The 144,179-nt window shown below is 42.1% G+C and overlaps 1 protein-coding gene across 3 annotated transcripts; it reads right to left on the bottom strand.

Moving 5' to 3' along the window:
- Positions 1-48,593: 48,593 nt before the first annotated feature.
- Positions 48,594-100,405, bottom strand: LOC148354588 (uncharacterized). Of its 3 annotated transcripts, none has more exons than XM_088349713.1 (7): positions 100,246-100,405; positions 64,999-65,159; positions 51,801-51,983; positions 51,195-51,342; positions 51,049-51,095; positions 50,769-50,890; positions 48,594-48,768 (listed from the first exon to the last, which is right to left on the bottom strand). In XM_088349713.1, exons 1-7 carry the CDS (start codon positions 100,367-100,369, stop codon positions 48,654-48,656), a joined length of 900 nt encoding a protein of 299 aa, XP_088205839.1. In that variant the 5' UTR covers positions 100,370-100,405; the 3' UTR covers positions 48,594-48,653. The 3 variants fall into 3 exon arrangements, with proteins under 3 accessions (XP_088205839.1, XP_088205838.1, XP_088205840.1); XM_088349712.1 differs by having other exon boundaries at positions 48,602-48,768; positions 51,049-51,098; XM_088349714.1 differs by lacking the exon at positions 48,594-48,768 and adding an exon at positions 50,036-50,665 and having other exon boundaries at positions 51,049-51,098.
- Positions 100,406-144,179: the final 43,774 nt, after the last annotated feature.

The following is a 144,179-nucleotide window of genomic DNA, read 5'->3' on the forward strand; positions in this document are numbered from 1 at the left end:
CTTTTTCGGACGTTTCAGGCGCGATAATCTTAAAAGACAGCTTTTCAGCCTGCAAGTCACACTTGTATGAAAACTTGCATAACTCAAAAAGTTGAGCTTTTTTCACCAAATCCGCACTAAATATAGAAAATTCAGAAGATTTCCAACCCAGGAAAGCAAGAATCATGATTCTAGCATGCATGGTTCAAAAGTTATTGTCATTATTAAATGATTGCTTTTTCGGACGTTTCAGGCGCAGAAAGCTTAAAAATGGGCTTTCCAGCCTGCAAGTCACACTTTTATGAAAACTTGCATAACTCAAAAAGTTGAGCTTTTTTCACCAAATCTGCACTAAATATAGAAAATTCAGAAGATTTCCAACCCAGGAAAGCAAGATTTATGATTCTAGCATGCATGGTTCAAAGTTATTGTCATTATTAAATGATTGCTTTTTCGGACGTTTCAGGTGCAGATACGCGTAAAAGAGAGCTTTTCAGCCTGCAAGTCACACTTGTATGAAAACTTACATAACTCAAAAAGTTGAGCTTTTTTCACCAATCTGCACTAAATATAGAAAATTCAGATGATTTCCAACCCAGGAAAGCAAGAATTATGATTCTAGCATGCATGGTTCAAAAGTTATTGTCATTATTAAATGATTGCTTTTTTTGGACGTTTCAGGTGCAGATACGCGTAAAAGAGAACTTTTCAGCCTGCGAGTCACACTTGTATGAAAACTTGCATAACTCAAAAAGTTGAGCTTTTTTCACCAAATCTGCACTAAATATAGAAAATTCAGAAGATTTCCAACCCAGGAAAGCAAGAATTATGATTTTAGCATGCATGGTTCAAAAGTTATTGTCGTTATTAAATGATTGCTTTATCGGACGTTTCAGGCGCAGATAAGCTTAAAAGAGAGCTTTTCAGCCTGCAAGTCACACTTGTATGAAAACTTGCATAACTCAAAAAGTTGAGCTTTTTTCACGAAATCTGCACTAAATATGGAAAATTCAGAAGATTTACAACCCAGGAAAGCAAGAATCATGATTCTAGCATGCATGGTTCAAAAGTTATTGTCATTATTAAATGATTGCTTTTTCGGACGTTTCAGGCGCAGATACGCGTAAAAGAGAGCTTTTGAGCCTGCAAGTCACACTTGTATGAAAACTTGCATAACTCAAAAAGTTGAGCTTTTTTCACCAAATCTGCACTAAATATAGAAAATTCAGAAGATTTCCAACCCAGGAAAGCAAGAATCATGATTCTAGCATGCATGGTTCAAAAGTTATTGTCATTATTAAATGATTGCTTTTTCGGACGTTTCAGGCGCAGATAATCTTAAAAGACAGCTTTTCAGCCTGCAAGTCACACTTGTATGAAAACTTGCATAACTCAAAAAGTTGAGCTTTTTTCACCAAATCTGCACTAAATATGGAAAATTCAGAAGATTTCCAACCCAGGAAAGCAAGAATCATGATTCTAGCATGCATGGTTCCAAAGTTATTGTCATTATTAAATGATTGCTTTTTCGGACGTTTCAGGCGCAGATAATCTTAAAAGACAGCTTTTCAGCCTGCAAGTCACACTTGTATGAAAACTTGCATAACTCAAAAAGTTGAGCTTTTTTCACCAAATCTGCACTAAATATGGAAAATTCAGAAGATTTCCAACCCAGGAAAGCAAGAATCATGATTCTATCATGCATGGTTCAAAAGTTATTGTCATTATTAAATGATTGCTTTTTCGGACGTTTCAGGCGCAGATACGCGTAAAACAGAGCTTTTGAGCCTGCAAGTCACACTTGTATGAAAACTTGCATAACTCAAAAAGTTGAGCTTTTTTTCACCAAATCTGCACTAAATATAGAAAATTCAGAAGATTTCCAACCCAGGAAAGCAAGAATCATGATTCTAGCATGCATGGTTCAAAAGTTATTGTCATTATTAAATGATTGCTTTTTCGGACGTTTCAGGCGCAGATACGCGTAAAAGAGAGCTTTTGAGACTGCAAGTCACACTTGTATGAAAACTTGCATAACTCAAAAAGTTGAGCTTTTTTCACCAAATCTGCACTAAATATAGAAAATTCAGAAGATTTCCAACCCAGGAAAGCAAGAATCATGATTCTAGCATGCATGGTTCAAAAGTTATTGTCATAATTAAATGATTGCTTTTTCGGACGTTTCAGGCGCAGATAATCTTAAAAAGACAGCTTTTCAGCCTGCAAGTCACACTTGTATGAAAACTTGCATAACTCAAAAAGTTGAGCTTTTTTCACCAAATCTGCACTAAATATGGAAAATTCAGAAGATTTCCAACCCAGGAAAGCAAGAATCATGATTCTAGCATGCATGGTTCAAAAGTTATTGTCATTATTAAATGATTGCTTTTTCGGACGTTTCAGGCGCAGATACGCGTAAAACAGAGCTTTTGAGCCTGCAAGTCACACTTGTATGAAAACTTGCATAACTCAAAAAAGTTGAGCTTTTTTCACCAAATCTGCACTAAATATAGAAAATTCAGAAGATTTCCAACCCAGGAAAGCAAGAATCATGATTCTAGCATGCATGGTTCAAAAGTTATTGTCATTATTAAATGATTGCTTTTTCGGACGTTTCAGGCGCAGATACGCGTAAAAGAGAGCTTTTGAGACTGCAAGTCACACTTGTATGAAAACTTGCATAACTCAAAAAGTTGAGCTTTTTTCACCAAATCTGCACTAAATATAGAAAATTCAGAAGATTTCCAACCCAGGAAAGCAAGAATCATGATTATAGCATGCTTGGTTCAAAAGTTATTGTCATTATTAAATGATTGCTTTTTCGGACGTTTCAGGCGCAGATACGCGTAAAAGAGAGCTTTTGAGCCTGCAAGTCACACTTGTATGAAAACTTGCATAACTCAAAAAGTTGAGCTTTTTCACCAAATCTGCACTAAATATAGAAAATTCAGAAGATTTCCAACCCAGGAAAGCAAGAATCATGATTCTAGCATGCATGGTTCAAAAGTTATTGTCATTATTAAATGATTGCTTTTTCGGACGTTTCAGGCGAAGATACGCGTAAAAGAGAGCTTTTGAGCCTGCAAGTCACACTTGTATGAAAACTTGCATAACTCAAAAAGTTGAGCTTTTTTCACCAAATCTGCACTAAATATAGAAAATTCAGAAGATTTCCAACCCAGGAAAGCAAGAATCATGATTCTAGCATGCATGGTTCAAAAGTTATTGTCATTATTAAATGATTGCTTTTTCGGACGTTTCAGGCGCAGATACGCGTAAAAGAGAGCTTTTGAGCCTGCAAGTCACACTTGTATGAAAACTTGCATAACTCAAAAAGTTGAGCTTTTTTCACCAAATCTGCACTAAATATAGAAAATTCAGAAGATTTCCAACCCAGGAAAGCAAGAATCATGATTCTAGCATGCATGGTTCAAAAGTTATTGTCATAATTAAATGACTGCTTTTTCGGACATTTCAGGCGCAGATACGCGTAAAACAGAGCTTTTGAGCCTGCATGTCACACTTGTATGAAAACTTGCATAACTCAAAAAGTTGAGCTTTTTTCACCAAATCTGCACTAAATATAGAAAATTCAGAAGATTTCCAACCCAGGAAAGCAAGAATCATGATTCTAGCATGCATGGTTCAAAAGTTATTGTCATTATTAAATGATTGCTTTTTCGGACGTTTCAGGCGCAGATACGCGTAAAACAGAGCTTTTGAGCCTGCAAGTCACACTTGTATGAAAACTTGCATAACTCAAAAAGTTGAGCTTTTTTCACCAAATCTGCACTAAATATGGAAAATTCAGAAGATTTCCAACCCAGGAAAGCAAGAATCATGATTCTAGCATGCATGGTTCAAAAGTTATTGTCATTATTAAATGATTGCTTTTTCGGACGTTTCAGGCGCAGATACGCGTAAAACAGAGCTTTTGAGCCTGCAAGTCACACTTGTATGAAAACTTGCATAACTCAAAAAGTTGAGCTTTTTTCACCAAATCTGCACTAAATATAGAAAATTCAGAAGATTTCCAACCCAGGAAAGCAAGAATCATGATTCTAGCATGCATGGTTCAAAAGTTATTGTCATTATTAAATGATTGCTTTTTCGGACGTTTCAGGCGCAGATACGCGTAAAAGAGAGCTTTTGAGCCTGCAAGTCACACTTGTATGAAAACTTGCATAACTCAAAAAGTTGAGCTTTTTTCACCAAATCTGCACTAAATATAGAAAATTCAGAAGATTTCCAACCCAGGAAAGCAAGAATCATGATTGTAGCATGCATGGTTCAAAAGTTATTGTCATTATTAAATGATTGCTTTTTCGGACGTTTCAGGCGCAGATACGCGTAAAAGAGAGCTTTTGAGCCTGCAAGTCACACTTGTATGAAAACTTGCATAACTCAAAAAGTTGAGCTTTTTTTACCAAATCTGCCACTAAATATAGAAAATTCAGAAGATTTCCAACCCAGGAAAGCAAGAATCATGATTCTAGCATGCATGGTTCAAAAGTTATTGTCATTATTAAATGATTGCTTTTTCGGACGTTTCAGGCGCAGATACGCGTAAAAGAGAGCTTTTGAGCCTGCAAGTCACACTTGTATGAAAACTTCCATAACTCAAAAAGTTGAGCTTTTTTCACCAAATCTGCACTAAATATAGAAAATTCAGAAGATTTCCAACCCAGGAAAGCAAGAATCATGATTCTAGCATGCATGGTTCATAAGTTATTGTCATTATTAAATGATTGCTTTTTCGGACGTTTCAGGCGCAGATACGCGTAAAAGAGAGCTTTTGAGCCTGCAAGTCACACTTGTATGAAAACTTGCATAACTCAAAAAGTTGAGCTTTTTTCACCAAATCTGCACTAAATATAGAAAATTCAGAAGATTTCCAACCCAGGAAAGCAAGAATCATGATTCTAGCATGCATGGTTCAAAAGTTATTGTCATTATTAAATGATTGCTTTTTCGTACGTTTCAGGCGCAGATACGCGTAAAAGAGAGCTTTTGAGCCTGCAAGTCACACTTGTATGAAAACTTGCATAACTCAAAAAGTTGAGCTTTTTTCACCAAATCTGCACTAAATATAGAAAATTCAGAAGATTTCCAACCCAGGAAAGCAAGAATCATGATTCTAGCATGCATGGTTCAAAAGTTATTGCCATAATTAAATGACTGCTTTTTCGGACATTTCAGGCGCAGATACGCGTAAAACAGAGCTTTTGAGCCTGCAAGTCACACTTGTATGAAAACTTGCATAACTCAAAAAGTTAAGCTTTTTCACCAAATCTGCACTAAATATAGAAAATTCAGAAGATTTCCAACCCAGGAAAGCAAGAATCATGATTCTAGCATGCATGGTTCAAAAGTTATTGTCATTATTAAATGATTGCTTTTTCGGACGTTTCAGGCGCAGATACGCGTAAAACAGAGCTTTTGAGCCTGCAAGTCACACTTGTATGAAAACTTGCATAACTCAAAAAGTTGAGCTTTTTTCACCAAATCTGCACTAAATATAGAAAATTCAGAAGATTTCCAACCAGGAAAGCAAGAATCATGATTGTAGCAAGCATGGTTCAAAACTTATTGTCATTATTAAATGATTGCTTTTTCGGACGTTTCAGGCGCAGATACGCGTAAAAGAGAGCTTTTGAGCCTGCAAGTCACACTTGTATGAAAACTTGCATAACTCAAAAAGTTGAGCTTTTTTCACCAAATCTGCACTAAATATAGAAAATTCAGAAGATTTCCAACCCAGGAAAGCAAGAATCATGATTGTAGCATGCATGGTTCGAAAGTTATTGTCATTATTAAATGATTGCTTTTTCGGACGTTTCAGGCGCAGATACGCGTAAAAGAGAGCTTTTGAGCCTGCAAGTCACACTTGTATGAAAACTTGCATAACTCAAAAAGTTGAGCTTTTTTCACCAAATCTGAACTAAATATAGAAAATTCAGAAGATTTCCAACCCAGGAAAGCAAGAAATCATGATTCTAGCATGCATGGTTCAAAAGTTATTGTCATTATTAAATGATTGCTTTTTCGGATGTTTCAGGCGCAGATACGCGTAAAAGAGAGCTTTTGAGCCTGCAAGTCACACTTGTATGAAAACTTGCATAACTCAAAAAGTTGAGCTTTTTTCACCAAATCTGCACTAAATATAGAAAATTCAGAAGATTTCCAACCCAGGAAAGCAAGAATCAAGATTCTAGCATACATGGTTCAAAAGTTATTGTCATTATTAAATGATTGCTTTTTCGGACGTTTCAGGCGCAGATACGCGTAAAAGAGAGCTTTTGAGCCTGCAAGTCACACTTGTATGAAAACTTGCATAACTCAAAAAGTTGAGCTTTTTTCACCAAATCTGCACTAAATATAGAAAATTCAGAAGATTTCCAACCCAGGAAAGCAAGAATCATGATTCTAGCATGCATGGTTCAAAATTTATTGTCATTATTAAATGATTGCTTTTTCGGACGTTTCAGGCGCAGATACGCGTAAAAGAGAGCTTTTGAGCCTGCAAGTCACACTTGTATGAAAACTTGCATAACTCAAAAAGTTGAGCTTTTTTCACCAAATCTGCACTAAATATAGAAAATTCAGAAGATTTCCAACCCAGGAAAGCAAGAATCATGATTCTAGCATGCATGGTTCAAAAGTTATTGTCATTATTAAATGATTGCTTTTTCGGACGTTTCAGGCGAAGATACGCGTAAAAGAGAGCTTTTGAGCCTGCAAGTCACACTTGTATGAAAACTTGCATAACTCAAAAAGTTGAGCTTTTTTCACCAAATCTGCACTAAATATAGAAAATTCAGAAGATTTCCAACCCAGGAAAGCAAGAATCATGATTCTAGCATGCATGGTTCAAAAGTTATTGTCATTATTAAATGATTGCTTTTTCGGACGTTTCAGGCGCAGATACGCGTAAAAGAGAGCTTTTGAGCCTGCAAGTCACACTTGTATGAAAACTTGCATAACTCAAAAAGTTGAGCTTTTTTCACCAAATCTGCACTAAATATAGAAAATTCAGAAGATTTCCAACCCAGGAAAGCAAGAATCATGATTCTAGCATGCATGGTTCAAAAGTTATTGTCATAATTAAATGACTGCTTTTTCGGACATTTCAGGCGCAGATACGCGTAAAACAGAGCTTTTGAGCCTGCAAGTCACACTTGTATGAAAACTTGCATAACTCAAAAAGTTGAGCTTTTTTCACCAAATCTGCACTAAATATAGAAAATTCAGAAGATTTCCAACCCAGGAAAGCAAGAATCATGATTCTAGCATGCATGGTTCAAAAGTTATTGTCATTATTAAATGATTGCTTTTTCGGACGTTTCAGGCGCAGATACGCGTAAAACAGAGCTTTTGAGCCTGCAAGTCACACTTGTATGAAAACTTGCATAACTCAAAAAGTTGAGCTTTTTTCACCAAATCTGCACTAAATATGGAAAATTCAGAAGATTTCCAACCCAGGAAAGCAAGAATCATGATTCTAGCATGCATGGTTCAAAAGTTATTGTCATTATTAAATGATTGCTTTTTCGGACGTTTCAGGCGCAGATACGCGTAAAACAGAGCTTTTGAGCCTGCAAGTCACACTTGTATGAAAACTTGCATAACTCAAAAAGTTGAGCTTTTTTCACCAAATCTGCACTAAATATAGAAAATTCAGAAGATTTCCAACCCAGGAAAGCAAGAATCATGATTCTAGCATGCATGGTTCAAAAGTTATTGTCATTATTAAATGATTGCTTTTTCGGACGTTTCAGGCGCAGATACGCGTAAAAGAGAGCTTTTGAGCCTGCAAGTCACACTTGTATGAAAACTTGCATAACTCAAAAAGTTGAGCTTTTTTCACCAAATCTGCACTAAATATAGAAAATTCAGAAGATTTCCAACCCAGGAAAGCAAGAATCATGATTGTAGCATGCATGGTTCAAAAGTTTTTGTCATTATAAAATGATTGCTTTTTCGGACGTTTCAGGCGCAGATACGCGTAAAAGAGAGCTTTTGAGCCTGCAAGTCACACTTGTATGAAAACTTGCATAACTCAAAAAGTTGAGCTTTTTTCACCAAATCTGCACTAAATATAGAAAATTCAGAAGATTTCCAACCAGGAAAGCAAGAATCATGATTCTAGCATGCATGGTTCAAAAGTTATTGTCATTATTAAATGATTGCTTTTTCGGACGTTTCAGGCGCAGATACGCGTAAAAGAGAGCTTTTGAGCCTGCAAGTCACACTTGTATGAAAACTGGCATAACTCAAAAAGTTGAGCTTTTTTCACCAAATCTGCACTAAATATAGAAAATTCAGAAGATTTCCAACCCAGGAAAGCAAGAATCATGATTCTAGCATGCATGGTTCAAAAGTTATTGTCATTATTAAATGATTGCTTTTTCGGACGTTTCAGGCGCAGATACGCGTAAAAGAGAGCTTTTGAGCCTGCAAGTCACACTTGTATGAAAACTTGCATAACTCAAAAGTTGAGCTTTTTTCACCAAATCTGCACTAAATATAGAAAATTCAGAAGATTTCCAACCCAGGAAAGCAAGAATCATGATTGTAGCATGCATGGTTCGAAAGTTATTGTCATTATTAAATGATTGCTTTTTCGGACGTTTCAGGCGCAGATACGCGTAAAAGAGAGCTTTTGAGCCTGCAAGTCACACTTGTATGAAAACTTGCATAACTCAAAAAGTTGAGCTTTTTTCACCAAATCTGCACTAAATATAGAAAATTCAGAAGATTTCCAACCCAGGAAAGCAAGAATCATGATTCTAGCATGCATGGTTCATAAGTTATTGTCATTATTAAATGATTGCTTTTTCGGACGTTTCAGGCGCAGATACGCGTAAAAGAGAGCTTTTGAGCCTGCAAGTCACACTTGTATGAAAACTTGCATAACTCAAAAAGTTGAGCTTTTTTCACCAAATCTGCACTAAATTTAGAAAATTCAGAAGATTTCCAACCCAGGAAAGCAAGAATCATGATTCTAGCATGCATGGTTCAAAAGTTATTGTCATTATTAAATGATTGCTTTTTCGGACGTTTCAGGCGCAGATACGCGTAAAAGAGAGCTTTTGAGCCTGCAAGTCACACTTGTATGAAAACTTGCATAACTCAAAAAGTTGAGCTTTTTCACCAAATCTGCACTAAATATAGAAAATTCAGAAGATTTCCAACCCAGGAAAGCAAGAATCATGATTCTAGCATGCATGGTTCAAAAGTTATTGTCATAATTAAATGACTGCTTTTTCGGACATTTCAGGCGCAGATACGCGTAAAACAGAGCTTTTGAGCCTGCAAGTCACACTTGTATGAAAACTTGCATAACTCAAAAAGTTGAGCTTTTTTCACCAAATCCGCACTAAATATAGAAAATTCAGAAGATTTCCAACCCAGGAAAGCAAGAATCATGATTCTAGCATGCATGGTTCAAAGTTATTGTCATTATTAAATGATTGCTTTTTCGGACGTTTCAGGCGCAGATACGCGTAAAACAGAGCTTTTGAGCCTGCAAGTCACACTTGTATGAAAACTTGCATAACTCAAAAAGTTGAGCTTTTTTCACCAAATCTGCACTAAATATAGAAAATTCAGAAGATTTCCAACCCAGGAAAGCAAGAATCATGATTGTAGCATGCATGGTTCAAAAGTTATTGTCATTATTAAATGATTGCTTTTTCGGACGTTTCAGGCGCAGATACGCGTAAAAGAGAGCTTTTGAGCCTGCAAGTCACACTTGTATGAAAACTTGCATAACTCAAAAAGTTGAGCTTTTTTCACCAAATCTGCACTAAATATAGAAAATTCAGAAGATTTCCAACCCAGGAAAGCAAGAATCATGATTCTAGCATGCATGGTTCATAAGTTATTGTCATTATTAAATGATTGCTTTTTCGGACGTTTCAGGCGCAGATACGCGTAAGAGAGCTTTTGAGCCTGCAAGTCACACTTGTATGAAAACTTGCATAACTCAAAAAGTTGAGCTTTTTTCACCAAATCTGCACTAAATATAGAAAATTCAGAAGATTTCCAACCCAGGAAAGCAAGAATCATGATTCTAGCATGCATGGTTCAAAAGTTATTGTCATTATTAAATGATTGCTTTTTCGGACGTTTCAGGCGCAGATACGCGTAAAAGAGAGCTTTTGAGCCTGCAAGTCACACTTGTATGAAAACTTGCATAACTCAAAAAGTTGAGCTTTTTTCACCAAATCTGCACTAAATATAGAAAATTCAGAAGATTTCCAACCCAGGAAAGCAAGAATCATGATTCTAGCATGCATGGTTCAAAAGTTATTGTCATAATTAAATGACTGCTTTTTCGGACATTTCAGGCGCAGATACGCGTAAAACAGAGCTTTTGAGCCTGCAAGTCACACTTGTATGAAAACTTGCATAACTCAAACAGTTGAGCTTTTTTCACCAAATCTGCACTAAATATGGAAAATTCAGAAGATTTCCAACCCAGGAAAGCAAGAATCATGATTGTAGCATGCATGGTTCAAAAGTTATTGTCATTATTAAATGATTGCTTTTTCGGACGTTTCAGGCGCAGATACGCGTAAAAGAGAGCTTTTGAGCCTGCAAGTCACACTTGTATGAAAACTTGCATAACTCAAAAAGTTGAGCTTTTTTCACGAAATCTGAACTAAATATAGAAAATTCAGAAGATTTCCAACCCAGGAAAGCAAGAATCATGATTATAGCATGCATGGTTCAAAAGTTATTGTCATTATTAAATGATTGCTTTTTCGGACGTTTCAGGCGCAGATACGCGTAAAACAGAGCTTTTGAGCCTGCAAGTCACACTTGTATGAAAACTTGCATAACTCAAAAAGTTGAGCTTTTTTCACCAAATCTGCACTAAATATAGAAAATTCAGAAGATTTCCAACCCAGGAAAGCAAGAATCATGATTTTAGCATGCATGGTTCAAAGTTATTGTCATTATTAAATGATTGCTTTTTCGGACGTTTCAGGCGCAGATACGCGTAAAAGAGAGCTTTTGAGCCTGCAAGTCACACTTGTATGAAAACTTGCATAACTCAAAAAGTTGAGCTTTTTTCACCAAATCTGCACTAAATATAGAAAATTCAGAAGATTTCCAACCCAGGAAAGCAAGAATCATGATTCTAGCATGCATGGTTCGAAAGTTATTGTCATTATTAAATGATTGCTTTTTCGGACGTTTCAGGCGCAGATACGCGTAAAAGAGAGCTTTTGAGCCTGCAAGTCACACTTGTATGAAAACTTGCATAACTCAAAAAGTTGAGCTTTTTTCACCAAATCTGCACTAAATATAGAAAATTCAGAAGATTTCCAACCCAGGAAAGCAAGAATCATGATTCTAGCATGCATGGTTCAAAAGTTATTGTCATAATTAAATGACTGCTTTTTCGGACATTTCAGGCGCAGATACGCGTAAAACAGAGCTTTTGAGCCTGCAAGTCACACTTGTATGAAAACTTGCATAACTCAAAAAGTTGAGCTTTTTTCACCAAATCTGCACTAAATATGGAAAATTCAGAAGATTTCCAACCCAGGAAAGCAAGAATCATGATTGTAGCATGCATGGTTCAAAAGTTATTGTCATTATTAAATGATTGCTTTTTCGGACGTTTCAGGCGCAGATACGCGTAAAAGAGAGCTTTTGAGCCTGCAAGTCACACTTGTATGAAAACTTGCATAACTCAAAAAGTTGAGCTTTTTTCACCAAATCTGAACTAAATATAGAAAATTCAGAAGATTTCCAACCCAGGAAAGCAAGAATCATGATTATAGCATGCATGGTTCAAAAGTTATTGTCATTATTAAATGATTGCTTTTTCGGACGTTTCAGGCGCAGATACGCGTAAAACAGAGCTTTTGAGCCTGCAAGTCACACTTGTATGAAAACTTGCATAACTCAAAAAGTTGAGCTTTTTTCACCAAATATGCACTAAATATAGAAAATTCAGAAGATTTCCAACCCAGGAAAGCAAGAATCATGATTTTAGCATGCATGGTTCAAAAGTTATTGTCATTATTAAATGATTGCTTTTTCGGACGTTTCAGGCGCAGATACGCGTAAAAGAGAGCTTTTGAGCCTGCAAGTCACACTTGTATGAAAACTTGCATAACTCAAAAAGTTGAGCTTTTTTCACCAAATCTGCACTAAATATAGAAAATTCAGAAGATTTCCAACCCAGGAAAGCAAGAATCATGATTGTAGCATGCATGGTTCGAAAGTTATTGTCATTATTAAATGATTGCTTTTTCGGACGTTTCAGGCGCAGATACGCGTAAAAGAGAGCTTTTGAGCCTGCAAGTCACACTTGTATGAAAACTTGCATAACTCAAAAAGTTGAGCTTTTTTCACCAAATCTGAACTAAATATAGAAAATTCAGAAGATTTCCAACCCAGGAAAGCAAGAATCATGATTCTAGCATGCATGGTTCAAAAGTTATTGTCATTATTAAATGATTGCTTTTTCGGATGTTTCAGGCGCAGATACGCGTAAAAGAGAGCTTTTGAGCCTGCAAGTCACACTTGTATGAAAACTTGCATAACTCAAAAAGTTGAGCTTTTTTCACCAAATCTGCACTAAATATAGAAAATTCAGAAGATTTCCAACCCAGGAAAGCAAGAATCATGATTCTAGCATGCATGGTTCAAAAGTTATTGTCATTATTAAATGATTGCTTTTTCGGACGTTTCAGGCGCAGATACGCGTAAAAGAGAGCTTTTGAGCCTGCAAGTCACACTTGTATGAAAACTTGCATAACTCAAAAAGTTGAGCTTTTTTCACCAAATCTGCACTAAATATAGAAAATTCAGAAGATTTCCAACCCAGGAAAGCAAGAATCATGATTCTAGCATGCATGGTTCAAAATTTATTGTCATTATTAAATGATTGCTTTTTCGGACGTTTCAGGCGCAGATACGCGTAATAGAGAGCTTTTGAGCCTGCAAGTCACACTTGTATGAAAACTTGCATAACTCAAAAAGTTGAGCTTTTTTCACCAAATCTGCACTAAATATAGAAAATTCAGAAGATTTCCAACCCAGGAAAGCAAGAATCATGATTCTAGCATGCATGGTTCAAAAGTTATTGTCATTATTAAATGATTGCTTTTTCGGACGTTTCAGGCGCAGATACGCGTAATAGAGAGCTTTTGAGCCTGCAAGTCACACTTGTATGAAAACTTGCATAACTCAAAAAGTTGAGCTTTTTTCACCAAATCTGCACTAAATATAGAAAATTCAGATGATTTCCAACCCAGGAAAGCAAGAATTATGATTCTAGCATGCATGGTTCAAAAGTTATTGTCATTATTAAATGATTGCTTTTTTTGGACGTTTCAGGTGCAGATACGCGTAAAAGAGAACTTTTCAGCCTGCGAGTCACACTTGTATGAAAACTTGCATAACTCAAAAAGTTGAGCTTTTTTCACCAAATCTGCACTAAATATAGAAAATTCAGAAGATTTCCAACCCAGGAAAGCAAGAATTATGATTTTAGCATGCATGGTTCAAAAGTTATTGTCGTTATTAAATGATTGCTTTATCGGACGTTTCAGGCGCAGATAAGCTTAAAAGAGAGCTTTTCAGCCTGCAAGTCACACTTGTATGAAAACTTGCATAACTCAAAAAGTTGAGCTTTTTTCACGAAATCTGCACTAAATATGGAAAATTCAGAAGATTTACAACCCAGGAAAGCAAGAATCATGATTCTAGCATGCATGGTTCAAAAGTTATTGTCATTATTAAATGATTGCTTTTTCGGACGTTTCAGGCGCAGATACGCGTAAAAGAGAGCTTTTGAGCCTGCAAGTCACACTTGTATGAAAACTTGCATAACTCAAAAAGTTGAGCTTTTTTTCACCAAATCTGCACTAAATATAGAAAATTCAGAAGATTTCCAACCCAGGAAAGCAAGAATCATGATTCTAGCATGCATGGTTCAAAAGTTATTGTCATTATTAAATGATTGCTTTTTCGGACGTTTCAGGCGCAGATAATCTTAAAAGACAGCTTTTCAGCCTGCAAGTCACACTTGTATGAAAACTTGCATAACTCAAAAAGTTGAGCTTTTTTCACCAAATCTGCACTAAATATGGAAAATTCAGAAGATTTCCAACCCAGGAAAGCAAGAATCATGATTCTAGCATGCATGGTTCCAAAGTTATTGTCATTATTAAATGATTGCTTTTTCGGACGTTTCAGGCGCAGATAATCTTAAAAGACAGCTTTTCAGCCTGCAAGTCACACTTGTATGAAAACTTGCATAACTCAAAAAGTTGAGCTTTTTTCACCAAATCTGCACTAAATATGGAAAATTCAGAAGATTTCCAACCCAGGAAAGCAAGAATCATGATTCTATCATGCATGGTTCAAAAGTTATTGTCATTATTAAATGATTGCTTTTTCGGACGTTTCAGGCGCAGATACGCGTAAAACAGAGCTTTTGAGCCTGCAAGTCACACTTGTATGAAAACTTGCATAACTCAAAAAGTTGAGCTTTTTTCACCAAATCTGCACTAAATATAGAAAATTCAGAAGATTTCCAACCCAGGAAAGCAAGAATCATGATTCTAGCATGCATGGTTCAAAAGTTATTGTCATTATTAAATGATTGCTTTTTCGGACGTTTCAGGCGCAGATACGCGTAAAAGAGAGCTTTTGAGACTGCAAGTCACACTTGTATGAAAACTTGCATAACTCAAAAAGTTGAGCTTTTTTCACCAAATCTGCACTAAATATAGAAAATTCAGAAGATTTCCAACCCAGGAAAGCAAGAATCATGATTCTAGCATGCATGGTTCAAAAGTTATTGTCATAATTAAATGATTGCTTTTTCGGACGTTTCAGGCGCAGATAATCTTAAAAGACAGCTTTTCAGCCTGCAAGTCACACTTGTATGAAAACTTGCATAACTCAAAAAGTTGAGCTTTTTTCACCAAATCTGCACTAAATATGGAAAATTCAGAAGATTTCCAACCCAGGAAAGCAAGAATCATGATTCTAGCATGCATGGTTCAAAAGTTATTGTCATTATTAAATGATTGCTTTTTCGGACGTTTCAGGCGCAGATACGCGTAAAACAGAGCTTTTGAGCCTGCAAGTCACACTTGTATGAAAACTTGCATAACTCAAAAAGTTGAGCTTTTTTCACCAAATCTGCACTAAATATAGAAAATTCAGAAGATTTCCAACCCAGGAAAGCAAGAATCATGATTCTAGCATGCATGGTTCAAAAGTTATTGTCATTATTAAATGATTGCTTTTTCGGACGTTTCAGGCGCAGATACGCGTAAAAGAGAGCTTTTGAGACTGCAAGTCACACTTGTATGAAAACTTGCATAACTCAAAAAGTTGAGCTTTTTTCACCAAATCTGCACTAAATATAGAAAATTCAGAAGATTTCCAACCCAGGAAAGCAAGAATCATGATTATAGCATGCTTGGTTCAAAAGTTATTGTCATTATTAAATGATTGCTTTTTCGGACGTTTCAGGCGCAGATACGCGTAAAAGAGAGCTTTTGAGCCTGCAAGTCACACTTGTATGAAAACTTGCATAACTCAAAAAGTTGAGCTTTTTCACCAAATCTGCACTAAATATAGAAAATTCAGAAGATTTCCAACCCAGGAAAGCAAGAATCATGATTCTAGCATGCATGGTTCAAAAGTTATTGTCATTATTAAATGATTGCTTTTTCGGACGTTTCAGGCGAAGATACGCGTAAAAGAGAGCTTTTGAGCCTGCAAGTCACACTTGTATGAAAACTTGCATAACTCAAAAAGTTGAGCTTTTTTCACCAAATCTGCACTAAATATAGAAAATTCAGAAGATTTCCAACCCAGGAAAGCAAGAATCATGATTCTAGCATGCATGGTTCAAAAGTTATTGTCATTATTAAATGATTGCTTTTTCGGACGTTTCAGGCGCAGATACGCGTAAAAGAGAGCTTTTGAGCCTGCAAGTCACACTTGTATGAAAACTTGCATAACTCAAAAAGTTGAGCTTTTTTCACCAAATCTGCACTAAATATAGAAAATTCAGAAGATTTCCAACCCAGGAAAGCAAGAATCATGATTCTAGCATGCATGGTTCAAAAGTTATTGTCATAATTAAATGACTGCTTTTTCGGACATTTCAGGCGCAGATACGCGTAAAACAGAGCTTTTGAGCCTGCATGTCACACTTGTATGAAAACTTGCATAACTCAAAAAGTTGAGCTTTTTTCACCAAATCTGCACTAAATATAGAAAATTCAGAAGATTTCCAACCCAGGAAAGCAAGAATCATGATTCTAGCATGCATGGTTCAAAAGTTATTGTCATTATTAAATGATTGCTTTTTCGGACGTTTCAGGCGCAGATACGCGTAAAACAGAGCTTTTGAGCCTGCAAGTCACACTTGTATGAAAACTTGCATAACTCAAAAAGTTGAGCTTTTTTCACCAAATCTGCACTAAATATGGAAAATTCAGAAGATTTCCAACCCAGGAAAGCAAGAATCATGATTCTAGCATGCATGGTTCAAAAGTTATTGTCATTATTAAATGATTGCTTTTTCGGACGTTTCAGGCGCAGATACGCGTAAAACAGAGCTTTTGAGCCTGCAAGTCACACTTGTATGAAAACTTGCATAACTCAAAAAGTTGAGCTTTTTTCACCAAATCTGCACTAAATATAGAAAATTCAGAAGATTTCCAACCCAGGAAAGCAAGAATCATGATTCTAGCATGCATGGTTCAAAAGTTATTGTCATTATTAAATGATTGCTTTTTCGGACGTTTCAGGCGCAGATACGCGTAAAAGAGAGCTTTTGAGCCTGCAAGTCACACTTGTATGAAAACTTGCATAACTCAAAAAGTTGAGCTTTTTTCACCAAATCTGCACTAAATATAGAAAATTCAGAAGATTTCCAACCCAGGAAAGCAAGAATCATGATTGTAGCATGCATGGTTCAAAAGTTATTGTCATTATTAAATGATTGCTTTTTCGGACGTTTCAGGCGCAGATACGCGTAAAAGAGAGCTTTTGAGCCTGCAAGTCACACTTGTATGAAAACTTGCATAACTCAAAAAGTTGAGCTTTTTTCAACAAATCTGCACTAAATATAGAAAATTCAGAAGATTTCCAACCCAGGAAAGCAAGAATCATGATTTTAGCATGCATGGTTCAAAAGTTATTGTCATTATTAAATGATTGCTTTTTCGGACGTTTCAGGCGCAGATACGCGTAAAAGAGAGCTTTTGAGCCTGCAAGTCACACTTGTATGAAAACTTGCATAACTCAAAAAGTTGAGCTTTTTTTACCAAATCCGCACTAAATATAGAAAATTCAGAAGATTTCCAACCCAGGAAAGCAAGAATCATGATTCTAGCATGCATGGTTCAAAAGTTATTGTCATTATTAAATGATTGCTTTTTCGGACGTTTCAGGCGCAGATACGCGTAAAAGAGATTTTTTGAGCCTGCAAGTCACACTTGTATGAAAACTTCCATAACTCAAAAAGTTGAGCTTTTTTCACCAAATCTGCACTAAATATAGAAAATTCAGAAGATTTCCAACCCAGGAAAGCAAGAATCATGATTCTAGCATGCATGGTTCATAAGTTATTGTCATTATTAAATGATTGCTTTTTCGGACGTTTCAGGCGCAGATACGCGTAAAAGAGAGCTTTTGAGCCTGCAAGTCACACTTGTATGAAAACTTGCATAACTCAAAAAGTTGAGCTTTTTTCACCAAATCTGCACTAAATATAGAAAATTCAGAAGATTTCCAACCCAGGAAAGCAAGAATCATGATTCTAGCATGCATGGTTCAAAAGTTATTGCCATAATTAAATGACTGCTTTTTCGGACATTTCAGGCGCAGATACGCGTAAAACAGAGCTTTTGAGCCTGCAAGTCACACTTGTATGAAAACTTGCATAACTCAAAAAGTTGAGCTTTTTCACCAAATCTGCACTAAATATAGAAAATTCAGAAGATTTCCAACCCAGGAAAGCAAGAATCATGATTCTAGCATGCATGGTTCAAAAGTTATTGTCATTATTAAATGATTGCTTTTTCGGACGTTTCAGGCGCAGATACGCGTAAAACAGAGCTTTTGAGCCTGCAAGTCACACTTGTATGAAAACTTGCATAACTCAAAAAGTTGAGCTTTTTTCACCAAATCTGCACTAAATATAGAAAATTCAGAAGATTTCCAACCCAGGAAAGCAAGAATCATGATTGTAGCATGCATGGTTCAAAAGTTATTGTCATTATTAAATGATTGCTTTTTCGGACGTTTCAGGCGCAGATACGCGTAAAAGAGAGCTTTTGAGCCTGCAAGTCACACTTGTATGAAAACTTGCATAACTCAAAAAGTTGAGCTTTTTTCACCAAATCTGCACTAAATATAGAAAATTCAGAAGATTTCCAACCCAGGAAAGCAAGAATCATGATTCTAGCATGCATGGTTCAAAAGTTATTGTCATTATTAAATGATTGCTTTTTCGGACGTTTCAGGCGCAGATACGCGTAAAAGAGAGCTTTTGAGCCTGCAAGTTACACTTGTATGAAAACTTGCATAACTCAAAAAGTTGAGCTTTTTTCACCAAATCTGCACTAAATATAGAAAATTCAGAAGATTTCCAACCCAGGAAAGCAAGAATCATGATTGTAGCATGCATGGTTCGAAAGTTATTGTCATTATTAAATGATTGCTTTTTCGGACGTTTCAGGCGCAGATACGCGTAAAAGAGAGCTTTTGAGCCTGCAAGTCACACTTGTATGAAAACTTGCATAACTCAAAAAGTTGAGCTTTTTTCACCAAATCTGAACTAAATATAGAAAATTCAGAAGATTTCCAACCCAGGAAAGCAAGAATCATGATTCTAGCATGCATGGTTCAAAAGTTATTGTCATTATTAAATGATTGCTTTTTCGGATGTTTCAGGCGCAGATACGCGTAAAAGAGAGCTTTTGAGCCTGCAAGTCACACTTGTATGAAAACTTGCATAACTCAAAAAGTTGAGCTTTTTTCACCAAATCTGCACTAAATATAGAAAATTCAGAAGATTTCCAACCCAGGAAAGCAAGAATCAAGATTCTAGCATACATGGTTCAAAAGTTATTGTCATTATTAAATGATTGCTTTTTCGGACGTTTCAGGCGCAGATACGCGTAAAAGAGAGCTTTTGAGCCTGCAAGTCACACTTGTATGAAAACTTGCATAACTCAAAAAGTTGAGCTTTTTTCACCAAATCTGCACTAAATATAGAAAATTCAGAAGATTTCCAACCCAGGAAAGCAAGAATCATGATTCTAGCATGCATGGTTCAAAATTTATTGTCATTATTAAATGATTGCTTTTTCGGACGTTTCAGGCGCAGATACGCGTAAAAGAGAGCTTTTGAGCCTGCAAGTCACACTTGTATGAAAACTTGCATAACTCAAAAAGTTGAGCTTTTTTCACCAAATCTGCACTAAATATAGAAAATTCAGAAGATTTCCAACCCAGGAAAGCAAGAATCATGATTCTAGCATGCATGGTTCAAAAGTTATTGTCATTATTAAATGATTGCTTTTTCGGACGTTTCAGGCGAAGATACGCGTAAAAGAGAGCTTTTGAGCCTGCAAGTCACACTTGTATGAAAACTTGCATAACTCAAAAAGTTGAGCTTTTTTCACCAAATCTGCACTAAATATAGAAAATTCAGAAGATTTCCAACCCAGGAAAGCAAGAATCATGATTCTAGCATGCATGGTTCAAAAGTTATTGTCATTATTAAATGATTGCTTTTTCGGACGTTTCAGGCGCAGATACGCGTAAAAGAGAGCTTTTGAGCCTGCAAGTCACACTTGTATGAAAACTTGCATAACTCAAAAAGTTGAGCTTTTTTCACCAAATCTGCACTAAATATAGAAAATTCAGAAGATTTCCAACCCAGGAAAGCAAGAATCATGATTCTAGCATGCATGGTTCAAAAGTTATTGTCATAATTAAATGACTGCTTTTTCGGACATTTCAGGCGCAGATACGCGTAAAACAGAGCTTTTGAGCCTGCAAGTCACACTTGTATGAAAACTTGCATAACTCAAAAAGTTGAGCTTTTTTCACCAAATCTGCACTAAATATAGAAAATTCAGAAGATTTCCAACCCAGGAAAGCAAGAATCATGATTCTAGCATGCATGGTTCAAAAGTTATTGTCATTATTAAATGATTGCTTTTTCGGACGTTTCAGGCGCAGATACGCGTAAAACAGAGCTTTTGAGCCTGCAAGTCACACTTGTATGAAAACTTGCATAACTCAAAAAGTTGAGCTTTTTTCACCAAATCTGCACTAAATATAGAAAATTCAGAAGATTTCCAACCCAGGAAAGCAAGAATCATGATTCTAGCATGCATGGTTCAAAAGTTATTGCCATAATTAAATGACTGCTTTTTCGGACATTTCAGGCGCAGATACGCGTAAAACAGAGCTTTTGAGCCTGCAAGTCACACTTGTATGAAAACTTGCATAACTCAAAAAGTTGAGCTTTTTCACCAAATCTGCACTAAATATAGAAAATTCAGAAGATTTCCAACCCAGGAAAGCAAGAATCATGATTCTAGCATGCATGGTTCAAAAGTTATTGTCATTATTAAATGATTGCTTTTTCGGACGTTTCAGGCGCAGATACGCGTAAAACAGAGCTTTTGAGCCTGCAAGTCACACTTGTATGAAAACTTGCATAACTCAAAAAGTTGAGCTTTTTTCACCAAATCTGCACTAAATATAGAAAATTCAGAAGATTTCCAACCCAGGAAAGCAAGAATCATGATTGTAGCATGCATGGTTCAAAAGTTATTGTCATTATTAAATGATTGCTTTTTCGGACGTTTCAGGCGCAGATACGCGTAAAAGAGAGCTTTTGAGCCTGCAAGTCACACTTGTATGAAAACTTGCATAACTCAAAAAGTTGAGCTTTTTTCACCAAATCTGCACTAAATATAGAAAATTCAGAAGATTTCCAACCCAGGAAAGCAAGAATCATGATTCTAGCATGCATGGTTCAAAAGTTATTGTCATTATTAAATGATTGCTTTTTCGGACGTTTCAGGCGCAGATACGCGTAAAAGAGAGCTTTTGAGCCTGCAAGTCACACTTGTATGAAAACTTGCATAACTCAAAAAGTTGAGCTTTTTTCACCAAATCTGCACTAAATATAGAAAATTCAGAAGATTTCCAACCCAGGAAAGCAAGAATCATGATTGTAGCATGCATGGTTCGAAAGTTATTGTCATTATTAAATGATTGCTTTTTCGGACGTTTCAGGCGCAGATACGCGTAAAAGAGAGCTTTTGAGCCTGCAAGTCACACTTGTATGAAAACTTGCATAACTCAAAAAGTTGAGCTTTTTTCACCAAATCTGAACTAAATATAGAAAATTCAGAAGATTTCCAACCCAGGAAAGCAAGAATCATGATTCTAGCATGCATGGTTCAAAAGTTATTGTCATTATTAAATGATTGCTTTTTCGGATGTTTCAGGCGCAGATACGCGTAAAAGAGAGCTTTTGAGCCTGCAAGTCACACTTGTATGAAAACTTGCATAACTCAAAAAGTTGAGCTTTTTTCACCAAATCTGCACTAAATATAGAAAATTCAGAAGATTTCCAACCCAGGAAAGCAAGAATCAAGATTCTAGCATACATGGTTCAAAAGTTATTGTCATTATTAAATGATTGCTTTTTCGGACGTTTCAGGCGCAGATACGCGTAAAAGAGAGCTTTTGAGCCTGCAAGTCACACTTGTATGAAAACTTGCATAACTCAAAAAGTTGAGCTTTTTTCACCAAATCTGCACTAAATATAGAAAATTCAGAAGATTTCCAACCCAGGAAAGCAAGAATCATGATTCTAGCATGCATGGTTCAAAATTTATTGTCATTATTAAATGATTGCTTTTTCGGACGTTTCAGGCGCAGATACGCGTAAAAGAGAGCTTTTGAGCCTGCAAGTCACACTTGTATGAAAACTTGCATAACTCAAAAAGTTGAGCTTTTTTCACCAAATCTGCACTAAATATAGAAAATTCAGAAGATTTCCAACCCAGGAAAGCAAGAATCATGATTCTAGCATGCATGGTTCAAAAGTTATTGTCATTATTAAATGATTGCTTTTTCGGACGTTTCAGGCGAAGATACGCGTAAAAGAGAGCTTTTGAGCCTGCAAGTCACACTTGTATGAAAACTTGCATAACTCAAAAAGTTGAGCTTTTTTCACCAAATCTGCACTAAATATAGAAAATTCAGAAGATTTCCAACCCAGGAAAGCAAGAATCATGATTCTAGCATGCATGGTTCAAAAGTTATTGTCATTATTAAATGATTGCTTTTTCGGACGTTTCAGGCGCAGATACGCGTAAAAGAGAGCTTTTGAGCCTGCAAGTCACACTTGTATGAAAACTTGCATAACTCAAAAAGTTGAGCTTTTTTCACCAAATCTGCACTAAATATAGAAAATTCAGAAGATTTCCAACCCAGGAAAGCAAGAATCATGATTCTAGCATGCATGGTTCAAAAGTTATTGTCATAATTAAATGACTGCTTTTTCGGACATTTCAGGCGCAGATACGCGTAAAACAGAGCTTTTGAGCCTGCAAGTCACACTTGTATGAAAACTTGCATAACTCAAAAAGTTGAGCTTTTTTCACCAAATCTGCACTAAATATAGAAAATTCAGAAGATTTCCAACCCAGGAAAGCAAGAATCATGATTCTAGCATGCATGGTTCAAAAGTTATTGTCATTATTAAATGATTGCTTTTTCGGACGTTTCAGGCGCAGATACGCGTAAAACAGAGCTTTTGAGCCTGCAAGTCACACTTGTATGAAAACTTGCATAACTCAAAAAGTTGAGCTTTTTTCACCAAATCTGCACTAAATATGGAAAATTCAGAAGATTTCCAACCCAGGAAAGCAAGAATCATGATTCTAGCATGCATGGTTCAAAAGTTATTGTCATTATTAAATGATTGCTTTTTCGGACGTTTCAGGCGCAGATACGCGTAAAACAGAGCTTTTGAGCCTGCAAGTCACACTTGTATGAAAACTTGCATAACTCAAAAAGTTGAGCTTTTTTCACCAAATCTGCACTAAATATAGAAAATTCAGAAGATTTACAACCCAGGAAAGCAAGAATCATGATTCTAGCATGCATGGTTCAAAAGTTATTGTCATTATTAAATGATTGCTTTTTCGGACGTTTCAGGCGCAGATACGCGTAAAAGAGAGCTTTTGAGCCTGCAAGTCACACTTGTATGAAAACTTGCATAACTCAAAAAGTTGAGCTTTTTTCACCAAATCTGCACTAAATATAGAAAATTCAGAAGATTTCCAACCCAGGAAAGCAAGAATCATGATTGTAGCATGCATGGTTCAAAAGTTTTTGTCATTATAAAATGATTGCTTTTTCGGACGTTTCAGGCGCAGATACGCGTAAAAGAGAGCTTTTGAGCCTGCAAGTCACACCTGTATGAAAACTTGCATAACTCAAAAAGTTGAGCTTTTTTCACCAAATCTGCACTTAATATAGAAAATTCAGAAGATTTCCAACCCAGGAAAGCAAGAATCATGATTCTAGCATGCATGGTTCAAAAGTTATTGTCATTATTAAATGATTGCTTTTTCGGACGTTTCAGGCGCAGATACGCGTAAAAGAGAGCTTTTGACCCTGCAAGTCACACTTGTATGAAAACTTGCATAACTCAAAAAGTTGAGCTTTTTTCACCAAATCTGCACTAAATATAGAAAATTCAGAAGATTTCCAACCCAGGAAAGCAAGAATCATGATTCTAGCATGCATGGTTCAGAAGTTATTGTCATTATTAAATGATTGCTTTTTCGGACGTTTCAGGCGCAGATACGCGTAAAAGAGAGCTTTTGAGCCTGCAAGTCACACTTGTATGAAAACTTGCATAACTCAAAAAGTTGAGCTTTTTTCACCAAATCTGCACTAAATATAGAAAATTCAGAAGATTTCCAACCCAGGAAAGCAAGAATTATGATTCTAGCATGCATGGTTCAAAAGTTATTGTCATTATTAAATGATTGCTTTTTCGGACGTTTCAGGCGCAGATACGCATAAAAGAGAGCTTTTCAGCCTGCAAGTCACACTTGTATGAAAACTTACATAACTCAAAAAGTTGAGCTTTTTTCACCAAATCTGCACTAAATATAGAAAATTCAGATGATTTCCAACCCAGGAAAGCAAGAATTATGATTCTAGCATGCATGGTTCAAAAGTTATTGTCATTATTAAATGATTGCTTTTTTTGGACGTTTCAGGTGCAGATACGCGTAAAAGAGAACTTTTCAGCCTGCGAGTCACACTTGTATGAAAACTTGCATAACTCAAAAAGTTGAGCTTTTTTCACCAAATCTGCACTAAATATAGAAAATTCAGAAGATTTCCAACCCAGGAAAGCAAGAATTATGATTTTAGCATGCATGGTTCAAAAGTTATTGTCGTTATTAAATGATTGCTTTATCGGACGTTTCAGGCGCAGATAAGCTTAAAAGAGAGCTTTTCAGCCTGCAAGTCACACTTGTATGAAAACTTGCATAACTCAAAAAGTTGAGCTTTTTTCACAAAATCTGCACTAAATATGGAAAATTCAGAAGATTTACAACCCAGGAAAGCAAGAATCATGATTCTAGCATGCATGGTTCAAAAGTTATTGTCATTATTAAATGATTGCTTTTTCGGACGTTTCAGGCGCAGATACGCGTAAAAGAGAGCTTTTGAGCCTGCAAGTCACACTTGTATGAAAACTTGCATAACTCAAAAAGTTGAGCTTTTTTCACCAAATCTGCACTAAATATAGAAAATTCAGAAGATTTCCAACCCAGGAAAGCAAGAATCATGATTCTAGCATGCATGGTTCAAAAGTTATTGTCATTATTAAATGATTGCTTTTTCGGACGTTTCAGGCGCAGATAATCTTAAAAGACAGCTTCTCAGCCTGCAAGTCACACTTGTATGAAAATTTGCATAACTCAATAAGTTGAGCTTTTTTCACCAAATCTGCACTAAATATAGAAAATTCAGAAGATTTCCAAACCAGGAAAGCAAGAATCATGATTCTAGCATGCATGGTTCAAAAGTTATTTTCATTATTAAATGATTTCTTTTTCGGACGTTTCAGGCGCAGATACGCGTAAAAGAGAGTTTTTGAGCCTGCAAGTCACACTTGTATGAAAACTTGCATAACTCAAAAAGTTGAGATTTTTTCACCAAATCTGCACTAAATATAGAAAATTCAGAAGATTTCCAACCCAGGAAAGCAAGAATCATGATTCTAGCATGCATGGTTCAAAAGTTATTGTCATTATTAAATGATTGCTTTTTTGGACGTTTCAGGCGCAGATAAGCTTAAAAGAGAGCTTTTCAGCCTGCAAGTCACACATGTATGAAAACTTGCATAACTCAAAAAGTTGAGCTTTTTTCACCAAATCTGCACTAAATATAGAAAATTCAGAAGATTTCCAACCCAGGAAAGCAAGAATTATGATTCTAGCATGCATGGTTCAAAAGTTATTGTCATTATTAAATGATTGCTTTTTCGGACGTTTCAGGCGCAGATAAGCTTAAAAGAGAGCTTTTCAGCCTGCAAGTCACACTTGTATAAAAACTTGCATAACTAAAAAAGTTGAGCTTTTATCACCGAATCTGCACTAAATATAGAAAATTCAGAAGATTTCCAACCCAGGAAAGCAAGAATTATGCTTCTAGCATGCATGGTTCAAAAGTTATTGTCATTATTAAATGATTGCTTTTTCGGACGTTTCAGACGCAGATAAGCTTAAAAGAGAGCTTTTCAGCCTGCAAGTCACACTTGTATGAAAACTTGCATAACTCAAAAAGTTGAGCTTTTTTCACCAAATCTGCACTAAATATAGAAAATTCAGAAGATTTCCAACCCTGGAAAGCAGGAATTATGATTCTAGCATGCATGGTTCAAAAGTTATTGTCATTATTAAATGATTGCTTTTTCGGACGTTTTAGGCGCAGATAAGCTTAAAAGAGAGCTTTTCAGCCTGCAAGTCACACTTGTATGAAAACTTGCATAACTCAAAAAGTTGAGCTTTTTCACCAAATCTGCACTAAATATAGAAAATTCAGAAGATTTCCAACCCAGGAAAGCAAGAATTATGATTCTAGCATGCATGGTTCAAAAGTTATTGTCATTATTAAATGATTGCTTTTTCGGACGTTTCAGGCGCAGATACGCGTAAAAAAGAGCTTTTCAGCCTGCAAGTCACACTTGTATGAAAACTTACATAACTCAAAAAGTTGAGCTTTTTTCACCAAATCTGCACTAAATATAGAAAATTCAGAAGATTTCCAACCCAGGAAAGCAAGAATTATGATTCTAGCATGCATGGTTCAAAAGTTATTGTCATTATTAAATGATTGCTTTTTTGGACGTTACAGGTGCAGATAGGCGTAAAAGAGAACTTTTCAGCCTGCAAGTCACACTTGTATGAAAACTTGCATAACTCAAAAAGTTGAGCTTTTTTCACCAAATCTGCACTAAATATAGAAAATTCAGAAGATTTCCAACCCAGGAAAGCAAGAATTATGATTTTAGCATGCATGGTTCAAAAGGTATTGTCGTTATTAAATGATTGCTTTATCGGACGTTTCAGGCGCTGATAAGCTTAAAAGAGAGCTTTTCAGCCTGCAAGTCACACTTGTATGAAAACTTGCATAACTCAAAAAGTTGAGCTTTTTTCACCAAATCTGCACTAAATATAGAAAATTCAGAAGATTTCCAACCCAGGAAAGCAAGAATCATAATTCTAGCATGCATGGTTCAAAAGTTATTGTCATTATTAAATGATTGCTTTTTCGGACGTTTCAGGCGCAGATAATCTTAAAAGAGAGCTTTTCAGCCTGCAAGTCACACTTGTATGAAAACTTGCATAACTAAAAAAGTTGAGCTTTTATCACCGAATCTGCACTAAATATAGAAAATTCAGAAGATTTCCAACCCAGGAAAGCAAGAATTATGCTTCTAGCATGCATGGTTCAAAAGTTATTGTCATTATTAAATGATTGCTTTTTCGGACGTTTCAGACGCAGATAAGCTTAAAAGAGAGCTTTTCAGCCTGCAAGTCACACTTGTATGAAAACTTGCATAACTCAAAAAGTTGAGCTTTTTTTCACCAAATCTGCACTAAATATAGAAAATTCAGAAGATTTCCAACCCAGGAAAGCAAGAATTATGATTCTAGCATGCATGGTTCAAAAGTTATTGTCATTATTAAATGATTGCTTTTTCGGACGTTTCAGGCGCAGATAAGCTTAAAAGAAAGCTTTTCAGCCTGCAAGTCACACTTGTATGAAAACTTGCATAACTCAAAAAGTTGAGCTTTTTCACCAAATCTGCACTAAATATAGAAAATTCAGAAGATTTCCAACCCAGGAAAGCAAGAATTATGATTCTAGCATGCATGGTTCAAAAGTTATTGTCATTATTAAATGATTGCTTTTTCGGACGTTTCAGGCGCAGATAAGCTTAAAAGAAAGCTTTTCAGCCTGCAAGTCACACTTGTATGAAAACTTGCATAACTCAAAAAGTTGAGCTTTTTCACCAAATCTGCACTAAATATAGAAAATTCAGAAGATTTCCAACCCAGGAAAGCAAGAATTATGATTCTAGCATGCATGGTTCAAAAGTTATTGTCATTATTAAATGATTGCTTTTTCGGACGTTTCAGGCGCAGATACGCGTAAAAAAGAGCTTTTCAGCCTGCAAGTCACACTTGTATGAAAACTTACATAACTCAAAAAGTTGAGCTTTTTTCACCAAATCTGCACTAAATATAGAAAATTCAGAAGATTTCCAACCCAGGAAAGCAAGAATTATGATTCTAGCATGCATGGTTCAAAAGTTATTGTCATTATTAAATGATTGCTTTTTTGGACGTTACAGGTGCAGATAGGCGTAAAAGAGAACTTTTCAGCCTGCAAGTCACACTTGTATGAAAACTTGCATAACTCAAAAAGTTGAGCTTTTTTCACCAAATCTGCACTAAATATAGAAAATTCAGAAGATTTCCAACCCAGGAAAGCAAGAATTATGATTTTAGCATGCATGGTTCAAAAGGTATTGTCGTTATTAAATGATTGCTTTATCGGACGTTTCAGGCGCTGATAAGCTTAAAAGAGAGCTTTTCAGCCTGCAAGTCACACTTGTATGAAAACTTGCATAACTCAAAAAGTTGAGCTTTTTTCACCAAATCTGCACTAAATATAGAAAATTCAGAAGATTTCCAACCCAGGAAAGCAAGAATCATAATTCTAGCATGCATGGTTCAAAAGTTATTGTCATTATTAAATGATTGCTTTTTCGGACGTTTCAGGCGCAGATAATCTTAAAAGAGAGCTTTTCAGCCTGCAAGTCACACTTGTATGAAAACTTGCATAACTAAAAAAGTTGAGCTTTTATCACCGAATCTGCACTAAATATAGAAAATTCAGAAGATTTCCAACCCAGGAAAGCAAGAATTATGCTTCTAGCATGCATGGTTCAAAAGTTATTGTCATTATTAAATGATTGCTTTTTCGGACGTTTCAGACGCAGATAAGCTTAAAAGAGAGCTTTTCAGCCTGCAAGTCACACTTGTATGAAAACTTGCATAACTCAAAAAGTTGAGCTTTTTTTCACCAAATCTGCACTAAATATAGAAAATTCAGAAGATATCCAACCCAGGAAAGCAAGAATTATGATTCTAGCATGCATGGTTCAAAAGTTATTGTCATTATTAAATGATTGCTTTTTCGGACGTTTCAGGCGCAGATAAGCTTAAAAGAAAGCTTTTCAGCCTGCAAGTCACACTTGTATGAAAACTTGCATAACTCAAAAAGTTGAGCTTTTTCACCAAATCTGCACTAAATATAGAAAATTCAGAAGATTTCCAACCCAGGAAAGCAAGAATTATGATTCTAGCATGCATGGTTCAAAAGTTATTGTCATTATTAAATGATTGCTTTTTCGGACGTTTCAGGCGCAGATAAGCTTAAAAGAAAGCTTTTCAGCCTGCAAGTCACACTTGTATGAAAACTTGCATAACTCAAAAAGTTGAGCTTTTTCACCAAATCTGCACTAAATATAGAAAATTCAGAAGATTTCCAACCCAGGAAAGCAAGAATTATGATTCTAGCATGCATGGTTCAAAAGTTATTGTCATTATTAAATGATTGCTTTTTCGGACGTTTCAGGCGCAGATAAGCTTAAAAGAGAGCTTTTCAGCTTGCAAGTCACACTTGTATGAAAACTTGCATAACTCAAAAAGTTATATTAATTATAATGACTCAAATTGTATTTAATTTGTGCCCACAGAACCCTTAAAAGCAGCCAAGTTTTGACAGAATTTAAAGGGACAGAGTGTGAAAAAACTTGAGACACATTCAACTCCATTGTCTCAAAGCATTTTTCTAATGTGAGCTGCAGTACCACAATATCGCCACCGGAGGGCCCTCGTTAAATAGGCGCCCATTCATTTCCAATGGCTCAATGTATTTACAACGGGAGCTGCAGTACGGCAAAAATCACACAAGATGGCACTCAACTCAAAAAGACAACACCGTCAAATAGGTGCCAATTCATATGTATCGGAGCATTTGTATCAGAAAAGTCAATGCTTTGTCAGCCATAAAGAGACAGTGTTTAAATTTAAAAAAAAAGTCTTTTTATTTACATTGAATCATAAGGTTTTGTTTTTACTATTGCATGAAGAACAGTTGAAACAGCCACGTTTTGTCAAAAATTAAAGGCACAGGGAGTGAAAAAACGTGAAACCCATTTAATGACTTTGGCTCAAAGCGTTTTTTCAAATTTCAGGTTGCAGTGCCTCAGAAATGCCCCTGCTTGCCTCGACATAAAGGGACAATGTTTAGATAAAAAGAAGTAATTTTACGTAAATTGACTCTGAGCATTTTTAATTGCAGCCCTCAGATCCGTTGAAAACACTCAAGTTTAATCAGAACTTAAAGGGACAGTCCAAAAAAACTTGAGAAACATTCAACTCAATTTTCTTAAAGTGTTTCTGTGAGCTGCAGTACCGCAAAAACGCCACCGGAGGGAACTCGTTAAATAGACACCCATTCATTTCCAAAGGCACAATGTATTTACAATAGGACCTGCAGTACGGGAAAAATCCCACAAGATGGCACTCAACCCGAAAGTACAACACCGTTAAGGTGCCAATTCATTTCTATCGGGGGATTTTGAAAAAAAGTCACAACGGTTACAAAGTTATCGTCATTATTAAATGATGATATTTTAAAACATTTTTTTAAAAGTTGCATAACTAAAAAGTTGAACTTTTTACACCATTCCTGCACAGAATATATAAAATTCACAAGTTTTCCAACCCGGGAAAGCAAGTTCAATGATTCTAGCTTGTACGGTTACAAAGTTATTGTCATTATAAATGATGTTATTTTTGGAGATTCAAGCTGAAAAACGCATTATAAAGAGGTATTTAGGATGCCAGTCACACATTATTAAACGTTTGCATAACGAAAAAAGTTAAAATTTTCCACCATTCCTGCACTAAATTGTGAATATGCTTGATGGCTGTGTTTTGCTGCTGTTGGTGTCAGTGGATTTGTTCAGACCGAGGACAATCGACTTTGGCCTGGACGGATCTATTGACACTAACAAAGATGTTGTATAATGAAATTGTGAATATGTTTGATTTTCGAGAAGGTTTGTTCAAACCTCACTTTGTGTTTGCTGTTAAAAACGTAATATTGGAATATAATATTGTGAATGTGCTTAATTGCTGTTGAGATTGTCATGATTGTTTTCTGTTTTTAGTGTCAATAAATTTGTTCAAACCAAAAAAATTCCTGCACTAAATATATACCATTTTCAGGTTTTCCTACCCAGGAAAGCAAGTTTTATGATTCTGGCATGTATGGTTACAAAGTTGTTGTCATTATTAAATGATGTTATTTTCGAAGTTTCAAGCTGAGAAACGCATAATAAAGCGGTATTTAGGATGCCAGACACACTTTTTTAAAAGTTTGCATAACGAAAAGAGTTGAAATTTTCCACCATCCCTGCACTAAATACATACAATTCACAAGTTTTCCGGGAAAGCAAGATTTATGATTTTAGTATGTATGGTTACAAAGTTATTGTCATTATTAAATTATTGTTTCTTTGAGCGTTTCAGGCTGAGAAATGGATAATAAAACATCCACAAGTGGCAGGCAAACACCAGCCTGGCGTTCGGCCGACTAGTCCCCAAACACAAGCCGGGAAAACATCCACTCGTTGAGCTTTTTTCACCAAATCTGCACTAAATATAGAAAATTCAGAAGATTTCCAACCCAGGAAAGCAAGAATTATGATTCTAGCATGCATGGTTCAAAAGTTATTGTCATTATTAAATGATTGCTTTTTCGGACGTTTCAGGCGCAGATAAGCTTAAAAGAGAGCTTTTCAGCCTGCAAGTCACACTTGTATGAAAACTTGCATAACTCAAAAAGTTGAGCTTTTTTCACGAAATCTGCACTAAAAATGGAAAAGTCAGAAGATTTCCAACCCAGGAAAGCAAGAATTATGATTCTAGCATGCATGGTTCATAAGTTATTGTCATTATTAAATGATTGCTTTTTCGGACGTTTCAGGCGCAGATACGCGTAAAACAGAGCTTTTGAGCCTGCAAGTCACACTTGTATGAAAACTTGCATAACTGAAAAAGTTGAGCTTTTTTCACCAAATCTGCACTAAATATAGAAAATTCAGAAGATTTCCAACCCAGGAAAGCAAGAATCATGATTCTAGCATGCATGGTTCAAAAGTTATTGTCATTATTAAATGATTGCTTTTTCGGACGTTTCAGGCGCAAATACGCGTAAAAGAGAGCTTTTGAGCCTGCAAGTCACACTTGTATGAAAACTTGCATAACTCAAAAAGTTGAGCTTTTTTCACCAAATCTGCACTAAATATAGAAAATTCAGAAGATTTCCAACCCAGGAAAGCAAGAATCATGATTCTAGCATGCATGGTTCAAAAGTTATTGTCATTATTAAATGATTGCTTTTTCGGACGTTTCAGGCGCAGATACGCGTAAAAGAGAGCTTTTGAGCCTGCAAGTCACACTTGTATGAAAACTTGCATAACTCAAAAAGTTGAGCTTTTTTTCACCAAATCTGCACTAAATATAGAAAATTCAGAAGATTTCCAACCCAGGAAAGCAAGAATTATGCTTCTAGCATGCATGGTTCAAAAGTTATTGTCATTATTAAATGATTGCTTTTTCGGACGTTTCAGGCGCAGATACGCGTAAAACAGAGCTTTTGAGCCTGCAAGTCACACTTGTATGAAAACTTGCATAACTCAAAAAGTTGAGCTTTTTTCACCAAATCAGCACTAAATATAGAAAATTCAGAAGATTTCCAACCCAGGAAAGCAAGAATCATGATTCTAGCATGCATGGTTCAAAAGTTATTGTCATTATTAAATGATTGCTTTTTCGGACGTTTCAGGCGCAGATACGCGTAAAAGAGAGCTTTTGAGCCTGCAAGTCACACTTGTATGAAAACTTGCATAACTCAAAAAGTTGAGCTTTTTTTCACGAAATCTGCACTAAATATGGAAAATTCAGAAGATTTCCAACCCAGGAAAGCAAGAATTATGATTCTAGCATGCATGGTTCAAAAGTTATTGTCATTATTAAATGATTGCTATTTCGGACGTTTCAGGCGCAGATAAGCTTAAAAGAGAGCTTTTCAGCCTGCAAGTCGCACTTGTATGAAAACTTGCATAACTCAAAAAGTTGAGCTTTTTTCACCGAATCTGCACTAAATATAGAAAATTCAGATGATTTCCAACCCAGGAAAGCAAGAATTATGATTCTAGCATGCATGATTCAAAAGTTATTGTCATTATTAAATGATTGCTTTTTCGGACGTTTCAGGCGCAGATACGTGTAAAACAGAGCTTTTGAGCCTGCAAGTCACACTTGTATGAAAACTTGCATAACTCAAAAAGTTGAGCTTTTTTCACCAAATCTGCACTAAATATAGAAAATTCAGAAGATTTCCAACCCAGGAAAGCAAGAATCATGATTCTAGCATGCATGGTTCAAAAGTTATTGTCATTATTAAATGATTGCTTTTTCGGACGTTTCAGGCGCAGATACGCGTAAAAGAGAGCTTTTGAGCCTGCAAGTCACACTTGTATGAAAACTTGCATAACTCAAAAAGTTGAGCTTTTTTCACCAAATCTGCACTAAATATAGAAAATTCAGAAGATTTCCAACCCAGGAAAGCAAGAATCATGATTCTAGCATGCATGGTTCAAAAGTTATTGTCATTATTAAATGATTGCTTTTTCGGACGTTTCAGGCGCAGATAAGCTTAAAAGAGAGCTTTTCAGCCTGCAAGTCACACTTGTATGAAAACTTGCATAACTCAAAAAGTTGAGCTTTTTTCACCAAATCTGCACTAAATATAGAAAATTCAGAAGATTTCCAAGCCAGGAAAGCAAGAATTATGATTCTAGCATGCATGGTTCAAAAGTTATTGTCATTATTAAATGATTGCTTTTTCGGACGTTTCAGGCGCAGATAAGCTTAAAAGAGAGCTTTTCAGCCTGCAAGTCACACTTGTATGAAAACTTGCATAACTCAAAAAGTTGAGCTTTTTTCACCGAATCTGCACTAAATATAGAAAATTCAGAAGATTTCCAACCAAGGAAAGCAAGAATTATGCTTCTAGCATGCATGGTTCGAAAGTTATTGTCATTATTAATTGATTGCTTTTCGGACGTTTCAGACGGAGATAAGCTTAAAAGAGAGCTTTTCAGCCTGCAAGTCACACTTATATGAAAACTTGCATAACTCAAAAAGTTGCGCTTTTTTCACCAAATCTGCACTAAATATAGAAAATTCAGAAGATTTCCAACCCAGGAAAGCAAGAATTATGATTCTAGCATGCATGGTTCAAAAGTTATTGTCATTATTAAATGATTGCTTTTTCGGACGTTTCAGGCGCAGATACGTGTAAAAGAGAGCTTTTCAGCCTGCAAGTCACACTTGTATGAAAACTTACATAATTCAAAAAGTTGAGCTTTTTTCACCAAATCTGCACTAAATATAGAAAATTCAGAACATTTCCAACCCAGGAAAGCAAGAATTATGATTCTAGCATGCATGGTTCAAAAGTTATTGTCATTATTAAATAATAATAATAATAATAATAATAATGCTTTTTCGGACGTTTCAGGCGCAGATACGCGTAAAAGAGAGCTTTTCAGCCTGCAAGTCACACTTGTATGAAAACTTGCATAACTCATAAAGTTGAGCTTTTTTCACCGATCTGCACTAAATATAGAAAATTCAGATGATTTCCAACCCAGGAAAGCAAGAATTATGATTCTAGCATGCATGGTTCAAAAGTTATTGTCATTATTAAATGATTGCTTTTTTGGACGTTACAGGTGCAGATACGCGTAAAAGAGAACTTTTCAGTCTGCAAGTCACACTTGTATGAAAACTTGCATAACTCAAAAAGTTGAGCTTTTTTCACCAAATCTGCACTAAATATAGAAAATTCAGAAGATTTCCAACCCAGGAAAGCAAGAATTATGATTTTAGCATGCATGGTTCAAAAGTTATTGTCGTTATCAAATGATTGCTTTATCGGACGTTTCAGGCGCTGATAAGCTTAAAAGAGAGCTTTTCAGACTGCAAGTCTCACTTGTATGAAAACTTGCATAACTCAAAAAGTTGAGCTTTTTTCACGAAATCTGCACTAAATATAGAAAATTCAGAAGATTTCCAACCCAGGAAAGCAAGAATTATGATTCTAGCATGCATGGTTCAAAAGTTATTGTCATTATTAAATGATTGCTATTTCGGACGTTTCAGGCGCAGATAAGCTTAAAAGAGAGCTTTTCAGCCAGCAAGTCGCACTTGTATGAAAACTTACATAACTCAAAAAGTTGAGCTTTTTTCACCAAATCTGCAATAAATATAGAAAATTCAGAAGATTTCCAACCCAGGAAAGCAAGAATCATGATTCTAGCATGCATGGTTCAAAAGTTATTGTCATTATTAAATGATTGCTTTTTCGGACGTTTCAGGCGCAGATACGCGTAAAAGAGAGCTTTTGAGCCTGCAAGTCACACTTGTATGAAAACTTGCATAACTCAAAAAGTTGAGCTTTTTTTCACGAAATCTGCACTAAATATGGAAAATTCAGAAGATTTCCAACCCAGGAAAGCAAGAATTATGATTCTAGCATGCATGGTTCAAAAGTTATTGTCATTATTAAATGATTGCTATTTCGGACGTTTCAGGCGCAGATAAGCTTAAAAGAGAGCTTTTCAGCCTGCAAGTCGCACTTGTATAAAAACTTGCATAACTCAAAAAGTTGAGCTTTTTTCACCAAATCTGCACTAAATATAGAATATTCAGATGATTTCCAACCCAGGAAAGCAAGAATTATGATTCTAGCATGCATGGTTCAAAAGTTATTGTCATTATTAAATGATTGCTTTTTCGGACGTTTCAGGCGCAGATAAGCTTAAAAGAGAGCTTTTCAGACTGCAAGTCACACTTGTATGAAAACTTGCATAACTCAAAAAGTTGAGCTTTTTCACCAAATCTGCACTAAATATAGAAAATTCAGAAGATTTCCAACCCAGGAAAGCAAGAAATATGATTCTAGCATGCATGGTTCAAAAGTTATTGTCATTATTAAATGATTGCTTTTTCGGACGTTTCAGGCGCAGATACGTGTAAAAGAAAGCTTTTCAGCCTGCAAGTCACACTTGTATGAAAACTTACATAATTCAAAAAGTTGAGCTTTTTTCACCAAATCTGCACTAAATATAGAAAATTCAGAACATTTCCAACCCAGGAAAGCAAGAATTATGATTCTAGCATGCATGGTTCAAAAGTTATTGTCATTATTAAATAATAATATAAAAAATAATAATAATGCTTTTTCGGACGTTTCAGGCGCAGATACGCGTAAAAGAGAGCTTTTCAGCCTGCAAGTCACACTTGTATGAAAACTTGCATAACTCAAAAAGTTGAGCTTTTTTCACCGAATCTGAACTAAATATAGAAAATTCAGAGTATTTCCAACCCAGGAAAGCAAGAATTATGATTCTAGCATGCATGGTTCAAAAGTTATTGTCATTATCAAATGATTGCTTTATCGGACGTTTCAGGCGCTGATAAGCTTAAAAGAGAGCTTTTCAGCCTGCAAGTCACACTTGTATGAAAACTTGCATAACTCAAAAAGTTGAGCTTTTTTCACCAAATCTGCTCTAAATATAGAAAATTCAGATGATTTCCAACCCAGGAAAGCAAGAATTATGATTCTAGCATGCATGGTTCAAAAGTTATTGTCATTATTAAATGATTGCTTTTTCGGACGTTTCAGGCGCAGATAAGCTTAAAAGAGAGCTTTTCAGACTGCAAGTCACACTTGTATGAAAACTTGCATAACTCAAAAAGTTGAGCTTTTTCACCAAATCTGCACTAAATATAGAAAATTCAGAAGATTTCCAACCCAGGAAAGCAAGAAATATGATTCTAGCATGCATGGTTCAAAAGTTATTGTCATTATTAAATGATTGCTTTTTCGGACGTTTCAGGCGCAGATACGTGTAAAAGAGAGCTTTTCAGCCTGCAAGTCACACTTGTATGAAAACTTACATAATTCAAAAAGTTGAGCTTTTTTCACCAAATCTGCACTAAATATAGAAAATTCAGAACATTTCCAACCCAGGAAAGCAAGAATTATGATTCTAGCATGCATGGTTCAAAAGTTATTGTCATAATTAAATAATAATAATTAAAATAATAATAATGCTTTTTCGGACGTTTCAGGCGCAGATACGCGTAAAAGAGAGCTTTTCAGCCTGCAAGTCACACTTGTATGAAAACTTGCATAACTCAAAAAGTTGAGCTTTTTTCACCGAATCTGCACTAAATATAGAAAATTCAGATGATTTCCAACCCAGGAAAGCAAGAATTATGATTCTAGCATGCATGGTTCAAAAGTTATTGTCATTATTAAATGATTGCTTTTTTGGACGTTACAGGTGCAGATACGCGTAAAAGAGAACTTTTCAGTCTGCAAGTCACACTTGTATGAAAACTTGCATCACTCAAAAAGTTGAGCTTTTTTCACCAAATCTGCACTAAATATAGAAAATTCAGAAGATTTCTAACCCAGGAAAGCAAGAATTATGATTTTAGCATGCATGGTTCAAAAGTTATTGTCGTTATCAAATGATTGCTTTATCGGACGTTTCAGGCGCTGATAAGCTTAAAAGAGAGCTTTTCAGCCTGCAAGTCACACTTGTATGAAAACTTGCATAACTCAAAAAGTTGAGCTTTTTTCACGAAATCTGCACTAAATATGGAAAATTCAGAAGATTTCCAACCCAGGAAAGCAAGAATTATGATTCTAGCATGCATGGTTCAAAAGTTATTGTCATTATTAAATGATTGCTATTTCGGACGTTTCAGGCGCAGATAAGCTTAAAAGAGAGTTTTTCAGCCAGCAAGTCGCACTTGTATGAAAACTTACATAACTCAAAAAGTTGAGCTTTTTTCACAAAATCTGCACTAAATATAGAAAATTCAGAAGATTTCCAACCCAGGAAAGCAAGAATTATGATTCTAGCATGCATGGTTCAAAGGTTATTGTCATTATTAAATGATTGCTTTTTCGGACGTTTCAGACACAGATAAGCTTAAAAGAGAGCTTTTCAGCCTGCAAGTCACACTTGTAGGAAAACTAACATAACTCAAAAAGTTGAGCTTTTTTCACCAAATCTGTAATAAATATAAAAAATTCAGAAGATTTCCAACCCAGGAAAGCAAGAATTATGATTCCAGCATGCATGGTTCAAAAGTTATTGTCATTATTAAATGATTGCTTTTTCGGACGTTTCAGGCGCAGATAAGCTTAAAAGAGAGCTTTTCAGCCTGCAAGTCACACTTGTATGAAAACTTGCATAACTCAAAAAGTTGAGCTTTTTTCACCAAATCTGCACTAAATACAGAAAATTCTGAATATTTCCAACCCAGGAAAGCAAGAATTATGATTCTAGCATGCATGGTTCAAAAGTTATTGTCATTATTAAATGATTGCTTTTTCGGACGTTTCAGGCGCAGATAAGCTTAAAAGAGAGCTTTTCAGCCTGCAAGTCACACTTGTATGAAAACTTGCATAACTCGAAAAGTTGAGCTTTTTTCACCAAATCTGCACTAAATATAGAAAATTCAGAAGATTTCCAACCCAGGAAAGCAAGAATTATGATTCTAGCATGCATGGTTCAAAAGTTATTGTCATTATTAAATGATTGCTTTTTCGGACGTTTCAGGCGCAGATAAGCTTAAAAGAGAGCTTTTCAGCTTGCAAGTCACACTTGTATGAAAACTTGCATAACTCAAAAAGTTATATTAATTATAATGACTCAAATTGTATTTAATTTGTGCCCACAGAACCCTTAAAAGCAGCCAAGTTTTGACAGAATTTAAAGGGACAGTGTGTGAAAAAACTTGAGACACATTCAACTCCATTGTCTCAAAGCATTTTTCTAATGTGAGCTGCAGTACCACAATATCGCCACCGGAGGGCCCTCGTTAAATAGGCGCCCATTCATTTCCAATGGCTCAATGTATTTACAACGGGAGCTGCAGTACGGCAAAAATCCCACAAGATGGCACTCAACTCAAAAAGACAACACCGTCAAATAGGTGCCAATTCATATGTATCGGAGCATTTGTATCAGAAAAGTCAATGCTTTGTCAGCCATAAAGAGACAGTGTTTAAATTTTAAAAAAAAGTCTTTTTATTTACATTGAATCATAAGGTTTTGTTTTTACTATTGCATGAAGAACAGTTGAAACAGCCACGTTTTGTCAAAAATTAAAGGCACAGTGAGTGAAAAAACGTGAAACCCATTTAATGACTTTGGCTCAAAGCGTTTTTTCAAATTTCAGGTTGCAGTGCCTCAGAAATGCCCCTGCTTGCCTCGACATAAAGGGACAATGTTTATATAAAAAGAAGTAATTTTACGTAAATTGACTCTGAGCATTTTTAATTATAGCCCTCAGATCCGTTGAAAACAGTCAAGTTTAATCAGAACTTAAAGGGACAGTCCAAAAAAACTTGAGAAACATTCAACTCAATTTTCTTAAAGTGTTTCTGTGAGCTGCAGTACCGCAAAAACGCCACCGGAGGGAACTCGTTAAATAGACACCCATTCATTTCCAAAGGCACAATGTATTTACAATAGGACCTGCAGTACGGGAAAAATCCCACAAGATGGCAATCAACCCGAAAGTACAACACCGTTAAGGTGCCAATTCATTTCTATCGGGGGATTTTGAAAAAAAGTCACAACGGTTACAAAGTTATCGTCATTATTAAATGATGATATTTTAAAACATTTTAGGCTGAGAAACGCATAATAAAGCAGTATTTAGTTTGCCAGTCACATTTTTTTAAAAGTTGCATAACTAAAAAGTTGAACTTTTTTTTTTTTTTTAACTTTTTATTGCTCACACCCATTTTTGACAGAGGTTTGATTCCCCCATCTTACATCAACACAAAATATATACACTTGACACACTCATAAATAACAGAAGGAACAACAAAGAACAAAAAATGCTATTAATAGAAAATAAGAATAAATGCTCATACAATAAATCCATACAAAAAGAAATATATATATATATATATATATATATATATATGAACTTTTTACACCATTCCTGCACAGAATATATAAAATTCACAAGTTTTCCAACCCGGGAAAGCAAGTTCAATGATTCTAGCTTGTACGGTTACAAAGTTATTGTCATTATAAATGATGTTATTTTTGGAGATTCAAGCTGAAAAACGCATTATAAAGAGGTATTTAGGATGCCAGTCACACATTATTAAAAGTTTGCATAACGAAAAAAGTTAAAATTTTCCACCATTCCTGCACTAAATTGTGAATATGCTTGATGGCTGTGTTTTGCTGCTGTTGGTGTCAGTGGATTTGTTCAGACCGAGGACAATCGACTTTGGCCTGGACGGATCTATTGACACTAACAAAGATGTTGTATAATGAAATTGTGAATATGTTTGATTTTCGAGAAGGTTTGTTCAAACCTCACTTTGTGTTTGCTGTTAAAAACGTAATATTGGAATATAATATTGTGAATGTGCTTAATTGCTGTTGAGATTGTCATGATTGTTTTCTGTTTTTAGTGTCAATAAATTTGTTCAAACCAAAAAAATTCCTGCACTAAATATATACCATTTTCAGGTTTTCCTACCCAGGAAAGCAAGTTTTATGATTCTGGCATGTATGGTTACAAAGTTGTTGTCATTATTAAATGATGTTATTTTCGAAGTTTCAAGCTGAGAAACGCATAATAAAGCGGTATTTAGGATGCCAGACACACTTTTTTAAAAGTTTGCATAAGGAAAAGAGTTGAAATTTTCCACCATCCCTGCACTAAATACATACAATTCACAAGTTTTCCGGGAAAGCAAGATTTATGATTTTAGTATGTATGGTTACAAAGTTATTGTCATTATTAAATTATTGTTTCTTTGAGCGTTTCAGGCTGAGAAATGCATAATAAAACATCCACAAGTGGCGGGCAAACACCAGCCTGGGGTTCGGCCCACTAGTCCCCAAACACAAGCCGGGAAAACATCCACTCGTGGCGGGCACCAGTCCCCAAACTCAAGACCCGGTGCTCGGCCCACTTGTCCCCAAACACAAGCCAGGTCTACATCCACTAGTGGCGGGCACAAGTCCCCAAACACAAGCCCCGGAGTTCGGCCGACAAGTTCCCAAACACAAGCCGGGAACATCCACTATTGGCGGGCACAAGAGTGTTATCCATAAAGGGACACCGTGTGAACAAACCTGAGTCCCATGAAATTATATTGACTCAAATTGTATTTAATTTGTGCCCACAGAACCCTTAAAAGCAGCCAAGTTTTGACAGAATGTAAAGGGACAGTGTGTGAAAAAACTTGAGACACATTCAACTCCATTGTCTCAAAGCATTTTTCTAATGTGAGCTGCAGTACCACAATATCGCACCCGGAGGGCCCTCGTTAAATAGGCGCCCATTCATTTCCAATGGCTCAATGTATTTACAACGGGAGCTGCAGTACGGCAAAAATCCCACAAGATGGCACTCAACTCAAAAGTGCAACACCGTCAAATAGGTGCCAATTCATATGTATGGGAGCATTTGTATCAGAAAAGTCAATGCTTTGTCAGCCATAAAGAGACAGTGTTTAAATTGAAAAAAAGGCTTTTTATTTACATTGAATCATAAGGTTTTGTTTTTACTATTGCATGAAGAACAGTTGAAACAGCCACGTTTTGTCAAAAATTAAAGGCACAGTGAGTGAAAAAACGTGAAACCCATTTAATGACTTTGGCTCAAAGCGTTTTTTCAAATTTCAGGTTGCAGTGCCTCAGAAATGCCCCTGCTTGCCTCGACATAAAGGGACAATGTGTATATAAAAAGAAGTAATTTTACGTAAATTGACTCTGAGCATTTTTAATTGCAGCCCTCAGATCCGTTGAAAACAGTCAAGTTTAGTCGGAACTTAAAGGGACAGTCCGAAAAAACTTGAGAAACATTCAACTCAATTTTCTTATAGTGTTTCTGTGAGCTGCAGTACCGCAAAAACGCCACCGGAGGAAACTCGTTAAATAGACACCCATTCATTTCCAAAGGCACAATGTGTTTTCAATAGGACCTGCAGTACGGGAAAAATCCCACAAGATGGCACTCAACCCGAAAGTACAACACCGTTAACGTGCCAATTCATTTCTATCGGGGGATTTTGAAAAAAAGTCACAACGTTTACAAAGTTATCGTCATTATTAAATGATGATATTTTAAAACATTTTAGGCTGAGAAACGCATAATAAAGCAGTATTTAGTTTGCCAGTCACATTTTTTTAAATTTGCATAATTAAAAAGTTGAACTTTTTACACCATTCCTGCACAGAATATATAAAATTCACAAGTTTTCCAACCCGGGAAAGCAAGTTCAATGATTCTAGCTTGTACGGTTACAAAGTTATCGTCATTGTTAAATGATGTTATTTTTGGAGTTTCAAGCTGAAAAACGCATTATAAAGAGGTATTTCGGATGCCAGTAACACTTTTTTAAAAGTTTTCATAACTAAAAAAGTTAAAATTTTCCACCATTCCTGCACTAAATATATACCATTTTCAGGTTTTCCTACCCAGGAAAGCAAGTTTTATGATTGTGGCATGTATGGTTACAAAGTTGTTGTCATTATTAAATGATGTTATTTTCGAAGTTTCAAGCTGAGAAACGCATAATAAAGCGGTATTTAGGATGCCAGACACACTTTTTTAAAAGTTTGCATAACTAAAAGAGTAGAAATTTTCCACCATTCCTGCACTAAATATATACAATTCACAAGTTTTCTAACCCGGGAAAGCAAGATTTATGATTCTAGTATGTATGGTTACAAAGTTATTGTCATTATTAAATGATTGTTTCTGTGAGCGTTTCAGGCTGAGAATTGCATAATAAAACATCCACTGGTGGCAGGCACAAGTCCTCAAACACCAGCCCGGGGTTCGGCCCACTAGTCCCCAAACACAAGCCGGGAAAACATCCACTGGTGGCGGGCACCAGTCCCCAAACTCAAGACCCGGTGCTCGGCCCACTCGTCCCCAAACACAAGCCAGGTCTACATTCACTAGTGGCGGGCACAAGTCCGCAAACACAAGCTCCGGAGTTCGGCCGACAAGTTCCCAAACACAAGCCGGGAACATCCACTATTGGCGGGCACAAGGGTGTTATCCATAAAGGGACACCGTGTGAACAAACCTGAGTCCCATGAAATTATCTCATCTCATCTCATCTCATCAGCCGTACCGCTTATCCTCATTAGGGTCGCGGGGGGGCTGGAGCCCATCCCAGCCATCTCCAGGCAGTGGGCAGGGGACACCCTGAACTGGTTGCCAGCCAATCGCAGGGCACACAGGGACAGACAACTCATTCGCTCATTCACACCTATTGACTCAAATTGTATTTAATTTGTGCCCACAGAACCCTTAAAAGCAGCCAAGTTTTGTCAGAATTTAAAGGGACAGTGTGTGAAAAAACTTGAGACACATTCAACTCCATTGTCTCAAAGCATTTTTCTAATGTGAGCTGCAGCACCGCAATATCGCCACCGGAAGGCCCTCGTTAAATAGGCGCCCATTCTTTTCCAACGGCTCAATGTATTTACAACGGGAGCTGCAGTACGGCAAAAATCCCACAAGATGGCACTCAACCCAAAAGTGCAACACTGTTAAATAGGTGCCAATTCATTTGTATGGGAGAATTTGTATCAGAAAAGTCAATGCTTTGTCAGCCATAAAGAGACAATGTTTAAATTGAAAAAAGTATTTTTATTTAAATTGACTCATAGGGTTTTGTTTTTATTACTGCCTGCAGAACAGTTGAAACAGCCAAGTTTTGTCAAAAATTAAAGGCACAGTGAGTGGAAAAACGTGAAACCCATTTAATGACTTTGGCTCAAAGCGTTTTTTCAAATTTCAGGTTGCAGTGCCTCAGAAATGCCCCTGCTTGCCTCGGACATAAAGGGACAATCTGTAAATAAAAAGAAGTAATTTTACGTAAATTGACTCTAAGCATTTTTAATTGCAGCCCTCGGAACCGTTGAAAACAGTCACGTTTAGTCAGAACTTAAAGGGACAGTGTGAAAAAACTTGAGACACATTCAACTCCATTGTCTTAAAGTGTTTCTGTGAGCGGCAGTACCGCAAAAACGCCACCGGAGGGCACTCGTTAAGACGCCCATCCATTTCAAAGGCTCAATGTATTTACAATCAGACCTGCAGTACGGGAAAAATCCCACAAGATGGCACTCAACCCGAAAGTACAGAAAAGTCAATGCTTTGTCAGCCAAAAGGTGATTACCTTTTTGAAATATTTTAAAGGGACAGTGTGTAATATTTACTGCTTGGTGGAAACACCTGTTGGTCTGGAGAGAGATGGACGGGCGCGCTCAGGCTGTACTTACCCAAGACAGAACATAGTCAACTCAAGTCATGTTTGTTTGTATAACCCTTGATCTATGATGATAAGGAGTCTCAAAGAGCTGCACAGACCACCGATTATTGCAAACCAGACTATTACGACACCATCCCCTGATCTAAAACCTACATGAGGGCAAGGAAAAACTCAAAAATAAAGAAACCTTGAGAAGATACATGAGGTAATCCCCCTTCCAGGATGACCAGGCCGCAATGGATGTTGCAATAACAAATAATACACTGAAGTTGTCAACAGGATAAAAAGGTCATTCATAAACTAGAGAATAGAATTGTGTGTTTAAAACTAGATTTAAACAGTTCCACTGAGGTTGCAGGCCGAATCTCAGGAAATGATGCAATGGTGTGCTTAAGGGACTCACTCACCAAACGAGTGGTACAAAAAATATGTCTAATATATATATTCCCTACTTTTTGACTTTCCTTGAGAAATGCTGAAAGAAAATAGGTGTTTTTTTGCTCCCATTCCTTCTACGTAGTTTGTAGTCTTCCTGGGACTCATTTCTGTCTGCACTACACATGACAGCAACATCTAGGGGACAGGACCAGTGGTGTCACGAGACGGAGTGGAGTGGAAGGAATGATCGGACCAGAACGGAGGCAGGAGGCAGGAAGGGAGAACTCAATTGCGTAACGATCCAAAAGTTTTATTTAACAAAATAAAAGTTGTGCAAAACTCTGGGACATGACGAAAAAAACAGTTGATTCTTCCAACTCAACTAAACAGGACAAGGCATAACAGAACGGACAATGTTTTAAACTAAAACAGGACAAGGCATAACAGACCGGGAGTGTGTATATGTAATGAGCCCGCACCCGCAAAGCCCACAATCAAGCCTTAAATAGCAGACACTCGATTAGTTGAACTGCTTCAGCTGGGCCCAGGGGGCGGGGCAGACCGGTCGCCAAGGCGACCATGACAGAGCCCCCCCTTTAAGGGACAGCTCCCGAGGTCCCAAAAAGAAAAAAAAAATTACTACCTCGCGCCCCGGAATGGTTCGACGCTCACGATTGGGGCAACCCCGCTCCCTCCTCCGAACACGCAGGAACGGGGAGAGGCAGGCGCCATCTGCGTCGGGCGGATCGGAATCGGCGCTCGGCAGGGGGGGTCCGGCGGGCAAACTGGACAGGCGAAAACAGACAGACAAACAAGGGAGTCGAACAGGCAGGCAGGCCGGAGAGTCGAACAGGCAGGCAGACCGGAGAGTCGAACAGGCAGGCAGGCCGCGGAGTCGGAGTCGGACTGGCAGGCAGCAGAGACGGAGTCGGACTGGCAGGCAGCAGAGTCGGAGTCGGACTGGCAGGCAGCAGAGTCGGAGTCGGACTGGCAGGCGGCAGAGTCGGAGTCGGACTGGCAGGCGGCAGAGTCGGAGTCGGACTGGCAGGCGGCAGAGTCGGAGTCGGACTGGCAGGCGTCGGAGTCGGACTGGCAGGCCGCGGAGTCGGAGTCGGACTGGCAGGCCGCGGAGTCGGAGTTGGACTGGCAGGCCGCGGAGTCGGAGTCGGACTGGCAGGCCACGGAGTCGGAGTCGGACTGGCAGGCCGCGGAGTCGGAGTCGGACTGGCACGCAGGGGAGACGGAATAGCAGGCAATCGGCACGGGAGTCGGGCAGGCAGGCATGAGAGTCGAACAGGCAGGCGTCAATTCTTCCCGGGACCCCATTCGAGGCACAGCAATGGCCACGACGGGCGGGCCGTGGTTCGAACGGGCAGGGAAGGTTACCTCTGCTTGCCAAACGGCGTCCTCCAGCTCTCCCCAAATCGCGCAGGGATCGTTCGCTGAGTTCAAATGTTGGCGGGCTCATTCTGTCACGAGACGGAGTGGAGTGGAAGGAATGATCGGACCAGAACGGAGGCAGGAGGCAGGAAGGGAGAACTCAATTGCGTAACGATCCAAAAGTTTTATTTAACAAAATAAAAGTTGTCCAAAACTCTGGGACATGACGAAAAAAACAGTTGATTCTTCCAACCCAACTAAACAGGACAAGGCATAACAGAACGGACAATGTTTTAAACTAAAACAGGACAAGGCATAACAGACCGGGAGTGTGTATATGTAATGAGCCCGCACCCGCAAAGCCCACAATCCAGCCTTAAATAGCAGACACTCGATTAGTTGAACTGCTTCAGCTGGGCCCAGGGGGCGGGGCAGACCGGTCGCCAAGGCGACCATGACAAGTGGAATGTTTAATCAGCGCAGTTTTTTTTTTTTTAGAGGCGGCACAGCAAGTGGGCGGTTAGCGTACAACCCACAGTGCGGAGATTTAGGGTTCAAGTCCAGGTGCCGCGGGGTTTGCATATTCTCCCTAGGCACTCTGGTTTCCCATATTCCAAAGACATGCATGCATAGTTAGTTCGCCGGTCCAAATTGTCCCTAGATGTAAATGAGTGAGTGAGTTTCTTGATTCTGTGACATGCAATTTGGCTAGCCATCAGTTCATAGTTTTCTCTGCCCACTACTAAAAGATAGTTGGGGGGGGTTCGAGCACCCCAGCAACCCTGGTACTTTTGAGTCACTTTTGAGAACTGTTATGCACTCTACAGTAAAGCTTATTATGCTGAAATAAGCTTCATAATAGAGGGCATAACAGTTTAAATACAAGCGATTTGAATAGAAAAAGGCAAAATAAACATGTTACCTGCTCAAAAGTGTATTGTATACGGTGTGCATTACCGTTCGATTACATTCACAACAAACACAAAGACGGAATGCTTTAAGTTGTATTACATTCCCAACAAATGCAAGACGAAGAGGTTTTGGTTATATATTCGCCACTACATTCCCGAAAAGTGATATAAAAGTGAGATAAAACGAGGTAAAAATGGATATGGTAGCGAGAGGATGCAAATCTCGGCAGGGATGCATTTCTCGGCATAACACTGGCTCATATGGCCTATTAGATGTGACCGCTCCGGCGCACTGGCCTCTTAGATGCGGGTCTCACGCGACCGCCCTATAATATGAAAACTATTCTGCGTATTAGATTTTTTTTTTAAAGCAAGAATACAACCGAATTGTAAAAACAAAACAGAAATTTAAAAAAAGATTAAACAGTTTGGTAATCACATTTTTCTAAACAAAGCTCTCAAACTCAGATAGTTGGGCGTTATTTTAACAGCACTAAATTACTAACACAAATCACATACAAAGCATGTTAAAACAATATTTTAAAAATAACAAATGAAAACGTCCTCACCCTATTAATCCAAAAGAAACACAAGGAACATTTCTCATTTAATTCTCGTGTTTGTTGCGGTGTTTTGTGAATAAAAAAATTGCACTGAGAACTTCAATTTCAATTTTTTTGTGTGGTGGTGATGGGGGGCACCATAAAGCATTTGTGCTTAGGGCACCCAAATGACACTGCTCCTATGAGACTCAGGTCTGAGCATGACCCAGATGTGTCTGCGTTGTTCTACTGACTATTTTGCGATACATCTGTCATATGATTCGATCAATAAATCACATATAAACGATCACCAACCCAACAAATCTAAAAAATAAAGGGAAAACATGAAATGGGGGTGTACCTACGTCGCCTCGACTGCTCCGGGTTTAACCGTCATTTCGATTTACCAAAACCACTTCGTCTTCATTTTTTGGGAATGTAATACAACTTAAACCATTCAGTCTTTGTATTTGTTGGGAATGTAATCGAACAGTAATTTACACCCAAACATGCATTTCAGGTGAATTGGCCGGTCCAAATTGTCCCTAGGTGTGAATGAGCGAATGAGTTGTCTGTCCCTGTGTGCCCTGTGATTGGCTGGCAACCAGTTCAGGGTGTCTCCTGCCCACTGCCCGGAGATGGCTGGCCAAGTAATGTTTTTTGTATATCCCTTAATCATAAGTAGTCTCAAAGGGCTGCAGAGATCAGACTATTGCAAAATACAGACTATCATTGCACCATCTGATTTAAACATCCATTAGGGCAAGGAAAAACTCAAATATCTCAGCATGAGGAAAATGAAGAAACCTTGAGAAGGTACCGCAAATGAGGTAATCCCCCTTCCAGAATGACGAGGCTGTAATGGATGTTGCATTAACAAATTGTCACGTTAATTTTTTTTTATTTAAAAAAAGAAAAGTACAATATATAATGAAGAATAAAAATTTAAAATAAAAAGGTTGACCGGGTTGCAATGGATGTAGCATTAACAAACAGTACACAGATACTGTCAAAATGGTATATAGGTCATTCTTATAATTTATAATATAAGTGTGTTTTAAGCCTTGTCGAGTCAAGTCAGATTCATTTATAAAGCCCTTAATCACAAAAATGTCTCAAAGGACTGTCAGGAACCAGGAACGGAGACGGGAACCCAATTGCGTTAGTTTCTAAGTTTTATTTGAAAAGAGATGTAAGCTGGCACCCACGATCCAGTGATCGTTGATTGTGGGGAGCAGGTCGCTTCGTGATGTGGAAGTCGCACTTCTCTTAGCGGGAGCTGAAGGCTCGCAGCGATTGGACGGACGGCAGTCCCGTGACAGGTAGGCAGAATCAATACGTCTTAGCGGGGAGGTCGATGGCCAGGGCAGGAGAGTAGCTCGTAAACATGGGGCAGAAACAGGTCGGAACCGAAGGCAGGAATCAAAACAGGAGAGTAGTCTTTGGTACTTGCTAATCTGGCGAAACACACAGGAACACAGGAGTACAATCGGACGTCCTTGTCTGGACGCTGACTGGTTAAGAAGTGAACGTCGGCAAATTAGAGAGCGCGCTCCGGCGTGCCAAACGATTGCCACAGGTGTCTTCACTTCGGCAATCATGACAAGGACTGCACAGGATTACAATTACACAACTAGACAATTCCCGCGGCAATTGTAAGAGTTGTGATTGATCTGGAAGATGATCCCGGTATGTATATATAACCCCGGTTGTTAGCATTATGAGTTAGCATAAAGTTTTTAGCTCAGAGAGATGTTTCTGTTATTTTTTACTTGGTTATGTGGGGGGACTCTGCCCCCCCACACCGCTACTGGCAAGTTCATTTGAGATGGGCCCACAACCGTTAGCAACAAGGATATGCCTTGTGGAGGTCTAAAAAACACATTCATGGTAAAAACCATAGTAATAACACTGTTATTACACTTTAAAAACTTTTGAAATATACATGTTCAAATAGAATGGGCCGTTCGATTTTAATTGGCCCATCCGGAATGCATTGAGCCCATTCAATTTGCTGAGTCGTTAGCATGTTAGCATTAGAATAATTTTGCAGCATGAAGAAGTTAGCATTTAGCCTTTAGCATCACTTTTTAGCATGTATCCGTTAACATAACTCATCAAATGAGGCCATTAGCATAATTTTTAAATATTAATTCGTTACAATATTGCCATTACCAAAATCTTTTTGCATGAAGTTAGCATTTAGCCGTTAGAATCACTCTTTAGCAGTTACCCATTAACATAACTCGTCAACACTGCAAAAACTGCCTCTAAAAAAACAAGAAAATCTAGCCACTATTGCAGGAAATTTACTTGTTTCAAGCAAAATTATCTGCCAGTGCAGCAAGAAAATCCGACTCATAAAGTTTTCTTGAAACAAGAAAAAAAAAAAAAGAAAATAAGATACCTAAAAATGTTATTATATGCAGTAATACTATTAAGTGTACTTGTCAAGTTTTTTTTTTGTCTCATTTTAAGATATTTGTGCTTGTTTTGGAGAATTATTGTTTAGAAACAAACTGGGTTTAAGCCAGGATTGCTCAAAAGTAGTTAGCATGAAGGTTACAACAAGATCAATATTCTTGTATTAAGTTGAAAATAAATTAGAAAATGGGTCAAAAACAAGATACATTTGCTTGTAATAAGTAATAAAAATCTTAGGCGAGGAAGTCTTGTTTCAAGAAATTCTCTACGTTTCGATATACTATACAAATGCAAAAATAGTTTTAATGTGAAAATTACCATTTTATTGGCAAACCACAAACCTTTGTCATTATCACAAAACACAATTGACATACCAGTAACAAAAATACTCATTTTCTTGACAAGATCTTGAAACGTTTGTTGGCGAACTGTAAATCTGTGGGGGTCAGATGCATCGACATTTCGTTCTGTATACACGTGTACTAGAATGACAATAAAGTAGATCTGAATCTGAATCTAAATCAAAGTTATCACTTACACATGTATCAGTGAACTGTCAAACAGACAACACATTTTTTTGCCTACAGAATATAGAGTGCAAGTTACCAATTTCTAAAAGAGAACTGCAAACATTCTTTTTTGTCTAATTTTAAGAACATCAGTTGGGTTGTTTTTTTTAAATCAATGCTTAAACTCAAAACAAGGCAATTAAAACACACACTTACAGGGAGACTGAGAGGCCAAAGCGTAAGGGGTCACAAATGTTTATAACAGAAAAAGTTCTCAAAGTACGTCCATGGATGGGTGTGTGGGTGTGTTCCCGAGGGGAGGCAGCATTATACAAAGTTATGCAAAAAAGGCCATCCAATCACTTCTTGCTCGTTTGAAAGCTGGTGTGGCATCTTTGTCATGGATTGAGTCCCCCAGGACCTCAGTTTGTAGAAGGGAAAGAACAGAGGCCACACATTTAGGGTAGGTCATATTTAATACATAATAGTATGCAATTATGTAGAATACTGCATCCCCTAGGTACCTTTTGGGTGATGGGATTGCTTCGGTTCCAAGGCAGAGAAAGGAGTCGAGATTTTCATCCACCAAAAGGAGTGGTGTGGTGAGTGGCCTTCTGTTCAGGAACGTCTCGGGGTCCTCTGTGGGCTTAACAGAAAAACACAACATCAGTAGGACAGCAATCACATCCCTCCATTCCCCGACTAAACATGACAATTTAGTATGAACAGAATAGAGGACCAACAAAAGGAGCAGCCATATTTGAGAAAGTTTAGTATGCACTTATGTAAAAGTTTGTGACTTACCAGAAGAACATGAATGAGCAGCATGGTCAAGAGGTTTATTGCTTGCTCTTCTAAAAAAAAAAAAAATCAAATCAAATATTTGTCTCTCAGTATACAGAAACAAACAAGGATACAGATTCTATTGGTATTATGTTGGCTGTTCTTACCAGCTGAAAGTGACATTGGAGGTTTCATTGCCCTCTTGTAAACCCCATAGAGGCATAATCTAGATTTGAATTCGAGCCACCGCTCCCTCAGCTCTTGCACGTAGTTGGAGTTGTTGTTGTCTATTATTCGTCTTAGTTCATCAAGAACCTTTGGTGGGGAAGACACAAAGAAGTGTTGTATGGAAATATCCAACACATAGTAGTTAAAGCATCACTTGAAAACAACAATTATATGTAGAGAGGTATTCTGAAAAACTATGTTCCCCTTCCCCTCCTCCATTTGTGAAAATAATTCTATTCACACTGATGATAAAACGCTAATAGACAGGTGTGTTGCAAATAACATGCGAAACAGATGGACTATCAGATATTCTAAAGAAGGAAAAATCACACCACAATGCATAAATGCTGTTTTCCCTGTCTACATGCAGAAATAAAACCAGATTGCTCATTTTCATTTTTCAGAGAAAATACATGAAAGGTTTTCCTGCATGGAAATGGGGTCTGAAACAGCTATTTAATGTATCAAAGCAGTATGCACCCAATGTTCAAAAGAACAATTTCACTGTTCAACTGAATCAAAGTGTGAATTGTGATCATACTTACATGATCAATATCTCGAAAGCATGGATATGCCTTCAATATTTTTGCCGGTCTGTCTTGTTCCCTTATTGTGTCCGAATCAATGAAGGCCCTCTTCCCCTCAAACTCAAGGTCAAGAAGTTGTGCCACATCAGCTCTGTTCTGTTTGGTATTGCGATATGGCCATGCGGCTGTCCTGCCTACATTCTAAAAAGGTAAAAGAAAATATCACAACACAGTTGAGGTCAAAATTATTTGCTTCTTGCTAATGTTATTCATGCTATTGTTTCTACTGGAACAAAGACAAAATGTCCACTACAGCTAATGAAGACATTCATTAATATTACTTGATTAGAAACAGGAAAAGGCAAACATTACAAGGTCAACATTTTCACCCCCCTGTAAAACAATAGTATTTATGAGAGTTTTGTGGTGCCTGGCCTTGTCCTTTTCTGCTTTTTCTTGTTTCTGTTCAGCCCACCAGTTGAAAATTTCAATAAAAGCTGGAGATGTTGTCTGTGCCCTCCTAAAAGAAGTAGAACTATGTGCAGTGCTGATTTATCTTGTATTTTGTGTAATTTCAATGAATGGGTCTACTCCATTGTGAATGCTACATTTTGTTTTATAAAATTACAGAGAGCATCAGCTTGTTTTGCTGGAGTGCTGGTTATGACTTGGGGGTCCCCTTCACTTTCTGGGCTGCTGATGGTGCTACTGCAGCTTGGGGAGACAATGAAAGTGAAAATGCTGGAGTCAAAATCCCCCTCATCTTTTCTCTGTGGCGCCAAACTCAAGGCGTCTCTTTTTTTCCCCTTGCCGGTGTAGCCCCCTGCGTTTTGCGTGGAGTCCTGATGTTTTGCAAAAGCAGGATATGCATGTGTGGATACTGTATATGAATTTATGTTCATGCTGAACAAAGAGAGAAACTGTGTAACATGTAATCCTGGTCGCTTAGATTAGTACAGGGCTCTTGTCGTAATGTTGACTAGTTTTAACGTTATATATTATAGTTAACAGTTTAAATCAACGACCATTTTGTAAGGGGTTAGCTCAATTCCATAGTTAACGGTTTAAATCAACGACCGTTTATTAAGGGGTTAGCTTAAAACTTGAGCTCACCCCTTACAAAATGGTCATTGATTTAAACCGTTAACTACGCATAAATACCGTTAAGAATCATATTTTACTTTTAATCACATTGTTTCTTGTTAAATGTTAAGACAATACAAACCTTTTAATTGTAAAAGTATTTTCACTTCTCTCCAAGTCAAAATACCGAATGGAGTTCGTCGAACGTTGAGGTAGTGTGAGCGAGTCCAAGTATTTCCGAATAAATGGGCGGAACCATATAAAGGAACGCAATATACAATTATTAAACAAAATCTATGAACTATCTCAGGGAAAAAATATAGTGTTCTCATTTATAAATATTAAATTTGTGTTTCGAAGTAAAGACTATCCAGTTTTAGTTAGGACACTGTACGGGTCAGCCACTTGCATTGTAAATGGCATCCCTATTTTTTTGATATGGAATTATCCAGCGCGAAAAAGGCGGAAACTAAGCATCAGCTTGTTTTGCTGGAGTGCTGGTTATGACTTGGGGGTCCCCTTCACTTTCTGGGCTGCTGATGGTGCTACTTCAGATTGGGGAGACAATGACAGTGAAAGTGCTGGAGTCAAAATCCCCCTCATCTTCTTTCTCTGTGATGCCAAACTCAAGGCGTCTCTTTTTTTCCCCTTGCTGGTGTAGCCCCCTGCGTTTTGCATGGAGTCCTGATGTTTTGCAAAATCAGAATATGCATGTCTGGATACTGTATATGAATTTATATTCATGCTGAACAAAGAGAGAAACTGTGTAACATGTAATCCTGGTCGCTTAGATTAGTACAGGCTCTTGTCGTAATGTGGACTAGTTTTAACGTTATATATTATAGTTAACAGTTTAAATCAACGACCATTTTGTAAGGGGTTAGCTCAATTCCATAGTTAACGGTTTAAATCAACGACCGTTTTTTAAGGGGTTAGCTTAAAACTCGAGCTAACCCCTTACAAAACGATCATTGATTTAAACCGTTAACTTTGCATAAATACCGTTAAGTATCTCATCTCTCCCATCTCATCAGCCGTACCGCTTATCCTCATCAGGGTCGCGGGGGGGCTGGAGCCCATCCCAGCCATCTCCGGGCAGTGGGCAGGGGACACCCTGAACTGGTTGCCAGCCAATCGCAGGGCACACAGGGACAGACAACTCATTCGCTCATTCACACCTAGGGACAATTTGGACCGGCCAATTCACCTGAAATGCATGTTTTTGGAACGTGGGAGGAAACCGGAGTGCCCGGAGGAAACCCACGCAAGCACGGGGAGAACATACAAACTCCGCACAGGAAGTCTGGAGCTGGATTTGAACCCACAACAGGTTCCCATGACATGAACTGTGCCGCACAAGCGCTAACCACTGCGCCGCCGTGCTGCCCCCGTTAAGTATAATATTTTATTTTTAATCACATTGTTTCTTGTTAAATGTTAAGACAATACAAACCTTTTAATTGTAAAAGTGTTTTCACTTCTCTCGAAGTCAAAATACCGAATGGAGTTCGTCGAACGTTGGGGTTGTATAAGCGAGTCCAAGTAGGTCTGAATAAATGGGCGGAACCATATAAAGGAACGCAATATACAATTATTAAACAAAATCTATGAACTATCTCAGGGGAAAAATATAGTGTTCTCATTTATAAATATTACATTTGTGTTTCGAAGTAAAGACTATCCAGTTTTAGTTAGAACACTGTACGGGTCAGTCACTTGCATTGAAAATGGCATCCCTATTGTTTTGATATAAAATTCTCCAGCGCGAAAAAGGCGGAAACTAGCACCTAACGTGTGCAACACCATCAACAGAGGACAAAGACTAGGAACCTTCCCGTGGTGTCCTGCGAAGGGCTCTCTCCAGGGGGAGCCTTACGAATCCAACTCAGTCCACTCAGACTCGCTCTTTCTTTCTTTCTTGGTCCTCTCTCCTTCTTTGTCTCTCCTTTTCTCTCTTCCCCCTTTACACTCTTGTCTCTCATTTTCTCTATCCCTCTCTTTCCTACTCTCTCCCCACCTCTCTCACTCTCTTTTCCCCCTTTTTGCGTTTTACTCTGTCTGTCTTTCTCTCTTTCTATCTGTCCCTCTCTTTCTCTCTCTTCTACTCTCCTCTCTCTGTTCTTCTTAGGGCGGGCGACTTCGAGAGCAATCCTGGCCTCCAGTCCAAATGCCAGTGGTGCTTTCGAACCATTCACTCCGACCACACCCCAATCACCTGTGCTATCTGCCCAAGGGGCTTCCATAAATCATGCACCGCCCTGTCCGAACGTACTAAGGACTTTAGAGGCTTCGTCTGCTTGGTTTGCTTGGGTCGCACCCCGTCAGGCCTGGCGGCACAGGACAGTTGCAGCCCCCTCTCCTTCGGAGAACTACGGAGCCTCCCACGAGCGAGTCTGGCGCTACTATGGATTACCTTATGCGCCTTGAGTGACTTAACGACGACGACACCATCAACACAACCAAACTCGATTTGATTAGAGTACAGTGGGACCTCGCTTCTTACTTACTACTACTCGCGGTTTGACGTTCGCGGGTTCAGAGCTTCGCGGGTCTAAAAAAATAATACAAATTATATTTGTATATATATATATATATATATATATATATATATATATATATATATATCTCATCTCATCTCATTAGCCGTACCGCTTATCCTCATTAGGGTCGCGGGGGGGCTGGAGCCCATCCCAGCCATCTCCGGGCAGTGGGCAGGGGTCACCCTGAACTGGTTGCCAGCCAATCGCAGGGCACACGGGGACAGACATCTCACTCGCTCTTTTCACACCTAGGGACAATTTGGACCAATTCACATGAAATGCATGTTTTTGGAATGTGGGAGGAAAACGGAGTCCCCAGAGGAAACCCACGCAAGCAGGGGGAGAACATACAAACTCCGCACAGGAAGTCTGGAGCTGGATTTGAACCCACGCAGGAGGTTCCCATGACTTGAACTGTGCCGCACATGCGCTAACCACTGCCCCACCGTGCTTTATATATATAAAGCATATATGTACAGTGCATCCGGAAAGTATTCACAGTGCTTCACTTTTTCCACATTTTGTTATGTTACAGCCTCATTCCAAATTGTATTAATTTAATCTCTTATCTCAAAATTCTACACAAAATACTCCATTATGACAATGTGAAAAAGTTTTTTTTTGAATTTATTAAAAATAGAAAAACTAAGAAATCATATTTACATAAGTATTCACAGCCTTTGCTTAATACTTTGTTGATCCACCTTTGGCAGCAAATACAGTCTCAAGCTCAGTCAGGTTGGATGGGAGACGTTTGTGCACAGCCATTATCAGATCTCTCCAGAGATGTTCGATCGGATTCAAGTCTGGACTCTGGCTGGGCCACTCCAGGACATTCACGGAGTGGTTCTGAAGCCAATCTTTTGAGATCTTGGCTGTGTGCTTTGGGTCGTTGTCCTGCTGAAAAATGAACCTTCGCCCCAGCCTGAGGTCAAGAGCGCTCTGGAGCAGGTTTTCATCCAGAATATCTCTATATGCATTCATTTTTCCTTCTACCCTGACTAGTCTGCCAGTTCCTGCTGCTGAAAAACATCCCCACAGCATGATGCTGCCACCACCATGCTTCACTGTAGGGATGGTATTGGCCTGGTGATGAGCGGTGCCTGGTTTCCTCCAAACATGGCGCCTGGCATTCACACCAAAGAGTTCAATCTTTGTCTCATCAGACCAGACAATTTTGTTTCCCATGGTCCGAGAGTCATTCAGGTGCTTTTTGGCAAATTCCAGACGGGCTTCCATGTTTCTTTTACTAAAGAGTGGCTTTCGTCTGGCAACTCTACCATACAGGCCTGATTGGTGGATTGCTGCAGAGATGGTTGTCCATCTGGAAGGCTCTCCTCTCTCCACAGAGGAACGCTGGAGCTCTGACAGAGTGACCATCGGGTTCTTGGTCACCTCCCTGACTAAGGCCCTTCTTCCCCGATCGCTCAGTTTAGAAAGGCCGGCCAGCTCTAGGAAGAGTCCTGGTGGTTCCAAATGTCTTTCATTTACAAAAAATGGAGGCCACTGTGCTCATTGGGACCTTCAAAGCATCAGAATTTTTTTTGTATCCCTCCCCAGATTTGTGCCTCAGGACAATCCTGTCTCGCAGGTCTACAGACAGTTCTTTTGACTTCATGCTTGGTGTTTGTGCTCTGACATGCACACTCAACTGTGGGACCTTATATAGACAGGTGTGTGCCTTTCCAAATCATGTCCAATCAACTGAATTTACTGCAGGTGGACTCCAATTAAGCTGTAGAAAGATCTCAAGGATGATCAGTCGAAAAAAGATGCACCTGAGCTCAATTTTGAGCTTCATGGCAAAGGCTGTGAATACTTATGTAAATGTGATTTCTGAGATTTCTATTTTTAAAAAATTCAAAACAAGTTTTAAAAAAAAGTTTTGTGTAGAATTTTTAGATAAGAGATTAAATTAATACAATTTGGAATGAGGCTGTAACATAACAAAATGTGGAAAAAGTGAAGCGTTGTGCATACTTTCCGGATGCACTGTATTTATATATACCGTATTTTCCGCACTATAAGGCGCACCGGGTTATAGGGTGCACCCCGAAAAAATAGTTTTTGGTCCTATTTTTGAGATACATAAGACGCACCCGATTATAAGGCGCTACAATGGGAACGTGGACAAAACAGTCAGATAGTTCAGTCCAACTTATTACCCCCTTAATATTCCCAAAGCTTGCAAAGACGCAAATACGTGTCGAGAACACGTGCGGATGCTGTGTCCGTACGATGTCACTCAAATGCATCGTTCCATCATTCAGAAGGTTAAAGTCTTGGGATTCAAGAAATGCCAACCATTCCCTAGTTTATTTTTCTTTTTCACTCGCAACTTTACTGTGCATATGACAATAAACACTTGGAATTGAGTTTAATTTAAAAATAGACACTCTATTCCATCCATTATCTGCACCGCTTATCACAGAAAAATCTAGTTCAGTCTGAAACAAGATATATAGCCGGAGTAGCTCACCGAAGTCGTTGTGTTCATGATAATGTGCAGCCGTGGTCCTCTTATATCCGTGAATGTAGTAAATCCAGAATAAAATATTTACAAATACAGTATAGTAAAAAATGCTTTCTGTATGCCGTCAGCCACGTGCTATACAAATTCATCTTTTTCGGCCAAATGCAGGCTTTGTTCAGCCGTGAAAGCCAATGCCAGCCTGTAAATGATAAAAAGGATCCGCCTCTTGACCTCCGAATAACTTTAGCCAATAGTGATCGATTCAACTGATGATTGACGCATCTTTTTTGGCCAATTGCAGGCTTTGTTTTGCCGTTTAAGCCAATGCTAGCCTGTAAATGATAAAAAGGATCCGCCCCTTGACCTCCGAATAACTTTGGCCAATAGTGATCGATTCAAATGACGATTGACACATTGGTTAGCCAATGAAACGCCGGTAAATAAATCTCAGCATACACCGCGGACTACTTGATGTTCGGGGGAAAACTAGTTGGCGGCTGCAAGTTAGTTGCAAGACTTTGCGAACTAATATTGATCAATAAATAAGGCGCACTGTATTATAAGGCGCATGGTCAGCTTTAAAAAAAAATAAAGGCTTAAATGTCTATTCTTAACACATCGTGCCTTATAGTGCGGAAAATACGGTATACATATATATATATATATATATATATATATATATATATATATATATGCGCGGCAAGTCATGGGAACCTCCTGCGTGGGTTCAAATCCAGCTCCAGACTTCCTGTGCGGAGTTTGTATATTCTCCCACTGCTTGCGTGGGTTTCCTCCGGGCACTCCGGTTTCCTCCCACATTCCAAAAACATGCATTTCAGGTGAATTGGCCAGTCCAAATTGTCCCTAGGTGTGAATGAGCGAGTGAGATGTCTGTCCCCCCGTGTATATCTATATATATATATATATATATATATATATATATATATATATATATGTATATATATATATATTTTTTTTTTTTACATTTTGACAAACACTAAATATATTTGATATTTGGACTGAGGTTTGTGGGGGCTATCTGTATGAGCAAGGCCTAGCTGGCTCCGGACTTTGGACGCAGAATTAAATGTGATTCTATGCAATTTTAACATGTTCGTTCTATGTTGCCACTTTGTGCATGTGATTGGCAAGATATTTGTGTGTGTTTAGCCCCTGCCAAGCGGATACAATGTAAATATGTGAACAAACCATGTGGTGAAATGCAGAGCTGGGGATTAAGATGGAAACTGCATGAGTGCTGTTGTGCCTACAAGCCAATCAAACTTAAGGACCTCTTACACAAATCTCCTGATTATTTTTTTTTTAACATTATATTGGTGTTTTGATGGGTATGTCATGTTGGATGAAGGCGTCTACCAAACATGTAACCATAGCTATAACTTAAAGTAGTTGAGGTATTCCCCACAGTGTTTTGAGAAAAGTTCATGCTTTGTTATTGTTAATGGTCGACTAAATTGATAAAATCATGTTTAAGTTTAGTGACATTTACAGACTAGACATTGTTTCCCACATTGCTTTATAGTTAAGGCTACACCTGCTACCTTAACTGGCTAATGTCTATTCTTAAAACATCGTACCAAGAGTAAAAGGTTTAATATTGAACACTAAATTGTCCATCCATCCACCCATCTTCTACCGCTTTGTCCCTTTCGGGGTCACGGGTGGGAGGGCTGGAGCCTATCCCATTTACCTCGGGCGTAAGGCAGGGTACACCCTGGTTGAGTCGCCACCTCATCACATGGCTAACACAAACAGACAAACAACCATTCACACTGCGACACTGAATTGTACCTGAGTAAATGAATACATATGATGATTCATAAAATCAATTCTTACATTATCTCAATGAGTTGGGTTCCATTCTTAAAACAAGTTGATGTGAGTCTTGAAACAAGTAAAAAATATCCTTAAGCTGAGTTGTTAATATGCCTCTAGGCTATCTCTTCGACAATTTAAGATACATTTGCTTACAATTACTTGAATAATATAAGTTAGTTGGCACAATATTAATTTTCTTGAAACAAGTGATAGTATCTTAACTATCTTCAGCCTGAATAAGTAAATAAGTCCCAAAAAATTGTGATCAGATAAATACACTGAATTCAAGTAAATTACACTAGTCCATACTTTCAATTTTTGCAGTGAACATGAGACCATTGGCATAATTTGTAAATATGAAGTCATTAAAATATTGCCTTTACCAAAAAATTTTAGCATGAAAAAGTTAGCATTTAGCCGTTAGCATCACTTTTTAAAATGTACCTGTTAGCATAACTCATTAACATGAGGCCATTAGCATAAGTTGTAAATATGAAGTCGTTAAAATGTAGCCAAAATTACCAAAAAATTTTACTATGAAGAAGTTAGCATTGCCGACAGTGTTTACAGCTAGCTTGCGCTAATACTTGGGCTGGCTGTGCCAGCCTAACCCATTGCTGGCAGTGTTTACAGCTAGCTTGAGCGAATACTTGGGCTGGCTTAGCCAGCCCAACTTGTCACCAACAGTTTTTACTGCTAGCATTAGTAAGCATAGCATCAACCTCTCATCGCTAATACTTGGGCTGGCAACTGATCACCAACAGTGTTTACAGCTAGCTTGCGCTAATGTTGTGGCTGGCTATGCCAGCCCAACACTTTGCTAGCGGCGCACATAGTTAGCATCCTCTCGCTAGCATCCACTCTTTGGAATTCACCATTTACCCATGGTTAAAGGAAATTTGGGTCGGGCCACCCTGGACAGTCCCTGCTTACTATGACTACCGTCTGGAAAAGCCCTCGTTTCCATGACTACCCATAGAAATGAATGGGCCCATGTATTACGGATGGGAGAATTTCAAAACCCATTATTCCGGATGGGGACTCCTATCGCTGTGAATAGACACACAACAAGAGTCCCGGTCGGGCCGAAATTTTTGATATATGAATCGATGGGGTATTCTAAAAGCTCTGGGAGGAGTTCCCCGTTAAAAGTCGGCGGAAGAAGATAGATATAATAATAATATCTCGGAGGATTATAATAGTTGCAAGCACAACTACATTGCCCTGTGCTTACAGCACTTGGCAATGTAATCGTGCCTTGCTGAAGCAATCAAAACTAATTACCTGATCTTAAACCAACATGCGGGCAAGGAACAACTCAAAACCTCAGCGTGAGGAAAAAGAGAAACCTTGAGATGGGACCTCACAAGTGGTAATCCCCCTTTCAGGATGACCAGGGTGAATTAGATTTAGCATTACAGTACACAAACATAGTAAACACTAGGTAACATGTTGAAAATTTGTCCGGAAAGTGCATGACAGCAACGACGCCCCCAGCCTGTAAATTAGTCCAGAAAGTCTATGACGGCCACGACGCAGCTTCCCATCTCTGCCAGCTGGTCAATGCAGGCGTTGACATGCTTCAGGTCAAACGCTGGTCCACTGACTCATCTCAAATCGTCCTTCTCCTTCGTATCACCACCAGCCAGGCAGTCGGAAAAAGACAGGACAGTACAGAATATGAGGTGGGCATCAATCATAAGCTTTGGAAAAGAAGTGTGTCTTAAGCCTTGATTTAAAAACTTCCATTGAGGTTGCAGATCTTATCTCCGGAGGCAGGGCATTCAATAGCACCGAGGCCCGGATGGAGAACGCTCTCAAGCCTGCAGACTTCTTGGCTCTCGGAGTCACAAGTAAACCGGCATTTTCCGAGAGGAGACTCCGTGCAGGAACATAGGGGGAAATCAAATCAGATAAGAGGGTGCAAGTCCATGCAAACATTTGTATGTTAATAAGAGAACCTTAAAGTCACATCTTAAGTGGACTGGGAGCCAGTGTAAGTTGGCCAATACAGGAGTAATATGCTCAAACTTTTTCGTCTTAGTCAAAAGTCTAGCTGCCGCATTCTGAACCTAGACATGGGGAGACCAGAAAGCAATACATTACAGCAGGGGTCGGGAACCTATGGCTCACGAGCCATATATGGCTCTTTCTATGAGTATCTGTGGCTCAGAGACAAATTTGATTGCATGCAAAATTTCTCCATCTTGCTTAAAACTTGAGTTGTCTATCCTATTCTGATACACGCAAAGCCAAACCAAAGCTAAATAACAGGATATTACTTTGCAGTATATATAGGGCACGTTTTTCACTACAATTTACAGTCAAGTAACACACAAAAAAAGGGGGAAAAAAAACTCGTTTTGGTTTTACAACGCTAAAGAATCCTTTATATAAAAGTTCACTATATAATCTGTGTTCAGTGTTCAGATACCTTATGATGAATCCACAGAACTGTAAATACGCTAAAACACCGGAAGAGAACTTAGTCATTTGATTGGGTGAGTGGGAGGGATGGGTGGAGCTATGCAAAAAGTGCAAGCACTCCCTCCCATCTCTCGCCCTACGCTGTCTGCGCCAAAAGTGAGCTCATCAGGCTCCCTATTTGCAGAATGTTGTGACGTTTTTACACAATAACTGCTTGCATCTGGTTTTGAAACCAATATATATGAAAAAAAGGGTCAAAAGGAGTTTAACCGATCTTGAGTAATTGCAAGAAAGAGACAAGTGGTATGTTTGTTGATTTTGGGACAGGGGCTCTGGCATTATTCTCTTTTCATAATTTTTATCAAATCATCAAAAATAAATGTGCTGAAGACTAAGCTTTTGTCTGGGGTGCGGGTTTAGCAATTTAGTACATTTGTCTCATAATATATGGCGTGGCTCTTTCCCAAAATAAAATTAATATTTTTTGCTTTTATGGCTCTTTGAGTCAAAAAGGTTCCCGACCCCTGCATTACAGTCATCAAGCCGAGAAGTAATAAACGCATGAATTAAAACCTCTGCATCTGATTTGGACAGCATCAAACGAATCTTCGCAATATTACGGAGGTGGTAGAAAACTATTCTAGTAATATTTTTCACGTGTGACTGAAACGACGGATTAGGATCAAATATAACACCTAGATTTTTGACCCGAGTCACTATGGGTGATATTACATTTGTCTAGGTTCAGGGCAGTGTTTGAAAAAAAAACTCACAACAGTGAGCTGGACCAATAATCGACATTTCAGTTTTTTTCTCGGTTAAGGCGCAAAAAAATAAGTGACATCCATCTTTGAATCTCAGTAAGGCAAGCCTCCAGATTTTGAAAATTTAACTGTCCAGTTGTCTCCAGTGGCACATACAGTTGAGTGCCATCTGCATAGAAATGGAAACTAAGATTATACTTGCAGATAATGTCACCAAGTGGTGTTCCACAGGGGACATCAGAGTGTTTAGAGGTCAGATTGCCTTAGTTAACACGTTGCATCCTGTCTGACAGGTCGGACCTAAAACACCAGAGTACAGTTCCTGAGATACCAATGCATTCCAGACGAACAAGCAATATGTTGTGGTCGACAGTATCAAAAGCAGCACTGAGATCCAGTAGCAGTAACATTGATGAGGCACCGGAATATATTGCTAAAAGGAGATCATTGGTTACTTTAGCCAGGGCTGTCTCAGAAGAGTGATTTGCCCTAAATGCTGACTGGCCAGTTCAAAAGAGGGTATTTTCTGACACGAAGTCATTTAGCTGCTGTGCAACGACCTTTTCAAGTAAAAATGGCAGATTTGACACTGGCCTATAATTACCTAGGCTTTCTGGATCAAGGTTAGGTTGCTTAAGCAAGGGTTTAATGACGGCAGACTTGAAAGCTAAAGGAATAATACCCAAGGATAGCGATATATTAATAATATTTTAAACTGATGGTCCTAAGATCCCAAACAGATCCTTCACCAATGAAACTGGAAACGGATCAAGCAGGCAAGTAGTTTGTTTGGCCCTACTAACCATCTGTGTTAGACTATCAAAGGACAAATCATTGAAACTGGAGAATGTTTCTAAACAACCGCCGACACATTCCTTTCTTAACACCTCCACATTTTTGAGGTAGGACGAGGTTGTAGAGCGTACATTTAAAATTTCATTCCTAATGAGTTGAATATTTCTATTAAAACATTCCATAAAGTCATCAGCAGAATAAGTAGAGCTATTTGGGTTAAGTTGTTGTCTGGAAGGTTTCGCAATTGTGACAAACAAAAATTTCAGATTACTCTTATGTATAACGATAATCTTAGAGAAAAACGATGCTTTAGCTGAGGCAAGAGCTACTTTATATTTCAGCAAGCTGTCACACCAGGCCAGTCGGAAGACCTCCAGCTTTGTAGTGCGTCAATTTCGTTTAAGTTTCCTGCAACCTTGTTTGAGTGACCTGGTTTCTTCAGTAAACCAAGGTGTATGCTTCTTAGGTCGAAATGTATGCCTTAGGGGCGCCACAGAAACAAGAACATTAACCAAAGCAGTATTAAAGTTGTTTGTGAGTGAGTCAACAGACCCAGTGTACGAAGGGAAGGCTGCAGTTACCGTAGGTAATAGTTCTTTTAAAATTAATCCCATTGCAGGGCGGATATTGCGACTGCTAAAACCTAAATTTTCCTTATTACTGTAAACATTGAACAGCACCTCTCACTTAACAAGATCGTGATCAGAGATGGCATTAGGATAAGGTAACACTGTAACATTTGAGGCTACTACGCCCCGGGTCAGAACAAGATCTAGAGTGTTCCCATCTTTATGAGTGGGCACATCAACTATTTGATTGAAACCAAATGTATCAATCAGTGACTTAAAAGAATTTGCAAGTGAATTTGATTTTATGTGAACATTAAAATCACCAATAATTACAACATTGTCCGCATAAGTTACTAACAGTTCCGAAAATTCATCCAAAAAATTTAAGTATGGTCAGGGTGGGCGATACACAACAACTACATAAATTGGTGTTGACATAAAAGACCTCATAACAAGTGCTTAAAACGTTTTAATAACAGTAGGGGTACCAGGAGTAAATTTCAACTTACTTTCCGACAAAGTTAGAGGGAGAAGCCTCATTTAACACTACAAACTCATTTGGTTTTAACCAGGTCTCACAAGGGCCAACAAGTTTATGATTGTTTTCATTAATAAGGTCGTTGACAAGTAAAGCTTTGGAGGCTAGTGATCTAATATTCAGAAGGCCAAGCTTCAGCACTGTGGACTGAGCTGAGCACTTTCCCGAGTTTTGAACCTTATGGTTACCTTGGTGGTAACCTCCACAGGATTATACTGCCAGTCCTGCGTCTTGTGCTTTGCATGGCGGCAGATGCGGCCCGAATTCCATACCACAGGAATATTGTTGACAGGTGGAGTAGCAGGATGACTAGTGGTAGAAAATAATGTTATTTCTTCTCCCTCCTCACCTAACAAGGGAAAATCAGAGGTAAGAAGCACAGAAGAAGATGCTATTGAACACAGTACAGTTCAGGGTGTGTGGTGCAGGCAATGGAACGCTCTAAACTACAAAAACTATGTGAATCTAGCATAGCGCTAGTTAGCCCTAGCAATACAGACTCCACACCCGTGATCACAGGTTCACTCAGGTTCATCACCTGTGACCTGGCCTGCACTAGTGTACCCTGTCATGGAAGGCTTAAACAGTAATATATTTTTAGAAAGAGTGAGAGCACCTTCCCAGTTAGGGTGAAGGCCGTTTCTCCTAAGCAGGTCAGGTCGGCCCCAGAAAGCAGGCCAGTTATCCACATACCTAAATCCCTGCTGACTACAGAAACTTGCCAGCCACCGGTTTAGTGAGACTAGTCTGCTAAACCTCTCATCATTGCCTCTCGCAGGCAAGGGGCCAGAGACAATTACAGATGCAGAGTCATCTTTCTGGCGAGATTACAGGTCCTAGCAATATTTTCCTTTGTAATCTCAGATTGCCTCATTTTAGTATCATTAGAGCCGACGTGAATGACTATATCGGTGTAGCTAGCCCTGTCCTGGTGTCTAGATTTGCATGTCAGCTCCCTCAAATTAGCCTCAATGTCGGGTGCTCTGGCCCCAGATATACACATAATTGTGGCTGGGGTGCTAATCTTTATGTTACGGGTGATGGAGTCACCTATAACTAGGGTGCGGGCTCCAGTAGACCGGGGTGGAGTGGGACTAGCTAGGGGGCTGAACTTATTATGTGACTGGATTGGCTAACCTTGATTAGCATGCCGTTTAGGGCTAATGCTAACCGGACTAGCAGGTTCGCTACAACCCACGCTAGCAGTGGTGTCCGCGGCACCTAACATTTTCCTTTTAAACTGCTCTAGCTCAGGGACACGTCCCTCTAGAAGGGCTATTTTGTGTCTGTCTGTCCGTCAATCTTTGTATATGTCTGTCAATCTATGTGCCTGTCCATCCGTCCGTCCGTCTGTCCGTCTGTCCATCTGTCTTTCTATCTGTCTGTCTTTCTATCTGTCTGTCTAGCAGCCAGCCAGCCAGCCAGCCAGCCAGTCTATCCATCTATCTACATACACATATGGAGCACTTATAAACTTAAATAAAATATTTTACCTCAAAAGTGCTAAATGTTGGTCTTTTTGGTCAAATATTTTTTCAGTACAAATTGCTTGGACAAAAAAAAAGGGAACATTTTGGACGGAACTCAGAAATGGAAAGGGAAATCTTTGTGTCATTTTAAGCCCGAGACAAAATGATTGCGGAGTGTCTTTGCTGTGATAGTGTGATTCTTAGCTCCTACAGTTTTTTAAACTATTTTAGGGGATTGGCCTAAATGTGAGCGTATATCAGACCTGGGCACTCCGGTCCTGGAGGGGCATACGTCCTGCCAGATTTTGAAGTTTGCTCTTCTTTAACTCAGGTGATACAAATTATAACCTCGTTAGCAAGCTAGCAAGTGCTCGTTAACGATACTGGTGATTGGAATCCCCTGTATTGGATCAGAGAAACCTCAAAAATCATGCAGAACATATGGCCCTCCAGGACCGGAGTGCCCAGGTCTGGCGTACATTGACGTTGGTGAATTTTTCATCTGCGTTAACAAACGCATTTTGTAGAATACGATCGCACTTTATTGTTTGAATAAACACGTTATATAGACTAGGATCTCCCAATTGTTATGATTAGCTCACTTTATTTTTTAAAATAGCGTATTATATAGAATACGATCGCTTTTGTCGGAAGTGTACATTTACAATTGTAACTTTTGCATCCGCGTTGACGGACGCAATTTGTAGAATACAATAGCGCTTTATTGTTTAAATAAACGCGTTATATTGACAAGGATCTCCCAATTGTTATAATTAGCTCGCTTTATTGTTTTAATAAGCGTTTTATATAGAATACGATCGCTTTTGTTGGAAGCGCAGCAGAATGCGCGTTCACGCGAAGGGGGGGAGGAATTTGCACAGGAGTCGGATTTGGGCACAACAACTGCCGCCTACTTAATGAGTGCCCTCCGGTGGCGTTTTTTCGGCAATGCAGCTACCATTGGAAATACATCCAGCCGTTGAAAATGAACGGAAGCCGATTTAATGACTGTCTCCAGTGGCGTTTTTGCGGCAATGCAGCTACCATTGGAAATACAATGAGCCGTTGGATATGAACAGCCACCGATTTAATGAGTGCCCTCCGGTGGCGTTTTTGGGAGAATGCAACTACCATTGGAAATACTTCGTGCCGTTGGAAATGAACCGCCGCCGATTTAATGAGTGCTCTCCGGTGGCGTTTTGGGGGCAATGAAGCCACCATTGGAAATATGTCAAGCTGTTCGAAATGAACAGCCGCCGATTTAATGAGTGCCCTCCGGTGGCGTTCTTGCGGCAATTTAGCTACCATTGGAAATACATCGAGCTGTTCGAAATGAACAGCCCCCGATTTAATGAGTGCCCTCCGGTGGCGTTCATGCGGCAATGCACTTACCATTGGAAATACATCGAGCCGTTGGAAATGAACGGCCGCCGATTTAATGAGTGCCCACCGGTGGCGTTTTTGCGGCAATTAAGTCACCATTGGAAATACGTCAAGCTGTTCGAAATGAACAGCTGCCGATTTAATGAGTTCCCTCCGGTGGCGTTTTTGCGGCAATGCAGCTACCATTGGAAATACATCCAGCCGTTGAAAATGAACGGAAGCCGATTTAATGACTGTCTCCGGTGGCGTTTTTGCGGCAATGCAGCTACCATTGGAAATACAATGAGCCGTTGGATATGAACAGCCACCGATTTAATGAATGCCCTCCGGTGGCGTCTTTGGGGCAATGCAACTACCATTGGAAATACTTCGTGCCGTTGGAAATGAACGGCCGCCGAATAAATGTGTGCCCTCGGTGGCGTTTTTGAGGAAATGCAGCTACCAATGGAAATACAATGAGCTGTTGGAAATGAACGTCCGCCGATTTAATGAAATCCCTCCGGTGGCGTTTTTGGGGCAATGAAGCCACCATTGGAAATACGTCAAGCTGTTCGAAATGAACAGCCGCCGATTTAATGAGTGCCCTCCGGTGGCATTCTTGCAGCAATGCACTTAGCATTGGAAATACATCGAGCCGTTGGAAATGAATAGCCGCCGATTTAATGAGATCCCTCCGGTCGCTTTTTGCGGCAATGCAACAACCATTGGAAATACATCAAGCTGTTGGAAATGAACGGCAGCCGATTTAATGAATGTCTCCGCTTGCGTTTTTGCAGCAATGCAGCTACCATTGGAAATACAATGAATCATTGGAAATGAACGGTCACCAATTTAATGAGTTCCCTCCAGTAGCGTTTTTGGGGCAATGCAGCACCCATTGGAACTACATCGAGCCGTTGGAAATGAACGGCAGCCGATTTAATGAGTGTCTCCGGTTGCGTTTTTGCAGCAATGCAGCTACCATTGGAAATACAATGAGCAGTTGGAAATGAACGGCCGCCTATTTAATGAATGCCCTCGATGGCGTTTTTGCAGCAAGGCAGCTACCATTGGAAATACATCCGCCCATTGGAAATGAACAGCCGCCGATTTAATGAGTACCCTCCGGTGGCGTTTTTGCAGCAATGCAGCTACCATTGGAAATACATCAAGCCGTTCGAAATGAACAGCCGCAGATTTAATGAGCGCCCAGGTGGCGTATTTGCGGCAATGCAACTACCAATGGAACTACATCCAGCCGTTGGAAATGAACGGCCGCCGATTAAAAGGTGTGCCCTCCAGTGGCATTTTTGCGGCAATGCAGCTACCGTTGGAAATACATCCAGCCATTCGAAATGAACGGCCGCTGATTTAATGAGTGCCCTCCGGTGGCGTTTTTGCGGCAATGCAGCTACAATACATCCAGCTGTTCGAAATGAACAGCCGCCGATTTAATGAGTGCCCTCCGGTGGCATTCTTGCAGCAATGCACTTAGCATTGGAAATACATCGAGCCGTTGGAAATGAACGGCCGCCGATTTAATGAGATCCCTCCGGTCGCTTTTTGCGGCAATGCAACTACCATTGGAAATAGAATAGAATAGAATAGAACATACCTTTATTGTCATTGCTACAAATGGGCTAACAAATACATCAAGCTGTTGGAAATGAACAGCAGCCGATTTAATGAGTGTCTCCGGTTGCGTTTTTGCAGCAATGCAGCTACCATTGGAAATACAATGAGTCATTGGAAATGAACGGTCGCCAATTTAACGAGTTCCCTCCAGTGGCGTTTTTGGGGCAATGCAGCACCCATTGGAACTACATCGAGCCGTTGGAAATGAACGGCAGCCGATTTAATGAGTGTCTCCGGTTGCGTGTTTGCAGCAATGCAGCTACCATTGGAAATACAATGAGAAGTTGGAAATGAACGGCCGCCTATTTAATGAATGCCCTCGATGGCGTTTTTGCAGCAAGGCAGCTACCATTGGAAATACATCCGCCCATTGGAAATGAACAGCCGCCGATTTAATGAGTACCCTCCGGTGGCGTTTTTGCAGCAATGCAGCTACCATTGGAAATACATCAAGCCGTTCGAAATGAACAGCGCCCAGGTGGCGTTTTTGCGGCAATGCAACTACCATTGGAAATACATCCAGCCGTTGGAAATGAACGGCAACCGATTTAATGTGTCCCCTCAGTTGGCGTTTTTGTGGCAATGCATCTACCATTGGAAAGACATTGAGCCGTTGGAAATTAACGGCCACCGATTTAATGAGTGCCCTCCGGTGGCATTTTTGCGGCAATGCAGCTACCATTGGAAATACATCCAGCCGTTGGAAATGAACAGCCGCCGATTTAATGAGTGCCCTCCGGTGGCATTTTTGCGGTGTTGTGGAAAATAGACTTGCATTTGTAGAATAGAGTTGCATACATTTAGAAATGTAGAAAGACTTGCTTACATTGCTTACAGTAGTGAGGGAATGTTGACATCATTCGAGAAGATCCTTGGCAAGACAGTTGAGTTTCCCTAAAAGGGCATGAGACCTGCAAGGCCCTTCTTCAAGGACTCTCTGAGCAAACTGAGGCGAACAACATGTCCTAATAAGGGTACGACAGCATCTTCCTTGTTGATTACTGAGGACTAGGGCCGCTTATGGGTTGTACTCAAACTGAAGCTATAAAAGCATTGTTATGTCTGGAGTTCTCTGAGTTCTTTTGGGATGACGAAATAAAAGGCTCCCCCTCATGGCTGGTTTCCGATGTACTTAATTCAATCACGAAAGAAGACTTAAAAGATTATCGAACCTACATTTTCTCCTACAGCGGCAATGAAGCTAGCATTGGTAATACATCCAGCCGTTCGAAATGAACGGCTGCCGATTTAACGAATGCCCTCCGGTGGCGTTTTTGCGGCAATGCTGCTACGATTGGGAATACATTGAATTGTTGGAAATGAACGCCTGCCAATTCAATGAGTGCCCTCGGTGGCGTTTTTGCAGCAATTCAGCCACCATAGGAAATATATCCAGCCATTCAAAATGAACGGCCGCCAATTTAATGAGTGCCCCTCGGTGGCGTTTTTTGCGGCAATGCAGCTACCGTTGGAAACACATTGAGCCGTTGGAAATGAACGGCTGCCAATTTAGAAATGCCCTTGGTGGCGTTTTTGCGGCAATGCAGCTAACATTGGAAATACATTCAGCCGTTGGAAATGAACGGCCACCGATTTATGAGTGCCCTCCGGTGGCGTTTTTGCGGCAATGCAGCTAGCATTGGAAATCCATCCAGCCGTTCGAAATGAACGGCCGCCGATTTAATGAGAACCCTCCGGTGGCGTTTTTGCGGCAATGCAGCTACCATTGAAAATACATCCAGCCGTTCGAAATGAATGGCATCTGACTTAAAGAGTGCCCTCCGGTGGCATTGTTGGGGCAATGCAGCTACCATTGAAAATACATTGAGCCGTTGGTAATGAACAGCCGCCGATTTAATGAGTGCACTCAGTTGGGGATTTTCGGCACTGCAACTGCCATTGGAAATACATTGAGCCGTTGGAAATTAACGGCCACCGATTTAATGAATGCCCTCCGGTGGCATTTTTGCAGCAATGCAGCTACCATTGGAAATACATCCAGCCGTTTGAAACCGAACAGCCGCCTATTTAATGAGTGCCCTCCGATGGCGTTTTTGCGGCAATACAGCTACCATTGGAAATACATCCAGCTGTTGGAAATTAACGGCCGACGATTTAATGAGTGCCCTCCGGTGGCGTTTTTGCGGCAATGAAGCTACCATTAAAAAATACATTGAGCCGTTGGAAATGAACGGCCGCCGACTTATGAGCTCCCTCAGGTGGCGTTTTAGCGGCAATGCAGCTACCATTGGAAAAACATCCAGCCATTCGAAATGAAGGGCCACCGATTTAATGAGTTCCCTCAGTTGGCGTTTTTGCGGCAATGCAGCTACCATTGGAAATACATTCAGCCGTTGGAAATTAACGGCCACCGATTTAATGAGTTCCCTCCGGTGGCGTTTTTGCGGCAATGCAGCTACCATTGGAAGTACATCCCGCCGCTCAAAATGATCGCCCGCCGATTTAATGAGTGCCCTCCGGTGGCGTTTTGCGGCAATGCAGCTACCATTGGAAATACATCCTGCCGTTGGAAGTGAACAACCGCTGATTTAATGAGTGCCCTTAGGTGGTGTTTTTGCGGCAATGCAGCTACGACTGGAAGTACATCCCGCCGTTCGAAATGAACAACCGCCGATTTAATGAGTGCAATCCGGTGGCGTTTTGCGGCATTGCAGCTACCATTAGAATTGCATCCAGCCATTGGAAATGAACAACCTCAAATTTAATGAGTGCCCTCCGGTGGCATTTTGCGGCAATGCAGCTACCAACTGAAATACATCCAGCCGTTCGAAATGAACGGCAGCCAATTGAATGAGTGCCCCCCGGTGGCGTTTTTGTGGCAATGCAGCTACCATTGGAAATTCATTGAGTCGTTGGAAATAAACGGCCGCCGATTTAATGAGTTCCCTCCGGTGGCGTTTTTGCGGCAATGCAGATACCATTGGAAATACATTGAATTGTTGGAAATGAACGCCTGCCTATTTAATGAGTGCCCTCGGTGGCGTTTTTGCGGCAATTCAGCCACCATTGGAAATACATTGAGCCGTTCTAAATGAACGGCGACCGATTTAATGAGTGCCCTCAGGTGGCGTCTTTGCGGCAATGCAGCTACCATTGGAAACACATTGAGCCGTTCTAAATGAACGGCGACCGATTTAATGAGTGCCCTCGGGTGGCGTCTTTGCGGCAATGCAGCTACCATTGGAAATACATCAGGCCATTCGAAATGAACGGCCGCCAATTTAATGAGTGCCCTCGGTTTGCGTTTTTGCGGCAATGCAGCTACCATTGGAAATACATTGAGCTGTTGGAAATTAACGGCCACCGATTTAATGAGTGCCCTCCGGTGGCGTTTTTGCGGCAATGCAGCTACCATTGGAAGTACATCCCGCCGCTCGAAATGATCGCCCGCCGATTTAATGAGTGCCCTCCGGTGGCGTTTTTGCGGCAATGCAGCTACCATTGGAAATAGATCCTGCCGTTGGAAATAAACAACCGCCGATTTAATGAGTGCCCTTAGGTGGCGTTTTTGCGGCTATGCAGCTACCATTGGAAGTACATCCCGCCGTTCGAAATGAACAACCGCCGATTTAATGAGTGCAATCCGGTGGCGTTTTGCAGCAATGCAGCTACCATTGGAATTGCATCCAGCCATTGGAAATGAACAACCTCCAATTTAATGAGTGCCCTCCGGTGGCATTTTGCGGCAATGCAGCTACCAACTGAAATACATCCAGCCGTTCGAAATGAACGGCAGCCAATTGAATGAGTGCCCCCCGGTGGCGTTTTTGTGGCAATGCAGCTACCATTGGAAATACATTGAGTCGTTGGAAATGACCGGCCGCCGATTTAATGAGTTCCCTCCGGTGGCGTTTTTGCGGCAATGCAGATACCATTGGAAATACATTGAATTGTTGAAATGAACGCCTGCCTATTTAATGAGTGCCCTCGGTGGCGTTTTTGCGGCAATTATGCCACCATTGGAAATACATCCAGCCATTCAAAATAAACGGCCGCCGATTTAATGAGTGCCCCCCGGTGGCGTTGTTGCTGCAATGCAGCTACCATTGGAAACACATTGAGCCGTTCGAAAAGAACGGCGACCGATTTAATGAGTGCCCTGAGGTGGCGTCTTTGCGGCAATGCAGCTACCATTGGAAATACATCCAGCCATTCGAAATGAACGGCCGCCAATTTAATGAGTGCCCTCAGTTTGCGTTTTTGCAGCAATGCAGCTACCATTGGAAATACATTGAGCCGTTGGAAATTACCGGCCACCGATTTAATGAGTGCCCTCCGGTGAAGTTTTTGCGGCAATGCAGCTACCATTGGAAGTACATCCCGCCGCTTGAAATGAACGCCCGCCGATTTAATGAGCTCCCTCCGGTGGCGTTTTGGCGGCAATGCAGCTACCATTGGAAGTACATCCCGCCGTTCGAAATGAACAACCGCCGATTTAATGAGTGCCCTCCGGTGGCATTAAGCGGCAATGCAGCTACCAACTGAAATACCTCCAGCCGTTTAAATGAACGGCAGCCAATTGAATGAGAGCCCCCTGGTGGCATTTTTGTGGCAATGCAGCTACCATTGGAAACACATTGAGCCGTTCGAAAAGAAAGGCGACCGATTTAATGAGTGCCCTCAGGTGGCGTCTTTGCGGCAATGCAGCTACCATGGAAATACATCCAGCCATTCGAAATGAACGGCCACCAATTTAATGAGTGCCCTCAGTTTGCGTTTTTGCGGCAATGCAGCTACCCTTGGAAATACATTGAGCCGTCGGAAATCAACGGCCACCGATTTAATGAGTGCCCTCCGGTGGCGTTTTTGCGGCAATGCAGCTACCATTGGAAGTACATCCCGCCGCTTGAAATGAACGCCCGCCGATTTAATGAGTGCCCTCCGGTGGCGTTTTTGCGGCAATGCAGCTACGATTGGAAGTACATCCAGCCGTTCGAAATGAACAACCGCCGATTTAATGAGTGCCCTCCGGTGGCATTATGCGGCAATGCAGCTACCAACTGAAATACCTCCAGCCGTTCGGAATGAACGGCAGCCAATTGAATGAGTGCCCCCTGGTGGCATTTTTGTGGCAATGCAGTTACCATTGGAAATACATTGAGCCGTTGGAAATGAACGCCCACCGATTTAATGACTGCTCTCTGGTGGCGTTTTTGCGGCAATGCAGCTACCATTGGAAATACATCCAGCCATTGGAAATGAACAACCTCCAATTTAATGAGTGCCCTCCGGTGGCATTTTGCGGCAATGCAGCTACCAACTGAAATACATCCAGCCGTTCGAAATGAACGGCAGCCAATTGAATGAGTGCCCCCCGGTGGCGTTTTTGTGGCAATGCAGCTACCATTGGAAATACATTGAGTCGTTGGAAATGACCGGCCGCCGATTTAATGAGTTCCCTCCGGTGGCGTTTTTGCGGCAATGCAGATACCATTGGAAATACATTGAATTGTTGGAAATGAACGCCTGCCTATTTAATGAGTGTCCCCCGGTGGCGTCTTTGCGGCAATGCAGCTACCATTGGAAATACATCCAGCCATTCGAAATGAACGGCCGCCAATTTAATGAGTGCCCTCAGTTTGCGTTTTTTGCAGCAATGCAGCTACCATTGGAAATACATTGAGCCGTTGGAAATTACCGGCCACCGATTTAATGAGTGCCCTCCGGTGACGTTTTTGCGGCAATGCAGCTACCATTGGAAGTACATCCCGCCGCTTGAAATGAACGCCCGCCGATTTAATGAGTGCCCTCCGGTGGCGTTTTTGCGGCAATGCAGCTACCATTGGAAGTACATCCCGCCGTTCGAAATGAACAACCGCCGATTTAATGAGTGCCCTCCGGTGGCATTAAGCGGCAATGCAGCTACCAACTGAAATACCTCCAGCCGTTTAAATGAACGGCAGCCAATTGAATGAGAGCCCCCTGGTGGCATTTTTGTGGCAATGCAGCTACCATTGGAAACACATTGAGCCGTTCGAAAAGAAAGGCGACCGATTTAATGAGTGCCCTCCGGTGAAGTTTTTGCGGCAATGCAGCTACCATTGGAAGTACATCCCGCCGCTTGAAATGAACGCCCGCCGATTTAATGAGTGCCCTCCGGTGGCGTTTTTGCGGCAATGCAGCTAGCACTGGAAGTACATCACGCCGTTCGAAATGAACAACCGCCGATTTAATGAGTGCCCTCCGGTGGCATTAAGCGGCAATGCAGCTACCAACTGAAATACCTCGAGCCGTTCGAAATGAACGGCAGCCAATTGAATGAGAGCCCCCTGGTGGCATTTTTGTGGCAAAGCAGCTACCATTGGAAATACATTGAGCCGTTGGAAATGAACGCCCACCGATTCAATGAGTGCTCTCTGGTGGCGTTTTTGCGCTAATGCAGCTACCATTGGAAATACATCCAGCCGCTCGAAATGAATATAGCCGCTGACCTAAAGAGTGCCCTCCGGTGGCGTTGTTGGGGCAATGCTGCTACCATTGGAAATACATTGAGCCGTTGGAAATGAACGGCCGCCAATTTAATAGATGCCCTCGGTGGCGTTTTTGCGGCAATGCAGCTAACATTGGAAATACATTGAGCCGTTGGAAATGAACGGCCGCCAATTAAATAGATGCCCTCGGTGGCGTTTTTGCGGCAATGCAGCTAACATTGGAAATACATTCAGCTTTTGGAAATGAATGCCCACCGATTTAATGAGAACCCTCCGGTGGCGTTTTTGCGGCAATGCAGCTACCATTGGAAACACATCCAGCCATTCAAAATGAACTGCCGCCGATTTAATGAGTGCCCCCGGTGAAGTTTTTGCGGCAATGCAGCTACCATTGGAAATACATCCAGCCGTTTGAAATGAACGGCTGCCGATTTAATAGTGCCTCCGGTGGTGTTTTTGTTGCAATGCAGCTACCATTGGAAATAAATCGAGCCTTTGGAAATGAAAGGCGGCCGATTTAATGAGTGACCTCCGGTGGCGTTTTTGCGGCAATGCAGCTACCATTGGAAATGCATTGAGCCGTTGGAAATGAACGGCCGCCGATTTAATGAGTGCCCCCCGGTGGCCTTGTTGCGGCAATGCAGCTATCATTGGAAACACATTGAGACGTTGGAAATCAATGACAGCCAATTAAATAAATGCCCTCCGTTGCGTTTTTGCGGCAATGCAGCTACCATTGGAAATACATCCAGCCATTCGAAATGAACGGCCGCCAATTTAATGAGTGCCCTCCGGTTGCGTTTTTGCGGCAATTCAGCTACCATTGGAAATACATCCAGCCGTCGGAAATGAACAACCGTCGATTTAATGAGTACCCTCAGGTGGCGTTTTTGCGGCAATGCAGCTACCATTGGAAATACATCCAGCCGTTGGAAATGAACAACCGCCAATTTAATGAGTGCCCTCAGGTGGCGTTTTTGCGGCAATGCAGCTACCATTGGAAGTACATCCCGCCGTTCGAAATAAACAACCGCCGATTTAATGAGTGCCCTCCGGTGGCATTTTGCGGCAATGCAGCTACCAACTGATATACCTCCAGCCGTTTGAAATGAACGGCAGCCAATTGAATGAGTGCCCCCCGGTGAAGTTTTTGTGGCAATGCAGCTACCATTGGAAATACATTGAACCGTTGGAAATGAACGCCCACTGATTTAATGAGTGCTCTCCGGTGGCATTTTTGCAGCAATGCAGCTACCATTGGAAATACATCCAGCCGTTTGAAACCGAACAGCCGCCTATTTAATGAGTGCCCTCCGATGGCGTTTTTGCGGCAATGCAGCTGCCATTGAAAATACATTGAGCCGTAGGAAATGAACGTCTGCCGACTTATGAGCTCCCTCAGGTGGCGTTTTTGCGGCAATGTAGCTACCATCTGAAATACATCCAGCCATTCGAAATGAACGTCTACCGATTTAATGAGTTCCCTCAGTTGGCGTTTTTGGGGCAATGCAGCTACCATTGGAAATACATTGAGCCGTTGGAAATGAACGGCCACCGATTTAATGAGTGCCCTCCGGTGGCGTTTTTGCGGCAATGCAGCTACCAATGGAAGTACATCCCGCCGCTTGAAATGAACGCCTGCCGATTTAATGAGTGCCCTCTGGTGGCGTTTTTGCGGCAATGCAGCTACCATTGGAAGTACATCCCGCCGTTCGAAATGAACAACCGCCGATTTAATGAGTGCCCTCCGGTGGCATTATGCGGCAATGCAGCTACCAACTGAAATACCTCCAGCCGTTCGGAATGAACGGCAGCCAATTGAATGAGTGCCCCCTGGTGGCATTTTTGTGGCAATGCAGTTACCATTGGAAATACGATGAGCCGTTGGAAATGAACGCCCACCGATTTAATGACTGCTCTCTGGTGGCGTTTTTGCGGCAATGCAGCTACCATTGGAAATACATCCAGCCATTGGAAATGAACAACCTCCAATTTAATGAGTGCCCTCCGGTGGCATTTTGCGGCAATGCAGCTACCAACTGAAATACATCCAGCCGTTCGAAATGAACGGCAGCCAATTGAATGAGTGCCCCCCGGTGGCGTTTTTGTGGCAATGCAGCTACCATTGGAAATACATTGAGTCGTTGGAAATGACCGGCCGCCGATTTAATGAGTTCCCTCCGGTGGCGTTTTTGCGGCAATGCAGATACCATTGGAAATACATTGAATTGTTGGAAATGAACGCCTGCCTATTTAATGAGTGCCCTCAGTGGCGTGTTTCCGGCAATTCAGCCACCATTGGAAATACATCCAGCCATTCAAAATAAACGGCCGCCGATTTAATGAGTGCCCCCCGGTGGCGTTGTTGCGGCAATGCAGCTACCATTGGAAACACATTGAGCCGTTCGAAAAGAATGGCGATCGATTTAATGAGTGCCCTCAATTTGCGTTTTTGCGGCAATGCAGCTACCATTGGAAATACATTCAGCCGTTCGAAATGAACGGCTGCCGATTTAATGATTAATCTCCGGTGGTTTTTTTGCGGCAATGCAGCTACCATTGGAAATACATCCAGCCGCTCGAAATGAATATAGCCGCTGACCTAAAGAGTGCCCTCCGGTGGCGTTGTTGGGGCAATGCTGCTACCATTGGAAATACATTGAGCCGTTGGAAATGAACGGCCGCCAATTTAATAGATGCCCTCGGTGGCGTTTTTGCGGCAATGCAGCTAACATTGGAAATACATTGAGCCGTTGGAAATGAACGGCCGCCAATTTAATAGATGCCCTCGGTGGCGTTTTTGCGGCAATGCAGCTAACATTGGAAATACATCCAGCCATTCAAAATGAACTGCCGCCGATTTAATGAGTGCCCCCGGTGGCGTTTTTGCGGCAATGCAGCTACCATTGGAAATACATCCAGCCATTCAAAATGAACTGCCGCCGATTTAATGAGTGCCCCCGGTGGCGTTTTTGCGGCAATGCAGCTACCATTGGAAATACATCCAGCCATTCAAAATGAACTGCCGCCGATTTAATGAGTGCCCCCGGTGGCGTTTTTGCGGCAATGCAGCTACCATTGGAAATACATCCAGCCGTTTGAAATGAACGGCTGCCGATTTAATAGTGCCTCCTGTGGTGTTTTTGTTGCAATGCAGCTACCATTGGAAATATATCGAGCCTTTGGAAATGAAAGGCGGCCGATTTAATGAGTGCCCTCCGGTGGCGTTTTTGCGGCAATGCAGCTACCATTGGAAATACATTGAGCCGTTGGAAATGAACGGCCGCCGATTTAATGAGTGCCCCCCGGTGGCCTTGTTGCGGCAATGCAGCTATCATTGGAAACACATTGAGACGTTGGAAATCAATGACAGCCAATTAAATAAATGCCCTCCGTTGCGTTTTTGCGGCAATGCAGCTACCATTGGAAATACATCCAGCCATTCGAAATGAACGGCCGTCAATTTAATGAGTGCCCTTTGTTGCGTTTTTGCGGCAATTCAGCTACCATTGGAAATACATCCAGCCGTCGGAAATGAACAACCGTCGATTTAATGAGTACCCTCAGGTGGCGTTTTTGCGGCAATGCAGCTACCATTGGAAATACATCCAGCCGTTGGAAATGAACAACCGCCAATTTAATGAGTGCCCTCAGGTGGCGTTTTTGCGGCAATGCAGCTACCATTGGAAGTACATCCCGCCGTTCGAAATGAACAACCGCCGATTTAATGAGTGCCCTCCGGTGGCATTTTGCGGCAATGCAGCTAGCAACTGATATACCTCCAGCCGTTCGAAATGAACGGCAGCCAATTGAATGAGTGCCCCCCGGTGAAGTTTTTGTGGCAATGCAGCTACCATTGGAAATACATTGAACCGTTGGAAATGAACGCCCACTGATTTAATGAGTGCTCTCCGGTGGCATTTTTGCAGCAATGCAGCTACCATTGGAAATACATCCAGCCGTTTGAAACCGAACAGCCGCCTATTTAATGAGTGCCCTCCGATGGCGTTTTTGCGGCAATGCAGCTGCCATTGAAAATACATTGAGCCGTAGGAAATGAACGTCTGCCGACTTATGAGCTCCCTCAGGTGGCGTTTTTGCGGCAATGTAGCTACCATCTGAAATACATCCAGCCATTCGAAATGAACGTCTACCGATTTAATGAGTTCCCTCAGTTGGCGTTTTTGGGGCAATGCAGCTAACATTGGAAATACATTGAGCCGTTGGAAATGAACGGCCACCGATTTAATGAGTGCCCTCCGGTGGCGTTTTTGCGGCAATGCAGCTACCATTGGAAGTACATCCCGCCGCTTGAAATGAACGCCCGCCGATTTAATGAGTGCCCTCTGGTGGCGTTTTTGCGGCAATGCAGCTACCATTGGAAGTACATCCCGCCGTTCGAAATGAACAACAACCGATTTAATGAGTGCCCTCCGGTGGCATTATGCGGCAATGCAGCTACCAACTGAAATACCTCCAGCCGTTCGGAATGAACGGCAGCCAATTGAATGAGTGCCCCCTGGTGGCATTTTTGTGGCAATGCAGTTACCATTGGAAATACATTGAGCCGTTGGAAATGAACGCCCACCGATTTAATGACTGCTCTCTGGTGGCGTTTTTGCGGCAATGCAGCTACCATTGGAAATACATCCAGCCATTGGAAATGAACAACCTCCAATTTAATGAGTGCCCTCCGGTGGCATTTTGCGGCAATGCAGCTACCAACTGAAATACATCCAGCCGTTCGAAATGAACGGCAGCCAATTGAATGAGTGCCCCCCGGTGGCGTTTTTGTGGCAATGCAGCTACCATTGGAAATACATTGAGTCGTTGGAAATGACCGGCCGCCGATTTAATGAGTTCCCTCCGGTGGCGTTTTTGCTGCAATGCAGATACCATTGGAAATACATTGAATTGTTGGAAATGAACGCCTGCCTATTTAATGAGTGCCCTCAGTGGCGTTTTTGCGGCAATTCAGCCACCATTGGAAATACATCCAGCCATTCAAAATAAACGGCCGCCGATTTAATGAGTGCCCCCCGGTGGCGTTGTTGCGGCAATGCAGCTACCATTGGAAACACATTGAGCCGTTCGAAAAGAATGGCGATCGATTTAATGAGTGCCCTCAGTTTGCGTTTTTGCGGCAATGCAGCTACCATTGGAAATACATTGAGCCGTTGGAAATTAACGGCCACCGATTTAATGAGTGCCCTCCGGTGAAGTTTTTGCGGCAATGCAGCTACCATTGGAAGTACATCCCGCCGCTTGAAATGAACGCCCGCCGATTTAATGAGTGCCCTCCGGTGGCGTTTTTGCGGCAATGCAGCTAGCACTGGAAGTACATCACGCCGTTCGAAATGAACAACCGCCGATTTAATGAGTGCCCTCCGGTGGCATTAAGCGGCAATGCAGCTACCAACTGAAATACCTCCAGCCGTTCGAAATGAACGGCAGCCAATTGAATGAGAGGCCCCTGGTGGCATTTTTGTGGCAAAGCAGCTACCATTGGAAATACATTGAGCCGTTGGAAATGAACGCCCACCGATTTAATGAGTGCTCGCTGGTGGCGTTTTTGCGCTAATGCAGCTACCATTGGAAATACATTCAGCCGTTCGAAATGAACGGCTGCTGATTTAATGATTAATCTCCGGTGGTTTTTTTGCGGCAATGCAGCTACCATTGGAAATACATCCAGCCGCTCGAAATGAATATAGCCGCTGACCTAAAGAGTGCCCTCCGGTGGCGTTGTTGGGGCAATGCTGCTACTTTCCCTTCGGGGATGAATAAAGTATCTATCTATCTATCTATCTATCTATCTATCTATCCATTGGAAATACATTGAGCCGTTGGAAATGAACGGCCGCCAATTTAATAGATGCCCTCGGTGGCGTTTTTGCGGCAATGCAGCTAACATTGGAAATACATTGAGCCGTTGGAAATGAACGGCCGCCAATTTAATAGATGCCCTCGTTGGCGTTTTTGCGGCAATGCAGCTAACATTGGAAATACATTCAGCTTTTGGAAATGAATGCCCACCGATTTAATGAGAACCCTCCGGTGGCGTTTTTGCGGCAATGCAGCTACCATTGGAAACACATCCAGCCATTCAAAATGAACTGCCGCCGATTTAATGAGTGCCCCCGGTGGCGTTTTTGCGGCAATGCAGCTACCATTGGAAATACATCCAGCCGTTTGAAATGAACGGCTGCCGATTTAATAGTGCCTCCGGTGGTGTTTTTGTTGCAATGCAGCTACCATTGGAAATATATCGAGCCTTTGGAAATGAAAGGCGGCCGATTTAATGAGTGCCCTCCGGTGGCGTTTTTGCGGCAATGCAGCTACCATTGGAAATACATTGAGCCGTTGGAAATGAACGGCCGCCGATTTAATGAGTGCCCCCCGGTGGCCTTGTTGCGGCAATGCAGCTATCATTGGAAACACATTGAGCCGTTGGAAATCAATGACAGCCAATTAAATAAATGCCCTCCGTTGCGTTTTTGCGGCAATTCAGCTACCATTGGAAATACATCCAGCCGTCGGAAATGAACAACCGTCGATTTAATGAGTACCCTCAGGTGGCGTTTTTGCGGCAATGCAGCTACCATTGGAAATACATCCAGCCGTTGGAAATGAACAACCGCCGATTTAATGAGTGCCCTCAGGTGGCGTTTTTGCGGCAATGCAGCTACCATTGGAAGTACATCCCGCCGTTCGAAATGAACAACCGCCGATTTAATGAGTGCCCTCCGGTGGCATTTTGCGGCAATGCAGCTACCAACTGATATACCTCCAGCCGTTCGAAATGAACGGCAGCCAATTGAATGAGTGCCCCCAGTGAAGTTTTTGTGGCAATGCAGCTACCATTGGAAATACATTGAACCGTTGGAAATGAACGCCCACTCATTTAATGAGTGCTCTCCGGTGGCATTTTTGCAGCAATGCAGCTACCATTGGAAATACATCCAGCCGTTTGAAACCGAACAGCCGCCTATTTAATGAGTGCCCTCCGATGGCGTTTTTGCGGCAATGCAGCTGCCATTGAAAATACATTGAGCCGTAGGAAATGAACGTCTGCCGACTTATGAGCTCCCTCAGGTAGCGTTTTTGCGGCAATGTAGCTACCATCTGAAATACATCCAGCCATTCGAAATGAACGTCTACCGATTTAATGGGTCCCCTTAGTTGGCGTTTTTGGGGCAATGCAGCTACCATTGGAAATACATTGAGCCGTTGGAAATGAACGCCCACCGATTTAATGAGTGCTCTCTGGTGGCGTTTTTGCGGCAATGCAGCTACCATTGGAAGTAAATCCCGCCGTTCGAAATGAACAACCGCCGATTTAATGAGTGCCCTCCGGTGGCATTAAGCGGCAATGCAGCTACCAACTGAAATACCTCCAGCCGTTCGAAATGAACGGCAGCCAATTGAATGAGAGCCCCCTGGTGGCATTTTTGTGGCAATGCAGCTACCATTGGAAATACATTGAGCCGTTGGAAATGAACGCCCACCGATTTAATGAGTGCTCTCTGGTGGCGTTTTTGCGCTAATGCAGCTACTATTGGAAATACATTCAGCTTTTGGAAATGAATGCCCACCGATTTAATGAGAACCCTCCGGTGGCGTTTTTGAGGCAATGCAGCTACCATTGGAAACACATCCAGCCATTCAAAATGAACTGCCGCCGATTTAATGAGTGCCCCCGGTGGCGTTTTTGCGGCAATGCAGCTACCATTGGAAATACATCCAGCCGTTTGAAATGAACGACTGCCGATTTAATAGTGCCTCCGGTGGTGTTTTTGTTGCAATGCAGCTACCATTGAAAATATATCGAGCCTTTGGAAATGAAAGGCGGCCAATTTAATGAGTGCCCTCCGGTGGCGTTTTTGCGGCAATGCAGCTACCATTGGAAATACATTGAGCCGTTGGAAATGAACGGCCGCCGATTTAATGAGTGCCCCCCGGTGGCCTTGTTGCGGCAATGCAGCTATCATTGGAAACACATTGAGCCGTTGGAAATCAATGACAGCCAATTAAATAAATGCCCTCCGTTGCGTTTTTGCTGCAATGCAGCTACCATTGGAAATACATCCAGCCTTTCGAAATGAACGGCCGCCAATTTAATGAGTGCCCTCCGGTTGCGTTTTTGCGGCAATTCAGCTACCATTGGAAATACATCCAGCCGTCGGAAATGAACAACCGTCGATTTAATGAGTACCCTCAGGTGGCGTTTTTGCGGCAATGCAGCTACCATTGGAAATACATCCAGCCGTTGGAAATGAACAACCGCCAATTTAATGAGTGCCCTCAGGTGGCGTTTTTGCGGCAATGCAGCTACCATTGGAAGTACATCCCGCCGTTCGAAATGAACAACCGCCGATTTAATGAGTGCCCTCCGGTGGCATTTTGCGGCAATGCAGCTAGCAACTGATATACCTCCAGCCGTTCGAAATGAACGGCAGCCAATTGAATGAGTGCCCCCCGGTGAAGTTTTTGTGGCAATGCAGCTACCATTGGAAATACATTGAACCGTTGGAAATGAACGCCCACTGATTTAATGAGTGCTCTCCGGTGGCATTTTTGCAGCAATGCAGCTACCATTGGAAATACATCCAGCCGTTTGAAACCGAACAGCCGCCTATTTAATGAGTGCCCTCCGATGGCGTTTTTGCGGCGATGCAGCTACCATTGAAAATACATTGAGCCGTAGGAAATGAACGTCTGCCGACTTATTAGCTCCCTCAGGTGGCGTTTTTGCGGCAATGTAGCTACCATCTGAAATACATCCAGCCATTCAAAATGACCGGCCGCCGATTTAATGAGTTCCCTCCGGTGGCGTTTTTGCGGCAATGCAGATACCATTGGAAATACATTGAATTGTTGGAAATGAACGCCTGCCTATTTAATGAGTGCCCCTGGTGGCGTTTTTGCGGCAATTCAGCCACCATTGGAAATACATCCAGCCATTCAAAATAAACGGCCGCCGATTTAATGAGTGCCCCCCGGTGGCGTTGTTGCGGCAATGCAGCTACCATTGGAAACACATTGAGCCGTTCGAAAAGAATGGCGACCGATTTAATGAGTGCCCTCAGGTGGCGTCTTTGCGGCAATGCAGCTACCATTGGAAATACATCCAGCCATTCGAAATGAACGGCCGCCAATTTAATGAGTGCCCTCAGTTTGCGTTTTTGCGGCAATGCAGCTACCATTGGAAATACATTGAGCCGTTGGAAAATAACGGCCACCGATTTAATGAGTGCCCTCCGGTGAAGTTTTTGCGGCAATGCAGCTACCATTGGAAGTACATCCCGCCGCTTGAAATGAACGCCCGCCGATTTAATGAGTGCCCTCCGGTGGCGTTTTTGCGGCAATGCAGCTACCATTGGAAGTACATCCCGCCGTTCGAAATGAACAACCGCCGATTTAATGAATGCCCTCCGGTGGCATTAAGCGGCAATGCAGCTACCAACTGAAATACCTCCAGCCGTTCGAAATGAACGGCAGCCAATTGAATGAGAGCCCCCTGGTGGCATTTTTGTGGCAATGCAGCTACCATTGGAAATACATTGAGCCGTTGGAAATGAACGCCCACCGATTTAATGAGTGCTCTCTGGTGGCGTTTTTGCGCTAATGCAGCTACCATTTGAAATACATTCAGCCGTTCGAAATGAACGGCTGCCGATTTATTGATTAATCTCCGGTGGTGTTTTTGCGGCAATGCAGCTACCATTGGAAATACATCCAGCCGCTCGAAATGAATAGCCGCTGACCTAAAGAGTGCCCTCCGGTGGCGTTGTTGGGGCAATGCTGCTACCATTGGAAATATATCTAACCTTTGGAAATGAAAGGCGGCCGATTTAATCAGTGCCCTCCGGTGGCATTTTTGCGGCAATGCAGCTACCATTGGAAATACATTGAGCCGTTGGAAATGAACGGCCGCCAATTTAATAGATGCCCTCGGTGGCGTTTTTGCGGCAATGCAGCTAACATCGGAAATACATTCAGCTTTTGGAAATGAATGCCCACCGATTTAATGAGAACCCTCCGGTGGCGTTTTTGAGGCAATGCAGCTACCATTGGAAACACATCCAGCCATTGAAAATGAACTGCCGCCGATTTAATGAGAGCCCCCGGTGGCGTTTTTGCGGCAATGCAGCTACCATTGGAAATACATCCAGCCGTTTGAAATGAACGGCTGCCGATTTAATAGTGCCTCCGGTGGTGTTTTTGTTGCAATGCAGCTACCATTGGATATATATCGAGCCTTTGGAAATGAAAGGCGGCCGATTTAATAAGTGCCCTCCGGTGGCGTTTTTGTGGCAATGCAGCTACCATTGGAAATACATTGAGCCGTTGGAAATGAACGGCCGCCGATTTAATGAGTGCCCCCCGGTGGCCGTGTTGCGGCAATGCAGCTATCATTGGAAACACATTGAGCCGTTGGAAATCAATGACAGCCAATTAAATAAATGCCCTCCGGTGGCATTTTGCGGCAATGCAGCTACCAACTGATATACCTCCAGCCGTTCGAAATGAACGGCAGCCAATTGAATGAGTGCCCCCCGGTGAAGTTTTTGTGGCAATGCAGCTACCATTGGAAATACATTGAACCGTTGGAAATGAACGCCCACTGATTTAATGAGTGCTCTCGGTGGCATTTTTGCAGCAATGCAGCTACCATTGGAAATACATCTAGCCGTTTGAAACCGAACAGCCGCCTATTTAATGAGTGCCCTCCGATGGCGTTTTTGAGGCAATGCAGCTACCATTGAAAATACATTGACCCGTAGGAAATGAACGTCTGCCGACTTATGAGCTCCCTCAGGTGGCGTTTTTGCGGCAATGTAGCTACCATCTGAAATACATCCAGCCATTCGAAATGAACGTCTGCCGATTTAATGAGTTCCCTCAGTTGGCGTTTTTGGGGCAATGCAGCTACCATTGGAAATACATTGAGCCGTTGGAAATGAACGGCTGCCGATTTAATGACTGCCCTCCATTGGCGTTTTTGCGGCAATGCAGCTACCATTGGAAATAAATCCAGCCGTTCGAAATGAACGGCTGCCGATTTAATAGTGCCTCCGGTGGTGTTTTTGTTGCAATGCAGCTACCATTGGAAATATATCGAGCCTTTGGAAATGAAGGGCGGCCGATTTAATAAGTGCCCTCCGGTGGCGTTTTTGTGGCAATGCAGCTACCATTGGAAATACATTGAGCCGTTGGAAATGAACGGCCGCCGATTTAATGAGTGCCCCCCGGTGGCCTTGTTGCGGCAATGCAGCTATCATTGGAAACACATTGAGCCGTTGGAAATCAATGACAGCCAATTAAATAAATGCCCTCCGTTGCGTTTTTGCGGCAATGCAGCTACCATTGGAAATACATCCAGCCGCTGGAAATGAACAACCGACAATTTAATGAGTGCCCTCAGGTGGCGTTTTTGCGGCAATGCAGCTACCATTGGAAGTACATCCCGCCGTTCGAAATGAACAACCGCCGATTTAATGAGTGCCCTCCGGTGGCATTTTGCGGCAATGAAGCTACCAACTGATATACCTCCAGCCGTTCGAAATGAACGGCAGCCAATTGAATGAGTGCCCCCCGGTGAAGTTTTTGTGGCAATGCAGCTACCATTGGAAATACATTGAACTGTTGGAAATGAACGCCCACTGATTTAATGAGTGCTCTCCGGTGGCATTTTTGCAGCAATGCAGCTACCATTGGAAATACATCCAGCCGTTTGAAACCGAACAGCCGCCTATTTAATGAGTGCCCTCCGATGGCGTTTTTGAGGCAATGCAGCTACCATTGAAAATACATTGAGCCGTAGGAAATGAACGTCTGCCGACTTATGAGCTCCCTCAGGTGGCGTTTTTGCGGCAATGTAGCTACCATCTGAAATACATCCAGCCATTCGAAATGAACGTCTGCCGATTTAATGAGTTCCCTCAGTTGGCGTTTTTGGGGCAATGCAGCAACCATTGGAAATACATTGAGCCGTTGGAAATGAACGGCTGCCGATTTAATGACTGCCCTCCATTGGCGTTTTTGCGGCAATGCAGCTACCATTGGAAATACATCCTGCCGTTGGAAATGAACAACCGCCGATTTAATGAGTGCCCTTAGGTGGCGTTTTTGCGGCAATGCAGCTACGTTTGGAAACACATTGAGCCGTTCGAAAAGAACGGCGACCGATTTAATGAGTGCCCTCAGGTGGCGTCTTTGCGGCAATGCAGCTACCGTTGGAAATACATTGAGTCGTTGGAAATGACCGGCCGCCGATTTAATGAGTTCCCTCCGGTGGCGTTTTTGCGGCAATGCAGATACCATTGGAAATACATTGAATTGTTGGAAATGAACGCCTGCCTATTTAATGAGTGCCCTCGGTGGTGTCTTTGCGGCAATGCAGCTACCATGGAAATACATCCAGCCATTCGAAATGGACGGCCACCAATTTAATGAGTGCCCTCAATTTGCGTTTTTGCGGCAATGCAGCTACCATTGGAAATACATTGAGCCGTTGGAAATTAACGGCCACCGATTTAATGAGTGCCCTCCGGTGGCGTTTTTGCGGCAATGCAGCTACCATTGGAAGTACATCCCGCCGCTTGAAATGAACGCCCGCCGATTTAATGAGTGCCCTCCCGTGGCGTTTTTGCGGCAATGCAGCTATAGCAGCTCAGTAGCCTAGATGGTAAGGCGCCCGCTTTAACACTGGGAGGTCGGTGGTTCGCGCCCCGGCCGAGTCATTCCTAAGACTTAAAAAGTGGTCGGCGGCGCCCTCTGTTGGCTGCGGCTGCATCGGCTCGCTACAACGGGTCAGGTGCAATCGACATTTCGTTCTGTGTACATTGTTACACAGAATGACAATACAAGGAAATTATTATTATTATTATTATTGTTGGAAGTACATCCCGCCGTTCGAAATGAACAACCGCCGATTTAATGAGTGCCCTCCGGTGGCATTATGCGGCAATGCAGCTACCAACTGAAATACCTCCAGCCGTTCGGAATGAACGGCCGCCAATTTAATGAGTGCCCTCCGGTTGCGTTTTTGCGGCAATTCAGCTACCATTGGAAATACATCCAGCCGTCGGAAATGAACAACCGTCGATTTAATGAGTACCCTCAGGTGGCGTTTTTGCGGCAATGCAGCTACCATTGGAAATACATCCAGCCGTTGGAAATGAACAACCGCCAATTTAATGAGTGCCCTCAGGTGGCGTTTTTGCGGCAATGCAGCTACCATTGGAAATACATTGAGCCGTTGGAAATGAACGGCCGCCGATTTAATGAGTGCCCCCCGGTGGCCTTGTTGCGGCAATGCAGCTATCATTGGAAACACATTGAGCCGTTGGAAATCAATGACAGCCAATTAAATAAATGCCCTCCGTTGCGTTTTTGCTGCAATGCAGCTACCATTGGAAATACATCCAGCCTTTCGAAATGAACGGCCGCCAATTTAATGAGTGCCCTCCGGTTGCGTTTTTGCGGCAATTCAGCTACCATTGGAAATACATCCAGCCGTCGGAAATGAACAACCGTCGATTTAATGAGTACCCTCAGGTGGCGTTTTTGCGGCAATGCAGCTACCATTGGAAATACATCCAGCCGTTGGAAATGAACAACCGCCAATTTAATGAGTGCCCTCAGGTGGCGTTTTTGCGGCAATGCAGCTACCATTGGAAGTACATCCCGCCGTTCGAAATGAACAACCGCCGATTTAAGAGTGCCCTCCGGTGGCATTTTGCGGCAATGCAGCTAACAACTGATATACCTCCAGCCGTTCGAAATGAACTGCAGCCAATTGAATGAGTGCCCCCCGGTGAAGTTTTTGTGGCAATGCAGCTACCATTGGAAATACATTGAACCGTTGGAAATGAACGCCCACTGATTTAATGAGTGCTCTCCGGTGGCATTTTTGCAGCAATGCAGCTACCATTGGAAATACATCCAGCCGTTTGAAACCGAACAGCCGCCTATTTAATGAGTGCCCTCCGATGGCGTTTTTGCGGCGATGCAGCTACCATTGAAAATACATTGAGCCGTAGGAAATGAACGTCTGCTGACTTATTAGCTCCCTCAGGTGGCGTTTTTGCGGCAATGTAGCTACCATCTGAAATACATCCAGCCATTCAAAATGACCGGCCGCCGATTTAATGAGTTCCCTCCGGTGGCGTTTTTGCGGCAATGCAGATACCATTGGAAATACATTGAATTGTTGGAAATGAACGCCTGCCTATTTAATGAGTGCCCCTGGTGGCGTTTTTGCGGCAATTCAGCCACCATTGGAAATACATCCAGCCATTCAAAATAAACGGCCGCCGATTTAATGAGTGCCCCCCGGTGGCGTTGTTGCGGCAATGCAGCTACCATTGGAAACACATTGAGCCTTTCGAAAAGAATGGCGACCGATTTAATGAGTGCCCTCAGGTGGCGTCTTTGCGGCAATGCAGCTACCATTGGAAATACATCCAGCCATTCGAAATGAACGGCCGCCAATTTAATGAGTGCCCTCAGTTTGCGTTTTTGCGGCAATGCAGCTACCATTGGAAGTACATCCCGCCGCTTGAAATGAACGCCCGCCGATTTAATGAGTGCCCTCCCGTGGCGTTTTTGCGGCAATGCAGCTATAGCAGCTCAGTAGCCTAGATGGTAAGGCGCCCGCTTTAACACTGGGAGGTCGGTGGTTCGCGCCCCGGCCGAGTCATTCCTAAGACTTAAAAAGTGGTCGGCGGCGCCCTCTGTTGGCTGCGGCTGCATCGGCTCGCTACAACGGGTCAGGTGCAATCGACATTTCGTTCTGTGTACATTGTTACACAGAATGACAATACAAGGAAATTATTATTATTATTATTATTGTTGGAAGTACATCCCGCCGTTCGAAATGAACAACCGCCGATTTAATGAGTGCCCTCCGGTGGCATTATGCGGCAATGCAGCTACCAACTGAAATACCTCCAGCCGTTCGGAATGAACGGCCGCCAATTTAATGAGTGCCCTCCGGTTGCGTTTTTGCGGCAATTCAGCTACCATTGGAAATGCATCCAGCCGTCGGAAATGAACAACCGTCGATTTAATGAGTACCCTCAGGTGGCGTTTTTGCGGCAATGCAGCTACCATTGGAATTACATCCAGCCGTTGGAAATGAACAACCGCCAATTTAATGAGTGCCCTCAGGTGGCGTTTTTGCGGCAATGCAGCTACCATTGGAAATACATTGAGCCGTTGGAAATGAACGGCCGCCGATTTAATGAGTGCCCCCCAGTGGCCTTGTTGCGGCAATGCAGCTATCATTGGAAACACATTGAGCCGTTGGAAATCAATGACAGCCAATTAAATAAATGCCCTCCGTTGCGTTTTTGCTGCAATGCAGCTACCATTGGAAATACATCCAGCCTTTCGAAATGAACGGCCGCCAATTTAATGAGTGCCCTCCGGTTGCGTTTTTGCGGCAATTCAGCTACCATTGGAAATACATCCAGCCGTCGGAAATGAACAACCGTCGATTTAATGAGTACCCTCAGGTGGCGTTTTTGCGGCAATGCAGCTACCATTGGAAATACATCCAGCCGTTGGAAATGAACAACCGCCAATTTAATGAGTGCCCTCAGGTGGCGTTTTTGCGGCAATGCAGCTACCATTGGAAGTACATCCCGCCGTTCGAAATGAACAACCGCCGATTTAAGAGTGCCCTCCGGTGGCATTTTGCGGCAATGCAGCTAACAACTGATATACCTCCAGCCGTTCGAAATGAACTGCAGCCAATTGAATGAGTGCCCCCCGGTGAAGTTTTTGTGGCAATGCAGCTACCATTGGAAATACATTGAACCGTTGGAAATGAACGCCCACTGATTTAATGAGTGCTCTCCGGTGGCATTTTTGCAGCAATGCAGCTACCATTGGAAATACATCCAGCCGTTTGAAACCGAACAGCCGCCTATTTAATGAGTGCCCTCCGATGGCGTTTTTGCGGCGATGCAGCTACCATTGAAAATACATTGAGCCGTAGGAAATGAACGTCTGCCGACTTATTAGCTCCCTCAGGTGGCGTTTTTGCGGCAATGTAGCTACCATCTGAAATACATCCAGCCATTCGAAATGACCGGCCGCCGATTTAATGAGTTCCCTCCGGTGGCGTTTTTGCGGCAATGCAGATACCATTGGAAATACATTGAATTGTTGGAAATGAACGCCTGCCTATTTAATGAGTGCCCCTGGTGGCGTTTTTGCGGCAATTCAGCCACCATTGGAAATACATCCAGCCATTCAAAATAAACGGCCGCCGATTTAATGAGTGCCCCCCGGTGGCGTTGTTGCAGCAATGCAGCTACCATTGGAAACACATTGAGCCGTTCGAAAAGAATGGCGACCGATTTAATGAGTGCCCTCAGGTGGCGTCTTTGCGGCAATGCAGCTACCATTGGAAATACATCCAGCCATTCGAAATGAACGGCCGCCAATTTAATGAGTGCCCTCAGTTTGCGTTTTTGCGGCAATGCAGCTACCATTGGAAATACATTGAGCCGTTGGAAATTAACGGCCACCGATTTAATGAGTGCCCTCCGGTGAAGTTTTTGCGGCAATGCAGCTACCATTGGAAGTACATCCCGCCGCTTGAAATGAACGCCCGCCGATTTAATGAGTGCCCTCCGGTGGCGTTTTTGCGGCAATGCAGCTACCATTGGAAGTACATCCCGCCGTTCGAAATGAACAACCGCCGATTTAATGAGTGCCCTCCGGTGGCATTAAGCGGCAATGCAGCTACCAACTGAAATACCTCCAGCCGTTCGAAATGAACGGCAGCCAATTGAATGAGAGCCCCCTGGTGGCATTTTTGTGGCAATGCAGCTACCATTGGAAATACATTGAGCCGTTGGAAATGAACGCCCACCGATTTAATGAGTGCTCTCTGGTGGCGTTTTTGCGCTAATGCAGCTACCATTTGAAATACATTCAGCCGTTCGAAATGAACGGCTGCCGATTTAATGATTAATCTCCGGTGGTGTTTTTGCGGCAATGCAGCTACCATTGGAAATACATCCAGCCGCTCGAAATGAATAGCCGCTGACCTAAAGAGTGCCCTCCGGTGGCGTTGTTGGGGCAATGCTGCTACCATTGGAAATATATCTAACCTTTGGAAATGAAAGGCGGCCGATTTAATCAGTGCCCTCCGGTGGCATTTTTGCGGCAATGCAGCTACCATTGGAAATACATTGAGCCGTTGGAAATGAACGGCCGCCAATTTAATAGATGCCCTCGGTGGCGTTTTTGCGGCAATGCAGCTAACATCGGAAATACATTCAGCTTTTGGAAATGAATGCCCACCGATTTAATGAGAACCCTCCGGTGGCGTTTTTGAGGCAATGCAGCTACCATTGGAAACACATCCAGCCATTGAAAATGAACTGCCGCCGATTTAATGAGAGCCCCCGGTGGCGTTTTTGCGGCAATGCAGCTACCATTGGAAATACATCCAGCCGTTTGAAATGAACGGCTGCCGATTTAATAGTGCCTCCGGTGGTGTTTTTGTTGCAATGCAGCTACCATTGGATATATATCGAGCCTTTGGAAATGAAAGGCGGCCGATTTAATAAGTGCCCTCCGGTGGCGTTTTTGTGGCAATGCAGCTACCATTGGAAATACATTGAGCCGTTGGAAATGAACGGCCGCCGATTTAATGAGTGCCCCCCGGTGGCCTTGTTGCGGCAATGCAGCTATCATTGGAAACACATTGAGCCGTTGGAAATCAATGACAGCCAATTAAATAAATGCCCTCCGGTGGCATTTTGCGGCAATGCAGCTACCAACTGATATACCTCCAGCCGTTCGAAATGAACGGCAGCCAATTGAATGAGTGCCCCCCGGTGAAGTTTTTGTGGCAATGCAGCTACCGTTGGAAATACATTGAACCGTTGGAAATGAACGCCCACTGATTTAATGAGTGCTCTCGGTGGCATTTTTGCAGCAATGCAGCTACCATTGGAAATACATCTAGCCGTTTGAAACCGAACAGCCGCCTATTTAATGAGTGCCCTCCGATGGCGTTTTTGAGGCAATGCAGCTACCATTGAAAATACATTGACCCGTAGGAAATGAACGTCTGCCGACTTATGAGCTCCCTCAGGTGGCGTTTTTGCGGCAATGTAGCTACCATCTGAAATACATCCAGCCATTCGAAATGAACGTCTGCCGATTTAATGAGTTCCCTCAGTTGGCGTTTTTGGGGCAATGCAGCTACCATTGGAAATACATTGAGCCGTTGGAAATGAACGGCTGCCGATTTAATGACTGCCCTCCATTGGCGTTTTTGCGGCAATGCAGCTACCATTGGAAATACATCCAGCCGTTTGAAATGAACGGCTGCCGATTTAATAGTGCCTCCGGTGGTGTTTTTGTTGCAATGCAGCTACCATTGGAAATATATCGAGCCTTTGGAAATGAAGGGCGGCCGATTTAATAAGTGCCCTCCGGTGGCGTTTTTGTGGCAATGCAGCTACCATTGGAAATACATTGAGCCGTTGGAAATGAACGGCCGCCGATTTAATGAGTGCCCCCCGGTGGCCTTGTTGCGGCAATGCAGCTATCATTGGAAACACATTGAGCCGTTGGAAATCAATGACAGCCAATTAAATAAATGCCCTCCGTTGCGTTTTTGCGGCAATGCAGCTACCATTGGAAATACATCCAGCCGCTGGAAATGAACAACCGACAATTTAATGAGTGCCCTCAGGTGGCATTTTTGCGGCAATGCAGCTACCATTGGAAGTACATCCCGCCGTTCGAAATGAACAACCGCCGATTTAATGAGTGCCCTCCGGTGGCATTTTGCGGCAATGAAGCTACCAACTGATATACCTCCAGCCGTTCGAAATGAACGGCAGCCAATTGAATGAGTGCCCCCCGGTGAAGTTTTTGTGGCAATGCAGCTACCATTGGAAATACATTGAACTGTTGGAAATGAACGCCCACTGATTTAATGAGTGCTCTCCGGTGGCATTTTTGCAGCAATGCAGCTACAATTGGAAATACATCCAGCCGTTTGAAACCGAACAGCCGCCTATTTAATGAGTGCCCTCCGATGGCGTTTTTGAGGCAATGCAGCTACCATTGAAAATACATTGAGCCGTAGGAAATGAACATCTGCCGACTCATGAGCTCCCTCAGGTGGCGTTTTTGCGGCAATGTAGCTACCATCTGAAATACATCCAGCCATTCGAAATGAACGTCTGCCGATTTAATGAGTTCCCTCAGTTGGTGTTTTTGGGGCAATGCAGCAACCATTGGAAATACATTGAGCCGTTGGAAATGAACGGCTGCCGATTTAATGACTGCCCTCCATTGGCGTTTTTGCGGCAATGCAGCTACCATTGGAAATACATCCTGCCGTTGGAAATGAACAACCGCCGATTTAATGAGTGCCCTTAGGTGGCGTTTTTGCGGCAATGCAGCTACGTTTGGAAACACATTGAGCCGTTCGAAAAGAACGGCGACCGATTTAATGAGTGCCCTCAGGTGGCGTCTTTGCGGCAATGCAGCTACCGTTGGAAATACATTGAGTCGTTGGAAATGACCGGCCGCCGATTTAATGAGTTCCCTCCGGTGGCGTTTTTGCGGCAATGCAGATACCATTGGAAATACATTGAATTGTTGGAAATGAACGCCTGCCTATTTAATGAGTGCCCTCGGTGGTGTCTTTGCGGCAATGCAGCTACCATGGAAATACATCCAGCCATTCGAAATGAACGGCCACCAATTTAATGAGTGCCCTCAATTTGCGTTTTTGCGGCAATGCAGCTACCATTGGAAATACATTGAGCCGTTGGAAATTAACGGCCACCGATTTAATGAGTGCCCTCCGGTGGCGTTTTTGCGGCAATGCAGCTACCATTGGAAGTACATCCCGCCGCTTGAAATGAACGCCCGCCGATTTAATGAGTGCCCTCCCGTGGCGTTTTTGCGGCAATGCAGCTATACCAGCTCAGTAGCCTAGATGGTAAGGCGCCCGCTTTGAGACTGGGAGGTCGGTGGTTCGCGCCCCGGCCGAGTCATTCCTAAGACTTAAAAAGTGGTCGGCGGCGCCCTCTGTTGGCTGCGGCTGCATCGGCTCGCTACAACGGGTCAGGTGCAATCGACATTTCGTTCTGTGTACATTGTTACACAGAATGACAATACAAGGAAATTATTATTATTATTATTATTATTGGAAGTACATCCCGCCGTTCGAAATGAACAACCGCCGATTTAATGAGTGCCCTCCGGTGGCATTATGCGGCAATGCAGCTACCAACTGAAATACCTCCAGCCGTTCGGAATGAACGGCAGCCAATTGAATGAGTGCCCCCTGGTGGCATTTTTGTGGCAATGCAGTTACCATTGGAAATTCATTGAGCCGTTGGAAATGAACGCCCACCGATTTAATGAGTGCTCTCTGGTGGTGTTTTTGCGGCAATGCAGCTACCATTGGAAATACATTCAGCCGTTCGAAATGAACGGCTGCCGATTTAACGAGTGCCCTCCGGTGACGTTTTCGTGGCAATTTAGCCACCATTGGAAATACATCCAGCTATTCAAAATGAACTGCCGCCGATTTAATGAGTGCCCCCGGTGGCGTTGTTGCGGCAATGCAGCTACCATTGGAAATACATCCAGCCGTTCGAAATGAACGGCTGCCGATTTAATAGTGCCTCCGGTGGCGTTTTTGTTGCAATGAGGCTACCATTGAAAATATATCTAACCTTTGGAAATGAAAGGCTGCCGATTTAATGAGTCCCCTCCGGTGGCATTTTTGCGCCAATGCAGCTACCATTGGAATACATTGAGCCGTTGGAAATGAACGGCCGCCAATTTAATGAATGCCCTCAGTGGCGTTTTTGCGGCAATGCAGTTAACATTGGAAATACATTCAGTATTTGGAAATGAATGCCCACCGATTTAATGATAACCCTCCGGTGGCGTTTTTGCGGCAATGCAGCTACCATTGGAAACACATTGAGCCGTTGGAAATGAACAACCGTCGATTTAATGAGTGCCCTCAGGTGGCGTTTTTGCGTCAATTCAGCCACCATTGGAAATACATCCAGCCATTCAAAATGAACTGCCGCCGATTTAATTAGTGCCCCCGGTGGTGTTTTTGCGGCAATGCAGCTACCATTGGAAATACATCCAGCCGTTGGAAATGAACAACCGCCAATTTAATGAGTGCCCTCAGGTGGCGTTTTTGCGGCAATGCAGCTACCATTGGAAGTACATCCCGCCGTTCGAAATGAACAACCGCCGATTTAATGAGTGCCCTCCGGTGGCGTTTTGTGGCAATACAGCGACCATTGGAAATACATCCAGCCGTTGGAAATAAACAGCCGTCGATTTTATGAGTGCCCTCTGTTGGCGTTTTTGAAGCAATGCAGATACCATTGGAAATACATCCAGCCGTTCGAAATGAACGGCCGTCAATTTAATCAGTTTCCTCCGGTGGCATTTTTGCGGCAATGCAGCTACCATTGGAAATACATCCATCCGTTGGAAATGAACGGCAGCCGATTTAATGAGTGCCCTCCGGTGGCATTTTTGCAGCAATGCAGCTACCATTGGAAATACATCCAGCCATTCGAAATGAACGGCCGCCGATTTAATGAGTGCCCTTCGGGGGCGTTTTTGCGATAATGCAGCTACCATTGGAAATGCATGCAGCGATTCGAAATGAACGCCCGCCTATTTAATGTGTTCCCTCCGGTGGAGTTTTTGCGGCAATGCTGTGCAACCATTGGAAATACATCCAGCCGTTGGAAATGAACAGCTGCCGTTTTAATGAGTTCCCTCCGGTGGCGTTTTTGTTGCAATGCAGCTACAATTGGAAATACATCAAGCCGTTGGAAACTAACAGCAACCGATTGAATGAGACCCCCCGGTGGCGTTTTTGCAGCAATGCAGCTACCTTTGGAACTACATTGAGCTGTTGGAAATGAACACCCACCAATTTAATGAGTGCCCTCCGGTGACGTTTTTGAGGCAATGCAGCTACCATTGGAAATACATCCAGGCTTTCGAAATGAACGGCCGCCTATTTAATGAGTGCCCTCCGGTGGCGTTTTTTGGCAATACAGCTACCATTGGAAATACATCCAGCGATTCGAAATGAACGGCCGCCTCTATAATGAGGTACCTCCGGTGGCATTTTTGGGGCAATGCAGCTACCATTGGAAATACATCCAATCTTTCGAAATGAACGCCCGCCCATGTAATGTATGCCCTCCGGTGGCGTCTTTGCGGCAATGCAACTACCATTGGAAATAGATCCAGCCGTTCGAAATGAACGGCCGCCGATTTAATGAGTGCCCTCCGGTAACGTTTTTGCGGCAATGCAGCTGCCATTGACCAGCTCAGTAGCCTAGATGGTAAGGCGCCCGCTTTGAGACTGGGAGGTTCGGGTTCGCGCCCCGGCCGAGTCATTCCTAAGACTTAAAAAGTGGTCGGCGGCGCCCTCTGTTGGCTGCGGCTGCATCGGCTCGCTACAACGGGTCAGGTGCAATCGACATTTCGTTCTGTGTACATTGTTACACAGAATGACAATACAAGGAAATTATTATTATTATTATTATTATTGGAAATAGATCCAGCCATTCGAAATGAATGGCAGCTGACTTAAAGAGTGCCCTCCGGTGGTGTTGTTGGGGAAATGCAGGTAGCATTGAAAATACATTGAGCCGTTGGAAATGAACGGCCGCTATTTAATGAGCTCCCTCCGGTTGCGTATTCGCGGCAATGCAGCTAACATTGGAAATACATCCAGCCATTCGAAATGAACGGCCACCAATTTAATGAGTACCCTCCGGTGGTGTTTTTGCGGCAATGCAGCTACAATTGGAAATTCAACCAGCCGTTGGAAATTAACGGCCTCCGATTTAATGACTGTCCTCCGGTGGCGTTTTTGCGGCAATGCAGCTACCATTGGAAATACATCCAGCCGTTGGAAATAAATGCCCGCCAATTTAATGAGTGCCCTCAGGTGGCGTTTTTGCGGCAATGCAGCTACCATTGGAAGTACATCCCGCCGTTCGAAATGAACAACCGCCGATTTAATGAGTGCCCTCCGGTGGCGTTTTTGCGGCAATGCAGCTACCATTGGAATTACATCCAGCCGCTGGAAATGAACAACCGCTGATTTAATGAGTGCCCTCAGGTGGCGTTTTTGCTACAATGCAGCTACCATTGAAAGTACATCCCGCCGTTCGAAATGAACAACCGCGGATTTAATGAGTGCCCTTCGGTGGCGTTTTGCGGCAATGCAGCTACCATTCGAAATACATCGAGCCTCTGGAAATCAACGGCGCCCAATTTGATGAGTGCCTTCTGGTGGCGTTTTTGCGGCATGCCAGCTACCATTGGAAATACATCCAGCCGTTTGAAATGAATGGCCACCGATTTAATGAGATCCCTCCGGTGGCGTTTATGCTGCTATGCAGCTACCATTGGAAATAGATCCAGCCGTTGGAAATGAATGGCTGCCGATTTAATGAGTGCCCTCCGGTGGCGTTTTTGCTGCAATGCAAGCGTTCTCTGATCCTCGATCAATGAATTGATCCCTAATCATATCATCAGCAAACGTGCCAAGTCACAGTTTGTAATTAATTCCCTCAATGCAGCAATGAACTGACCAGTCGTCTCGCCCGGTGTTGTGCCCTTTTCCGACTCCTATGCAAATTCCTCCCCCCCTGATCGTATTCTATATAAAACGCTTATTAAAACAATAAAGCGAGCTAATTATAATAATTGGGAGATCCTAGTCTATATAACGCGTTTATTTAAACAATAAAGCGTGATCTTATTCTACAAATTGCGTTTAACGCGGATGAAAATGTCACCAACGTCAATGTACGCTTCCGACAAAAGCGATCGTATTCTATATAATACGCTTTAAAAAAAATAAAGCGAGCTAATTATAATAATTGGGAGATCCTTCTCTATATAACACGTTTATTTAAACAATAAAGCGCGATCGTATTTTACAAAATGCGTTTGTTAACGCGGATGGAAAAGTCACCAACGTCACTGTACGCTATGATTTCCGCAATCACAACTAATTGTACACAAATAATATTTATTTGATTTACTATAATATCCGTATGTAATGTCTTTTTTATTATGAATGAAACCCTGGTTGCATTGGATCCCGCGGTGTAAACAAATTGTTGTTTTTTTGCATTTAAAATCGGAGGGGGGGAGGAATTTGCATAGGAGTCGGAAAAGGGCACAACACCGGTCTCTGAGCACGCTGACGGAACTTGCTACTCTCAGCCACGACATTCATCTTCGGTACAAAGAAAGTTTTCTGGCGCATCACAGGCGGATTTGTAAGAAGTGCCAGTGTCGGGAAGGGAAAGAAAAATTCTCTGACCTTCTGTGCCTGAACAGTGCAGCAGTAGTGCACGTTTTCGTTTGTCCGGTATGTTGTTTGCAGTCAATGCTAGCAGCTAATTTTCGAACATCTAAATCCACGTGATGTACAACATTGTACGCTCACCTGGGGTTTCAAGCAAAGCAAGTGGTTGTGAGATTCTGATCCAAGTCATCTTCGTCGCCGATATGTTGTTTATGTAGTAGGATTGTAGTAATAGATTCAGGACAGGCACGGACGGTACATTCATAGAGTGTCTACTTAACTTCTTCCTCGGTAGTTCTCAAGCACAAGTACAAGGCTGCACATTAGTATACAGCGACACCGCAGGAAAGGAAGTGTATTACACGACACCACACTTGGGGTCATTCCGAGGTTTAATTCAGGAGTTAGCATGGGGGGGGGAGAAATTGGGCAGGCAAAAAAATCTGACTCCCCTGCTAAAATAGACTCTGTTGGAGATACAAACTTGTAACTTCTAGAGCAGGGGTCGGGAACCTTTTTGACTCAAAGAGCCATAAAAGCAAAAAATATTAATTTTATTTTGGGAAAGAGCCACACCATATATTATAAGACAAATTTACTAAATTGCTAAACCGGCGCCCCAGACAAAAGCTTAGTCTTCAGCACATTTATTTTTGATGATTTGATAAAAATTATGAAAAGAGAATAATGCCAGAGCCCCTGTCCCAAATTAAACAAACAGACCACTTTAAACTTGTCTCTTTCTTGCAATTACTCAAGATCGGTTCAACTCCTTTTGACCTTTTTTTTCATACATATTGGTTTCAAAACCAGATGCAAGCATTTATTTTGTAAAAACGTCACAACATTCTGAGAATAGGGAGCCTTATGTGCTTACCTTTGGCGAGAGATGGGAGGGAATGCTTGTACTTTTTGCATAGCTCCACCCATCCCTCCCACTCACCCAATCAAATGACTAAGTTCTCTTCCGGTGTTTTGGCGTATTTACAGTTCTGTGGATTCATCATAAAGTATCTGAACACTGAACACAGATTGTATAGTGAACTTTTAAATAAAGGATTCTTTAGCGTTGTACAGCCAAAACGAGTTTTTTTTCCCCCTTTTTTTGTGTGACACTTTGACTGTAAATTGTAGTGAAAAACGTGCCCTATATATACTGTGAAGTGTTACCTTCGGATTTAGTTTTGATTTGGTCTACGTGTACCTGAATAGGATAGACAACTCCGGTTTTGAACAAGATGGAGAAATTTTGCATGCAATCAAATTGGTCTCTGAGCCACAGATACTCATAGAAAGAGCCATATATGGCTCGCCAGCCATAGGTTCCCGACCCCTGTTCTAGAGTAACCTTCTGTGGCATCAATAAGTCAGCACAGTGAATTTGGGGTCATTTTAAGTTTTAATTCAGGAGTTAGCAGGGGGGGGGTGGGCAGGCATCTTACCTACCAAAATCTGACTCCCCTGCTAAAATAGACTCTGTTGGAGATACAGACTTGTAATTTCTAGAGTAACCTTCTGTGGCATCAATAAGTCAGCACAGTGAATTTGGGGTCATTTGGAGTTTTAATTCAGGAGTTAGCAGGGGGGGGATGGGCAGGCATCATACCCACCAAAATCTGACTCCCCTGCTAAAATAGACTCTGTTGGAGATACAGACTTGTACTTTCAAGAGCAACCTCCTGTGGCATCAATAAGTCATCACAGTGAATTTGTGGTCATTTGGAGTTTTTATTCAGGAGTTAGCGGGGGGAATTTGGGCAGGCAAAAATCTGACTACCTTGCTAAAATAGACTCTGTTGGAGATACAGACTTGTAACTTGTAGAGTAACCTTCTGTGGCATCAATATGTCAGCACAGTGAATTTGAAAACTTTCAGACGTTTCTCATAATACTACTATTATTATTATTAATAGTAGTAATAAAAACGAACTAGATCTGTCGAACACCTATTCAGTAACACATCGCAAAGTGGAGGTATTCCTCTGTAGTTGGATCCCAAAACCCCAAAACATAAGGTTTAAAGCGTGTCTTATTTTGCAAACAGTATAGGCAGGGAAGTCCAATTTTAAATGAAAAAAACAACAACCATTTGTTTACACCGCGGGATCCAATGCAACCACGGTTTCATTCACAATAAAAAAGACATTACATAAGGCTATTATAGTACATCAAATAAATGCTATTTGTGTACAATTAGTTGTGATTGCGGAAATCATAGCGTACATTGACGTTGGTGAATTTTTCATCCACGATAACAATCGCATTTTGTAGAATACGATCGCACTTTATTATTTGAATACACGCGTTATATAGACTAGGATCTCCCAATTATTACAATTAGCTCGCTTTATTTTTTTAAAAAGCGTATTATATAGAATACGATTGCATTTGTCGGAAGCGTCCATTGACGTTGGTGACTTTTTCATCCGCATGAACAAACGCATTTTGTAGAATACGATCACGCTTTAATGTTTAAATAAACGCGTTATCTAGACAACCCCCATTGTTATGAATAGCTCGCTTTATTGTTTTAATAAGCGTTTTATATAGAATACGATCGCTTTTGTTGGAAGCGGAGCAGAATGTGCGTTCACGCGAGAGGTGGGATTCTGTACGGGAGTCGGAATTGGGCAAACAACGGCCACCAATGAGTTCCCTCCGGTGGCGTTTTTGCGGCAATGCAGCTACCATTGGAAAGACATCCAGCCATTCAAAATGAACGGCCGCCGATTTAATGAGTGCCCTCCGGTGGCGTTTTTGCGGCAATGCAGCTACCATTAGCATACATCCAGCCGTTCGAAATGAACGGCCACCGATTTAATCAGTGCCCTCAGTTGGCGTTTTTGTGGCAATGCAGCTACCATTGGAAATACATTGAGCCGTTGGAAATTATAAGCCACCGATTTAATGAGTGCCCTCCGTTAGCATTTTTGCCCCAATACAGCTTCATTGGAAATACATCCAGCCGTCGGAAATGAACAGCCGCCGATTTAATGAGTGCCCTCCGGTGGCGTATTTTCTGGTAATGTAGCTACCATTGGAAATATATCCAGCCGTTGGAATTTAACGGCCGCCGATTTAATGACTGCCCTCCGGTGGCGTTTTTAGCAATGCAGCTACCATTGGAAATACATCCAGCCGTTGGAAATTATTGCGCGCCAATTTAATGAGTGCCCTCAGGTGGCGTTTTTGCGGCAATGCAGCTAACATTGGAAGTACATCCCGCCGTTCGAAATGAACAACCCCCAATTTAATGAGTGCCCTCCGGTGGCATTTTGCGGCAATGCAGCTACAATTGGAAATGCATCCAGCCATTGGAAATACACGCCCGCCCATTTAATGTGTGTCCTCCGGAGGCGTTTTTGCGGCAATGCAGCTACCATTGGTAATACATCCAGCCGTTCGAAATTAACGGCCGCCGATTTAATGAGGACCCACCGGTGGCGTTTTCGCGGAAATGCAGAAACCATTTTAAATACATCCAGCCGTTAGAATTGAATGGCTGCCAATTTAATGAGTGCCCTCCGGTGGCGTTTTTGCGGCAATGCAGCAACCATTGCAAATACATCCAGCCGTTCGAAATGAATGGCAGCTACTTAAAGAGTGCCCTCTGGTGGCGTTGTTGGGGCAATGCAGCTACCATTGAAAATACATTGAGCCGGTGGAAATGAACGGCCGCCGATTTAATGAACTCCCTTCGGTGGCGTTTTCGCAGCAATGCAGCTACCATTGGAAATCATCCAGCCATTCAAAATGAACGGCCACCGATTTAATGAGTCCCCTCAGTTGGCATTTTTGTGGCAATGCAGCTACCATTGGAAATACATCCAGCCGTTCGAAATGAATGGCTGCCGACTAAAAGAGTGCCTTTCGGTGGCGTTTTTGCGGCAATGCAGCTACCATTGGAAATACATCCAGCCTTTCGAAATGAACGCCTGCCCATTTAATGTGTTCCCTCCAGTGGTATTTTGGGGCAATGCAGCTACCATTGGAAATACATCCATCCGTTGGAAATGAACGGCTGCTTATTTAATGAGTGCCCTCCGGTGGCGTTTTTGCGGCAATGCAGCTACCATTGCAAATACATCCAGCCGTTTCGAAATGAATGGCAGCTGACTTAAAGAGTGCCCTCTGTTGGCGTTGATGGGGCAATGCAGCTACCATTGCAAATACATCCAGCCGTTTCGAAATGAATGGCAGCTGACTTAAAGAGTGCCCTCTGTTGGCGTTGATGGGGCAATGCAGCTACCATTGGAAATATATTGAGCCGTTGGAAATGAACGGCCGCCGATTTAATGAGCTCCCTCCGGTGGCGTTTTTGCGGCAATGCAGCTACCATTGGAAATACATCCAGCCGTTGGAAATGAACGCCCGCCAATTTAATGAGTGCCCTCAGGTGGCGTTTTTGCGGCAGTGAAGCTACCCTTGGAAGTACATCCCGCCGTTTGAAATGAACAACCGCCTATTTAATGAGTGCCCTCTGGTGGCGTTTTTGCGGCCACACTGCTACCATTGGAAATAAATCGAGCCTTTGGAGATGAACAGCGCCCAATTCAATGAGTGCCCTCCGGTGCAGTTTTTGCGGCAATGCAGCTACCATTGGAAATACATCCAGCCGTTGGAAATGAACGCCTGCCCATTCAATGTGTTCCCTCCAGTGGTATTTTGGGGCAATGCAGCTACCATTGGAAATACATCCAGCCGTTGGAAATGAACGGCAGCCGATTGAATGATACCCCCCCGGTGGCGTTTTTGCGGCAATGCAGCTACCATTGGAAATACATCCAGCCATTCGAAATGAACAGCTGCCCATTTAATGAGTGCTCTCAGGTGGCGTTTTTGGGTCAATGCAGCTACCATTGGAAATACATCCAGCCATTCGAAATGAACGGCCGCCGATTTAATGAGCTCCCTCCGGTGGCGTTTTTGCGGCAATGCAGCTACCATTGGAAATACATCCAGCCGTTGGAAATGAACGCCCGCCAATTTAATGAGTGCCCTCAGGTGGCGTTTTTGCGGCAGTGCAGCTACCCTTGGAAGTACATCCCGCCGTTTGAAATGAACAACCGCCTATTTAATGAGTGCCCTCTGGTGGCGTTTTTGCGGCCACACTGCTACCATTGGAAATAAATCGAGCCTTTGGAGATGAACAGCGCCCAATTCAATGAGTGCCCTCCGGTGCAGTTTTTGCGGCAATGCAGCTACCATTGGAAATACATCCAGCCGTTGGAAATGAACGCCTGCCCATTCAATGTGTTCCCTCCAGTGGTATTTTGGGGCAATGCAGCTACCATTGGAAATACATCCAGCCGTTGGAAATGAACGGCAGCCGATTGAATGATACCCCCCCGGTGGCGTTTTTGCGGCAATGCAGCTACCATTGGAAATACATCCAGCCATTCGAAATGAACAGCCGCCCATTTAATGAGTGCTCTCAGGTGGCGTTTTTGGGTCAATGCAGCTACCATTGGAAATACATCCAGCCATTCGAAATGAACGGCCACCGATTTAATGAATCCCCTCAGTTGGCGTTTTTGTGGCAATGCAGCTACCATTGGAAATACATTGAGCCGTTGGAAAGTAACGGCCACCGATTTAATGAGTGCCCTCCGTTGGCATTTTTGCCCCAATACAGCTACCATTGGAAATACATCCAGCCATCGGAAATGAACAGCCGCCGATTAAATGAGTGCCCTCCGGTGGCTTTGTTTGGGCAATGCAGCTACCATTAAAAATACATTGAGCCGATGGAAATGAACGGCCGCCATTTAATGAGCTCCCTCCGGTGGCCTGTTTGCGGCAATGCAGCTACCATTGGAATTACATCCAGCCATTCGAAATGAACGGCCACCGATTTAATGAGTCCAGTCAGTTGGCGTTTTTGTGGCAATGCAGCTACAATTGGAATTACATTGAGCCGTTGAAAATCAACGGTTTCGATTTAATGAGTGCCATCCGTTGGCATTTTTGCCCCAATATAGCTACCATTGGAAATACATCCAGCCGTCGGAAATGAACAGCCGCCGATTTAAAGAGTCTCCTCCAGTGGCATTTTTGCGGCAATGCAGCTATCATTGGAAATACATCAAGCCGTTCAAAATGAACAGCCGCCGATTTAATGAGTGCCCTTCGGTTGCGTTTTTGTGGCAATGCAGCTACCATTGGAAATACATTGAGCCGTTTGAAATTAACGGCAACCGATTTAATGAGTGCCCTCTGTTGGCATTTTTGCCCCAATACAGGTACCATTGGAAATATATCCAGCCGTCGGAAATGAACAGCTGCCGATTTAATGAGTGCACTTCGGCGGCGTGTTTGCGGAAATGCAGCTACCATTGGAAATACATCCAGCCGTTCAAAATGAACGGCCACCGATTTAATGAATGCCCTCCGGTGGCGTTTTTGCGGCAATGTAGCTACCTTTGGAAATTCATCCAGCCTTTGGAAATTAACGGCCGCCGATTTAATGACTGTCCTCCGGTGGAGTTTTTGCGGCAATGCAGCTATCATCGGAAATACATCCAGCCGTTGGAAATGAATGCCTGCCAATTTAATGAGTGCCCTCAGGTGGCGTTTTTGCGGCAATGCAGCGTCCATTGGAAGTACATCCCGCCGTTCGAAATGAACAACCGCCAATTTTTTGAGTGTCCTACGGTGGCGTTTTGCGGAAATGCAGTTACCATTGGAATTACATTGAGCCGTTGAAAATCAACGGTTCCGATTTAATGAGTGCCATCCGTTGGCATTTTTGCCCCAATACAGCTACCATTGGAAATACATCCAGCCGTTCGAAATGGATGGCTGCCGACTAAAAGAGTGCCTTCCGGTGGTGTTGTTGGGGCAATGCAGCTACCATTGAAAATACATCTAGCCATTCGAAATGAACGGCCGCTGATTTAATGAGTGACCTTTTGGTGGCGTTTTTGCGGCAATGTAGCTACCTTTGGAAATTCATCCATCCTTTGAAAATTAACAGCCGCCGATTTAATGACTGTCCTCCGGTGGAGTTTTTGCGGCAATGCAGCTATCATCGTAAATACATCCAGCCGTTGGAAATGAATGCCTGCGAATTTAATGAGTGCCCTCAGGTGGCATTTTTGCGGCAATGCAGCGTCCATTGGAAGTACATCCCGCCGTTCGAAATGAACAACCGCCAATTTTTTGAGTGTCCTACGGTGGCGTTTTGCGGCAATGCAGCTACCATTGGAAATACATCCAGCCTTCGGAAATGAACGCCCGCCCATTTAATGTGTGCCCTCCGGAGGTGTTTTTGCGGCAATGCAGCTACCATTGGTAATATATCAAGCCGTTCGAAATGAACGGCCGCCGATTTAATGAGTACCCTTCGGTGGCGTTTTTGCGGAAATGCAGCAACCATTTGAAATACATCCAGCCGTTGGAATTAATCGGCCGCCATTTTAATGAGTGCCCTCCGGTGGCGTTTTTGCGGCAATGCAGCAACCATTGCAAATACATCCAGCCATTCGAAATGAACGGCCACCGATTTAATGAGTCCCCTCAGTTGGCGTTTTTGTGGCAATGCAGCTACATTTGGAATTACATTGAGCCGTTGAAAATCAACGGTTCCGATTTAATGAGTGCCATCCGTTGGCATTTTTGCCCCAATACAGCTACCATTGGAAATACATCCAACCGTCGGAAATGAACAGCCGCCGATTTAAAGAGTCCCCTCAGTTGGCATTTTTGTGGCAATGCAGCTACCATTGGAAATACATCCAGCCGTTCGAAATGAATGGCTGCCGACTAAAAGAGTGCCTTTCGGTGGCGTTTTTGCGGCAATGCAGCTACCATTGGAAATACATCCAGCCTTTCGAAATGAACGCCTACCCATTTAATGTGTTCCCTCCAGTGGTATTTTGGGGCAATGCAGCTACCATTGGAAATACATCCATCCATTGGAAATGAACGGCTGCTTATTTAATGAGTGCCCTCCGGTGACGTTTTTGGGGCAATGCAGCTACCATTGGAAATACATCCAGCCATTCGAAATGAATGGCCGCCCATATAATGAGTGCCCTCTGTGGTGTTGTTGGGGCAATGCAGCTACCATTGGAAATACATCCAATCTTTCGAAATGAACGCCCGCCCATTTAATGTGTGCCCTCTGATGGCGTTTTTGCGGAAATGCAGCAACCATTGGAAAAACATCCAGCCGTTGGAATTGAACGACCGCCAATTTAATGAGTGCCCTCCGGTGGCATTTTTGTGGCAATGCAGCTACCATTGCAAATACATCCAGCCGTTTCGAAATGAATGGCAGCTGACTTAAAGAGTTCCCTCTGTTGGCGTTGATGGGGCAATGCAGCTACCATTGGAAATATATTGAACCGTTGGAAATGAACGGCTGCCGATTTAATGAGCTCCCTCCGGTGGCGTTTTTGCGGCAATGCAGCTACCATTGGAAATACATCCAGCCGTTGGAAATGAACGCCCGCCAATTTAATGAGTGCCCTCAGGTGGCGTTTTTGCGGCAGGGCAGCTACCCTTGGAAGTACATCCCGCCGTTTGAAATGAACAACCGCCTATTTAATGAGTGCCCTCTGGTGGCGTTTTTGCGGCCACACTGCTACCATTGGAAATAAATCGATCCTTTGGAGATGAACAGCGCCCAATTCAATGAGTGCCCTCCGGTGGAGTTTTTGCGGCAATGCAGCTACCATTGGAAATACATCCAGCCGTTGGAAATGAACGCCTGCCCATTCAATGTGTTCCCTCCAGTGGTATTTTGGGGCAATGCAACTACCATTGGAAATACAGTCAGCCGTTGGAAATAAACGGCTGCTTATTTAATTAGTTCAAAATGAACGGCCGCCGATTTAATGAGTGCCCTTCGGTTGCGTTTTTGTGGCAATGCAGCTACCATTGGAAATACATTGAGCCGTTGGAAATTAACAGCAACCGATTTAATGAGTGCCCTCTGTTGGCATTTTTGCCCCAATACAGGTACCATTGGAATTACATCCAGCCGTCGGAAATGAACAGCTGCCGATTTAATGAGTGCACTTTGGTGGCGTGTTTGCGGAAATGCAGCTACCATTGGAAATACATCCAGCCGTTCAAAATGAACGGCCGCCGATTTAATGAATGCCCTCCGGTGGCGTTTTTGCGGCAATGTAGCTACCTTTGGAAATTCATCCAGCCTTTGGAAATTAACGGCCGCCAAATTAATGACTGTCCTCCGGTGGAGTTTTTGCGGCAATGCAGCTATCATCGGAAATACTTCCAGCCGTTGGAAATGAATGCCTGCCAATTTAATGAGTGCCCTCAGGTGGCGTTTTTGCGGCAATGCAGCGTCCATTGGAAGTACATCCCGCCGTTCGAAATGAACAACCGCCAATTTTTTGAGTGTCCTACGGTGGCGTTTTGCGGCAATGCAGTTACCATTGGAATTACATTGAGCCGTTGAAAATCAACGGTTCCGATTTAATGAGTGCCATCCGTTGGCATTTTTGCCCCAATACAGCTACCATTGGAAATACATCCAGCCGTTCGAAATGGATGGCTGCCGACTAAAAGAGTGGCTTCCGGTGGTGTTGTTGGGGCAATGCAGCTACCATTGAAAATACATCTAGCCATTCGAAATGAACGGCCGCTGATTTAATTAGTGACCTTTTGGTGGCGTTTTTGCGGCAATGTAGCTACCTTTGGAAATTCATCCAGCCTTTGAAAATTAACGGCCGCCGATTTAATGACTGTCCTCCGGTGGAGTTTTTGCGGCAATGCAGCTATCATCGTAAATACATCCAGCCGTTGGAAATGAATGCCTGCGAATTTAATGAGTGCCCTCAGGTGGCGTTTTTGCGGCAATGCAGCGTCCATTGGAAGTACATCCCGCCATTCGAAATGAACAACCGCCAATTTTTTGAGTGTCCTACGGTGGCGTTTTGCGGCAATGCAGCTACCATTGGTAATATATAAAACCGTTCGAAATGAACGGCCGCCGATTTAATGAGTACCCTTCGGTGGCGTTTTTGCGGAAATGCAGCAACCATTTGAAATAATCCCGCCGTTGCAATTAAACGGCCGCCATTTTTATGAGTGCCCTCCGGTGGCGTTTTTGCGGCAATGCAGCAACCATTGCAAATACATCCAGCCATTCGAATTGAACGGCCACCGATTTAATGAGTCCCCTCAGTTGGCGTTTTTGTGGCAATGCAGCTACAATTGGAATTACATTGAGCCGTTGAAAATCAACGGTTCCGATTTATTGAGTGCCATCCGTTGGCATTTTTGCCCCATTACAGCTACCATTGGAAATACATCCAACCGTCGGAAATGAACAGCCGCCGATTTAAAGAGTCTCCTCCGGTGGCGTTTTTGTGGCAATGCAGCTACCATTGGATAACGTGGTCGGCGGCGCCCTCTGTTGGCTGCGGCTGCATCGGCTCGCTACAACGGGTCAGGTGCAATCGACATTTCGTTCTGTGTACATTGTTACACAGAATGACAATACAAGGAAATTATTATTATTATTATTATTATTATATACATCCAGCCGTTGGAAATGAATGCTCGCCAATTTAATGAGTGCCCTCAGGTGGCGTTTTTGCAGCAATGCAGCTACCATCGGAAATACATCCAGCCATTCAAAATGAACGGCCACCAGTTTAATGAGTCCCCTCAGTTGGCGTTTTTGTGGCAATGCAGCTACCATTGGAAATACATTGAGCCGTTGGAAATTAACGGCCATCGATTTAATGAGTGCCCTCTGTTGGCATATTTGCCCCAATACAGGTACCATTGGAAATACATCCAGCCGTCGGAAATGAACAGCTGCCGATTTAATGAGTTCACTTCGGTGGCGTGTTTGAGGAAATGCAGCTACCATTGGAAAAACATCCAGCCGTTCAAGATGAACGGCCGACGATTTAATGAGTGCCCTCCGGTGGCGTTTTTGCGGCAATGTAGCTACCTATGGAAATTCATCCAGCCTTTGGAAATTAACGGCCGCCGATTTAATGACTGTCCTCCGGTGGAGTTTTTGCGGCAATGCAGCTATCATCGGAAATACATCCAGCCGTTGGATATGAATGCCTGCCAATTTAATGAGTGCCCTCAGGTGGTGTTTTTGCGGCAATGCAGCGTCCATTGGAAGTACATCCCGCCGTTCGAAATGAACAACCGCCAATTTTTTGAGTGTCCTACGGTGGCGTTTTGCGGCAATGCAGTTACCATTGGTAATACATTTAGCCGTTCAAAATGAACGGCCGCCAATTTAATGAGTACCCTCCGGTGGCGTTTCTGTGGAAATGCAGCAACCATTTGAAATACATCCAGCCGTTGGAATTGAACGGCCGCCAATTCAATGAGTGCCCTCCAGTGGCGTTTTTGCGGCAATGCAGCAACCATTGCAAATACATCCAGCCGTTCACAATGAATGGCAGCTGACTTAGAGTGCCCTCTGGAGGTGTTGTTTGGGCAATGCAGCTACCATTGAAAATACATAGAGCCGTTGGAAATGAACGGCCGTCGATTTAATGAGCTCCCTCCGGTGGCATTTTCGCAGCAATGCAGCTACCATTGGAAATATATCCAGCCATTCAAAATTAACGGCCACCGATTTAATGAGTCCCCTCAGTTGGCGTTTTCGTGGCAATGCAGCTACCATTGGAAATACATCCAGCCGTTCGAAATGGATGGCTGCCGACTAAAAGAGTGCCTTCCGGTGGTGTTGTTGGGGCAATGCAGCTACCATTGAAAATACATTGAGCCATTGGAAATGAACGGCCGCCGATTTAATGAGCTCCCTCCGGTGGCGTTTTTGCGGCAATGCAGCTACCATTGGAAATACATCTAGCCATTCGAAATTAACGGCCGCCAATTTAATGACTGTCCTCCGGTGGAGTTTTTGCGGCAATGCAGCTATCATCGGAAATACATCCAGCCGTTGGAAATGAATGCCTGCCAATTTAATGAGCGCCCTCAGGTGGCGTTTTTGCAGCAATGCAGCGTCCATTGGAAGTACATCCCGCCGTTCGAAATGAAACACCGCCAATTTTTTGAGTGTCCTACGGTGGCGTTTTTCGGCAATGCAGCTACCATTGGTAATATATCAAGCCGTTCGAAATGAACGGCCGCCAATTTAATGAGTACCCTCGGGTGGCGTTTTTGCGGAAATGCAGCAACCATTTGAAATACATCCAGCCGTTGGAATTAAACGGCCGCCAATTTAATGAGTGCCCTCCGGTGGCGTTTTTGCGGCAATGCAGCAACCATTGCAATTACATCGTGCCGTTCGAAATGAATGGCAGCTGACTTAAAGAGTGCCCTCTGGTGGCGTTGTTGGGGCAATGCAGCCACCATTAAAAATACATTGAGCCGTTGGAAATGAATGGCCACCGATTTAATGAGCTCCCTCCGGTGGCGTTTTTGCGGCAATGCAGCTAACATTAGAAATACATCTAGCCATTCGAAATGAACAGCCGCCGAATTAATGAGTGCCCTCCGGTGGCGTTTTTGCGGCAATGCAGCTACCATTGGAAAAACATCCAGCCTTTCGAAATGAACGCCTGCCCTTTTAATGTGTTCCCTCCAGTGGTATTTTGGGGCAATGCAGCTACCATTGAAAATACATCCAGCCGTTGGAAATGAACGGCTGCTTATTTAATAAGTGCCCTCCGGTTGCGTTTCTGCGGCAATGTGGCTACCATTGGGAATACATCCAGCCATTCGAAATGAATGGCCGCCTATATCATGATTGACCTCTGTGGCGTTGTTAGGGCAATGCAGCTACCATTGGAAATACATCCAGCCGTCGGAAATGAACAGCAGCCGAATTAATGAGTGCCCTCCGGTGGCGTTGTTGGGGCGATGCAGCTACCATTAAAAATACATTGAGCCGTTGGAAATGAATGGCCGCCATTTAATGAGCTCCCTCCAGTGGCTTTTTTGCGGCAATGCAGCTACCATTGGAAATACATCCAGTCATTCAAAATGAACGGCCACCGATTTAATGGGTCCCCTTAGTTGGCGTTGTTGTGGCAATGCAGCTACCATTGGAAATACATTGAGCCGTTGGAAATGAACGGCTCCGATTTAATGAGTGCCATCCGTTGGCATTTTTGGCCAAATAGAACTACCATTGGAAATACATCCAGCCGTTGGAAATGAATGCCTGCCAATTTAATGAGTTCCCTCAGGTGGCATTTTTGCGGCAATGCAGTTACCATTGGAAGTACATCCCGCCGTTCGAAATGAACAACCACCAATTCAATGAGTGTCCTCCGATGGCGTTTTGCGGCAATGCAGCTACTATTGAAATAACATCCAGCCGTTCGAAATGAACGGCCGCCGATTTAATGAGGATCCTCCGGTGGCGTTTTTGCGGAAATGCAGCAACCATTTGAAATACATCCAGCCGTTGGAATTGAACGGCCGCCAATTTAATGAGTGCCCTCCGGTGGCGTTTTTGCGGCAATGCAGCAACCATTGCAAATACATCCAGCCGTTCGAAATGAATGGCAGCTGACTTAAAGAGTGCCCTCTGGTGGCGTTGTTTGGGCAATGCAGCTACCATTGAAAATACATAGAGCCGTTGGAAATGAACGGCCGCCGATTTAATGAACTCCCTCCGGTGGCGTTTTCGCAGCAATGCAGCTACCATTGGAAATACATCCAGCCATTCAAAATGAACGGCCACCGATTTAATGAGTCCCCTCAGTTGGCGTTTTTGTGGCAATGCAGCTACCATTGGAAATACATCCAGCCGTTCGAAATGGATGGCTGCCGACTAAAAGAGTGCCTTCCGGTGGTGTTGTTGGGGCAATGCAGCTACCATTGAAAATACATTGAGCTGTTGGAAATGAACGGCCGCCGATTTAATGAGCTCCCTCCGGTGGCGTTTTTGCGGCAATGCAGCTACCATTGGAAATACACTTAGCCATTCGAAATGAACGGCCGCTGATTTAATGAGTGACCTTTTCGTGGTGTTTTTGCGGCAATGCAGCTACCATTGGAAATACATCCAGCCATTCGAAATAAATGGCCGCCTATATAATGAGTGCCCTCTGTGGCATTGTTAGGGAAATGCAGCTACCATTGGAAATACATCCAATCTTTCGAAATGAACGCCTGCCCATTTAATGAGTTCCCTCAGGTGGCGTTTTTGCAGCAATGCAGTTACCATTGGAAGTACATCCCGCCGTTCGAAATGAACAACCGCCAATTCAATGAGTGTCCTCCGGTGGCGTTTTGCGGCAATGCAGCTACCATTGGAATAACAACCAGCCTTTGGAAATGAACAACCGCCCATTTAATGTTTGCCCTCCGTTGGCATTTTTGCCCCAAATCAGCTACCACTGGAAAACATCCAGCCGTCGGAAATGAACAGCCGCCGATTTAATGAGTGCCCTCCGGTGGCTTTGTTGGGGCAATGCAACTACCATTAAAAATACATTGAGCCGATGGAAATGAACGGCCGCCATTTAATGAGTGCCATCCGTTGGCATTTTTGCCCAAAAACAGCTACCATTGGAAATACATCCAGCCGTCGGAAATGAACAGCCGCCGATTTAAAGAGTGCCTTCCGGTGGCGTTTTTGCGGCATTGCAGCTACATATGGAAATACATCAAGCCGTTCAAAATGAACGGCCGCCGATTTAATGAGTGCCCCCCGGTGGCGTTCTTGCGGCAATGCAGCTACTATTGGAAATTCATCCAGCCGTTGGAAATTAATGGCCGCCGATTTAATGACTGCCCTCCGGTGGCGTTTTTGTGGCAATGCAGCTACCATTGGATATACATCCAGCCGATGGAAATGAATGCCAGCCGATTTAATGAGTGCCCTCAGGTGGCGTTTTTGCGTCATTGCAGCTACCGTTTGAAATACATCCAGCAATTCAAAATGAACAGCCATCAGTTTAATGAGTCCCCTCAGTTGGAAAATAACGGCCGCCGATTTAATGACTGCCCCCCGGTGGAGTTTTTGCGTCAATGCAGCTATCATCGGAAATACATCCAGCCGTTCGAAATGAACGCCCGCCGATTAAATGAGTGCCCTCGGGTGGCGTTTATGCGGCAATGCAGCTACCAATGGAAATACATCCAGCCGTTGGAAATGAACGGCCGCCAATTTAATGAGAGCCCCCCGGTTGCCTTTTTCCTGCAATGCAGCTACCATTGAAAATACATTGAGACGTTGGAAATGAACGCCCGCCGATTTAGTGAGTTCCATCCGGTGGCGTTTTTGCGGCAATGCAGCTACCATTGGAAATACATGCAGCCGTTCGAAATGAACGCCCGCCGATTAAATGAGTGCCCTCGGGTGGCGTTTATGCGGCAATGCAGCTACCAATGGAAATACATCCAGCCGTTGGAAATGAACGGCCGCCAATTTAATGAGAGCCCCCCGGTTGCCTTTTTCCTGCAATGCAGCTACCATTGAAAATACATTGAGACGTTGGAAATGAACGCCCGCCGATTTAGTGAGTTCCATCCGGTGGCGTTTTTGCGGCAATGCAGCTACCATTGGAAATACATCCAGCCATTCGAAATCAACGCCCACCGATTTAGTGAGTTCCCTCCGGTGGCGTTTTTGCGGCAATGCAGCTACCATTGGAAATACATCCAGCCATTCGAAATGAACGGCCGCCGATTTAATGAGTGCCCTCCGGTTTCGTTTTTGCGGCAATGCAGCTACCATTGGAAATACATCGAGGAGTTGGAAATGAATCGCTGCTGATTTAATGAGTGCCCTCCGGTGGCGTTTTTGGGGCAATGCAACTACCATTGGTAATACATCGAGCTGTTGGAAATGAACGTCTGCCGATTTAATGAGTGCCCTCCGGTGGCGTTTTTGGGGCAATGCAGCTACCATTGGTAATACATCCAGCCGTTCGAAATGAATGGCTGCTGACTAAAAGATTGCCTTCCGGTGGCGTTGTTGGGGCAATGCAGCCACCGTTAAAAATACATTGAGCCGTTGGAAATGAACGGCCGCCGATTTAATAAGCTCCCTGCGGTGGCGTTTTTGCGGATATGCAGCTACCATTGGAAATACATCTAGCCATTTGAAATGAACGGCCGCCGAATTAATGAGTGCCCTCCGGTGGCGTTTTTGTGGCAATGCAGCTACCATTGGAAATACATCCAACCTTTCGAAATGAACACCTGCCCATTCAATGTGTTCCCTATAGTGGTATTTTGCGGCAATGCAGCTACCATTGGAAATACATCCAGCCGTTCGAAATGAACGGCCGCCGATTTAATGAGTGCCCTCCGGTTTTGTTTTTGCGGCAATGCAGCTACCATTGGAAATACATCCAGCCGTTCGAAATGAACAGCCGCCGATTAAATGAGTGCCCTCCGGTGGCGTTTTTGCAGCAATGCAGCTACCATTGGAAATACATCGAGCAGTTGGAAATGAACGCCCGCCGATTTAATGAGTGCCCTCCGGTGGCGTTTTTGCAGCTATGCAGCTACCATTGGAAATACATCCAGTCATCCGAAATGGACAGCCGCCGATTTAATGAGTGCTCTCCGGTGGCGTTTTTGCGGCAATGCAGGTACAATTGGATATACATCCAGCCATTCGAAATGAACTCCCGCCGATTTAGTGAGTGCCCTCCGGTGGCGTTTTTGCGGCAATGCAGCTACCATTGGAAATACATCGAGCTGTTGGAAATGAACATCTGCCGATTTAATGACTGCCCTCCGGTGGCTTTTTGCGGCAATGCAGCTACCATTGGAACTACATCGAGCCGTTGGAAATGAATGGCAGTCGTTTTAATGAGTGTCTCTGGTGGCGTTTTTGCAGCAATGCAGCTACCATTGGAAATGTAATAAGCCGTTGGAAATGAATGGCTGCCAATTTAATGAGTGCCCTTCGGTGGCGTTCTTGCGACAATGCAGCGACTATTGGAAATACATCCAGCCGTTCGAAAAATATGCCCGCCAATTTAATGAGTGCCCTCCGGTGGCGTTCTTGCGGCAATGCAGCTACCATTGGAAATACATCGAGCCGTTGGAAATGAACGGCCGCCAATTTAATGAGTTCCCTCCGGTTGTTTTTTGCGGCAATGCAGCTACCATTTGAAATACATCCAGCCATTCAAAACTAACGGCCGCCGATTTAATGAGTGCCCTCCCCTGGCGTTTTTGCGGCAATGCAGCTACTATTGGAATTACATCGAGCCGTTGGAAATGAACGGCCGCCGATTTAATGAGTGCCCTCCGGTGGCGTTTTTGCGGCAATGCAGCTACTATTGGAAATACATCGAGCCGTTGGAAATGAACGGCCGCCGATTTAATGAGTGCCCTCCGGTGGCGTTCTTGCGGCAATGCAGCTACCAATGGAAATACATCGAGCCGTTGGAAATGAACGGCATTTGATTTAATGAGTGCCCTCCGATGGCGTTTTTGCGGCAATGCAGCTACCATTGGAAATACATCGAGTCGTTCGAAATTAACCGCCGCCGATTTAATGAGTGCCCTCCGGTGGCGTTTTTGGGGCAATGAAACTACCATTGGAAATTCGTCAAGCTGTTCGAAATGAACAGCCGCCGATTTAATGAGTGCCCTCCGGTGGCGTTCTTGCGGCAATGCAGCTACCATTGGAAATACATCCAGCCGTTGGAAAAGAACGGCCGCCAATTTTATGAGTGCCCTCCGGTGGCGTTCTTGCGGCAATGCATCTACCACTGGAAATACATGCAGCCGTTCGAAATTAACGCCCACCGATTTAATGAGTGCACTTCGGTTGCGTTTTTGCGGCAATGCAGCTACCATTGGAAATACATCGAGCAGTTGGAAATGAACGCCCGCCGATTTAATGAGTGCCCTCCGGTGGCGTTTTTGCAGCTATGCAGCTACCATTGGAAATACATCCAGTCATCCGAAATGGACAGCCGCCGATTTAATGAGTGCTCTCCGGTGGCGTTTTTGCGGCAATGCAGGTACAATTGGATATACATCCAGCCATTCGAAATGAACGCCCGCCGATTTAGTGAGTGCCCTCCGGTGGCGTTTTTGCGGCAATGCAGCTACCATTGGAAATACATCGAGCTGTTGGAAATGAACATCTGCCGATTTAATGACTGCCCTCCGGTCGCTTTTTGCGGCAATGCAGCTACCATTGGAACTACATCGAGCCGTTGAAAATGAATGGCAGCCATTTTAATGAGTGTCTCTGGTGGCGTTTTTGCAGCAATGCAGCTACCATTGGAAATGTAATAAGCCGTTGGAAAAGAACGGCCGCCAATTTTATGAGTGCCCTCCGGTGGCGTTCTTGCGGCAATGCATCTACCACTGGAAATACATGCAGCCGTTCGAAATTAACGCCCACCGATTTAATGAGTGCACTTCGGTTGCGTTTTTGCGGCAATGCAGCTACCATTGGAAATACATCGAGCAGTTGGAAATGAACGCCCGCCGATTTAATGAGTGCCCTCCGGTGGCGTTTTTGCAGCTATGCAGCTACCATTGGAAATACATCCAGTCATCCGAAATGGACAGCCGCCGATTTAATGAGTGCTCTCCGGTGGCGTTTTTGCGGCAATGCAGCTACTGTTGGAATTACATCGAGCCGTTGGAAATGAACGACCGCCGATTTAATGAGTGCCCTCCGGTGGCGTTCTTGCGGCAATGCAGCTACCATTGGAAATACATCGAGCCGTTTGAAATTAACCGCCGCCGATTTAATGAGTGCCCTCCGGTGGCGTTTTTGGGGCAATGAAACTACCATTGGAAATTCGTCAAGCTGTTCGAAAAGAACAGCCGCCGATTTAATGAGTGCCCTCCGGTGGCGTTCTTGCGGCAATGCAGCTACCATTGGAAATACATCCAGCCGTTGGAAAAGAACGGCCGCCAATTTAATGAGTGCCCTCCGGTGGCGTTCTTGCGGCAATGCATCTACCACTGGAAATACATGCAGCCGTTCGAAATTAACGCCCACCGATTTAATGAGTGCACTTCGGTTGCGTTTTTGGGGCAATCTAGCTAGCTTTAAAAATACATTTAGCCTTTGGAAATGAACGGCCGCCAATTTACTGAGTGCCCTCCAGTGGTGTTCTTGCGGCAATGCAGCTTCCATTGGAAATACATCCAGCCGTTCGAAATTAACGCCCACCGATTTAATGAGTGCACTTCGGTTGCATTATTGCGGCAATGCAGCTACCAATGGAAATACATCGAGCCGTTGGAAATGAACGGCATTTGATTTAATGAGTGCCCTCCGATGGCGTTTTTGCAGCAATGCAGCTACCATTGGAAATACATCGAGCCGTTGTAAATGAACGGCAGCCGATTTAATGAGTGCCCTGGGTGGCGTATTTGCGGAAATGCAGCTAGCATCGGAAATACATCGAGCCGTTTTAAATGAACGGCAGCCGATTTAATGAGTGCCCTGGGTGGCGTATTTGCGGCAATGCAGCTACCATCGGAAATACAATGAGCCGTTGGAAATGAACGGCAGCCGATTTGATGAGTGCCCTCCGGTGGCATTCTTACGGCAATGCAGCTACCATTGGAAATACATCCAGCCGTTCGAAATGAACGCCTGCCAATTTAATGATGCACACCGGTGGCATTTTTGGGGGAATGCAACTACCTTTAAAAATACATTGAGCCGTTAGAAATGAACTGCCGCCAATTTAATGAGTGCCCTTCGGTGGCGTTTTTGCGGCAATGCAGCTACCATTGGACATACATCCAACCATTCGAAATGAACGGCCGCCGATTTAATGAGTGCCCTCCGGTGGCGTTTTTGCGGCAATGCAGCTACGATTGGAAATACATCGAGCCGTTGGAAATTAACAGCCGCCGATTTAATGAGTGCCCTCCGGTCGCTTTTTGCGGCAATGCAGCTACCATTGGAAATACATCGAGACGTTGGAAATGAATGGGAGCCGATTTAATGAGTGTCTCCGGTGGCGTTTTTGCAGCAATGCAGCTACCATTGGACATACATCCAACCATTCGAAATGAACGGCTGCCGATTTAATGAGTGCCCTCCGGTGGCGTTTTTGCGGCAATGCAGCTACGATTGGAAATACATCGAGCCGTTGGAAATTAACAGCCGCCGATTTAATGAGTGCCCTCCGGTCGCTTTTTGCGGCAATGCAGCTACCATGAATGAATGAATGAATGAAAACTTTATTTCGAACATAAAAATAAAAACAGGACAAAAACAATGAATCAACAACGAAATAATGTCACACATGTTCGAAAAGGGGTAGTCAGAAGCAGATGCTTATTTTTCCTACCCCTTTATCTTCCCTATAAAACACATTTTATAGATAGCTCCTCTTATGTCCAATACAACAAAATCTCATGGATATACTTATTAAATAGGTCAGATATCAATAATTATAATAGTTACAATAATCACATACTTTATACACTAATCTTCGCAATACCCATCCCTCAACGTCATAATGCGCATAATGTCACTGCGGCACCAGTGATAATATCAATAAAAATAAACACAATACTTATAACAGTTCTGATGTGATAATAGAACTATAACAACAAGTTAGCCATAGTTTGAAGTGCAGTATTTCCAGTCTCCCTCATATCCCATTTTCTTCATCTCTGTATTTCGCCAGTAATGCTTTTTTATATTTAAATTTGAACACATGTATATTTGGACATTGTTTGATTTCATTTTGCAAATTATTCCAAAGTCTGACTCCACACACAGACACACACATACTTCTCCTGGTGGTTCTCACCTTTGGGATTTTGAATTCACCACAGCCCCTCAAGTTATAATTTCCCTCTTTCCGAGTGAATAATCTTTGTATGTTTTCTGGCACTATGTTTTTGTTGACCTTAAATAACAGTTGTGAAGTGAAAAATTTTATTAAATTATCCAATTTCAATAAATTGGACTGCATGAATAAAATATTGGTATGATCCCGATATCCTACCCTGTGTATGGTTCTTATTGCACGTTTTTGAAGGATAAAAAGGGGCTGTAGTGAACTTTTGTAATTATTGCCCCAGACTTCTGCACCATAGGTTAAATATGGCAGAACTAGAGAACAATATAATAAATACAATGCATTATAATGTAAAAGAACTTTGGTTTTATTAATTATTGAAATGCTTTTAGATACCTTTGTTTGTATGTGTCTGATGTGTGTTTTCCAACTTAATTTATTGTCTATTATGACCCCTAAAAACTTAATTTCTGATACAATGTCTATCGTGACACCATCCATTTTTACTTCTAAATCTTGATTTGCCTTACGATTACCAAAGAATATTACTTTGGTTTTATTTAAATTTAAAGATAATTTATTTATATCCATCCATACTTTTAGGTTAATTAGTTCACGATTAATACAGGTTACCAAATCCATATAGTTATCATTTGAATAGAAAATGTTAGTGTCGTCTGCAAATACTACTATTTTCAATAGTTTTGAAACATTAAAAATATCGTTAATATATAAATTAAATAGCTTTGGTCCCAGGATAGAACCCTGTGGTACTCCACAACAGATGTCCAAATATTCAGATGAAAACTCTTCCATTTTTACATATTGCTTCCTCCCCGTCAAATAACTTTGAATCCATTTCAAAGCCACTCCCCTGATGCCATATCTTTCCAGTTTTTTTAATAGTATATTATGATTAATGGTATCAAATGCTTTTTTTAAGTCAATAAATACCCCGACTGCGTATCTCTTCTTTTCCATACTGTGGGTGATTTCTTCTACTGCATCAATAATTGCCATTGTTGCTGATCTGTTTGCTCTAAAACCATATTGACTTTCATTAATCAATTTATGTTTATCTACAAATTGTTCTAGTCTATTATTGTAAAGTCTCTCTAATATTTTAGAGAACTGAGGAAGCAGAGATACCGGTCTATAGTTTGTAAAAATGTGCTTGTTCCCATTTTTGTATATTGGTATAACTTTTGCTATTTTCATTTGATTTGGAAATGTGCCTGTTTGAAATGATAGATTACAGATGTAGGTCAATGGTTTCACAATGCTGTTTATAATTTGCTTAATTAGTACCATATCGATGTCAAAACAATCCATAGACGTTTTGTTTTTACAGTTGTTAACCACGTCTAAGATTTCTGATTCCGTAACCCCGGATAAAAACATGGTCTTGGAGTTCATTTTTATCAGTGACTCAAATTGTTTACCACTGCACTCTGGGATATTTGCAGCGAGCTCTGGTCCAACATTTACAAAATAACTATTAAAATTCTCCACAACTTGATTTAAATTATAATTTTCACTGTTCTTATCAATAAAATAGTTTGGATATGCATTGCTTACATTCTTTCCTTTTATTATACTATTTAATATATCCCAAATACCTTTGATATTACTTTTGTTATGATGTAATAAATTGGTATAGTATAATTTCTTGCTTGCTCTTAATATTCCTGTCAATTTGTTTTTATACGTTTTATACCGGGTTTCGGCTTCCTTAGTTCTTAGTTTAATAAATTTTCTATATAAGTAGTTTTTTTTCTTACAAGCATTATGTAAACCCTTAGTTATCCATGGATGGTTTACAGATTTATTCTTAATATTAATTTGTCTCATTGGGCAATTTTTGTTGTACTTGTTGGTGAATATTTCCAAAAATATGTCAAACGCACAATCCACATCATCTGTACCATATATATAATTCCAGTTTTGTTTAACTAAGTCATCATACAGTGATGTAATAGTCGCTTCAGTTCTAACTCGTTTGTAAACATAATCCTTAATTGATTCTTGTCTAGTAACCTTTTCATCATACACTGTAAATACTGGTAGGTGATCAGAAATATCACAAACCATTAACCCGCTGACGTTTGTAAATTCCATATTATTTGTAAATATATTGTCAATGAGTGTTGCACTGTGTGAAGTGAATCTACTAGGCCTTAATATAGTTGGGTACAAACTCATACTGTACATCATATTAATATAGTCATCAATGTTTTTATGTTTGTTTGGATTCATTAGATCGATGTTGAAATCTCCACAAATGAATAGTGTTTTGGCGCTTATTGTTGAATATGTTTTTTCAGCCCAGTTTGTGAAGGTTTCCAGATTTGAGCCCGGTGTTCTATACACACAACTGACTATAATATTTTTCCTTTTTTCATTTATAATTCCTATTGTAATACATTCAAGTAAATCGTCAATGACAAATGACATGTTTTGTAATATTTTCGATTTTAATCTTTTGTGCACATATATAGCTACTCCACCTCCTATTTTGTTTGTTCTATTTACATAGTTCAGATTATAGTTGTTTAATTCAAAATTTACACCCCTTCCCTCACTGAACCACGTTTCAGAAACTGCAATAACACTAAACGGGTTCTCAAATTGTATTCAGTGATGTCATCAAAAAGTATTCAGTGATGTCATCAAAATTTGTGTACATACTTCTACTGTTAAAGTGTATTATTGAGAATTTGTCTTCAGATTTAACAAAGGTATTGTATTCATTTCCAGTATAATATTTGCAATTGTCTGAGCTAGCTGATATGAATTTGTGGTCAGGATCGAAGTCATCTAATCTTGAATTATTGGAGTCAGTGTGATTAACAATGCTCAGTTCCGGTAAATCATGGCCTAATATATTATGATGGATTTTTTTATTGTGATCTGTAATAAAGGTGTCCATATTGTCAGTCCAGGATGCCATTGTTACTCTTCAGGCAAATCTGTCCAGCTCCTGCAATTCTCGAACCCATAATATTTTTGCTTGTTCCGGGGTGCCGTTTAACTTTATGTATACTCTGCATTTTGAAGTCCATGTTCCTTGTATTTTGTTCGTTTTCCTCAAAAATCGAGCCTGTCTTGCAATGTCAGAGTTTTTTTTGCTTAAGTGTTCATTTAAATAAACATTAGTCCCTTTTAGTTTTTTTCCTTGCTTAAGGATTTCATGTTTCCGTTTTCTGTTAACAAACCTTACGATGGTCGCTTTGGGTCGGTTGTCACCTCTTGTTAATTGGTGGCATGCTTCTATGTCCTCAGCATTGATGGATATGCCTTTTTTACTCATAAAAGCAATGACCTGTTGCTCAGCAGAATCCTCATCAGCATCTGTTCCAATATTTGTATTTGCCACAGCCTTGGCATAGGTCCGAGGTTTGATGTCCAGACCGGTGATAATGATGTCATTTATCCTGGTATACTGTTCCAGATCTGCTACGCGCCCTTCTAGTGCAATAATCCTCTTTTCTTTCTCAATGTTTTCGTTTTTAAGGTCTTTGATTTCAGCCATTAAACTCAAAATTGTGTCTTGTTGTCTGGTGACGATATCCATTTTATCCATTAAAAAGCCGAGTGACTTTTTAATTTCCTCGAGTTCCTTATCTCTGCTCGGCATCTTGAAGACTTCACGTTACTCTTACGGCACCGTCCGCTGATCGCATCACCCGATCGCCCGCTGAGTCTCAAGTTGTTATTTTCGCCGGACTTAGTTTCCCCGACTGTTGGTCGCTATACAAGTAGCGCCGCCATGTTAGCCAGCGTCAACAATGGCCGATGTCGGAAAGCAGGCGGATCGGCCTCCTCTGTCTATCCGCCGAATCAACGTCAATCGTCGACTCCGTGCTTTAGGTTCTTTTCAAAAACCCACAGACGCCAAAATCGTGTCATTCAAGTGGCCATAGCAGATTAGCTTCACTCATTAGCTTCACTCGCGGTGCGGTGCGTTCATGAGAATCAAGCACTCACCCAGTCATAGAACAGCATGGAATACCATTGGAAATACATCGAGACGTTGGAAATGAATGGCAGCCGATTTAATGAGTGTCTCCGGTGGCGTTTTTGCAGCAATGCAGCTACCATTGGAAATACAATAAGCCGTTGGAAATGAACGGCTGCCAATTTAATGAGTGCCCTTCGGTGGCGTTCTTGCGGCAATGCAGCTACCATTGGAAATACATCGAGCCGTTGGAAATGAAATGCCACCAATTTATTGAGTGCCCTCCCGTTGCTTTTCGCGGCAATGCAGCTACCATTGGAAATACATCCAGCCATTCGAAATAAACGTCCGCCGATTTAATGAGTGCCCTCTGGTGGCGTTTTTGCGGCAATGCAGCTACTATTGGAAATACATCGAGCCGTTGGAAATGAACGGACGCCAATTTAATGAGTGTTCTCCGGTGGCGTTTTTGGGGCAATGCAGCTACCATTGGAAATACATCCAGCCGTTCGAAATGAACGCCCACCGATTTAATGAGTGCACTCCGGTTGCGTTTTTGGGGCAATGCAGCTACCTTCAAAAATACATTGAGCCGTTAGAAATGAACGGCCGCCAATTAAATGAGTGCCCTCCGGTGGCGTTTTGGCGGCAATGCAGCTACCATTGCAAATACATCGAGCCGATGGAAATGAACGGCCGCCGATTTAATGAGTGCCCTCCGGTGGCGTTTTTGGGGCAATGCGGCTACCATTGGAAATACATCCAGCCGTTGGAAATGAACGGCAGCCGATTTACTGAGTGTCTCCGGTGGCGTTTTTGCAGCAATGCAGCTACCATTGGAAATGTGTTGGGAAAGATGTCAGTGACTATGCTGGGTGAATAAACAGACTGGTTTGCACAATGTTCCTCCACCTAACTTGTTGTTCAGAATGCGGCAGGTAGACTTTTGACTAAGACCAAAAAGTTTGAGCATATTACTCCTGTATTGGCCAACTCTCACTGGCTCCCAGTCCACTTAAGATGTGACTTTAAGGTTCTCTTATTAACATATACATGTTTGCATGGGCTTGCACCCTCTTATCTCTCAGATTTGATTTCCCCCTATGTTCCTGCACGGAGTCTGCGCTCGGAAAATGCCGGTCTAATTGTGACTCCGAGAGCCAAGAAGTCTGCGGGCTCGAGAGCGTTCTCCATCCGGGCCCCGGTGTTATGGAACGCCCTGCCTCTGATCTGCAACCTCAACGGAAGTTTTTAAATCGAGGCTTAAGACACACTTCTATTCCAAAGCATTTGATTGATGCCCACCTCATATTCTGTATTGGCCTGTCTTTTTCCGACGCCTGCCTGGCTGATACGAAGGAGAAGGATGATTGGGGATGGGTCAGCGGACCGGCGTCTGACATGCAGCATGTCAACCCCTGCATTTACCAGCTGGCAGAGACGGGAGGCAGCGTCATGGCCGTCATAGACTTTCTGGACTGGTTTGCAGGCTGGGGGCGTTGTTGATTTCATGCACTTTCCGGACATTTTAAACATCTTACCTAATGTTTACTATTATGTGTACAGTAATACTAATTGTAATTCACCCTGGTCAATCCTGGAAGGGGGATTACCACATGTGAGGTCCTTTCTCAAGGTTTCTCTTTTCTCCTCACACTGAGGTTTTTGAGTTTTTCCTTGCCCGCATGCTGGTTTAAGATCAGGTAATTGTGTAATTTTGTAACTGTAATCCTGTGCAGTCCTTTGAGACATTTTTTTCATTAAGGGCTATTTAAATAAATTTGACTTGACTTGACTAGCACAAAGTGATGGGTGTCTTTAAAGGCATTGATACCTTACCCCGCCCTCCATGCATACAAATGTCCAGGAGTATTCTGCAGTCCCTCGAAAATAAAGAGGCCATCAACAATAACATGTGAGAATGTTATCAATTTGAGAAACTGCCAGTCGGATCATGCACAGCTGAGACAACCCTAAAAAGAAGCACTATTGAGAAAACAAAACATCAGTGCAACTTTTGAGGACATCACAGTTTGCTAAAAACATTGTGCAAGTTGTGCAGTTGCATTTAGAAAGTAGTGCGGTTTGATGTTGTTCAGTTCATAGCTCAAGCCTGTGTTATTACCCCAACAAGTAGCACTTACAATTGCATGTATTAAAGTCAGTGCCCTTGTAGGGTGAGTAAACAGACTGGTCGACACAATGACCCTCCAGCTAACTTTTTGTGTATAATGAATTGATGGGTGTCTTTAAAGTCATTGCAACCTTACCCCGCCCTCCATGTATACAAATGTCCAGGAGTAATCTGAAGTCCCTCAAAAATAAAGAGGCCATCAACAATAACATGTGAGATTATTATCAATCTGAGAAACGTGCCCCGCCCTCCATGCATACAAATGTCCAGGAGTATTATGCAGCCCCTCAAACATTGAGTGGCCATCCACACGATTCTTTCTGATTGTTGTCAATCAGAGAAACCCACCCATTGGATCATTTGCAGCTGAGACAAACCCAAAACAAGGCACTGGTGCGTCAACATGACATAAACAATAGCAATAACTGCAGAGGCCATCAACACAAGGTGTGAGATTGTCTTTAATCGGAAACAGCCACCCGTTGGATCATTCAAAGCTGAGACAACCCCAAAATGAAGCACTTATGAGAATAAAAAACATCAGTGCAACTTTTCAGGACATCACAGTTTGCTAAAAACATTATCCAAGTTATGCAGTTGCATTTAGAGAGTAGTGCCGTTTGATGTTGTTGGGCTCGATAACCTTCCATGCCTGTGCTATGACCCCAACAGGTAGCACTTACAATTGCACGGATTAAAGTCAGTGCCCTTGTAGGGTGAGTAAACAGACTGGTCGACACAATGACCTTCCAGCTAACTTAGTGTGTAGCATGAATTGATGAGTGTCTTTAAAGTCATTGCAACCTTACTCGCCCTCCATGCAATCAAATATCCAGGAGTATTATGCAGCCCCTCGACCATTGAGTGGCCATCAACACGAAGCTTTGAGATTGTTATTAATTGAAAAAAAAACAACCCATTGGACCATGCACAGCTGAGACAGCCCCAAAAAGAAGCATTTATGAGACTACAAAACATCAGTGCATATTTTGAGGACATCACAGTTTGCTTAAAACATCCAAAATATGCAACTGCATCTAGCGAGTAGTTCTTCCTTAAAAGACAGTAAAGCAGAGTTTTCATGAATGGGGGAAGGAAGTCGTGTGTAAAAGTGACTTAAACCAAAGCACTTACCACAGCAATAGTTTAAGTCAGTGCTTCCAGTCGGGTTGTGGTAATCAAAAATGAGATCAGCTCTTACACATAGGAAATCCCTGCAGTGTGTGGAAAGCTTGTGAGATGAACACCTTCACTTGTGGTCAATTGAAACCTGTCACAGAAGAAGACATTTTCATTTCCGACCAGTCCTTGTACAAAGACAACAAAACTACCCCAACAAGAAGAACTTATTATTCTCAAAATACAAACGAGTGCTTTTGTCAGAGCAATTTTGGTTACAAATAAACCAATGGTATTGAAAAAAAACAAAACCGAAAGGACACATTTAAGGCATTTCCATGCTAAATGACCTCTACAAGTGCTGTTTGATGCTGTTCAGCTCATAGCTCATGTCTGTGCTATTGCCCCAACAAGTAGCACTTAGTATTGCATAATTTCAATTCAGTGCTCATGTTGGGTGAAAAAAAAGACTGGTTTGCACAATGTTCCTCCAGCTTACTCGTTGTTTAGCATGAAGTGATGGGTGTCTTTAAAGGCATTGATACCTTACCCCCCCCCTTCCATGCACAAAAATGTCCAAGAGTATTCTGCAGTCCCTCGAAAATGTGAAACTGTTATCAATTTGAGAAACCCGCCAGTCGGATCATGCACAGCTGAGATAACCCTAAAAAAGAAGCACTATTGAGAAAACAAAACATCAGTGCAACTTTTGATGACATCACAGTTTGCTAAAAACATTATCCAAGTCATGCAGTTGCATTTAGAAAGTATTGCCTTTTGATGTTGTTAAGTTCATAGCTCAAGCCTGTGTTATTACCCCAACAAGTAGCACTTACAATTGATGTATTAAAATCAGTGCCCTTGTAGGGTGAGTAAATAGACTGGTCGACACAATGACCCTCCAGCTAACTTGTTTTGTAGCATAAATTGATGGGTGTCTTTGAAGTCATTGCAATGTGATTGTTGTCAATCAGAGAAACCCACCCATTGGATCATTTGCAGCTGAGAAAAAACAAAAAGGAAGCACTTATGAGAATACAAAACATCAATGCAGTTTTTGAGAGCATCAGAGTTTGCTAAAAACAAGTTATTCAGCTCCATCTAGCGAGTAATTCTTCCTTAAAAGACAGGTTACCCGAGTTCTCATGAATGGCGGAAGGAACTCGTGCGTAGATATGACCTAAACCAAAGCAATTACCACAGCAATAGTTTAAGTCAGTGTTTCCAGTCGGGTTGTGGTAATCAAAAATGAGATCAGCTCTTACACATAGGAAATCCCTGCAGTGTGTGGAAAGCTTGTGAGATGAACACCTTCACTCGTGGTCAATTGAAACCTGTCACAGAAGAAGACATTTTCATTTCTGACCAGTCCTTGTACAAAGACAACAAAACTACCCCTAGAAGAAGCACTTATTATTCTCAAAATACAAACAAGTGCTTTTGTCAGAGCAATTTTGGTGACAAATGAACCAATGGAATTGAAATAAAACAAAACAAAAAGGACACATTTAAAGCATTTCCATGCTAAATAACCTCTACAACTGCTGTTTGATGCCCAAAAGAAAGCACTTATGAGAATACAAAACATCAGTGCAACTTTTGAGAACATCAGAATTTGCTAAAAACAAGATATGCAGCTCCATCTAGCGAGTAATTTGTCGTTAAAAGAAAGCTTAGCCGAGATTTAATGATTTAGACAAGGCACTGTTGCCCTCCATGCATTCAAATATCCAGGAGTATTATGCAGCCCCTCGACCGTTGAGTGGCCATCAACACGAAGCTTTGAAATTGTTATTAATTGAAAAAAAAAACACCCGTTGGATCATGCACAGCTGAGACAACTGCACTTATGTTACTACAAACATCAGTGCAACTTTTGAGGACATCAGTTTGCTAAAAACAAGTTATGCAGCACCATCTAGCGAGTAATTCTTCCTTAAAATACAGCTTAGCCGATATTTCATGACTTAGGCAAGGTACTGGTGCGTCAACATGACACAAACAATAGAAATAACTGCAGAGGCCATCAACACAAGGTTTGAGAATGTCTTTAATCGGAAAAACCCACCCGTTGGATCATGCAAAGCTGAGACAACCCCAAAATGAAGCATTTATGAGAATAAAAAAACATCAGTGCAACTTTTGAGGACATCACAGTTTGCTAAAAACATTATCCAAGTGATGCAGTTATATTTAGACAGTAGTGCCGTTTGATGTTGTTCGGCTCGATAACCTTCCATGCCTGTGCTATTACCCCAACAAGTAGCACTTACTTGTTACTTGCATGGATTAAAGTCAGTGCCCTTGAAGGGTGAGTAAACAGACTGGTCGACACAATGACCCTCCAGCTAACTTGTTGTGTAGCAACTGATGGTTGTCTTTAAAGTCATTGCAACCTTAACCCGCCCTTCATGTATACAAATGTCCAGGAGTAATCTGAAGTCCCTCAAAAATAAAAAGGCATCAAAAATAACATGTGAGATTATTATCAATCTGGGAAACGTGCCCCGCCCTCCATGCATACAAATATCCAGGAGTATTATGCAGCACCTCAAACATTGAGTGGCCATCCACACGATTCTTTCTGATCGTTGTCAATCAGAGAAACCCACCCATTGGATCATTTGCAGCTGAGAGAAACCCAAAAGGAAGCACTTATGAGATTACAAAACATCAGTGAAACTTTTGAGAACATCAAAGTTTGCTAAAAAAAAGTTATGCAGCTCCATATAGCGAGTAATTCTTCATTAAAAGAAAGCTTAGCCGAGATTTCATCACTTAGGCAAGGCACTGGTGCGTCAACATGACATAAACAATAGCAATAACTGCAGAAGCCATCAACACAAGGTTTAAGATTGTCTTTAATCGAAAAAACCCACCCGTAGGATCATGCAAAGCTGAGACAACCCCAAAATGAAGCACTTATGAGAATAAAAAACATCAGTGCAACTTTTGAGGACATCACAGTTTGCTAAAAACATTATCCAAGTTATGCAGTTGCATTAAGAGAGTAGTGCTGTTTGATGTTGTTCAGCTTGATAACCTTCCATGCCTGTGCTATTACCCCAACAAGTAGCACTTACAATTGCATGGATTAAAGTCAATGCCCTTGTAGGGTGAGTAAACAGACTGGTCGACACAATGACCCTCCAGCTAACTTGTTGTGAAGCATGAATTGATGGGTGTCTTTAAAGTCATTGCAACCATACCCCGCCCTCCATGCATTCAAATATCCAGGAGTATTATGTAGCCCCTCGACCTCTGAGTGGCCATCAACAGGACACAGGTGCGGACACAACCTGAGTTCTTTTTAATGGGGGGGTGAACATAAAGTGCTCCAATGGAGAAAGGACAACATCAAAAAATCCAATCAAGGTAAAGGCAGGTCTGACCAAATGTAGTGCTTACAGCTTCCGCTGGATAGTCGGTGGTCACTGCTTTCAAGTGCTCATCATAGTAATTAATTGAGTCAGCATCCAACTGACCGTCTTATGTTTTTTCCCCAAGATTTTACCTTTTCTTGCTTTTTCCCATTCTTCTCACGTTTTTATTCAGCTCCTTTCTTTTGCCTTCTTTTTTAATTATTCTATTGCTTAGTTTTTTTTCCAGCTTTTTCTTTCTTTTTAATTTTGTTATTATTTTGATTTATTTTTTTTCTTCTTTTTTTCAAATTGCTCTCACCACTACATAAATATTTTTTTGGGTTGTCAGAGCAAGTCCGTGGGTGGGACACGGCCTTTGCACCTCCTTCGCCCTTGGTAAAGCTCCTGTTCTTGTGTCATGCACATAACTCTGTTGACTGTTATAAAGCGCATCCACTGCGGTGCTTTATTCTCTTTGAGAGATGCTTCTGGTGTTACATCTCTTTTGTGTATTGATAACATTTATTCAATTATTTTAAATAATGAAGCCTAATATCAACAGTTGCTGGAGTCCCCAAATATATATATATATATATATATATATATATATTTATATATATATATATATATATATATATATATATATATATACCGTAAATTCCGGAATATAAGCTGCTACTCTTTTCCCAAACTTTCAACCCTGCAGCTTATTCAGTGATGCGGCCAATTTATGAAATTTTTCTAACGGCTGCCAGCGACGCTCGAGTACAAAAGGTAAGATTTAGACCGTTATAATATATGCCCCGAGGAAGACTGCAACTTATTGGCTTTTGCACAAATTAAATTAGCGTAAACATACCCTCATCATGCAAAATGCAAAAAGAAAGGCACATGACGCAGCTTTCAAGCTAAAAGCAATCGAGCAGTCCGATAAAGAAGGAAACAGAGCTACTGCACGTAAACTTTACCAGACCCGTTTCCTGTGTTGCGAGCGTGTTGCTAGCGTGTTTTGGAATAAGGGAGCGTGGGACGACGTCTAAATGACAAAGTTTCTTTCCGACACCGAGGAAGACGACTTTGATGAAATGATCTGCATTTATACAGCGCTTTTCAAGTCAAAAGCACTTTACAGTGTGCTTCACATTTTCCCAATAGTGGCCGTGCAGCCATATAAGGCGCTAACCTGCTTATTGCGGGCTTTAGGGGTTCAGTGTCTTACCCAAGGACACTTCGACATGTAACACTGAGGAGCCGGGATTCGAACTGCGATCTCTTGATCCCAAGGCGAGCTCTCTACCCCCTGAGCCACTGCCGCCCCATGATGGCTTCAGTTCTAAGGAGGAAGATTAAATTAAATTTGGAAATATACATGTTTTTCCTTGGATTACTTTAGACAGGACCCGGACTCTGCAGGTCTGCATCAAACCTTAAGTACGGGTATCATTTTCCGTTCATTTTGCTGGCTGTGATTTTTGGACTGTGTACTTTAATGAAGGACATTTAGTCTCAATCGCGGGACTTAAAGTCGGGTTTGGGTTCGCATGCGGCTTATATACAGGTGCGGCTTGTGTAAGTACAAAATCGGTTTTCCTCTTAAAATGTGGTGGGTGCGACTTATAATCAGGTGCGCTCTATAGTCAGGAATTTACGGTATATTTATATATATATATATATATATATATATATATATATATATATATATATATATAAACAGGCTTGGGGAGTAACATAATACATGTAACGGTAAATACCTGTTGGGACTTATTTTCATTTTATTTCTGTCAAATTTTATGTTAGTTTTGCCGGAGTTAAAAGACATTAACGCCAGGTAAGAAAGATTACCAGGTGTTGTGACTCATTTCATTTGCAGATAGGCTTGGGGAGTAACGTAATACATGTAACGGTAAAAACCGGTTTGGACTCATTTTCATTTTGTTTCTGTCAAATTTTATGTTAGTTTTGCCGGAGTTAAAAGACATTAACGCCAGGTAAGAAAGATTACAAGGTGTTGTGACTCATTTCATTTGCAGGCAGGATTGGGGAGTAACGTAATACATGTAACGATAAATACCGGTTTGGACTTATTTTCATTTTGTTTCTGTCAAATGTGATGTTAGTTTTACCAGAGTTAAAAGACATTAACGCCAGGTAAGAAAGATTACCAGGTGTGGTGACTCATTTAATTTGCAGGCAGGCTTGGGGAGTACCGGACTACATGTAACGGTAAAAACCTGTTTGGACTTATTTTCATTTTGTTTCTGTCGAATTTTATGTTAGTTTTGCCGGAGTTGATTAACGCCATGTGAGAAAGATTACCAGGTGTTGTGACTCATTTCATTTGCAGGCAGGCTTGGGGAGTAACGTAATTCCTTGTAACGGTAAATACCGGTTTGGACTTATTTTCATTTTGTTTTTATCAAATTTGATGTTAGTTAAAAGACATTAACTCCAGGTAAGAAAGATTACCAGGTGTTGTGACTCATTTCATTTGCAAGGAAGGCTTGGGGAGTAACGTAATACATGTAACGGTAAAAACCTGTTGAGACTCATTTTCATTTTGTTTCTGTCAAATTTTATGATAGTTTTGCCGGAGTTGAAATACATTAACGCCAGGTAAGAAAGATTACAAGGTGTTGTAACTCATTTCGTTTGCAGGCAGGCTTGGGGAGTAACGTAATACATGTAACGGTAAATACCGGTTTGGACTCATTTTCATTTTGTTTCTGTCAAATTTAATGTTAGTTTTGCCGGAGTTAAAAGACATTAACGCGAGGAAAGAAAGATTACCAGGTGTGGTGACTCATTTAATTTGCAGGAGGGCTTGGGGAGTAACGGACTACATGTAACGGTAAATACCTGTTTGGACTTATTTTCATTTTGTTTCTGTCAAATTTTATGTTAGTTTTGCAGTAGTTGATTAACGCCATGTGAGAAATATTACCAGGTGTTGTGACTCATTTCATTTGCAAGGAAGGCTTGGGGAGTAACGTAATACATGTAACGATAAATACCTGTTTGAAATTATTTTAATTTTGTTTCTGTCAAATGTTATGTTAGTTTTGCCAGAGTTGAAAGACATCAACGCCAGGTGAGAAAGATTACCAGGTGTTGTGACTCATTTCATTAGCAGGCAGGCTTGGGAAGTAACGAAATACATGTAACAGTAAATACCGGTTTGGACTTATTTTCATTTTGTTTCTGTCAAATTTGATGTTAGTTTTGCCGGAGTTAAAAGACATTAACGCCAGGTAAGAAAGATTACCAGGTGTGATGACTCATTTCATTTGCAGGCAGGCTTGGGGAGTAACATAATACATGTAACGGTAAAACCCTGTTAGGACTCATTTTCATTTTGTTTCTGTCAAATTTTATGTTAGTTTTGCCGGAGTTGAAAGACATTAACGCCAGGTAAGAAAGATTACAAGGTGTTGTGACTCATTTCATTCGCAGGCAGGCTTGGGGAGTACTGTAATACATGTAACGGAAAATACTGGTTTGGACTTATTTTCATTTTGTTCCTGTAAAATTTGATGTTAGTTTTGCCAGATTCAAAAGACATTAACGCCAGGTAAGAAATATTACCAGGTGTTGTGACTCATTTCATTTGCAAGGAAGGCTTGGGAAGTAAGGTAATACATGTAACGGTAAATACCTGTCTGGACTTATTTTCATTTTGTTTCTGTCGAATTTTATGTTAGTTTTGCCGGAGTTGAAAGACCTCAACGCCAGGTGAGAAAGATTACCAGGTGTTGTGACTCATTTCATTTGCAGGCAGGCTTGGGGAGTAACGTAATACATGGAATGGTAAATACCGGTTTGGACATATTTTCATTTTGTTTCTGTAAAATGTGATGTTAGTTTTGCTGGAGTTAAAAGACATTAATGCCAGGTAAGAAAGATTACCAGGTGTTGTGACTAATTTCATCTGCAGGCAGGCTTGGGGTGTAACGTAATACATGTAACGGTAAATACCGGTTTGGACTTATTTTCATTTTGTTTCTGTCAAATTTGATGTTAGTTTTGCCGGAGTTAAAAGACATTAACGCCAGGTAAGAAAGATTACCAGGTGTTGTGACTCATTTCATTTGCAGGCAGGCTTGGGGAGTAACGTAATACATGTAACGGAAAATACTGGTTTGGACTTATTTTCATTTTGTTTCTGTCGAATTTTATGTTAGTTTTGCCGGAGTTGAAAGACCTCAACGCCAGGTGAGAAAGATTACCAGGTGTTGTGACTCATTTCATTTGCAGGCAGGCTTGGGGAGTAACATAATACATGAAACGGTAAAAACCTGTTAGGACTCATTTTCATTTTGTTTCTGTCAAATTTTATGTTAGTTTTGCCGGAGTTGAAAGACATCAACGCCAGGTGAGAAAGATTACCAGGTGTTGTGACTCATTTCATTAGCAGGCAGGCTTGGGAAGTAACGAAATACATGTAACGGTAAATACCGGTTTGGACTTATTTTCATTTTGTTTCTGTCAAATTTTATGTTAGTTTTGCCGGAGTTAAAAGACATTAATGCCAGGTAAGAAAGATTACCAGGTGTTGTGACTCATTCCATTTGCTGAAGGGCTTGGGGAGTAACGTAATACATGTCACAGTAAAAACCTGTTTGGACTCATTTTCATTTTGTTTCTGTCAAATTTTATGTTAGTTTTGCCGGAGTTGAAAGACATTAACGCCAGGTAAGAAAGATTACAAGGTGTTGTGACTCATTTCATTCGCAGGCAGGCTTGGGGAGTACTGTAATACATGTAACGGAAAATACTGGTTTGGGCTTATTTTCATTTTGTTCCTGTCAAATTTGATGTTAGTTTTGCCGGATTCAAAAGACGTTAACGCCAGGTAAGAAAGATTACCAGGTGTGGTGGCTCATTTCATTTGCAGGCAGGCTTGGGGAGTAACGTAATACATGTAACGGTAAAAACCTGTTTGGACTTATTTTCATTTTGTTTCTGTTGAATTTTATGTTAGTTTTGCCGGAGTTGTAAGACATCAACGCCAGGTGAGAAAGATTACCAGGTGTTGTGACTCATTCCATTTGCTGAAGGGCTTGGGGAGTAACGTAATACATGTCATGGTAAAAACCTGTTTGGACTCATTTTCATTTTGTTTCTGTCAAATTTTATGTTAGTTATGCCGGAGTTGAAAGACATTAACGCCAGGTAAGAAAGATTACAAGGTGTTGTGACTCATTTCATTCGCAGGCAGGCTTGGGGAGTACTGTAATACATGTAACAGAAAATACTGGTTTGGGCTTATTTTCATTTTGTTCCTGTCAAATTTGATGTTAGTTTTGCCGGATTTAAAAGACGTTAACGCCAGGTAAGAAAGATTACCAGGTGTGGTGACTCATTTCATTTGCAGGCAGGCTTGGGGAGTAACGTAATACATGTAACGGTAAAAACCTGTTTGGACCTATTTTCATTTTGTTTCTGTTGAATTTTATGTTAGTTTTGCCGGAGTTGAAAGACATCAACGCCAGGTGAGAAAGATTACCAGGTGTTGTGACTCATTCCATTTGCTGAAGGGCTTGGGGAGTAACGTAATACATGTCACGGTAAAAACCTGTTTGGACTCATTTTCATTTTGTTTCTGTCAAATTTTATGTTAGTTTTGCCGGAGTTGAAAGACATTAACGCCAGGTAAGAAAGATTACAAGGTCTTGTGACTCATTCTATTACCAGGCAGGCTTGGGGAGTAATGTAATACATGTAACTGCAAATCCCGGTTTGGACTCATTTTCATTTTGTTTCTGTCATATTTGATGTTAGTTTTGCCAGAGTTAAAAGACATTAACGCCAGGAAAGAAAGATTACCAGGTGTGGTGACTCATTTAATTTGCAGGAGGGCTTGGGGAGTAACGGACTACATGTAACGGTAAAAACCTGTTTGGACTTATTTTCATTTTGTTTCTGTCGAATTTTATGTTAGTTTTGCCGGAGTTGATTAATGCAAGGTGAGAAATATTACCAGGTGTTGTGACTCATTTTATTTGCAAGGAAGGTTTCGGGAGTAACGTAATAGATGTAACGGTAAATACCTGTTTGGACTTATTTTCATTTTGTTTCTGTCAAATTTTATGTTAGTTTTGCCGTAGTTGAAAGACATCAACGCCAGGTGAGAAAGTTTACCAGGTGTTGTGACTCATTTAATTTGCAGGCAGGCTTGGCGAGTAACGTAATACATGTAAAGGTAAATACTGGTTTGGACTTATTTTCATTTTGTTTCTGTCAAATTTGATGTTAGTATTGCCGGAGTTAAAAGACATTAACGCCAGGTAAGAAAGATTACCAGGAGTGGCGACTCATTTCATTCTCAGGCAGGCTTGGGAAGTAACGGACCACATGTAATGGGAGAAACCTGTTTGGACCTAATTTCATTTTGTTTGTCGAATTTGATGTTAGTTTTCCCGGAGTTAAAACATTAACGCCAGGTAAGAAATATTACCAGGTGTTGTGACTCATTTCATTTGCAGGCAGGCTTGGGGAGTAATGTAGAACAATGTTGCTACCATTGGAAATTCATCCAGCCATTCGAAATGAACGGTGACCGATTTAAAGGTGTTTGCTCCAGTGGCGTTTTTGCGGCAATGCAACTACCATTGGAAATACATCCAACCATTCTAAATGAACGGCCGCCAATTTAATAAGTGTCCTCCGGTGGCGTTTTTACGGCAATGCAGCTACAATTGGAAATACATCTCGCCCTTCGAAATGAACAATCGCCGATTTAATGAGTGCTCTCCGATGGCGTTCTTGTGGGTATGCAACTACCATTGGAAATTCATCCAGCCGTTGGCAGGCATCATACCCACCAAAATCTGACTCCCCTGCTAAAATAGACTCTGTTGGAGATACAGACTTGTACTTTCAAGAGCAACCTCCTGTGGCATCAATAAGTCATCACAGTGAATTTGTGGTCATTTGGAGTTTTTATTCAGGAGTTAGCGGGGGGAATTTGGGCAGGCAAAAATCTGACTACCTTGCTAAAATAGACTCTGTTGGAGATACAGACTTGTAACTTGTAGAGTAACCTTCTGTGGCATCAATATGTCAGCACAGTGAATTTGAAAACTTTCAGACGTTTCTCATAATACTACTATTATTATTATTAATAGTAGTAATAAAAACGAACTAGATCTGTCGAACACCTATTCAGTAACACATCGCAAAGTGGAGGTATTCCTCTGTAGTTGGATCCCAAAACCCCAAAACATAAGGTTTAAAGCGTGTCTTATTTTGCAAACAGTATAGGCAGGGAAGTCCAATTTTAAATGAAAAAAACAACAACCATTTGTTTACACCGCGGGATCCAATGCAACCACGGTTTCATTCACAATAAAAAAGACATTACATAAGGCTATTATAGTACATCAAATAAATGCTATTTGTGTACAATTAGTTGTGATTGCGGAAATCATAGCGTACATTGACGTTGGTGAATTTTTCATCCACGATAACAATCGCATTTTGTAGAATACGATCGCACTTTATTATTTGAATACACGCGTTATATAGACTAGGATTTCCCAATTATTACAATTAGCTCGCTTTATTTTTTTAAAAAGCGTATTATATAGAATACGATTGCATTTGTCGGAAGCGTCCATTGACGTTGGTGACTTTTTCATCCGCATGAACAAACGCATTTTGTAGAATACGATCACGCTTTAATGTTTAAATAAACGCGTTATCTAGACAACCCCCATTGTTATGAATAGCTCGCTTTATTGTTTTAATAAGCGTTTTATATAGAATACGATCGCTTTTGTTGGAAGCGGAGCAGAATGTGCGTTCACGCGAGAGGTGGGATTCTGTACGGGAGTCGGAATTGGGCAAACAACGGCCACCAATGAGTTCCCTCCGGTGGCGTTTTTGCGGCAATGCAGCTACCATTGGAAAGACATCCAGCCATTCAAAATGAACGGCCGCCGATTTAATGAGTGCCCTCCGGTGGCGTTTTTGCGGCAATGCAGCTACCATTAGCATACATCCAGCCGTTCGAAATGAACGGCCACCGATTTAATCAGTGCCCTCAGTTGGCGTTTTTGTGGCAATGCAGCTACCATTGGAAATACATTGAGCCGTTGGAAATTATAAGCCACCGATTTAATGAGTGCCCTCCGTTAGCATTTTTGCCCCAATACAGCTTCATTGGAAATACATCCAGCCGTCGGAAATGAACAGCCGCCGATTTAATGAGTGCCCTCCGGTGGCGTATTTTCTGGTAATGTAGCTACCATTGGAAATATATCCAGCCGTTGGAATTTAACGGCCGCCGATTTAATGACTGCCCTCCGGTGGCGTTTTTAGCAATGCAGCTACCATTGGAAATACATCCAGCCGTTGGAAATTATTGCGCGCCAATTTAATGAGTGCCCTCAGGTGGCGTTTTTGCGGCAATGCAGCTAACATTGGAAGTACATCCCGCCGTTCGAAATGAACAACCCCCAATTTAATGAGTGCCCTCCGGTGGCATTTTGCGGCAATGCAGCTACAATTGGAAATGCATCCAGCCATTGGAAATACACGCCCGCCCATTTAATGTGTGTCCTCCGGAGGCGTTTTTGCGGCAATGCAGCTACCATTGGTAATACATCCAGCCGTTCGAAATTAACGGCCGCCGATTTAATGAGGACCCACCGGTGGCGTTTTCGCGGAAATGCAGAAACCATTTTAAATACATCCAGCCGTTAGAATTGAATGGCTGCCAATTTAATGAGTGCCCTCCGGTGGCGTTTTTGCGGCAATGCAGCAACCATTGCAAATACATCCAGCCGTTCGAAATGAATGGCAGCTACTTAAAGAGTGCCCTCTGGTGGCGTTGTTGGGGCAATGCAGCTACCATTGAAAATACATTGAGCCGGTGGAAATGAACGGCCGCCGATTTAATGAACTCCCTTCGGTGGCGTTTTCGCAGCAATGCAGCTACCATTGGAAATCATCCAGCCATTCAAAATGAACGGCCACCGATTTAATGAGTCCCCTCAGTTGGCATTTTTGTGGCAATGCAGCTACCATTGGAAATACATCCAGCCGTTCGAAATGAATGGCTGCCGACTAAAAGAGTGCCTTTCGGTGGCGTTTTTGCGGCAATGCAGCTACCATTGGAAATACATCCAGCCTTTCGAAATGAACGCCTGCCCATTTAATGTGTTCCCTCCAGTGGTATTTTGGGGCAATGCAGCTACCATTGGAAATACATCCATCCGTTGGAAATGAACGGCTGCTTATTTAATGAGTGCCCTCCGGTGGCGTTTTTGCGGCAATGCAGCTACCATTGCAAATACATCCAGCCGTTTCGAAATGAATGGCAGCTGACTTAAAGAGTGCCCTCTGTTGGCGTTGATGGGGCAATGCAGCTACCATTGCAAATACATCCAGCCGTTTCGAAATGAATGGCAGCTGACTTAAAGAGTGCCCTCTGTTGGCGTTGATGGGGCAATGCAGCTACCATTGGAAATATATTGAGCCGTTGGAAATGAACGGCCGCCGATTTAATGAGCTCCCTCCGGTGGCGTTTTTGCGGCAATGCAGCTACCATTGGAAATACATCCAGCCGTTGGAAATGAACGCCCGCCAATTTAATGAGTGCCCTCAGGTGGCGTTTTTGCGGCAGTGAAGCTACCCTTGGAAGTACATCCCGCCGTTTGAAATGAACAACCGCCTATTTAATGAGTGCCCTCTGGTGGCGTTTTTGCGGCCACACTGCTACCATTGGAAATAAATCGAGCCTTTGGAGATGAACAGCGCCCAATTCAATGAGTGCCCTCCGGTGCAGTTTTTGCGGCAATGCAGCTACCATTGGAAATACATCCAGCCGTTGGAAATGAACGCCTGCCCATTCAATGTGTTCCCTCCAGTGGTATTTTGGGGCAATGCAGCTACCATTGGAAATACATCCAGCCGTTGGAAATGAACGGCAGCCGATTGAATGATACCCCCCCGGTGGCGTTTTTGCGGCAATGCAGCTACCATTGGAAATACATCCAGCCATTCGAAATGAACAGCTGCCCATTTAATGAGTGCTCTCAGGTGGCGTTTTTGGGTCAATGCAGCTACCATTGGAAATACATCCAGCCATTCGAAATGAACGGCCGCCGATTTAATGAGCTCCCTCCGGTGGCGTTTTTGCGGCAATGCAGCTACCATTGGAAATACATCCAGCCGTTGGAAATGAACGCCCGCCAATTTAATGAGTGCCCTCAGGTGGCGTTTTTGCGGCAGTGCAGCTACCCTTGGAAGTACATCCCGCCGTTTGAAATGAACAACCGCCTATTTAATGAGTGCCCTCTGGTGGCGTTTTTGCGGCCACACTGCTACCATTGGAAATAAATCGAGCCTTTGGAGATGAACAGCGCCCAATTCAATGAGTGCCCTCCGGTGCAGTTTTTGCGGCAATGCAGCTACCATTGGAAATACATCCAGCCGTTGGAAATGAACGCCTGCCCATTCAATGTGTTCCCTCCAGTGGTATTTTGGGGCAATGCAGCTACCATTGGAAATACATCCAGCCGTTGGAAATGAACGGCAGCCGATTGAATGATACCCCCCCGGTGGCGTTTTTGCGGCAATGCAGCTACCATTGGAAATACATCCAGCCATTCGAAATGAACAGCCGCCCATTTAATGAGTGCTCTCAGGTGGCGTTTTTGGGTCAATGCAGCTACCATTGGAAATACATCCAGCCATTCGAAATGAACGGCCACCGATTTAATGAATCCCCTCAGTTGGCGTTTTTGTGGCAATGCAGCTACCATTGGAAATACATTGAGCCGTTGGAAAGTAACGGCCACCGATTTAATGAGTGCCCTCCGTTGGCATTTTTGCCCCAATACAGCTACCATTGGAAATACATCCAGCCATCGGAAATGAACAGCCGCCGATTAAATGAGTGCCCTCCGGTGGCTTTGTTTGGGCAATGCAGCTACCATTAAAAATACATTGAGCCGATGGAAATGAACGGCCACCGATTTAATGAATGCCCTCCGGTGGCGTTTTTGCGGCAATGTAGCTACCTTTGGAAATTCATCCAACCTTTGGAAATTAACGGCCGCCGATTTAATGACTGTCCTCCGGTGGAGTTTTTGCGGCAATGCAGCTATCATCGGAAATACATCCAGCCGTTGGAAATGAATGCCTGCCAATTTAATGAGTGCCCTCAGGTGGCGTTTTTGCGGCAATGCAGCGTCCATTGGAAGTACATCCCGCCGTTCGAAATGAACAACCGCCAATTTTTTGAGTGTCCTACGGTGGCGTTTTGCGGAAATGCAGTTACCATTGGAATTACATTGAGCCGTTGAAAATCAACGGTTCCGATTTAATGAGTGCCATCCGTTGGCATTTTTGCCCCAATACAGCTACCATTGGAAATACATCCAGCCGTTCGAAATGGATGGCTGCCGACTAAAAGAGTGCCTTCCGGTGGTGTTGTTGGGGCAATGCAGCTACCATTGAAAATACATCTAGCCATTCGAAATGAACGGCCGCTGATTTAATGAGTGACCTTTTGGTGGCGTTTTTGCGGCAATGTAGCTACCTTTGGAAATTCATCCAGCCTTTGAAAATTAACAGCCGCCGATTTAATGACTGTCCTCCGGTGGAGTTTTTGCGGCAATGCAGCTATCATCGTAAATACATCCAGCCGTTGGAAATGAATGCCTGCGAATTTAATGAGTGCCCTCAGGTGGCATTTTTGCGGCAATGCAGCGTCCATTGGAAGTACATCCCGCCGTTCGAAATGAACAACCGCCAATTTTTTGAGTGTCCTACGGTGGCGTTTTGCGGCAATGCAGCTACCATTGGAAATACATCCAGCCTTCGGAAATGAACGCCCGCCCATTTAATGTGTGCCCTCCGGAGGTGTTTTTGCGGCAATGCAGCTACCATTGGTAATATATCAAGCCGTTCGAAATGAACGGCCGCCGATTTAATGAGTACCCTTCGGTGGCGTTTTTGCGGAAATGCAGCAACCATTTGAAATACATCCAGCCGTTGGAATTAATCGGCCGCCATTTTAATGAGTGCCCTCCGGTGGCGTTTTTGCGGCAATGCAGCAACCATTGCAAATACATCCAGCCATTCGAAATGAACGGCCACCGATTTAATGAGTCCCCTCAGTTGGCGTTTTTGTGGCAATGCAGCTACATTTGGAATTACATTGAGCCGTTGAAAATCAACGGTTCCGATTTAATGAGTGCCATCCGTTGGCATTTTTGCCCCAATACAGCTACCATTGGAAATACATCCAACCGTCGGAAATGAACAGCCGCCGATTTAAAGAGTCCCCTCAGTTGGCATTTTTGTGGCAATGCAGCTACCATTGGAAATACATCCAGCCGTTCGAAATGAATGGCTGCCGACTAAAAGAGTGCCTTTCGGTGGCGTTTTTGCGGCAATGCAGCTACCATTGGAAATACATCCAGCCTTTCGAAATGAACGCCTACCCATTTAATGTGTTCCCTCCAGTGGTATTTTGGGGCAATGCAGCTACCATTGGAAATACATCCATCCATTGGAAATGAACGGCTGCTTATTTAATGAGTGCCCTCCGGTGACGTTTTTGGGGCAATGCAGCTACCATTGGAAATACATCCAGCCATTCGAAATGAATGGCCGCCCATATAATGAGTGCCCTCTGTGGTGTTGTTGGGGCAATGCAGCTACCATTGGAAATACATCCAATCTTTCGAAATGAACGCCCGCCCATTTAATGTGTGCCCTCTGATGGCGTTTTTGCGGAAATGCAGCAACCATTGGAAAAACATCCAGCCGTTGGAATTGAACGACCGCCAATTTAATGAGTGCCCTCCGGTGGC

Source organism: Urocampus carinirostris, chromosome 12 (assembly GCF_059441175.1).
Source record: "Urocampus carinirostris isolate Australia breed hairy pipefish chromosome 12, RoL_Ucar_1.0, whole genome shotgun sequence".
In the NCBI taxonomy this organism is placed as follows: Eukaryota; Metazoa; Chordata; class Actinopteri; order Syngnathiformes; family Syngnathidae; genus Urocampus; species Urocampus carinirostris.

What these genes read in the sequence shown, in the direction of transcription:
- LOC148354588 (XM_088349712.1), bottom strand. Translation starts at nt 100,369, where the DNA reads ATGAATGTACCGTCCGTGCCTGTCCTGAATCTATTACTACAATCCTAC. An exon ending in GCTTTCGAGATATTGATCAT is followed by an intron (nt 51,343 to 51,800) that starts GTAAGTATGATC and finishes TCCCCACCAAAG; the next exon opens with GTTCTTGATGAACTAAGACG. An exon ending in TGCTCATTCATGTTCTTCTG is followed by an intron (nt 50,891 to 51,048) that starts GTAAGTCACAAA and finishes TTTTCTGTTAAG; the next exon opens with CCCACAGAGGACCCCGAGAC.